The following is a 144,179-nucleotide window of genomic DNA, read 5'->3' as shown; positions in this document are numbered from 1 at the left end:
ATGAGTAGTATTGTATCCTTACTGTGGCAATTTTCTCAGTGTGGTTTATTTATTTACATCTTATTCAATATGTATATTCCCCTTATCAAGATTCAAAAGGTTCTTTGCCTTGGTAGTTGAGTTTACAATATATATACAGAGTCACTGACTCAGTAGGCTGGAACAGCGAATGGAGAGACGCTGCAGCCAGTACACAGAGCGTTAATCTCCTCAGAGAGAGAGAGAGAGCACAGCTGAAGACTGATTAAACAGGGGCTGAACTCATCGGTGAAAAAAGTGTTTTAAAAAGCAGGAAGTTGCTCACACAAGATGAGCTTGTTTTTCCCCAGGAGGCTGGAGAGACTTCTCCCGGCTAGGAAGCCCTAGCTGTTGCTCTGGTTCCCCAATCCTGCGAGGAGCTTTGTTGCTGGGACCAGCTGGGACCCCAACCCAGGATAAAGATAAAGACTGCTGCGAGCTGGACACAGCCTGCTCCCCGGAACCGGTGTTCCTGTTTGCTATTGGAGCTGCATTACAGATAAGACTTTATTATGATACTTATTTGTTATACTTTTAGAGCACATGTTTTGGGCATAACCAGATTAGCTGGCTGCCCTGTTAGTAAGGGCTCAAGAAGTGAGTTAGTTTTCGTAACGGGAATAGGCTTTATTTTCTAGAAAGTAGTTTCTTAAAGGGACAGTGCACCCGTACTTTATTTTGGTTGTGGCTAATAAACCACTACAGTTTTAAGTTTCCATCGTGTCTAGCGTCTTACTGACCCCGCCGCGAGGCCGTCCTGCCACAATATACATATATATATATTGTGGCATGACGGCCTCGCGGCGGGGTCAGTAAGACGCTAGACACAATGGGAAACTTAAAACTGTAGTGGTTTATTAGCCACAACCAAAATAACGTACGGGTACACTGTCCCTTTAAGAAACTACTTTCTAGAAAATAAAGCCTATTCCCGTTACGGAAACTAACTCACTTCTTGAGCCCTTACTAACAGGGCAGCCAGCTAATCTGGTTATGCCCAAAACATGTGCTCTACAAAGTATAACAAATAAGTATCATAATAAATATATAATCAAAAAATAAATAGATGATACCATTCTGTGGCTAACGAAATGCTTTTATTTGTGCGAGCTTTCGAGATACACTGATCTCTTATTCCGGCGATGTTACAATGAATGAAGCAAGGGTATACTTAAAAACAGAACGGTATCATCTATTTATTTTTTGATTATTGAAGCTCAGCTAACACGGTACTGATACCTCTACATGTATGTGTGTGTGTGTATATATATATATACAGTATATATATATATATATATATATATATATATATATATATATATATATATATATATATATATATAATTACATGATTATATTATTTGGTGTTATAGTTAATTTAATTAATCTAAGATAATGTTATTCTCTCCACATCTTATCCACTTTTAAATGTTATGCTTTTTAATTTAATTTTTATTGTCTTTATGAGTCTATTTAAGTTTATTGTTATTGTATTCATTATTGTGTCCTTTTGCTGGATTTCTCCCCCACAGTTATACTGCCTTCTTTCCGTGGTTACATTTTCCCCGGACTGTTTTGTTCACATGGGACATTTTTACCTGGGATACAGGTAGGCAGTGTTTCCGGCGGGGAGTGCCTATAACGTGACACTCTCTAGACTCAGGAAACCACTCTTTGATAAAGCGCCCATGGCGAGAAACGCGTTGCAGGTTTCTCTTTTAATCTTTAATCTGTGTGTCTCAAATCTTTTATTTTTTCTACTTTTGCCTCCAGTTCTTCTTTTCTGCAGTGCTCTTTTTTTTCTTTTGTTTTGAATGTGAGAGGAGAAGGAAAGAGAAGAGTCAAATATTACACCAAGGCCCCGTGCTTGGGAAATTATATGAATAGTATTTTTGACTGACAATATGACACAAAATGGAGCAGTTTAGTTTATGTGGGTCTTATGGCAGAAGATTACATGGGCAGTGTAGTCGCTGCATCACTTAGATTGTAAGCTCTCCAGGGCAGGGATTTCCATTCCTATTGTCTGATTTTTTTGCACTTATTGTATTATAATTCCCTGTACTGTATTGTTTCTGCTGTAAAGCACCGAGTACACTGTGGGCGTTATATAAAGACATACATTCATGGGCATCTACAGTATCCTTACACTATAGGTTTGTGTCTGGTTTAGTTGATATTATTAACGCACTAATATGATAGACCAGGAGTTCCTTAACTTTACTTCTCATGGAAATTTTCAATGTTAATTATTTGGAGGATGTACATGTATCCTTGAATGATACAGGGGTGAGCAAACTTTTTATGCCGAGCCCCCGTTTTCATCTAGGAAATTTCTCGGGCCCCCCCTGTCTGATGTAATCAAAATCACGATGTCAGTGCACGTGAGCTAGTTCAGCCAATAAGGGCGAACCAGCTTTGTGACGCCCCTGCCACGCGTCTACAATCTCCTGCAGCCAAGTTCACAAATCGCTTGGGCTGTGTAAGGATACAGGGGTCACGGCAGTCGCACCGTGACCTCCCCTCACCTCTTTTGACTCCCGCCGCTGTGGGGCTCCTTCCACGCTGCTCCCGCCCTTCGTGGTATTTCGAGAGTGCCCGCCGCTTAGGCTCCCGCCAAGCCCGCTGGTCGTTATTTTTCTCTAGGTTAAATTTTATTTTGTCCTACATTCCCGGCACCAAGAGCGTCAAGGCGGATGCCATCTCTGGACAGTATTCTTCTGAAGAGAGACTGGAGAAGACTACCGAGTCCATCCTTCCCAAGCAAAAGATCCTCGCAGTCGCTGCATTCAAGAATCTTGAAAAAATAATCACGTCTCAAAAACACCTGCCTAGAAATCTCTAGGTACAGAAGGATACCTTCTACGTAGAGCCCAAGTTTATTCCTGAGATTCTGGATTGGGGGCACGCTTCCCGTTCGGCAGGACATCCGGGATTCAAAAAAACATTGGACCTCATCCATCGCACCTTCTGGTGGCCCAATATGGCCAACACCATCCTTGAATTTACTCGGGCCTGTCCGGTATGTGCACACAATAAGATACCTTGTCAGAGACCCCATGGTCTTCTTATGCCTTTACCCATCCCGGAGCACCCCTGGTCCCACATATCCATGGACTTTATTGTCGAATTGCCTAGGTCGAATGGCATGAACACCATTCTAGTAGTGGTGGATTAATTTTCCAATATGGAACATTTTGTTCCTCTCAAAGGATTACCCTCCTCACCCGCCCTAGCCGATATTTTTTCCAAGGAAATTTTCCGGATCCATGGTATTCCCACATCCATCGTATCGGACCGAGGCTCTCAATTTGTTTCCAGATTCTGGAGGACCTTCACCAGATGACTGGGCATTTCTTCCTCTTTTTCTTCTGGATATCACCCTCAATCTAACGGGCAGACCGAGAGGGTTAATCAATCGTTCGAGAAGTATTTAAGGTGCTTCGTCTCTGACTCCCAGGATAACTGGTCGGAATTACTTCCCTGGGCCGAGTATGCCTTTAATTCCTCCAGGAATTAATCCACTCGTGAGACACCTTTCTTTATTAATTACGGATTTCACCCGGCTCGCCTGCCTATTTCCAATATCTCCTCTGGAGTACCAGCTGTGGATGAACACATCTCCCACCTACAGGACTCTTGGGCTAGAATTCAATCGGCACTTCAAAAGGCCTCCCTGACTTCGAAAATCCAGGCTGACCGTCGTCGACGACCTGCACCCAGTTACAAGCCAGGGGATGAGGTTTGGTTGTCTACCAAGAATAGCCACCTCAAAACTCCTTCCCCTAAATTGGCACCTAGGTTTCTGGGCCCATTTCCTATCATGGAGCAGGTAAACCCGGTGGCCTTCCATCTTCAATTACCTCAAAGCATTAGAATTCATAATGTTTTTCACACATCACTTCTCAAACCGTTCATCTCCAGTCCCCCTCTTTCCGGACCACACTCTTAAACCTGATCCAGTGATCATACAGGGCAACGAAGAGTACGAGGTTCAAGCTATACTAGATTCCAATCTCTCGAGAGGTAAGGTCCATTTCTTGGTCCATTGGAGGGGCTTTGGACCCGAAGAAAGGTCTTGGATACCTCTTAAATACATTCACGCACCAGGACTTCTTAAACGCTTCCGGAAAAAGTTTCCATCCAAACCATGGAAGGATCGTCCTGAGGCAGACCCTGAAGGGGAGAGTACTGTAAGGATTCTGGGGTCACGGCGGTCGCAGCATGACCTCCCCTCACCTCTTTTGACTCCCGCCGCTGTGGGGCTCCTTCCTTGCCACTCCCGCCCGGCCTCCGTGGTTGGGGGGCTTCCCAGTCCTCCGCAGCGGGCAGCCGCTACTCCGCGGGCAGCTGGTACTCAGGCGGCAGCCATTACCCCTGCGTGCGCGCCTCCCCTCGTTACGGAGCGCGTGCCGGCCTAAGATAATTTATTCACTGCTCTTGCAGTGAAGCCACGCCCCCTGCTCACGCGCTGGCTACCACTTAACCCCATAGCTTCCCACCTGGCTGCATATCATGGGATCCAATCCACGACAGCTCCTCATGCTCCTCCAGGCCTGCCTCTGCTTCCTATTGGTCAGCCGCAGTATATAGTACCGGTCTTACCTCTTTCACATCGCTCGACATAGTATCTCTTGTGGATGTCTATTCTGGCTCTCTCTTGTCTTCGCTTATTCAGGTTACGACTCGGCCTGGCGGACTACACTCTCTGGTTCCCGACTTCGGCTCCCTTTTGACTACGCAGCTTCTCACGCCCCTGGACCTCTGCTTGGACCCCGACCTTCCGGATCTCTCCTATCCCTGACCTTGGTTAACGGCAACTACTTTGTCTCTTCTACCGGTACCGGCGAGTATTGCTGCAGCTATTTCCACCTGGCCAGGCAACCCCAAAATACCACACTCCAGACACGCTCCTTCTGCTGCGGGTGCGTGCACGTATATGTCCCCACCTCAGTATAAGGGACGGGTCTGGTCTGGGGGCAGCACCGGCGTAACAGGCTGCAGGCCTAGGTGCAGGCAGTATACTAGTATTGGATCATTGTTTATTTTATTGTTCGCTGTCATCTGGTAATATGTTTTTTTTCTGGTGCACAAAGGCAATCTATTTGAGGGGGCATTCATCCACCTCTTTGCTACCTCCCTTCCTTCTCTCCCCCCACCTTTTTTCCCCTTCCCCTCCCTTTTTTCCTTCTATTTGCGTTCCCCAGGGTCATCCACTCCTACCTACCAGTATTATTTATTTACTTTTTTAAATATTGCCCAGGGATCAGGGATCCCATTAACCAAACTCAAGGAGGGTACTGATGAATCTCCCCTGCTGATCAATACTCCCAAGTGACCCCCCCTGACCCAAAGAAAAACCCTAAGCCCCCCAAAACTCATCCTCCTCCCAAGCCCCTCAATGCTGCCATCTCTGCCTGACCTTCATTCCTCTGTTTAGCTGGGGGGAGAGGGGGGGAGCGCTCCGTTGATCTCTTCCTGGTCCTGCTGGAGCTCCCTGGGCATAGGTGATCATGAGGCAGGGGCCTGCTCCGGCTCCTGCAGGTGCTGGAAGGCCCTGCTACCAGTGTGTGTGCAGCTCATTGGTCTGAAAGGGGAACTGTCATGGTGGACGGAACTTATCAACAATTTTATATTTTGAGGCACGAGATTGAGCACACAAGTTGAGCAAAATAAACTGACATTTATGTCCTTAATAGACACACACACGACAACCTTAGAATATACTTGACAAAAACACTTACTGGGGGAGAGAACGGGATAGAATGTCCAGAAGTAAAACAAAGCACCGGAATATTGTCTTTTAACATGCAGTCCTGTTGCAAGGGGCGCACTTTGCCAACCCAATAAGTCCATGAATATTGCAAAGTTCGTTCTGGTCCATTGGGGTTCGTTAGATAACCCCCAGCACTAACGAAATCATGAAGCAGAGCTGTGTCCTTGGTTCCGTTTTAATTAACTCGTTGCGTTCAGGAATCGTTGCTGCTGCTCTCATCCACTTGTAGAAGCAAAGTGGAAATTCGCTCACATTGTAGAACAAAAACAATAGACAACAGGGATAGCTCGGGGTGCATGTATATAGGGTCTGAGAACATATCTCCAACATACCCACCCAATCCCTCTCGTGGGAATTTTCCCATTCACCAATCCCCAACTTGCCCACAGTTTGCAGAGTGGGCACTATAGGAATTTCCAGTTAATGCAGCACCTGTGCAACATGGACACCTTGGCTGCTTAACATATGCGTACTCCCCTTTTTACCTGGCGTCTCCCAGGCTAGGAGTTGACCCAAAGGTGTGAACTGGCCCAGGATCTCTCATTCAGCAACCATCCTGGCTATTTCACACTTTGCAGCTCTGGGGGCTTTCAACTGCAAACCTTCCCTAGACCCATAGGCGCCGCCTCAACGGGGGGTCTATGAAGTTTGAGAAGGAAGTGCCCCCAGCTCATGTATGTAAAAGCATTTGGTCACTAGTTGCATATCAAAGGCAAACAGAAAAAATGTACCCTGCCTGTCCTTTTCAAACTGCAACCAAAAATACACTTTATTAAAAATATATGTTTTACATACTGCTGCGGCGCATCTGAGTCTAACACATCGCCGGTTTTTCCCTGGCTTTTTCCTGAAATGCGACGCACTTCACCTGGTTGCATGCCGCATTCATTTTTCGTTCTCAGCCACGGGTTGACGCGCTGTTGATGTGTTTATTGAGAATGGTTTGGATTTAATAGGTTGCAATTCTTCGCGTGTCCGCCAGATGGCAGATATTCATGAATTGTGATGCGCATGCGCTTCATTAATGTGTCGACTTGCAGGTGTTTCGTTTAAAAAAAGATACTGTACCACAGTGTGCCATTGTAACTTGGCCTTGAGACTGAAGGAAGAGTTTGCAAAAATGTATCAATTTAGGCTTTTCATATTAAAGAAAGACAAAGACCAGTTTCAGTTACACTATTCTCCAGAGACCCGCCGCCCGCCATGAGTGTTCAAGTGCAGCCCGCTTTCCAAAAACCCGACAGAAGTTACGCGTATTTGATACGGGCCGCGATTAATGCAACAGAAGATAAGATGGCAACAGTTGTTCAAATTTATCAGTATTTTATGGAAAACTATGACTTTTACAAATTTTCGCCAGCTCCTCATACGTGGAAGTGTGCAATAAAGAAAAGGTTATGTAGCGACCCCTGTTTTTATCGTATTGAGCCACAATTTGTTGGAGGGTATTGGTGTGTATCACCGGCTTTTTCCTGTATCTATGATCATCCAGACGGCAAAAGGCGAAGGGTCGTGTTAAAACCAACCAAGAAACAACATTTGCTGCTAAGCTATGCACCGGCACCGTCTTCCCATAACGGTCCCACCGTCGGTGAGCCTGAGCCGGATTTTGCGTGCAGTTTCGATCAAGCTTGCAAGTACCTAAGCAATTTCCAGCCTCATCAGCTGACTACAGGTGGACTAGTCCCGCTGCAAACTATCGACGTGGATGATCAGGAACACTAGACTGGCAGTGGACCGACGCCGGCGCCAGCTGAATGGGAAATTCTATGGTGAGTATTGTTAGTATTGTTGCCGTATTCTTTTCTGTGTTTTTTTTAATTTTGACAATACAGTAACAATATCAGCGCGATTTGAAAGTCAAGCGATTCTCCTGTAAGCAATATCATTGGCTGAGCGGCTTCTACAGTACTGTACTGCAGATACTGAACTATTGGTGGAACGCTAGGCGCATGCGCATTGGAACCTTCTTGAAACGCATATGCGTGTCACTACATCGACGGTAGGCGCATGCACATGTGAACCGGAGACGCCCCCCCCCGAGAAAATTATTGGTGGGACTAGCTGGGAACGTCTTTAGGGGACTGAACATTACAGTGAAACTTTTATTTTTGTTTTTCCTCAGAAAATAAAACGGCTAATGGAGGGATTTCGATGGATAATATCGCTGCACATTGCTGAATCGGATTTAAAAAGCCACGTACCGGAGTCTACAGTTTAGTGGCCGTAGTTATTGATTAGGATAGAATACTGTACCTGAAACAGTATGCTGATGTTTTCCGGCCGTACAGTATACAATACTTTTTTATATACAGTATACTGTGTAACAAACCCGGAAAAATAAAAACTATGCATTTATTCTACATGTATTACACTGACAGTATGCGTCTTCTACTTTTTTTGATACTCTTATACTGAGCATGCCTACAGTATACAGTGCAGTACAGTATGCCCCGACATTCTAGAAACACTGTATTTTGTTACAATGGAGCCAATGGAACAATGTCAAACAAATAAACATGTTCTTTTATTGGTGGAGTGCTGTACGTACAAAAACATTTATTTACAAATACTGTACAATGTAGAAACATTTTAAGTGCACATCAATTCAAAACATCAACAGGTGTATGGTTTACTGCTACAGTAGTGAAAACATTTATTTATGTATAGAAAGTAAAAACATTTACAGTCAGTCAGTATGGTTTACAGTCACATGCTTTAAAAACAAATTCTTTATTCATAAATTATACAAAACCCAACATCTCCTTTATTAAAGTCAAAACATACTGTATACAGTGGGATGGTCTGCAAAACAGTCTGCACCAGTACAGTCCTCGAGGGCAGCAGGCAGGCCCGGTTTTCAGGACAACCTTACCTTGAAAACCGTGCCTGTTTGCGGCCCTCAGGGACTGGAATTGTGCAGGTAGCTCCTGTGTGTTACAAGTTACAACATTTCTGTATAAATACAAGTTAAAAAACACACAACAACATCTCCTTTATTTAAGTACAGCAAGTCAAAACATGGACAATACTGCACCGACACACTTTATTCGAGCAAATACCCGGTATGTACCTGGCAGATACCTGGAATGCGCCGCTCCTCACCTCTGACAAGCCCCGTTGCATTTGCCTTCCCAGCCTGGGTTCATGCCTGGCTGATGGGCGGCTGATCTGTTAAATGATAATGATTAGGATTTAATAGGCTGCAATGCTTCGCGTGTCTACCAGATGGCATAAATTCATGAATTGTAATGCAGTATATATATATATACTGTGCAGTATTGCAGCCAACGGGAATAAAATGCTTCAATCCCTGCCGGAAAATAACTCAATGCACTCGGGCAGAAAACAGTCACAAACCTCAATATACCCGGGTATACCCGAATTCGTGGGACTAGCCGAGCTCGAATAAAGTGTGTCGCCAGTGTACAGTTCAGCACTACAGTATGGTCTTACAGTTCCCGTGATTAAACCAGAAAGTCCTCCACATTGTCCGTCCATGGCCGACTCCTTGCATGGCGCAAAATGCCATTAATGCAGTCTCGAACGCCTCTCATTACAGGATCTGTAGCTGCATAAAAGCGCCGCAATTCCTCCAGAATGTTCTTTCTTAAATTGGCAGGAAGCGCTTTTTTTACGCGATTTCCCTTGTAGTTCACTCTGAAGGCCCAGTTGCAGTACAACGAGGCATACTTGTGGGGTGCACCAGCACTCTTCACCCTATACTTCTCCCTGAGTGCCACTGGCATATCGTGCAGGGTGATGGGCACCGCATCGATGCGAGCGGGTGTAGGTCTTCTGGGAGCGGGTGTACTTGAGGCGACGGGTGATGGTAGGTTGTCTGGGAGGAAGCTTTCCTCCGGTCTTGGTCGCCGTGTTGTCTCCTGGCGTGGTCTTGACGGGGTTGTCATGTTATCCTCCTCAACGGCATACATGTACTGGTACCCTACATCTTCTGGTGGAGGGGGTGCGCTTGGTGATGGAAGGGGGTCGAAGGTCCCATTCATCACATCCATGTCACCCCCCTGCTCCAGCATTGGGGAAAAAGGGGCATTAACACCGAGCAAATAATGTATGCCCGCTATGTCAGCCTCTATCTTCTGCATCCGTCGCTCCATATCTAGCATTGTCTCCAGAAGCAAATCTATCTTTGCCAGCACAATAGAGTTCCCGGGGATATCCACACTTATCCCATTGAGCATCTGGTCTAACGAGCTGCTTCTTGTGCATGGCGTCTGGACATCTGGGTGGATGGGTGCAACGGAGGATGAGAAGGGTGGAGGAGGTGACCTGTGGATATCCGGTAGAGGAGAAGCGGCAGCGTCGTCGAAGAGGGATGGAGAAAGTGACCTTTGGATTTCTGGGCGAGAAGCAGAGTCGTCTAAGAGCAAAGGAGAAAGTGACCCATGGATTTCAGAGGCGGCAGCGACTTCGACGAGGGGTGGAGAAGACGGCCTAAAGATTTCCGGGACAGCGGCGGCAGAGTCGTCGAAGCGTATGGGAGGTAGTGGTCTGCGGGTTCGATGGGTTGGCTGCCAATCATTTTGCGTCGACAGTACATCGCCGTATATCTTCTTGACATAATAAGGCTTACGTCTATGAAAACCCTTAGCCTTTTGGGTCAGCGGAAGGTTTTCTTTATTGGCCTTAGCCTGTCGCTTTGGCCTTGGCGTGGAAACGGCAACCGCCTTTCGCTTTTTCTGCTTGACAGGCACGGCAGAGGCGAGTGGGTTCCTGCGTCCATAGAATCGGGGTTGCTCCATTGAAGCAGGTGGCACAATGCACTATCTGGACAAGGGCAAGTTCAGATAAACATAATAGAGTGGTGGGCTATGCAAAGTGTGTAACCCTTTAAGCATGGCAGCGAGGTACAGGTGTTGAAAGTGGGCGTGTGAGTCATTACCGTATAAATACACCATCCATTTTGTGGATTCACTGCACATTGAATACACAGACTAAACATCGAATATACATTCTTGTGTTTGAATTGTATTTCTTTCTACTCGCAGCAATGGTTGTTAAGAAGATTTCCAAGGATCTTGGCATGCGAATTAAGGAGATGTACATGAGCGGACACCGAATTGCTGATATCCAACGCTGGTTAGCTACTTCTGGAATCGTTGTGCCAACAACCACCGTGAGCTATCATGCACACGGAAAAAACAGAGAACGCAAAAGGGCACCAAGGGTAGCTAACGCTTAAGTATATATTTTGTATCTTTATATTGCAACAGTATACAGTATACAGTATATTTGGTATCTTTATATTGCAACAGTATACAGTATATATTTGGTATCTTTATATTGCAACAATACTGTATACAGTATATATATATATATATTTTGTATCTTTATATTGCAACAGTATACAGTATATATTTGGTATCTTTATATTGCAACAGTACTGTATACAGTATATATATATATATATATACTGTATACAGTACTGTTGCAATATAAAGATACCAAATATATACTGTATACTGTTGCAATATAAAGATACAAAATATATATACATATACTGTATACAGTATTGTTGCAATATAAAGATACCAAATATATACTGTATACTGTTGCAATATAAAGATACCAAATATATATATTGTATCTTTATATTGCAACAGTATATATTTAGCATCTTTATATTGCAACAGTACTGTATATAGTATATATATATTTTGTATCTTTATATTGCAACAGTATATAGTATGTATTTGGTATCTTTATATTGCAACAGTACTGTATACAGTACAGTATATATATATTTTGTATCTTTATATTGCAACAGTATACTGTATATTTGGTATCTTTATATTGCCACAGTATACAGTATATATTTGGTATCTTTATATTGCAACAGTACTGTATACAGTATATATATATATATATATATATATTTTGTATCTTTATATTGCAACAGTATATATTTGGTATCTTTATATTGCAACAGTACTGTATACAGTATATATATATATTTTGTATCTTTATATTGCAACAGTACTGTATACAGTATATATATTTTGTATCTTTATATTGCAACAGTATACAGTATATATTTGGTATCTTTATATTGCAACAGTACTGTATACAGTATATATATATATTTTATATCTTTATATTGCAACAGTATATATTTAAAATCTTTATATTGCAACAGTACTGTATACAGTATATATATATATATTTGGTATCTTTATATTGCAACAGTACTGTATACAGTATATATATATATTGTATCTTTATATTGCAACAGTACTGTATACAGTATATATATATTTTGTATCTTTATATTGCAACAGTATACAGTATATATTTGGTATCTTTATATTGCAACAGTACTGTATACAGTATATATATATATATATATTTTGTATCTTTATATTGCAACAGTATATATTTAGCATCTTTATATTGCAACAGTACTGTATACAGTATATATATATATATATATATATATATATATATATATATATATTGTATCTTTATATTGCAACAGTATATAGTATGTATTTGGTATCTTTATATTGCAACAGTACTGTATACAGTACAGTATATATATATTTTGTATCTTTATATTGCAACAGTATATTTGGTATCTTTATATTGCCACAGTATACAGTATATATTTGGTATCTTTAGATTGCAACAGTACTGTATACAGTATATATATATATATATATATTGTATCTTTATATTGCAACAGTATATATTTGGAATCTTTATATTGCAACAGTACTGTATACAGTATATATATATTTTGTATCTTTATATTGCAACAGTACTGTATACAGTATATATATTTTGTATCTTTATATTGCAACAGTATACAGTATATATTTGGTATCTTTATATTGCAACAGTACTGTATACAGTATATATATATTTTATATCTTTATATTGCAACAGTATAGATTTAAAATCTTTATATTGCAACAGTACTGTATACAGTATATATATTTTTTGTATCTTTATATTGCAACAGTATACAGTATGTATTTGGTATCTTTATATTGCAACAGTACTGTATACAGTACAGTATATATATATATATATATACGGATAGAGCGAGATTGTGCTTTTCCTGCAGAGTGTATTTGACCTTTAATGCACTGATCTCATCATTCTCCTCACTTATTTTGTCCACCAGGAGAGTTGTCTTCCTGCAATGTTAAGAAAATATATTGTTTATATACAAAATATATATACTGTTGCAATATAAATATAAAGATGCAAAATATATACTGTATACTGTTGCAATATAAAGATACCAAATATATAGTGTATACTGTTGCAATATAAAGATACAAAATATATACTGTATACTGTTGCAATATAAAGATACAAAATATATACTGTATACTGTGGCAATATAAAGATACCAAATATACTGTATACTGTATACTGTTGCAATATAAAGATACAATATATATATATATATATATATATATATATATATATATATATATTGTATCTTTATATTGCAACAGTATACAGTATACAGTATATTTGGTATCTTTATATTGCCACAGTATACAGTATATATTTTGTATCTTTATATTGCAACAGTATACAGTATATATTTTGTATCTTTATATTGCAACAGTATACACTATATATTTGGTATCTTTATATTGCAACAGTATACAGTATATATTTTGCATCTTTATATTTATATTGCAACAGTATATATATTTTGTATATAAACAATATATTTTCTTAACATTGCAGGAAGACAACTCTCCTGGTGGACAAAATAAGTGAGGAGAATGATGAGATCAGTGCATTAAAGGTCAAATACACTCTGCAGGAAAAGCACAATCTCGCTGTATCCGAGACCAGCATAAAGAAGATGAGACGCAGCATTGGATGGAAATATGGACGTGTGAGGTTGGTACTAGACAGTACAGGAGGTAAAAGTGTTGTTTCGGAAACTGTACTGTACAGCTAAAATTATTTATTCCTTGTCATTACAGAGCATATCCCATGATACGGGACGCTAACAAAATCAAAAGAGTGGTCCAGGCCCAGGCATGGATCGACAGTGGGGAAACTTTCCAGGATTGCATCTTCACTGATGAGTCTACTGTGTCGCTGGAGAGATATGCAACCTTTGCGTTCCACAAAAAAGGCCGCATATCTTTGAAGCCGCGGCCAAAACACCCCGTGAAGCTGCATGTGTGGGGTGCCATCTCTAGGCGTGGACCAGGATGCATTGTCATCTTTGAAGGTAAAATATACGAAATATAATGTAGCCTTATGCACTGTACTTTACTAGTCTAGCCTTACTGTATGCACTGTACTGTACTATTGTGCAGTTTTTTGAGCACTTTTCTTTTCTTGCTATAGGAATCATGAATAAAACTTTCTTCCAAGACAACATTGTGCCTGAGAGAGTGCAATACATCACACGCAAGTTCCCCAATGGTCACCGCTTCTACCAGGACAACGATCCGAAGCACACAGCGTCAACAGCGCATATCCTTGAGCGCGGTATCAACTGGGTGAAGACGCCAGCGGAGTAAGTGCAGTAGACCGTGTCCCATTTTTGTTCTCCACTGTTTTTACTGTGTACTGTATCTCTTAAAGTAATTGTCCTTTTTTTCAAATGACAGATCGCCAGACTTCAATCCGATCGAAATGGTCTGGCATCAACTGAAGGACCATATCAGGAAAGTGGCGAAACCCTCCAAAAAGGACAAGTTGTTGAAAGGCATAATGAGTTTTTGGAATGATGTACTCACCGTGGAACTCTGCAATAAATATATAGACCATATTGCCACTGTGTTGCCCATTGTGATCGCGCGTAATGGGCAAGCATCAGGAAAGTAGTGCTGTGCTGTAGTATTGTAAGTACAGTATGATACAGGTAAGTATGGGACAGATTTTTTCTTTCCCAATAGTCAGCGTATACAGTAGTTACAGTTTTTTCTTTACAGAGAGAGCAGCACCAGCCATCAGGTTACAGTACATAGTATTTAACAGTAGTCAGAGTATACAGTAGTTCCAGTATACAGTAGACTAGTTTGACAGTACTACGGTAACCGCCTACTAACTGCTCAAGCAGCACCAGCCATGTACAGTACAGTACATTACACAATGCCATAATACAGTGCGCACATAACTGCACTAATTTTTTGTTTTCTTGTCGTTTCAGGAAAAGGGTGACCTGGTGGGAGGTGGGTGGGGTGCTGTGTCCAGTCTACTCTGCTTGTACAGTCAAATGTATAGTATATAAACAGCAGTAGTGATGTACACAAAACCTCTCCTCTTTCAATGAACTACTGTACTGTTCACAGAGGGAGGAGCAAGATACAGACGGAAAAAATATTACTATATACTGTATATATATATATATATATATATACTGTATATATATATATATTATACATTACAGTATACTGTATATTATTAAATAATATTCTTATAAATGTGCATTATTCATGTTTCCCCATGTTTTAAAAATGTTTTCAAAATGATTATCCAATTTCATAAAGACAGTATTATGTATTATTCATGATTATTTTTATTTTTGTCTTTTTTGGTTCCTGATAAAATAAAATGAATATTTATTAACATTCCTGCCAATCATAATCATTGACAACAACTTTTGCTGTGCAAATCAGATTTACATTTCAAAACCGAGAAGGGATTTTCCAAAGCGTTATCGTAAACTAAGCCTCAAAGGGTTGGGGGGGGGGGGGGGGTGTGAGTCATGTGCATTAATCAGCTAGCTCCCATGTCTAAAAGGATTAGAGTACATGCAGGCAGTGTGAGGTTTTGACGCTCAGCTATGGACGGATTAAGAACACAATGACTAACTAACTTCAGAAAATTTATGACTCTGTTGAGAGAGGGGGTTGGGTGACTCATGCGCAGTAAGCAGCTAGCTCCCATCTCGAAGAGAATTACACGCAGGCGCAGTGAGGCTTAATAGCACGGCTATGGACGGATTAAGAACACAATGGCAAGATTCAAAAAATGAACGACTCTGTGGCAAGGGGGGGTTGAGTGACTCATGCGCAGTAAGAAGCTAGCTCCCATCTCAAAGAGAATTACACGCAGGCGCAGTGAGGCTTAATAGCACGGCTATGGACGGATTAAGAACACAATGGCAAGATTCAGAAAATGAACGACTGTGGCGAGGGGGGGTTGAGTGACTCATGCGCAGTAAGCAGCTAGCTCCCATCTCAAAGAGAATTACACGCATGCACAGTGAGGCTTAATAGCATGGATTAAGAACACAATGGCAAGATTCAGAAAATGAACGACTCCGTGGAAGTGCAAAGCTAAATACATACTTTAATTTCAAAAGGCAGTTCATCATAATAATACACCCCCAAATACAGTACTGTATGTAAAAAGCACACAAATCAACCATGTGCAGTCAAACACACAGTGTCGCAGTCAAAAGCTACAGCACAGATTGAATATCGTAATACAGTAAGATGGTTTTGGCAGGCTTGTGAAAAAAAATGGTTTGGTTTGTGGAGAAAAAAAAATTACAATAAAAACACACGTTCAAAGGAGAGATGTACTGCATTGCACAGAAGATGACACTGTTACAGTACTGTACACGCCTATGCGTTTCAACAATTTTCAAATTAGACGTACAGTACTGTACAGCAGCACAGCACTGCAAATGCATGTATACTTTAAATATGCAAATTTACAATTACTGCGCGCGCACACAGACTGTGTACTGACGTGAGCTGAACTGCAAATGTATTAGACTTCCAAGACAACAGCTCGCAAACGCCCCCCTGAGTTTTTACACGGCATTGCAGTATTGCAGACAGCGAGAATAAAATGCTAATATCACGAGCGCGAAAATAACGCAGTTCACTCCGGGCGAAAACGACAAAAAAACGCACATAACCGGGATAATATGAAAGCCGTGGATCTAGTTGCCTTAGACTCAGATCGGCCGCAACTGTATCCCACAGTTATAATTTTAATGTGTGTGTGCTTGGGGTGTTACTCTGGGGCTGCACACCAAATTTCAGGGTGCTAACCTTTCCGTTCCCGAGTTAGGGCTTCTCCTTGGACTGGCAATGCTGGGCTATGGGCTTCTCGCGTCAATTGATTTGAGGTTAACCGAGTTCCCACGCCAATTGCCCGCCGCCATTCAAGTTATGCTACTAACCGGGATGGGGATACATTGTAACTGAGAAGTGCAGCCCTACAATTGAGATTCAATTGACTCTGCGGTTACGATTTCTAGCCTCAGTAATGGATACCTACACCTCTCACTGGAACAAAGAAACAGCGCCACACTTATCCAATTAACTTGCGGTTTGGCGCCCGCAGCGGCATCTTGTCTCCAAAACCAGTAATGCCGGTATACCATGTAATACATTACTGCAGGTATATACAATCCTGCAAAATGGGGACAACAAGGGACAGAGGGATAAAATAGTACATGTATGGTGCATATAACCCCTTCATCCCCAATGCGAAATAGGGGTAACCAGCCGAGCATACTGCCTTTATTAATGCGCTGATCACCCCCATTTTCATTACAGGGACCACTGCATCCCCCGCCAGAACGCCCCTCCCCTCTCCCCCAGCAGCAGCAGACACAGCAAAGCGTGCAGCTGCAGCATCAATCACTCCACGGTGCCGGCCAGACCTGCAGCGCGTTTGTCACTGTGCTGGGGCATGCTCCTCCCCTGGCCTCTTTGGAGCCATTTCTCTTAAGGCTTCGTACCTCCGCCGCCCCCGCACGCTCCACGATATTGGCCGCCAGCTAGGGTGACCAGATTTTCAAAAGTAAAAACCGGGACACATCAAAAAAGTATTTATCACAAATTACATCACTTAAAAATAAATATTATGATATTTGTCTAATAGCGTCCCCATTTAAGCTGTATTATTAATCTCTCTCCCCGCCACATCAGGACCTCTCTCCCCTCTTCCACATTACACGCCTCTCTCCCTCTCACCCCTCCTCCCCATGACACACTCACCCCCCCTCCCCATGATACACTCACCCCCCTCCCCATGATACACTCACCCCCCCTCCCCATGACACACTCACCCTCCCCTCCCCATGACACACACCCCCCTCCCCATGACACACTCACCTACCCCTCCCCATGACACACTCACCCCCTCCCCATGACACACTCGCCCCGTCTCCATGACACACTCGCCCCCTCCCCATGACACACTCGCCCCTTCCCCATGACACACGTGCCCCCTCCCCATGACACTCACCCCCCTCTCCTTGACACCCTTACCCCCTCATCCACCCTCCCAATGACACTCCCTCACTCCCCTTCCCCCCTCCTCATGTCACACTCTCCCCCCTTCTCCATGACACACTCACCCCCCCCCATCCCGTGACTCACTCACCCCCCTCCCTGTAACACACTCACCCCCTCCCCATGACACACTCACCCCCCATCCATCCTACCCATGACACTCCCTCACTCCCCTTCCCCCATCCTCATGACACACTCACCCCCTCCCCATGACACACACCCCTCCCCATGACACCCCCTCACCCCCCCATTGCACCCCCTCCCCATGACACCCTCACCCCCCTCCCCATGACACACTCACCCCCTCCCCATGACACACTCAACCCCCTCGCCATGACACTCACCCCCCATCCCCCCTACCCATGACACTCCCTCACTCCCCTTCCCCCCTCCTCATGACACCCTCACCCCCCCACCCCATGACACACTCACCCCCCCTCCCCATGACACACTCACCCCCATGACACGCTCACCCCCCATGACACGCTCACCCCCCATGACACGCTCACTCCCCATGACACGCTCACTCCCCATGACACGCTCACTCCCCATGACACGCTCACCCCCCATGACACGCTCACCCCCATGACACGCTCACCCCCCCATGACACGCTCACCCCCCATGACACGCTCACCCCCATGACATGCTCACCCCCCATGACACGCTCACCCCCCATGACACGCTCGCCCCCCATGACACGCTCACCCCCATGACACGCTCACCCCCCCATGACACGCTCACCCCCCATGACACGCTCACCCCCATGACACGCTCACCCCCCATGACACGCTCACCCCCCATGACACGCTCGCCCCCCATGACACGCTCACCCCCATGACACACTCGCCCCCCCATGACACACTCGCCCCCCCATGACACACTCGCCCCATATGACACACTCGCCCCCCCATGACACACTGACCCCCCCTCCCCATGATACACTCACCCTCATCCCCCCCTATCCATGACACTCTCACCCCCTCCCCATGACACACACCCCTCCCCATGACACACCCTCACCCCCCACCCCATGACACACTCATCCCCCCTCCCCGTGACACACTCATCCCCCCTCCCCATGACACTCACGCCCCCTCCCCATGACACACTCACCCCCTCCCCATGACACACTCATCCCCCCTCCCCATGACACACTCATCCCCCCCTCCCCATGACACACTCATCCCCCCCTCCCCATGACACACCCATCCCCCCCTCCCCATGACACACTCACCCCCCCTCACCCCTCCTCCATGACACACTCTCACCCCCCTCCCCATGACACTCACCCCCTCACCCCTCCTCCCCATCACACACTCTCACCCGTTCCCCATGACACACTCACCCCCCTCCCCATGACACATTCATCCCCTCACCCCCCATCCACATGACACTCATCCCCTCACCCCCTCCCCATGACACACTCACCCAATGACACACCCTAACACCCTCATCCCCCCTCCCCTGCTCCCCATGACACATTCCCCCCATGGCACACCCACCCCATGACACCCCCTCACCACCCCACTACACCCTCTCACACTCACGCTCTCATCACGCTGCATGCTGTGCGCCACCTAACGGCCGACAAAGAAATTGCAGTTACCGACTGCTTTTTTTCTCTGTTCCAGGCAAATCGCCGCCAGCCGTGTGCGCCCCCCCCCCCCCCCGTAACAATCTTGCTCTCCCCAGTTTGCGCACTGCTGGAATAATGAATACACTAATAAATACAAGTTATATATGTATCAATGATTTCACTGTGAGAGCTGCTACAAATACATTTCAGGCTTTCGGAACCACCACCACAGTCATTAGGGGCCACTGGATATCCATGTACCACAATTTTAAATCCCTGGGTGAAGAGAATATTTTGTTAATTAAGTATTGGTGAAATAAATTCTTCAGTGTTTTGGATTTGTAATTTGCATTCAGTAATTTGATTTACAGATTGAAAACATTTATTCTGTCTTTTTTGTTTACTTCTGTTAGAGAACGGCCTGAATGAGGAACAGAACTTGATCTCTGATACATCCAGAAGCTGTCTGACTCCTCGCAGCCCAGAAGTGCCAAAAAACAATGATTCCTGCCACATTTTAGACACGTGCAAGGAACCAATGCCACATGATGGTGAATTTACAGACCTTGTACAGCGCACAGCGAAGACGGACTCTAAATATAAGTCCAGCAAAAGGTATGCGAGAGATTTAAGAAGAAGCCGCGGTGCTCAGCCTTTTCTCTGTTGTCAGTGTGGCAAAAGCTTCTCACTGGACAGGGACCTGCTCACACACCTTTGTGTCCCCGCTAGGGAGAAAACCTTTACATGTACAGATGGTGGGAGCAGTTTCTCACTGAAGGGGAAACTTCTTTCACACCAGATGATTCAGACAGCAGTGACTTCTTTCACTTGTACAGTGTGTGGGAAACAGTTAAGTAATAAGAGGACCCTCCTCAGACACCAGATGACTCATACAGGAGAGAAACCATTCACATGTGCAGAGTGTAGTAAAAGCTTTTCTCGGAAGTCAGATCTCCTCAACCATGAGCGGATTCATACAGGAGAAAAACCATTCACATGTACAGAGTGTGGGAAACAATTCAGTACTAAGGGCTACCTCCTCAGACACCAGATGACTCATACAGGAGAGAAACCATTCACATGTGCAGAGTGTAGTAAAAGCTTTTCTCGGAAGTCAGATCTCCTCAACCATGAGCGGATTCATACAGGAGAAAAACCATTCACATGTATAGAGTGTGGGAAACAATTCAGTACTAAGGGCTACCTCCTCAGACACCAGATGACTCATACAGGAGAGAAACCATTCACATGTGCAGAGTGTAGTAAAAGCTTTTCTCGGAAGTCAGATCTCCTCAACCATGAGCGGATTCATACAGGGAAGGAACTATTCACATGTACAGACTGTGGGAAACAATTCACAGTTAAGCAGGGTCTCCTCAGACACCAGATGATTCATACAAGAGAAAAACCATTCACATGTTCAGAGTGTGGGAAACAATTTAGTACTAAGAGCCACCTCCTCAGACACCAGATGACTCATACAGGAGAAAAACCATTCACATGTTCAGAGTGTGGGATACAATGTAATAGTACGAGCCACCTCCTCAGACACCAGATGACTAACACAGGAGAAAAACCATTCACATGTTCAGAGTGTGGGAAACAATTCAGTACTAGGAGCGACCTTCTCAGACACCAGATGATTCATACAGGAGAGAAACCATTCACATGTTCAGAATGTGGGATACAATTTAGTAGTAAGAGCCACCTCCTCAGACACCAGATGACTCATACAGGAGAGAAACCATTCATATGTTCAGAGTGTGGGATACAATTTAGAAGTAAGAGCCACCTCCTCAGACACCAGATGACTCATACAGGGGAGAAACCATTCACATGTACAGAGTGTAGTAAAAGCTTTTCTCAGAAGTTAGATCTCCTCAACCATGAGCGGATTCATACAGGGGTGAAACCATTCACATGTACAGAGTGTGGGAAACAATTCACAGTTAAGCAGGGTCTCCTCAGACACCAGATGATTCATACAGGAGAGAAACCATTCACATGTTCAGAATGTGGGATACAATTTAGTAGTAGGAGCCACCTCCTCAGACACCAGATGACTCTTACTGAAGAGAAACCATTCACATGTACAGAGTGTAGTAAAAGCTTTTCTTGGAAGAAAGAACTCCTCAACCATGAGCGGATTCATACAGAGAAAAATACATTCACATGTACAGTGTGTGGGAAACAATTCAGTACTCGGAAAAATCTCCTCAGACACCATATGACTCATACAGGGGAGAAACCATTCACATGTTCAGAGTGTAGTAAAAGCTTTTCTCGGAAGTCGGATCTCCTCAACCATGAGCGGATTCATACAGGGGAGAAACCATTCACATGTTTAGAGTGCGGGAAACAATTCACAGTTAAACAGCGTCTCCTCAAACACCAGATGATTCATACAAGAGAAAAACCATTCACATGTTCAGAGTGTGGGATTCAATTTAGTAGTAGGAGCCACCTCCTCAGACACCAGATGACTCATACTTAAGAGAAACCATGCACATGTGCAGAGTGTGGGAAACGATTCAGTATTAAGAATACCCTCCTCAGACACCAGATGACTCATACTGGAGAAAAACCATTCACGTGCAGAATGTAGTAAAAAAATTATCTGAAGAAGTACCTCCTCAACCATGTGCAGATTCATACAGGGGAGAAACCATTCAAATGTGCAGAGTGTGGGAAAGAATTCACAGTTGAGAGCAACCTCCTCTTATACCAGAGAATTCATACAGGAGAGAAATGATTCACGTGTGGAGTGTGGGAAAAGCTTTTCTCAAATGAGCCACCTCCTCACCCACCACAGGATTCATACACTGGAGAAACCATTTCCATGTACATAGTGTGGGGAAAGCTTTTCACAGAGGATCAGCCGCCTTACACACATGAGGATTCAGACATGAGATAAAATGTGATTGTTCAGAGTAGGGTTGGGCAATATAACAGTAGCATAGTAATACTGCAGTAATAAAAATGGACGGTGACGCAATACTTGCCATTACTTCTTACCATGGCATTCCTATCAGCAGCTGCAGAGTGGGGATGGGTCTGGCAGAGAGGCGTGGGGTGGGGACAGTGTCGGAGAGAGGACTGAGTTGTGGGTCTGGTAGAGACGGGAGTGGAAGCGAGTCTGGGAGCTCCTTGACTTTCACATGCTGCAGCTATAAGGAATCCTCCTGCTGGTAATCTCACCCCTCCATATAAACCACTTCCCCTCTGCCATGCCTCTTACCCCTTCCCTTCCACCATGACTCAACCCCTTTCTCTCCTCCCCCGTATTTCTCTTGGCTCCCACCCGTGCCTCTTGACCCCCTCATTCCCCAAGCCCAGTGTTCGACAAACCTATACATTTGCACGCCCCAGGCGAGTGGATTTAACATCGTGACGAGCTCCTATTGGCCCAAGCAGCACACGTGTGGTACTAGGTGGCGAGTAGATTTTTTTTTTTGTTCGGCGAGTAGATTTTTTTTGTGATTTGTCGACTACTGCCCATTCCCATTAACCCACGCCTCCCCATGCCCTATTAATGTGTACAGGAGACGGGGGGTCGAGGGAGTAATTGTACATTTTCTTACTATGCACCCCAAAACTGGAACAACCTACCGGAGATTCTCGCATCCACCACCAGTTTAAGTTCTTACAAAAATAAGGCTGTCTCACATTTTAATCTGGTCTGTAACTGTTACATACGCCTATAATATATATTATCTCTAACTGCATGCAATGTCTTGTATATAATGTATACCCTGTTCACTTATGTAACTGTATTTGTAACCATGTATTATTTGTCATCTTAACTCTATGCCCATGACATACGTGAAAACGAGAGGTAACTCTCCATATATTACTTCCTGGTAAAACATTTGCTAAATAAATAAAAATAAAATGGTGAAGAACGGGGTCCTTAGTGTAACATTTTCATTGAAATATGTTTTATTCTTAAAATTAAAATATACTAAAATGTATTTGCTTTTTTAAATTTTATTAAGAATGAAATGGATTTGTATAAGAAATATGTTTCACAATAAATGACCTGGAACATTTTGAGGGCTTTTGCTTTCTATTGGGTGTTAATATATTGCTGAATATTGTTATCACAATAAATTACTTAATACTCTTATGGTGGGAAGTATTTTTGTTATTGTCTAACCCTAGTTCAGGGTGTTGGAAACAATTCAGTACAAAGTGTGGCCTCCTGTCACACCCAAGTATTTACATGGGAGAAACCATTTGCTTGTTCAGTGTGGGAAACAATTCAGTGTTAAGGGTCACCTCTTCAGATACCAACAAATTCATGCAGGGAGAGGCCTTTCACATGGACAGAGTATAGGAAAACGTTTCTTGGATGAATGACCTCACACCACATGATTCACACAGGGGAAATAATTTGCTTGTTCAGAGTGTGGTAAACCATTTTATACAAAGTGGGACCTCTTGTTACACCCAGGGCCACCAACAGAAATCATGGGGCCGGGACAAATGAAAGGAGCAGGGCCCCCACCCCTCCCCCGATCCCATAGCGCACTCTCCCCCCTGAACCCATAAGGCACCTACCACGAAAAAAAATGTTTTAGCGCGCAACTTTTACTTAACTGTTTTCTTATTGTGATATAGAAAAAAACATTGCAATGCAACCTGTTTATTTTTATATTTTCAACAAAAGACATTTGACTGCCTGCCTGCCTGCCTGCCTGCCTGCCTGAGTGGGTGAATGAATGACAGTGGGTGGGTGGGTGGTGTGGATGAATGACAGTTTTGGATGAATGAATGACAGTGGGTGGGTGAATGAATGATGGTGGATGGGTGAATGACGGTCGTGGGTGGATGACAGTGACTGGGTGGGTGGGTGACAGTGACTGGGTGGATGGGAGACAGTGACTGGGTGGGAGACAGTGACTGGGTGGGAGACAGTGACTGGGTGACAGTGACTGGGTGGGAGAGGGTGACAGTGACTGGGTGGGAGAGGGTGACAGTGACTGGGTGGGAGAGGGTGACAGTGACAGTAAGACAGTGTCTGGGTGACAGTGACTGGGTGGGTGGGAGACAGTGACTGGGTGGGAGACAGTGACTGGGTGGGAGACAGTGACTGGGTGGGTGGGAGACAGTGACTGGGTGGGTGGATGACAGTGACTGGGTGGGTGAATGACAGTAGAATTACAGTTGGGTGAATGACGGTGGGTGGGTGAATGACAGTGGGTGGGTGAATGACAGTGGGTTGAATGACAGTGGGTGGGTGAATGACGGTCGGTGAGAGACAGTGACTGGGTGGGAGACAGTGCCTGAGTGGGTGGGTGACAGTGACTGGGTGGGGTGATTTACCTTGACCAGGTGGGTGCAGCTTGCCGCCGGACGCTTCCCCCTCCTGCCCTTGATATCCCTGTGGCAGGTGCACGGGAAGGGAAGGTGGGTTTGGAGGAGGGTGTGCGGCAGGTGGGCTTGGGGGAGGGTGTGCGGCAGGTGGGCACGGGAGGTGGACTCGGGGGGCACGGGAGGTGGGCACGGGGGTGGGCCACGGGAGGGGGGCGCGCGGGAAGCAGGCCGCAGGAGGAGCTGTTACTTCCCCCTCCGTCCCACGTTGGGAGCGGGGGGGCAGCAGGCCCTGCTTGCCCTGCGCATGCGCGCCGGGACCACGGAGAATCAACGCCGTTTTTTTAAACTTTTTTAAATTTATTTATTTTTATTTAATTAACTGGCCCGGGACGCCAGTATCCTTTGTCCCCCCCTGTTGACAGCCCTGGTTACACCAGCAGATTTACACAGGGATATGGAAAATAGTTGAAGCGCTCAAATGCAGGTATATCTCAAAATGATAATAAGCCAGACCACTGTACCAGGGTACTAACAATTGATATAGTACCTATTGTGTCATATAATGGGTTCTATCCTCCTGAAGACAGGTGGTGTGTGGTGCAACCCACTCACCATCAGTCTCATTGGCAGGTTCCCCTGAAAAATATACAAGTACTCAAATCCTGGTAGGGCAGGCAGGCTGTGCAGCTACTCAATGCAATACAGGGAAAAGGGAGACCAAAAAGCGCACCAGCACAAACGGAGCAGGAAGAACCCAGGACAAAAAAATGATTAAAAGGGCACTTTAATGTGACAAAAGACCCATCCAATGCATTTCGAACGTCGCAGCGTTCTTTTTCAAGGAAATGCATTGGATGGGTCTTTTGTCACATTAAAGTGCCCTTTTAATAATTTTTTTGTCCTGGGTTCTTCCTGCTCCGTTTGTGCTGGTGCGCTTTTTGGTCTCCCTTTTCCCTGATTTACACAGGGAGCAACTTTTTAATTGTACAGAATTTGGGAAACATTTCAGCACTGAGAGGAACCTCAGCACACACCAAACAATTCATAAAATGGGATTACATCATAATCAATTCCGTAATAGGAGGACACTCCTCAGACACCAGAGAATTTACACAGGGGAGAAACCTTTCCAATGTGCAGAGTGTATACAATGTTTCTCAGTAAGAAAACCTTGTCACCCAAGTGTTTACACAGGGTAAGTATCTATGTATCTATGTCTTTATTTACATAGTGCCATTAATGTACATAGACTTCACATCACTAATACATGTGACAATCATATAAATAACAAATAATATAAATAAAACATAATGGGAAGAAGTGCTTTAGACACAAGTAACATTTAGGAAAAGGAGTCCCTGCTCCAAAGAGCTTACAATCTAATTGGTTGGTAGGAAGAACGTACAGAGACAGTAGGAGGGCGTTCTGGTAAGTGTCTGCAAGGGGCCAAGGTTTATGTATGAGTTGTAAATTATCAGCCATGGAGCTACTCGTATGCTTCCTTAAGTAGGTGGGTCTTAAAGGTGGATAGAGATAATCGGATATTGTGGGGAAGGGCCTTCCAGAGGTGTGGGGCAGTCAGTGAGAAAGATTTAAGGCAGGAGAGGGCTTTAGATATGAAAGGGGTAGAGAGAAGACATCCTTGAGCAGAACGCAAGAGTTGGGATTGTATATAGCAAGAAATTAGGGCTGAGATGTAAGGAGGAGCAGAAGAGTGTAAAGCTTTAACAGTGAGGAGGAGAATTGTGTGTGATACGGGATTTGATAGGAAGCTAGGAGAGGGATTTCAGCAGGGGAGACGCTGAGACAGATTTAGAAAAAAGTGCAGTGATTCTGGCCGCAGCATTTAGGATAGATTATAGGGGAGACAGGTGAGAGGCAGGAAGGCCAGACAGCAGGAGGTTACAGTAATCGAGACGGGAGAGAATGAGGGTCTGTGTCAGAGTTTTTGCAGTCGAGCAACAGAGGAAAGGGCGTATCTTTGTGTAAGAGATGTGTGCAGAGGTGTATAGCATGGGTCTCCCTCTGGGCTCCCCTTGACCCCGTTGGTTCCCCTAAATTCCCTTTCCTGCCGCTGTGACCGACAATGGAGGATGGGGAGGGCTGTGGATGGGAGCTGAGGCACGGAGCAGGTTCCGGAGGTGCCAGGAAGGTTGCGATGGCGATGGCGGCTACCTTTGCAGGGCACTGCCATCTTGGATGCAATTGCACATCCTCGAGATGCTGTGCATTCGCAGGACAAGCGCGTGAATGGCGGCCAATAGGAAGAGGCTCCAAGCAGGGACTACATATCCCATGAGCCTCTGGGACAAAGTCACATAGCATGTATCAGCCAATAGGGCTCCTTAATCATCCTACTTTGCAGATACTTTTCGTGCGCTGCAGGCCACGCCAGTTGGAGCTGGGACAAGGAAGGGGGTAAGAGGTACAGTATGTGCAGGTGTCTGTGGCACCTGCAATAGGCCAGATATCCCCTTTAAGGCCCCAGCTAGGCCCCGACTCCCCAGTGTAGCTTGTGGTTGCTGCAGGGACACTGCCCTGTAGAACCAGAGCATAGGGACAAAGCCAGGACGTGGCTGAATCCTGGACCAGGTTTATCTGGGATTAGATCATCCATCTATGACCACAGAGACTCTAAGGTGGTACAATCCACGCAGGACCCACCTAACGTAGAGGCGGAGACGTCGTGGTTCATCACTTCGGATCCGTGGATCCCATATTCATCCTTGCGCGCCCAGGTGTGGACACACCCGACTGGTATCTCATCTCACCAAGTGCACCAACCATACATGGGCTAGTGGGACATTGGTGTCTATGGAGTCAATCACCCTCCCATAGTGTTGGGTGCTCAGGGGCATTTAGTACTTGGGGGTAAACCCCACGAGGGTGAGGACACGTTGCAAAAGAGAGCACGTGAAGGGGTAAGACCCTGCGAGGCTTGTATATTTTGGAGTGTTGTTATTATTAGGCAGGTCCCCAGCCACTACTATCCCTGTCCTAGAAACCTGTTACTTGTTTTTTTTATAAGTTAATTCTCAATTCTTAGCTCTGTGGCCTACAGAGTCTTTACTTTCCCACCACCGCATGTACCCCACACCGTGTCCAATGTACTGGACCAGTCCCTTGGTCACTCAATCAGCAGTGTCCCCAAAGAACCCTCCCCCAAGGCGGGATCAGCGCCTGTAGTTACAGGTGTTGGTGCACTTATTATAATACCTTCCGGCTGCTCCAGCAGCCGGTAACTGTACTTCACAAAGGATCCACCGATCCAGCGTAGTCTCTCACGAGTCTTTACTTGCATCAGCAGCATGAGCCCAAACCACCGATCGCCCAGCAGTGCAGGAAGATACTGTGTCCCTGTCTGCAAATCTCAGTAAAGGGGTATGCTACTATCTGTGGCTGTTCACTGCAGTACCACAAGCTGGTGGTGCCTCAGGGCCTGCACTGGGGCCTAAGGGGAATCTCTGGCCTATGCAGTGGGTCACTGACCCCCTGCAACACACACCTCCTCTCCCCTGGCTCTCTAGCGTGGTCTCTCCCCCACGCTTCCCTTTCCTGCCTGCCAGTAAATCCTCCTCTCCTATTCGCTCCCTGGCATCACGTGTCCCTGCTGAGGCTCATGGGAATTGGAGTCCCAGCTCAGAACCTCTCTTCTATTGGCCAGCCTTCGCACTGCGCATGCGCGAACTTCCTCAGTGCCTCCCATCGCGCATTGGTACTGCGCATGTGCCAGACACAACATGGCGGCGTCCTGTGCTATCGGGCCGCTGCAGAGCCTCCAGAGCCTCCAGAATGCTCCCTGCTCAGCCCCCACCTTCCTAAAGTGGCGACGGGTCTGACTCTCGTCCCCGACAGCGCCCGCGATCACCCCCGCAGTGGAGGTACAGAGGGGGAGGGGGCCAGGGGAACAGTACTACACTATCCCCCTGGTAGAATCCAACGGCCCGCTTGGGAACGTAAACCAATGTCACACATATTTACACAATAAAAATGCATATATAGAAATACAACTTATCACTGTGCACTCTACATGAGATTATACATTTCATTGAACATTCCAATCACAGATCTCACTCTACTGCGAGCCCACTGCTGAGCTTCATAATGGGGTGCCCCGAATTGATCATAAATCATTCTCATGAGAGGTTGACCAACACTTTGGCATCTACGCAACTGCTCTTTCAGTTACTCCCTCTGGAGTAACAAATCTCACTTTGCAACTCAGTCTCTTCCCTTGAGGGGCTCAATGTTTCAACACAGTCTCTTTGAGGCACAAAGCATGGGCTCTGTGGATCTAAAGGCTGACTCACTGGAGTCCCCTTATCTGACTTTTGACCATGAGGCCCTCTACCCGGTCGGAAGGCCCCTTTGAGAGGTTCCCTCCATAGAATCCTCAGAGTTGTTATTATTTACAGTCTCTGGACCAACCTCTGTAATATTCGGCTCTCCATCTAGAGAAGCAGCTGTTAACTCTAAATCTTCATCCCCTACTTGAGGTATAGGGAGTAGATTTCTATGCCATACCTTTACCAGGTCCTTCTGAGTCTTTGATACAGTACACTGGGAGGCCAGGCATCTGCAACGCCACCTCATATACACCATCCCTCCAACGGTCGGCCAATTTATGCTTTCCGGGGACGCCCAGATTGCGAAGAAGGACAGCATCCCCTGGACAAATTTTCTTATGCTGCACTTTATGATCATAGCGTCTCTTGTTACTTGCATTGAATTGAGCCAAAGCTTTCTCTGCCAACTTATATGCCTGCTGCAAACTGTCTTGTAGCCTTTGCACATACTTGAAATGCGTCCTGTTGGATACCCCATCTGTAGATATCCACAGACATACATCCACTGGTAGCTGAGCTTCTCGTCCAAACATCAGAATATACGGCGTATATCCAGTTAGCTATGTGAGCTATGGTCACAGCCCGTTGTTCCTTAGTAGGAAAGGCTTAGGCATATCTGGTGTAGTGATCTGTGATCACCAGTACATTTCCGATACCTCGAGTGTCAGGTTTGATGCAAAGAATGTCCATACACACCAGGTCCATAGGTCCTGAGCTTTTCAAATGGGCCATGGGCGCAGCCCGGGTGGGTAGCGTTTTCCATTGTATGCAACGGGTACACCACCTACAGTGTAGCTCCACAGACTCCCTCATCTTGGGCCAAAAGAATCGATCACGAAGTAGTCCGTATGTTTTGTCAATACCGAGATGACCGTGATCATCATGTAATGCTCGGAGAACCTTTGGTTGCAGGATCTTGGGTAGAAATAACTGTCATCTATCTGGATGGTTGTGATACGGCACTACCCTATACAATAGACAGTTATCCAACTGAAACTTGTTAATTTCTTTCATTAACAGGGCTACCATCTCTTTAGGGGCCCGTTTAAGCAATGGAGGATTATCTTGTTGAAGAGCTTGACGGACTATTCCTGCAACTGGGTTGCGAATTTGATATTGTACCAAATCCTTCCAGACAATAATTTTATCGGGAGTGATATTCATTCCGTCCGGATGATGGTACGGCCCTGGGATAGCCTTTGGTTGACACCCTAAGGAATCCACTATCCTCAATTCAGAGAAGGCAACTCGGTCTTGCAAAACCGCTGCTATGGAGCACAAGACCCATACTCCTGGTCCCGGAATCTCTTCCCAAACACCCTAATCAGGAGTAGGATTTAGTCCGGGTCGTTGAGATAGGGCGTCAGCGCAATGTTCATAGGCCCAGGTTTGTACTTAAGGGTGAATTGATCATTTGAGAGCGCTGCTAGCCAGCGGTGGCCCGTAGCATCAAACTTGGCAGACGTGTTGATGTATGTCAAAGGGTTGTTATCAGTCCTAACTTCAAATGTGACTCCATACAAAAAGTCATGCATCTTGTACACAATAGCCCATTTGAGAGCTAGAAACTCCAGCTTGTGTACAGGATAGCAAATATCCTGTAATTGCTCACAGGAAAAAACTGGTGCTACAAATTGTCCACAAACATAGACCATCCAGAATCCAGAGCAATAATTGCAACAGTATGCGTAATGAATTAAACACTCCTAAGTCCAGTGTCCCAATAAAATGAAATAAGCGTGAAGTTGAAAATCCCCACTGCGAACGTGCCACGTGACAAAAAACGGGAGGGGTATAAGATGGTAAGGAGGAATGAAAGCAGTAGTACCGCGGTGTTCCCAAATCGGGAGCAACCGCTAAGCAACCGCTACCCTCCGCCACAACCCTCCTAACCCAGTGTCACCCACGATCAAGCAGACCTCACTGCGGAGGCAGGGGAAGGGTGAGCAAGGAATGCAAACACTCACGGTCTTGACGCGCTGGGTCTCCGGTCAATGATGAAGTCAGGGGTCACTGAACTGAAGGAGGAAGTCAGCGTGCTCCAGCCGAAGTAGTTCAAAGCAAAAAATAGTATGGTGAGGCGGTCACTGCTGCCGCAAGGGTAATGAAGGGTTTCCACACGCCATAAAAATAAAGTTTGGTTTATTAGTGCATGTATACACAAAAAATCTGCCACAGAGCGAACTCTGATGCGTTTCGTCACACCAGTGACTTTGTCAAAGAGTATCTGGCACCTAGTCTGATGATGTTTAAATAGCGCGCCACTGACATATGATTGGTTGCCAGATAAACTAGAATCAGGTGGATAGTAATATATCCAAGTTAAATGAGACAAATACTTAACCTCAGGAGTCCTGATACCAATCATTGCTCACCACATAAACATCACCATAGACACATAGTTGTTAATGCAAGACACTAAAATGACACAAAATTTAATTTAAAAACAAAGTTAGCTACTCAAGTCTAATCTTATCTATACTAAACATAGACAGCAAGTGCCAGTCAATCAGCAGCAGAACAACAACACATTATATAATATATTAATAGACTTCTAAATCCTAAAAATACATACATGGTAATAATCTGTAAGTTTACAAATCCTTATATTGCATTCTAAAGAAACGTTGTGAATCCTTGAGAGAGTCAATGAATAAAGTATAAAATTGATATATATAAAAAATATATATAAACAAATATATATAAAAAATCCCTTAAATCTATAACAATCGAAAATAAATCATACTAAAGATAAATAATTACATAATAATGATTAAAAGTAAATTTATACATATAATAATTGATTAACATGAGACTAAACATAACCTAATTATTAAACCAAAAAATGTTTAAGATCCCATTCGATATTCATACCAATAGGGTGTAACGTATTTAAAGCATGGATCCAGAACATTTCTCTTGTGTTTAATTTATTTAATCTATCTCCCCCTCTAGGATGAATATGTACATGTTCCAGAACAGAAAAAGAGAACCTAGAAATGTCGCCTGAACTACAACCAGAGAAATGCCTGGATACAGGATGTAATAAATCTTTTTTCAAAATATGTCTGATATGTTGCTGTATCCTAATTCTCACAGATCTGATAGTGCGTCCAACATAAGATTTCCCACAACCACATCTTAGAAGATATACTACATAACCTGTATAACAATTCATAAAGCCATTCATATGAAGATTACCTTCACAGGTCATAATCTTTTTCAAAGGTCTAGCATATTTACAGCTAGAACAACGTCCACAGGGAAAAAATCCTTTTGGGGTATTACTTAATTGATTTTTATCTAGATTGGCTGAAAATAAACTTGGAGATAAATAATTTCCCAATGTTTTAGATCTTTTGTAAATAAATCTAGGACCCCCTTGAATCATAGGGGCGATGTCATGATCCAAACTGAGTACTTTCCAATGTTTATGGATTATATCTTTAATGGCTTTTGATTGCCTATTGTAGACTGAAATAAAAGATGGACATAATAAATTGTCTTCATAAATATACGGTTTCTTCTTATTATTACTTTTTGACTTAATAATCTCTTCCCTATCTAGAGACTCTGCATATTTAAATGCTTTATTTATATCCTCTTCTTTATAACCTCTATCTTTGAAGTTTTTCATAATTTCACATGAACGTTTCAAAAATATCTCGTTGTTAGAGCAAATCCTTTTAAGCCGAATAAACTGGGCCTTTGGTATACTCCTGATAAGGGCTGGAGGGTGACTACTGGTGGCACAAAGGAGGGAGTTTTTATATTGCGGTTTACGGTATATATCTGACTGTATTTTTTTATTAATATCTATAGAAAGTGTCATATCTAAATAATCTATGTGATGAATATATTGTGTATAAGTAAAGTGTAAGTTATAATCATTACTATTAAGTGTATCAATAAAAGTGCTCAGTGAATTTGAATTCCCATCCCACACCAAAATCAGATCGTCAATAAAGCGCCGATAAAATATAATGTGACTTCGAAATAAATTAGATTCGTGATAAATGTGCCGTGCTTCCCAATAACCCATAAAAAGATTTGCGTAAGATGGTGCAAAAGAAGAACCCATTGCAGTGCCTAATTTCTGAAGAAAATAACGTGAATCAAACATAAAATAATTGTGAGTGAGTAAAAATGTGACTGATTCAACTAAAAAAGTGCTTAAAGTGACTGATAAATTAGAAAGACTTAAAAAATATTCAAGTGCCTGAATACCCTGTTCATGTGTAATAATGGAATACAGGGAGGTCACGTCTAAAGTGACCCACCTGTATCCCACCTTCCAATCTAAATCTTTTATTGATCTAATAAGGTCCAAAGAATCCTTTATGAAGGAAGGTAACCGATAAACCAAGGGCTGGAGAAACTCATCCACATACCGTGATAACCCATCTCCCAAAGATCCAATACTCGCCACAATGGGTCTACCAGGAGGGTCAACCAGCGACTTATGGATCTTTGGGAGATGATGGAATATGGGTACCACGGGATGAGGACAGGCCAGAAACCCCAATTCCTTAAGGTTGATAACTTCCAATATCCTACCCATTTCCAAAAGATCATTATATTGTTTCAAAAACTCCTCAGTAGGATTAGTTTTTAAGGGCTGATAAAGTGTTAAATCTCCAAGCTGTCTATATGCCTCTTGTTTGTATTGCTCTGATGACAAGACCACCAATGCCCCTCCTTTATCTGCCTTTTTGAAAACAAATCTCTTATCTTTTTTTAGAACTTCCAATTGCTGAATCTGAGATTGTTATCTCTAACATTAGAAAACGAGAACCCTTTATTAAGTAAGCGGATGTCACGTTCTACCAGTTTCTCAAAGGCCGTGATGTATGGGCCTCATTGAGAACTAGGACAAAAAATAGACTTTTTCTTAAAACTAGACTCATGGTCCCCAAAAAATGATTGTGTATGCACATTAAGTTGTTCACCTTGTTGGATCAATAAATCCTCCATATCAGATATCAAACAATTATCTCTAAAATCCAACATCACCTTATCTTCAGGGGACATAGAAACACTATCCTCAATATTAGAATCAGCCTTGCACATTGGTTGTGTTGCACGAGATACAAAAAACTTTTTAAGAGATAACTTCCGAGTAAATCTCTGCAAATCTATCACAGTCTCAAAGAATTGAAAATTACCAGTGGGTGCAAAACCTAACCCCCGATTAAGTAAAGATAATTGATCAAGAGTTAATTCTATCCCTGATAGATTAATCACGTTGTCAAGTGTATTATTCAAGTATATTTCTTCCTTTTGGTTCTGCCCATTGTTTCTCCGTTTTCTCTTTGAACGTCTTGTACCCTTAAGTTTTTTGACCCACTATTAGACGTGGATTTTGCATCAGGTTTAAGAGGTCTAGAGAACATCAATGCCGTTGAAGTAGTAGGCTTAGGGTCAGATCTATGGGTATCTGTATACCCTCTATGGGTATCAGTATATTCTCTCCCATAATCATCAGATCTATCAAAGGACACTGAATGCGGTCTAGATTCCCCTTCAGACTGATCAGAATCAAAACTTGATGTATCTACCCTTCTACTTTTAAGTATAGATTTATTTGGGGTACGATTATCTGATCCTTTCTCATGGTATTTCCTAGATGATCTTGGTCTAGACCCCTCTCTCCGTGGAGGTTTTTTGCCAACAATGAACTTGACCTCTAACATAATCTAATTTATCTCGTTCATATTTTACCTGCTTTTTTATCACTAATGCTATTCTCAATAGTTTCTAAATTCTCCAATAAGGTAACATCATTTCTAATAAATTGCTCCCTTTGTTCAAATGGTTTCAATTTACTTTGAAAAGACGTAATCTCAACATTCAACAATTCCTTTTCATGTATTTTTTGTTGTACAATTAACTCCATCAACTTAATTGAACACTGGTCTAAAACCTTAATCCAATCATGCTCAAATTGTCTGTTAACAAAACCAAACGTTGGTACTTTCTTGACCCAAAGACCTCTGGGGATCCTGTTAGTATTGATGTAGTTTTCTAATGTCGTGATATCCCACCAGAGTCTTATGTCCTGTACAAGTAGTTTTTCCAATTTCACGAAGTGATTAGTTAAATCAGATGGTTCGTCACATATCAACTCTTTCTCCTCTCCAAACACATGAGAAGCCTTTTTGGCCCGTTTACTGTTGTTAACAGCTCCATAAGTATATATTCGTTGAGCCCCCTTATGTATGGAGTACAGGATAGTTCTGTTCGCTGGGCGTTAAACTCCGACTGACATAGGTGACGGGTCTAAATCCGGTATCATACTTCTGATGAAGCACAGCTCCTAAACCGTTTAAACTGGCATCCACATGCAGAATATACGGCCAATCAGAATCTGCATACGCCAACACAGGAGCCTGTGTTAAATTCGTGTTCAACCCCAGAAACGCCTGTTCGCATGCAGAAGTCCACTTGTCCCCGAAAGGTGCTTGAGCGGAAGTAGTTTTACGGCCCGTATCCTCGGGTAGATTTTGAGAAGGTTGTTAAGAATCTTCGCTTTGCATGCGTAGCCTTCCACAAACCTTCGGTAGTACCCGCGAAACCCCAGGAAGGAACGTAGTTCCATGACGTTATTGGGTCGCGGCCAGTTCACCACTGCTTCTATCTTCCCGGGGTCAGTAGATATTCCTTCTGCAGAGACCATGTGACCCACGTAGGTCACCTAGGTACGGCAAAACCGACACTTATACATTGACAGCTTGAGTCCTTCGTCGCTGAGTCGGTCCAGCACCTTCATCAGCCTTTCTTCATGCTCCTCCAGCGGCTTCCTGAACACTATAATATCATCCAGATACACTAAGCATTCCCTGGGGTTCATATCCCCAATCGTCTTTTCCATTAGACGCTGAAAAGTGGCTGGAGCACCACATATCCCTTGAGGCATACGCGTGAATTGATAAAACCCTAACGGGCAAACAAGGCTGTCTTCTCTTGATCTTCGGAGTTCATTGGCACTTGGTAGTACCCTGACCTTAGACCCTACTCACTAAACCACTTGTTCCCCCGACAGGGCATTTAAGAGGTCTTCAATCCGCGGAAGGGTATACTGGTCTGGTACCGTACGATTATTCAAGGTTCTGTAGTCCACACATAGCCGTACTGACCCGTTCTCTTTCGCACCACCACGATAGGCCATGCGTATGGGCTACGAGATCCCATAACAATGCCGGTCGCCTCCATTTCTTGTAGTAGCTTCCTCACATCTTCCACATACCTTGGAGCAATGCGACGGGATCTTTCTCGAAAGGGAGTCGTATCACTAAGCCGTATCCTCTCTTTCCACTTTTTTGTCATGGTGGAATCCCCGAAGTCAAACGTCAATTGAGGGACTAGGGATATAGCAGCGGCCTGCGACTGTACTTCCGTCTTCTCCACAGTAGTGACTGGATATATTGTTCCCAGCTGCTGCCCATAGTCGATAGGCATGGGATAGGGGGATATGTTCTGTACGTATACCTGTACTCTATTTGGTAGTTTAGCCACCCATTCCCTCACCTGGGCTAACAGTTTGTATCCCCGCTGTTGGTCGTCTTCCGCAGTACTTTCCAGCGAGAACAGCCGATCTGCTTTGCTTCTTTCCGGATAGCAACAGGTAGCAGTCATCATCTTCCCTCCCCCTGGTGGAATCTCAGTCAATCCGTAATCAATATTGTAAAGGACTCCATGCTCTTCTTGGGCAGCTATCCTACAATATTCTTCCCGCAACACAGGATATGCTGCTAGTGCCACTAACAGTAGTTCACCCGCCTCCTGTAAGTACATACGGATCACTTCATGTACTATGTCGGTATTGATTCCCAGGATTATAGGAGCACTGGGGTGTTCTTGTGGTTCAGGACACACCAACGCTTTCACTTCCATGGGATGATGCTTGCCGGTATTCAGCTGTGGAATATCCAGATGAACCCGTACCACTCCATCAATAGGGTAGTCTTCATGACTCAACCCTCGCAACCTCATAGCGTCGGCGGACAGCAGGGGCAACCGGTGAAGGTGTTGATCATAGATTGATCGATATACAATGGTTACCTGCGACCCAGTGTCCAGCAATGCTGACACGTAGATGGCTTCAATGACGACCTTCACAATGGCAGCGGGTCTGATGTGGTCACCCATCTGGGGCGGTGCCGGCGCTCCAGTGGACACTGGGGCCGCGGCCTCTTCTGACACAGGAGCGGTTTCAGCTGTCAAGGTGGTGCACAGCATGGATTTCGCAGTCCCTGTGGTCACCTTCTTTTTGACTGGACAGAATGGGGCGATTTGGCCCATCTTGCCGCAGCGGAAACCCTGGACATTATTCCTAGCAGACTGGTTCCTACGAGCAGGAGACGTTGTCATGATCGGGGTATGAGGGGTTAATGGGATCTGTGTATATGTTGATCTGCATCCCCCTGCTTCAGCAGAATTGCCCCAGGTCTGAGATGTATTCCCCCAGCAGTCTGTGTTATATTCCCGTATGTGTAGAAATCATGTCGGGAGGGAAAGGGTTAACCACATTGTGTATATGTTGATCTCATCCCCCTGCTTCAGTAGAATTAATTGCTATGTTATGTATTAACATGGAGAGAGGGTTAACTGTGTATTTGTCATAATGTAAACCCCATAGAACCATATCTCTGTATGTGTTTGTGCTACAAGGCGGAAATTTTGATATGCTTTCCTATGCAACGAACACAGATATTGTTAATCTGATTTAAAATATGGGAGAAATAGTTATGTTATCGCTGTTTTTACTATAACTTTGGATATAAGTTTGGAAGCTCGCCAAATGGCCCCTTTGATATGTAATTGTACAATCAAAGGAGGCCACTTGAAAGGCTCATTGCATATGCAGCCAGGTCTCACAACTACGTGATAACCATTTCACCTGTCAAAAGTGACACCCTACATGAAAGACCCCTGCCCAATAAGCATTTTTGCTAGACAGGATGGCAACGAAGGCATCATGTCATAGTTTTTTATAAATGGGCTGGCCAAGTAGCTAGAGGAGAGGGTTGTATTAATGAGGGGCTGGGTAAACCCAGCTTTTTGCGTTACCTGGCAACCTGTGATTGGGTCAAGATTTTTGTTCACCAATAACTGAACTGCCATGGTAGGAATGGGAGGCCTGCATCTATATATTTGCTTGCACCCCTTATTCCTGTGTTGGTTGCTTGTTGCTTGGTTCTTGTCGTGCTTGTTGTGACCTATAACAACTAAGGAGCTGCTATTCGGCTGAATATCTCCTTGTCCAACCTTGTCCAATATTTAAGTGTAAATATTTCTGTAATGTTATTTGCTTGATGTATTGTCTGTTCTGCTCATAGGAAATAAACTCCTTCAGTTTACTATATCCTAGTCTTGTTCAATCTGGCCCGGTTATTGTATATAAGTGCTGTTCTCTCGTGACACACTCTCCTCTTCATCTTTGCCATAGATCTGGACTAACAAGTCTACCATCTGATGAGCAGAGAGATCAGGGTCTTGGTCGCGGTGTGCACTGACCATGGTGGCTGCAGGGGGTCAGAGGCTTTCTAGGATTCTCTGACGTCTTACCGTTTCAGAGCAGGGCCATTCATCGATCACCTTGAGGGTGTGTTCCTTACAAGACTCGATGCTTTCTTCGCCTGCGGGGACAGGAACCATTCCTGAAAACGCCTTCAACTTCCTGTAATTTTGAGCTTGGGCGGACGTAGTTATCGCTTCCACAAGTTGCGGGAATGTCACTCTTAGCATGGAGCCGCCATTGTCTGAGGAACTTGCGATCCCCGCTCCCTGACTGTTAGGGGTTGGGGTGAAGCTGTTCATTAACCGGTTAGGGACCGGTGATGTTGGAGGGCTACTGACCCAGCTGGTGGCCCCTTGGCTAGCATCAGAAGAGAAAGTCACTCGGGGTAGGGATATGTCTGATCTGATGGGTGTACTGGCGCCCATATCTTTGCCTTCTCAACCCGCAGGTCTGGTAAGGGAAGTTACGTGACTGGAAACGGTTCCGGGGTAAATTAGAGGGCACCCGTGCGGTAAAGTCTCTGGTAGATACAGTACTTGTGGGCCTCTATCAGGGGGTATAGCTTGTTCGGTGGCCAGCAATAGGGTGTTCTCTTGCCGGTCAATGTTGTAGTGCTTGCTGATGAGGTGGGCGCCCGCCAGACCAGGTAATGTCCTTACTGCGCTGCAGACAGTAAACATGGATACATCGGCAGGTACCCTGTCTACGGCGACTAAGTGTCGCAAGAGCTCTCCTAGCTTTTCGGCCCAGTCAGCCACTTGTTGGGGCGTGAGCGCAGACATGCTGACTGATAGGATACTACGTGTACTACTGAGTAGGGCACCCCAGGACTGGATCTCAGCAGCGCCTCCAAATGTAACGGGTATTCCCTGTGAATACAGACGCTACTACCTGCTGTGTATACCTGTGTGGCTCTCAGGAGCCTAAGCCTCCGCTCAGGGAGCCTGGGGTACATACATATAACACAATCTCGTGGTGCAATGCCACCACCTGCGATGGCTCCCACCAGAGGGGGAGTGGTTCCTCGCAGGACAAATATATCACTCCACACACCGCATGTAAAATAACTAATGACTTTACTGTAGCAAACGGCTCCCTGGGGTCATGTGGGGCATTCCTTAGGCTTATGGGATATGTAGTCCCTGCTGTGAGCCCTCTGCTGATTGGCCCTCGTTCGCACACGTCTCCTGCGCATGCGCGAACTTCCCGGCTGGCCACCGCACCGAGATCTTCACTGCGCATGCGCGAACACATAGGAGATGGAGGCGCCCTGCCGCCCTGCTTCGGGAGCGCCAGAAGCCTAATCAACGCGATTGCGGCCCTGGCAACCGGCCGCGCGCGTCCCCGGCAACCCCCCGAACAGGATCCTCACCGCCCCCACTCTTGCGATCGGGCGATGGGACCGCCATTGGGCTCGGCGGCACCCGCGATCGCCAGCAAGGTGAGGGGGGTTGACAGGCAGGGGAGACCTGGCAACACATAAATAAGAGCCAAGACTTCGCCCAACATTCACTAAGTTTTTTTAAAGAACCTCTACACTTAGATTATCTTTGTGTTTTTGTTTCCCCTTCATGCTCCTCCTGGATTCTGAGAATCTCACCAGCACCAGGTGCAGCTCCCACCAGGGGGCGCTCACCGCACCTTGCTTGGGAGCCCACCAGGGGTCACTGTGGCATATGAGCTCAGGAGGAGCTGGATAGAGGCGCTCTGGCCCCCCTCTTCCCTCTCTATGGTCCCTCTGCTGCAGCCGGATGTGCTGGTGTGTGAGGTTTGATTCCGGCAGGAAACACTGATCCTGAGCACAGACTGTCCCACATCCTGAGGGGGGAATCCAGGTCACTCCCACAGGGAAGGACTGAGAGATCACAGGGGCTCCCCCCACCCTCCATAGGAAGTACACACACAGTGAGGAGGGGATAAAGTGCACATCTCAGGCACTGAGGGGGGGACACACTGAGGAATAGGCTCTGCAGCCTCTAAGTCCCTTTTCCTGTGCCCCCCTCACATTGCCCACCCCCTGCTGCACAGAGATCTTCAGCCTGTGTTATTGGGTAAGTGCTTTCCTCCTCCTCCCTTCCCCTCCCTTGTGTGACCTGTGCACATTATCCCAGTGCTGCTCTGAGCTTTCTTACACACAGGAGCCTGAGAGGCTTAGCCTCTGATAGTGAGGGGGAGCCTCTGGCACTGGGGGGGTTACTCCTCCTGTATCACAGGGACTGGGAGATAATGTGGGTTATTTTACATTGGGAATTAACATTAGGAATCAGTGAGGATAAGATTGGGAAAGTTATTAAATAGAGTTAGAAAGTAATTAGATTGAGGGAGTATTGGTGGGAGTTTAACTCCTTCATTACCACAGGGGCAGCATCCTGTGTGTGTTATGTGCTATAGCTTCTCTGTGTGAGGCTGACACGTTTGCCCGGGGACAGTCCTGGTCTGGCAGTATGTTCTGATGTCCCAAATATCTGCTGCATTCTCTCATGTCCTAGTTTTAAATAATGTGTCTGGGACAGAAGAGGGGGGGGGGGGGAGGTCTGTGCAGAGCTGGAGATGTAGAAGTGAGACACAGAGCCCTCTTCCCTCCCCCAATCTGCAGTGCAGAACTACAGCTGTGTCTGGGTCTCTGTGTATGCGCCGCCATATAGAAACCCAAGCATGTGGTAGCCTCGCGTCTGTAGCATACAAGGGGTTAACCCCTCATTTTCTAAATGTTGCAAATATACAAAGATCACAGAAAGCAGTGTACACACCTGCACTTATTAATACACACACACACAATAAGCAGTGTACATACACAGCTATATACCGTACATGCATGTAAACTGGCCCATGTACGTACATACATAAACAAACATCTATAAATAGGCAAACATACACCCACTAATATGTACAGTACATGTGATTTTCTATAAAGGTGTGCACGTAAAAGAAAGTGTGTGTATATGTGACAGTGAAGGGGTTACCCAGGCTTATAATATAGGTCAACCCCACTTGGTTAACCCTGATCCGTGTGTTAGGGTCTTAGAGTGTCAGCTCTGGGACCCAGATGTAGAGAATGTATTACTGCAACTGTATACTAATTTTGGCGACATTAAAGAATTATGTGACTTTTTCCTTTCCTGGGATGCTGTGATCGGGAGATTTCTAGGCTGTAAGTTTCAGGGTGGGTTTGGCAGAGAAAGTCTTTGCAGAATGTGTCTATGTAGTGGGGTTCCAGGTTATGGGATACCCCAAGAGTTGTATCCGGAGATTGAGTGATATCCACAGATACAGCTAAGCGCATTACTCCGCCAACCTCGTACCCTGAAACACTCTTACGACACAGCCAGAGTTCCTGCTGCAGCATCTTCCAGACAAGGTGAAGGGGTTAAAATATCTGCAGATATCCTCCGAGTCCTTAGTATAGCAGGGGCTCCCCAGTATAGCAGAGGAACACACATCCATGCCCAGGTATCCTGAGCCTAGAGTAGGGGTTCAGGAAGGTGCTCACGCTAAGGTTATGAAGCTGAGCAGATTTGCAGTGTGTTTTTTTTTTTATTTCACACTTTTTTTTTTTTTTATTGGAAATATATAATCATGGATACAGAGTTGTCATGAGCACATGACTGAGAAGGGTACATGGAAATTTCCAATAAACATTTTAACATTCTGATGCAGCTACCAGTATTAGAACACTTACCTGAGAAATTCCTGGGATATTCTGGGGCAGTCTCACAGTAAATGCCTCAACATTTCTGTAAAATTCTTAATGGCCCATCGGATTAACACAGCAGCTGGTCCCTGCAGTCCCATTCAGTTTGCAGGGACTCCCTGCTGTGTTAATCCTATGGGCTATTAAGAATCTCATAGAAATGTTGAGGCATTTACTGTGAGACTGCCCCAGAATCTACCCAGGCAGAGTTCTAATACTCGTTGCTACATCTGTATAGGATAAAAGGGGGGACGGACAGACGGGAGGGGGAGTTGGATGGGGGGGGGGGGAGGGAGAGGGAGGCCCTTACAACTTGGACCTAGGTCAGCCCTGGGTGTCGGGACTTCAGGCAGTGATCATACTCATTCAAAAGTCTACAAGACTCTCTGCCAGTGTCCAGGCAGCAACCTTTATACACTTTTGGTTCCTTTGTCTAAAACTGTTACTAGGCAGATTACACTAACCACTCCTTAATTCTTAAACCAATCTTACAGCTCATTAAAACTGGGCTCAAACAGCTATGAATAGGTTCCAGGTATCAACTCTCAACTCTCACTAGGAATGTGGGCGTAACTTTAGGCACAGTCGTAAATCAACTTAGAAGCGAAATCTCTCATTTACACCAGACACATTCTTACTCACAAAATGGAAACTGAACATCACTTTCAATCCTTCTCCAGAGACCCCCCCCCCCCCCCCAGTCCATTTCAGAAATCTATCAACAGTATCTTAATTTCAGCAATATTATATCGTCACACGGGTCCCAAGTTTTTTGGAATTGCGGCAGTTTTTTATGGAGCATCGCTGTGAGTCTTTCCATAGTCATAACTGTGTTGATCCTTTTGACAACTGTGCCTCTAGTTGGGGCTTTTATTTGCTTCCAGGCCGCTGCGGCCGAGCATCTGGCGGCTGTGAGAATCGAAGAGATCAGTCTGCCCGTTGGTGTGGGGATGTTTACGATAGATTTGCCGAGCACGAAGGTCAGGGGGTCCAAGGGTCTCTTTAGTCCCGTGGTCTCATGTATTAACTTTTGAATCATTGACCAATATATCTGAATCTCTGGACATGACCATCAAATGTGGGCCATATCTCCCTTTTGACCACATCCCCTCCAGCACAGGTCAGGTGTACCAGGGAACATCTGGCTCAGCCTAGTCGGGAACTGATAGAGAAAGAACCCAAATGTAGCACTCAAGCTCACCCTCTGGTGATTAATGTAATATTTAAAACGTAATCTTTATTATTGAGCAACCAAATTAAAATAAAGGGTATTATAATGACAAACTGAAGGTATGTGCTGGATCCAAATACTGATAGCCGTGTTGGCTCAGGATCCTGAAATATTAGTGCGTAAATAGAAGATACTAATACCACACTAGATAACAGTCCTTGTAAAGGATCTGTAAGGGAGTGAACACGTACAGGAAATTCTCATACACAAGATAACATAGGCTGTAAATCACTGGGACAAGTACCCTAATAAACCAAAGTATAGAAAAATAGGATGGCTGGATTTACAGTAGCCGGTGTGTAATTGTGGTGTCACGTATGTAATATATTTGATATACCACAATTCAGCCAGCAAATGTCAAAAATGATCAGAGCTCAACTGAGTCCTCTCTGTGTAACTGTAGGCAATGGTGAATCTACACCATTACTATGGCTGACTTGACCTCAGGTTACCTATAGGGGATCTGCAGCAGTGATCGAGGTAGGTGTATATATCTATCACATATCATCAAATCCGGTACGCTTAAATGGGACTGCTAAGGTGAGTACTTGGGGTCAATGGTACTGTATAAGGTTTCTATACAGTACCATTGACCCTAAATACTCACCTTAGCAGTCCCATTTAAGCGTACCGGATTTGATCGCTGCTGCAGATCCCCTATAGGGATTTATTTGGAGAGGTGACATAGAATGCATGGGGGAATATACTTTTAAACGTGTTTGGTGAATTGTGGGAATCAAAGTGCGTTTCTTGTTAAAAAAAAAAATGAAAAGAAAAGAAAAAGAATATCTCCTTTTTGATTTTTTTTTTGTTTCAATTTTTTTATTGTTTTTAGAGAGATAAACAACATATCATGAACTTTGTTGGACATGCGTTGGAGAAACATTAATACTTACAGCAGTTACATTAGACATCATCAATCATTTATCTTTTCAAATGCTTCTACAGCTGGAGTTTTGCAGGGGAGCAGCCGCTCCCTTGTGTTTCTCTCTTAATGATAGAAAAGGAAAGAGAAGGGCAGAAAAGAAGAGAGGGGGAAGGGTAAGAAAGCGGGGAGGGGGGGAGTATTCCACCTGTGTAGTTTGTCAATCTATGCCCTACTAAGTCTGTTATATGCCAGGCCATATTTCCCATATTTTATGAAATTTGTCCATTTTTTGAGCCAATTTTGCCAAAAGAAGTTCCATGGTTTTTATTTCTCGGAGCCTGCGTAGCACTGTCTGTTTAGATGGAGCATTTATTTTTTTCCAGGCAGCAGCTATAGAGCAACGTGCTGCCGTTAGAACATATATTATCATTCTGCTTACTGGAGTGTCCAGGTCATCAATTGGTTTAGCCAGCATCATGGTCAGTGGGTCCACCTCGATTCCTACCCCCAGGTATTCATGGATCAATGTTTGAATCATGATCCAGAACACCTGAATCTTCGGGCAATTCCACCAGATGTGGACCATATCTCCTCTTTGCCCGCAACCCCTCCAACACAAATCTGGGGTCCCGGGTAAGATCTGGCTCAGCCTGTTCGGGGTAAGGTACCAGTGAAACAATATTTTATAGATGTTCTCTTTGATCGTGGTGCAAATTGATGTTTTTGAAGCTGCCTCCCAGATATCCTCCCAGTCTTCCCTATCAATTTCTATATTTAAATCCTCTGCCCATTTGAGCATATAGTTGTGATGGGTACAACCTGCTGACTTCGCCAGGCCCAGATATATCTCTGAAATCAGTCCTTTACAGTAATACCCTCTCCTACACATTCTTTCAAAAAATTTTAGCGTCTGGAATGCCATTTCTTTAGAGATTGTTTGTAAGTAGTGTCTGATCTGGAGGAAGCCAAATACTGGCAGGTTTACTGTTTGGTATTTCTTCTCTAGGTCTTGAATCGATAGGATCTTATCCTTTCCAATAAAATCATCTGCCCTCGTCATCTCTAACTTTTTAAATTTATTAAGTCTCTGCGGGAGCCAGCCTGGGGGCAACTCTGGGTTGTTAAATATGGGCGTTAATCGCGTGGGCCTAGCCGTCAAGCCATATTTCTCTTTGTTTTTAGTCCATACTCTCCATGTACATTTCATTGCTCCCAGTTTTAATACTTCCGAGAATGTCTCTCTGTCCCTCTCAGTCCAAAGTATGGCCGGGAGAGAGAGAGGTCTCGTGTAGGTAGACTCTATCCCAATCCAACAGCTTGTAGTTGGGTCAGTGTTCCACATTATGACTTGTTTGAGTTGGGCCGCTAAATAGTATTTAATGATATCCGGGACTGCCAATCCTCCGCATTCCTTTGGTGCTAGCAGAATAGATCTAGCTATCCTTGGTCTTTTATTTTGCCAGATAAACTGGAAAATTTTATTTTGCATATTTTTCAGTTCGGACATTGGGATATCTATTTGAAGAGTCTGGAAGTAATATAGAAGTCTTGGTAGGATATTCATTTTGACCGTGGCTATTCTTCCCAACCAAGATATCTGATACTCATTCCAGCTCTGGAGGTCTTTTTTTAACCTCTCCAATAGGGGCGGGTAATTATGTCGGAACAATGATTTGTACTCCCTTGTTATCTGGATTCCCAAGTATTTGATTTTTGTGGAACTCCATTTGTAATTAAAGTTTGCTTGTAACAATTTAACCTCGGGATTAGGTAAAGATATATTCAATGCTTCTGACTTATCCATGTTGGTTTTGTATCCCGAAATTTGACTAAATTTGTCTAATTGTGAGTGTAAGTTCGGGAGTGAAGTCAAGGGGTTAGCTAAAGTTAGAATAATGTCGTCAGCAAAGAGGGATATTTTGTATTTTGTCTCTCCAATTTCAATACCATTTATGTTTTTGTCCTCTCTAATTGTCGATGCCAAGGGTTCAATGGAGAGCGCAAATAGAAGCGGAGACAAGGGGCATCCCTGTCGAGTACCATTCTTTGTTTATAGGGTTCGAGTCTCCCCCTGGGAGCTTCACTACGGCCGTGGGAGTTTTATATAGGGCTCTAATCCCCTCCAGATATTGGCCCTTAAATCCGAATTTAACTAGTGTTTGGTCTAAAAAATCCCACCTGATCCTGTCAAATGCTTTTTCCGCATCTAGACTCAACAGGATGGCCTTCGTGGATGAGAGATGTACGTGGTCGATTATGTTTATAATTTTCCTGGTGTTATCCGAGGCTTGCCTACCGGAAATAAACCCAACTTGATCTATGTGTATTAGACTTGGGAGTATGGGGGTTATCCTGTTGGCTAGAATTTTACTGAATAGTTTTAAGTCCGAATTAAGGAGGGCTATGGGGCGATAATTACCACACTGGAGTGGGTCTCTCCCTTCCTTTGGGATGATTGCAAGGTTGGCTTTTGACATGGACGGTGGGATGGCTGTTCCCTCCAGAAACTCATTAAACATATCTAGTAGATATGGGGCTAGGATCAGTTTAAATTTTTTATAGTACTGGTTGGAGAACCCATCCGGACCTGGCGTTTTGCTCGGTTTTAGTTGGGAGATGGCTTCTAATAATTCGTCTTGTGAGATTTCTTTATTTAGTTCTAGGAGATTACTTTCCGTGAGTTCCGGAAGTTTGCACGAGTCTAAGTATCTAGCTATAGCTTCCTCATTTGAGAATCTGTTTTTAGGGAAATTTAAGTTGTATAATTTGGAGTAGAAGTCTGAGAATTCTGTTGCTATTTGTTTCTCACAGTATACTTTGGTGCCCGCTTTCGTTTGTATAGCTGTTATTTGGGACTTGGTTCTCAGACCTCTCAATTTAGACGCTAATAACCGGTCGGCTTTATTCCCTTTGTCATAAAATTTTTGCTTGGTCCACCGCAACGCCCTCTCCACTTCGTTTATTTGGATCTGTTTAAATTCAGATCTGGACTTATCTAATAATTTGAATAATTTTTTTGAGGGATTGGTTTTATGTTTTTGTTCCAACAGTTGGACTTTCTCCGCTAATTCGTTATAGAGTTTTTGTTTTACTTTTTTTTTGTGTGAGGCTATGGAAATGATAGTCCCTCTGATAGTAGCCTTATGGGCTTCCCATAGCATCGCTGGTGACTCGACGGAGCCCTTATTCAGCGCAAAGTATTCTGAGTTCTTGTTTAATTTCTGTCTCTACATCTAATTGGTTTAACAGAGAATCATTCAGTTTCCAGTTGTATTGGCTACTTTTGTAGAAGGGGAGGGAGAGTGTCAGCGAGACCGGAGCATGGTCCTACCGTGATATTGATCCTATGTCTGACTGGGAGGTTGCCTGGAAGATATCCTTAGTACCCAGAAAATAATCAATCCTCGAATAAGTCTGGTGTGGGGGGGAAAAATAAGAATAGTCCCTCTGACCCTGATGCTGTGCCCACCAAATGTCTGTCAGCGAGAATTCTTTTAGTATACGTTGGAATTCCCTAGCGTTTTTTCCTGTGGAACGGGGATGCGGGGTTCCCGAGGGGCTCGTCCTATCCTGGTCCTGGTCTGCTAACATATTAATATCCCCTGCTATTATTAATGTGGTTCGTGGTTGTGGGGCTAGGCTGTCACATATGTCCCTCAAGAACTTGGCCTGTCCCTCATTTGGAGCGTATAGGTTGACAAGGGTGACATCTATATCCGACAGGGTGCCTTGTAAAACAAGGAATCTCCCTTCTGGGTCGGCGGTTTCCTTTTTGATTAAAAATTTGACATTATTTTTAAGTAAGATTGCTACCTGCCTTTTTTTTGTGGAACAAGACGCATAATATGCCTGGGAGTAAATTCTTTGGAAGGTGTTAGGGGGAGACACCGTATTAAAATGTGTTTCCTGTAGGAACAGGACGTCCCCCTTCGTTTTTATAAGTTCCTGAAGAGCAAGCTTCCCTTTAGTTACTGAATTTAATCCTCTCACATTCATAGACACTAGTTTGAGTGTAGCTTTAAGGGCCATTCTTAGTTTTCTGGTTTCCCAAGTACTCTGCTCCTCCCCCTACTTTCCCAGGGTGGTGGATGTAACCATAGCCATACCTTATCATAGAGCTTGTATGGGGCCTTTGTGAAGCCCTGGCTGTTGGAGTTTCTTCTCGTCTGCTTCTGTGTTTGTCCCTGCTGGGTGTGTATGGACAAAAGGACATGTTTATTTTCATTTTTATTTCGAGCATTTTCATGGGCTTTGGCTGGTATATGTGGACTTTAGTTCTGTGCGAACTTTTTGTGTTCTTCTTGTGGGTGGGAATAGCTGGGGAGACACGGGAGAATTGGGTGGGGGGTAGAGGGAAGAGGTGGAAAGAGAAAGATAGAAATAGAAAAGAGAGTGGGCTATTTGAGAGCCCAGTTTTAGAGACCCTCATCTCGCTAAGGATGGGGGATGGTAGGCATATTGCCTCTGGAAGACTTCCCTGACCGCATCCTGAAAGCCATCAGGGAGGTCGGAGAGCCCTCCTATAGAAAACAACAATGAATCCAATCATATTAAAACACATTTAACTGATTCAACCTTAAAACGTTAGGGTTACTCATTTTGAGTTTCCTGGTTAACTTCTCTATATTACCTTGTTGATGTGGTTTGGAGACCTCGTATTTGGCAGTAAAGGCCAAGAGGTTGTCTGAGCATAGGGGGGTGTGGGTGGGACCTGGGACACGAGTCTCTTAATTCTGTTGTCCTGGGACTCTCCAGGGGGGGGTAGGGGAAGGGGGGGGGAAGGGGAGGGGAGAGCCAGGGGGGGGGGGAGGGTGGGAGGGATAAGGGAACAATGGGCACAGGGAGGCGCGGGGGGAGGAGGGAGAGGGTCCATCTGGATATTGTCGCCTTGCTTTGTATGTGATAACAGAAAAAAGGTAGCGCTATATCCCAGAAATAGGCTAGCAGCCTGTGATATAACCCTGACCCCTGGTCAGGTGATAGTAGTGGAACAAAATTATATCTGTGGTGCTCTGCACTATTATATGAAAAATGTAATAAATAAATAATATAAATAATATTATACAACCAGTATTAGGGTGATGGTGCTCCAACAGGATGGAAGGGTACATGAAAAATAAAAATTCAAAAACATAGTGTAGCCAGGTCCCCCTCGTGCACTCGCCCCCTCCTTTGTTCCCCCCCCTCGCGCACTCGCCTCCTCCTTCACCGTTGCGAGCGCGCGGTGTTGCTGTGCGGCCGGTTGTTAGGGAAGCGGGTCGGGCGGTTGCCGGGGACGCGAGCGGCGAGCAGGCCGGTTGCCGGGGACGCGATCGGGCCGTCGCTAAGGCCGCGATCGCGTTGCCACTGGCCCGGCGGCTAGCGGAGCAGGGCGCCGCCATGACAGTTAGCTCGCGCATGCGCAGGATGCCAGCTAGCGCGGGAGGCCCCAGATAGCTCGCGCATGCGCGAGGATAGACGGCCAGCCCCCAGGGTGCATAGGGGCAGAGACACCTGACGCCAGGGAGCCAATAGGGCTGAGGGATTTGCCCGGGAAAGGAGAGATACTTTTCGCGGGGTTTTGCAGTGACACAGGCAGTCAGGATCCGGACCAGCTAGGGGTAAGAGGTGGATGCAGGGGTCAGTGACCCTCTGCATTAGGCCAGCAGCCCCCAGGCTCCAGTTAGGTCCTGAGCCACTTAATAGCTTGTGGAGTATAGGGACAGGCCCTAGATAGGGACACTGACCCATTTATTGGTAGCTTAGTCAGGGACACAGTGCTAAAGCCGTGCGGCCCTGCGAGGTGGGTTCTGGGCTCAGAACACTATCAAAGACCCTGGGACTAAGGTGATATTATCCGCGCTGGAATTCACCCAACGCGGTGTGGAGGACAACGTCGGATCGGGCGGCACTCCGGTGATATCGCGGTACCCGTGGCTGGAGCCCGGGCAGGTAACCTGCAACTCACGTGCACCAACCAGGCCTATCATCAGACATAGTGGCTGCGCAGTCACACATACATATGCAGACATTGGTATATGATTTTGGGAGTGCAAGACATTTGGGTGGGGGTTACTGGACACAGGGTGGGGTCACTCTGCGGGAGGTTAGCGTCCGCCGTGACGCCTAGAGGTGGTAGCGTCCGCCGTGACGCCTAGAGGTGGTAGCGTCCGTCGTGACGCCTAGAGGTGGTAGCGTCCGCCGTGACGCCTAGAGTGGTTAGCGTCCGCCGTGGCGCATGTGTTGAGATGTAATGTGATAAGTTGCTGCATGTAGTAAAGTCAATAGTTATATAGAGCTGTCTGTGTGGTCATTGTGTATTGTCCTGCGAGGAACTACTCCCCCTCTGGTGGGAGCCATCGCAGGTGGAGGCGCTGCATCAGTAGTATTGTAATACATTGCCCCCGGTTCCCTTAGCGGATGCTCAGCCTTCTGTGAGCCAACAGGTATTGCACCACGCACCCCCTTGGTAACATTGCATGTTCCCTCCACGCACGCGGTATATGCGATTGGGTGGGGTGATATGACCGTTACAATAGCATAATACTGTAACATGCAACATACAACTTATAACTAACACTGAACCAACGCTGAGGAAAACAGGTGACAATTAAAACATTTAATTATGACATATATAAAAAACACAATCAGCATATTAAAAGACATATAAAAAAAAGTTTCACACTAAAACACTCCAACTCTGGTGGGGGTACCTGCTTACCAAAAGCAAGAAGTATCAAGCAGTGGATAATTGAAGAGTATCCCCTCTTATAGATTACAGCTGCCGTGGATAACGTCTGGGCTGGGACACATAACTTGCTTTGTATGTGGTACAGTTCCATAGTTGAACAGTTATTACACTTCTATCTCTCGCTATTGCAGGAGCCTTTTGACTGCACTAGGGAGATATTAAGTGCGGCACTAGATGGCGCTGCTGTGCCAATTGCAGCTTTTCCCCTCTTATATGTGGCGTCCGCTGCCTTGAATAGATTTATCGCAACCTAAAGGTCATACAGTGCGTAATGAGGTATAACATTTGGTTGTATGCTTGTTAAATCCCTAGTTACGGCAAAGATTCCCAAACAACTTTTGCATAGCGTGTATCTTAGACCAGATGCAACACCCTGTACATTCTGTGTCCACTAGTGTTTCTTCTTTTGGGCATCCCCGTTATTTTTTCTGGGACCGCAGCCGCATCTGGCTCGTTGGGCGCTGAAGGAGCGGCTCTCCCCCCCCCTCCCCAACAACCCTCCCCCCCCCACCCCAACAACAGCACCCTCCCCCCCCAGCGCCCCGTCGGCGAGATGCCAACTCTCCGTTGGTGGTTACTGGACTCAGTCCCAGTGTTCCGTGCCTCCAGCTCGGGGTGACTCATCGGTCTGGGGAGATCGCTGTCTCCTCCTTGTGAGGCAAGATGGCGGACGCCCAGGTTCCGTCTGTCGATGTTCGCTTCGGGCAGCAGGTAAGAGGAGCAGCTAGACGAGACGCCATCTTTATCCAGTCGTGAGGGCGGGGGGGAGGGGAGCGGGGGGGGGCCCGGTCCCGCCGGGCCAGGCCGCCACCTCGTGTCACGTCTCTCAGTCCCCCCCCCCCGTCTGGTCCCGTTGGGTGGCTAGCCTCTGCGAGGCCCGTGGCATTTTTTCTGGCGGCCTTTGGTGCCGGTCTTCCACCGTGTCCTATGGGGCAGATCCTCCGTTCGTTTGTGGGATACCCAGGCCTCTCAGGAATCGTGGCACCTCTTCCGGGTAGGACAGGGTGTGGAACTTTCCCCCCGTATTAACCACTATTTTGAAAGGGAATCCCCAGCGGTATTTTATTTCGTTATCTCGTAACTTCTGTATGAGGGGTTTGAGTTCTTTTCTCCTCTCCACAGTCATCCTCGAGAGGTCACTATAAATTTCAATATGTGTATTGTGAAATTGGAGATGTCCCTTCTCTCTACTAGCTGTTAGTATTCTTTCTTTCGTGGCATAGTAGTGGAATCTGATTAGTATGTCTCTGGCCCTCTTGGGGTCCGTTGATCTGGGTCCTGGGGCTCTATGGGTTCGATCCATCTCAATTCTATCAGGGGGCAAATCAGGTACTATATATGTGAATAGGTCTACCAGGTATGCTCGCAGCTGCTCGGGTTCGACCGATTCTGGGACGTACCTTATCCTGAGGTTTTGTCGCCGATCGCGATTCTCCTGGTCCTCGGCACTTTCCCTTAGCCCCCTGATTTCCCAGTGCAGGCGGTTGATTTCGTCCTCCGCAGAGGATTGGGCCTGCTCTAGGGCTTCCACTTTGTGGTTCAGTGTGTCTGTTTTGGCCGCTAGTACGTTCATATCAGCCCTTAGTGTTGACCGCTTTGGCCAGATCTTCCTGGAACTCTTTCCTCATTCTGGTGAAGAGGTTTTCCAGATAATTTTTGTTTATTTCGATGTTGGTCATTTCTTGTTCCTGCGCTCCGCTCGGGCCTTCCCGCGTGCTGCGCAGGCCGCCATCTTGGGAGGTCTCGCAGCTACCCGCTGTCCGCTGACTCGCAGGAAAATAGTTTGTGACAGACTGCTGGGCTACATTCTTGCAATGCAAGTTTTCTTTTTTTTTTTACCGAATTTAGGCCTTTTACGTTAAGCTTTATAGAAGACATTTTGTGGGATGTTTGTTTGTGAAACTAAAGGCCTCACAGCCCCTTGGTTTCCCATGAAAGGGGACTAGAACTGGATTGTGTAGGAGCCGCGGCGGGATCTCAGGGCCCACGGCTAGCCTTCGTAAGGTTGGGGCCCTCCGGTGGGAGCGGGGGAGGGAGAAACAGTAGAAGGAGGAGGGAGTTGTGGGCCTAACAGTGGCCCTGAGAGAGGATCCTTAATCACCAAGGTGAAGAAGGAAAGGGGGTTGGAAACCCCTGGAGAGCTTCCTGAGCCGTAGAGCATGGCTGAAAACTGGAGACGAGGACCGAGTGACCTCCGAAAATTCAACGGAGAAAATCATTAGGAGAGTATTTACAGGTGGGGTAGGGATACAAATACAAATATACAGATAACAGAGATATTTGTTTTTAGTGGTGAGTGCAGTTACCTTTATCCTGGGAGGGGGGAGGGGAGGAGGGGGGGTACATAGTTTGAAGCATATGGAGCATTTGCAGTAGAGGCCTCAGCCTTTTGCTTCTGTAAAAATCAGTTAACAAAACAGCATTTGCAATGTATAACAATCCTCTGTACATCAGCTATTAGGGAAGGTTCTCATAAATAGTGTGTAAATTAGATACCGGGAGGGGGTTTTCAGAACCTGCTGCTTAAAGTCTTGATGTAGCAGGGGGAGAAAGGGAGGGGGTACACGAAGAGAACATCATATAACCTGCATTTGGGAGCAATTTATATGCATATTGGCACGGTGGTCAGGGGGGAGACGGGGAAAAAAGGGAGGGGAAAGGGGGAGGGCCCAGGTATGGGAATCTGTGCTTCAGGACTTGCTCGCCCGGCGGGTTGGAGGCTTTGTAGCCTGCCTAGAGGGAAGGCTGCCTTCTTCTTTTCCCTCAGACACCCTCATCGGATCGGAGATTAGAGGGGGGGAGGTTATGGCCTCCTCTGATTTGCTAGGCGTTGGGATGCTCGTGGGATCTCTGAGGCTTCAGGTCTTTCTGGGTCTCTGGAGGACATCTCTCGGTCCCGCGGAGGAGTGGTTAATCCCAGCGACTTCAAGAACTCTGGGGATTCTTCTGGCCTAGAAATGGAGTGGTATCGGCCATCTTTAAGGACAGCAAGCTTAAAGCGGAAGCCCCATCTGTACTTGATGCCTCTCTCCCTAAGGATCGCCATGAGGGGCCTCATCTCCCTGCATCTGTCGATGGTGACTTTGGAGAGGTCGCCAAAGATTTGGAGAGGTCGCCAAAGATTTGGATTGGGTTATCCATCTGGAGGTCATTTAACCCTCTACTAGCAGACATAATTCTTTCTTTGGCAGAGTAGGTGTGCAGTTTAACTATTACGTCTCTGCGGCGATTTGGGTCTGCCGACCTGGGGGCCAGTGCGCGGTGTGCCCTGTCCATCTGAAGGTCGTGGTCTGACAGCTCAGGTACCATTGTCAGGAAGGTTCTGTGGAGGTAATCCTGGAGGGCGTCAGGAGAAACAGACTCAGGAATATTTCTTATGCGCAGGTTCTGTCTGCGCTCTCTGTTCTTCTGATCCTTGAGCTCGTTCACGGCGTGGCCTAGTCTGACCACCTCATCTTCTGCGCTGGACTGGGTCAGGAGTACTTCCTCCATTTTGGTCTCTAGTTCATCTGTGCGGGTAGTAAGGCCATTTATGTCAGCTCTCAGTCCTTCCAGGGCGGCAGTTATATCCTGCTGGAATCCCTTCTGCATTTTTTGGAAGAGGGATTTGAAACATTCTTTCCCCAGGCCCTGCGCAGGTAGTTCTAAGTCGGGGAAGCTCTGATCAGCCCGCGTGGGCTCTTCGGCGCCATCTTGATTTTCCGGCTCCAGCTCCCGCGGGCGCCTCGCGTGGGTAAAGTAGCGGGAGACCCCTTGATTTTGCGCAATTTTGGGCTTACTTGCCATATTCGGCGATTTGCTGCCGATTCGGGGGGGTTCGGGCACGGATGGTGCTCTTACTGGTGCTTTTCTTAGGCCTGGGTCCCGCTGCGCCCGGCGGCGCGGGCGGCCACACGAGCGTTCCCCACCAGCAGGGGAATCCTCCCGAGCCGGTCCCAGTCCCCCCTCACTGCACAGCTCACTACACGCTGTGACGTGCGACGCTGTGAGTGCCTGTCTGTGTTTGTGTATGTGTGTGCCTGAGTGCGTGAGTGCCTGCCTGTGTGTGTGTGTGTGTGTGTGTATGAGTGCCTGTCTGTGTGTGTGTGTGTGTGCCTGCCTGCCTGTGTGTGTGTGTGTGTGCATGAGTGTGTGTATGTGTGCCTGAGTCAGCGTGTGAGTAGGGCAGCCTGCAGCATCTCCCGAGCCCGAGCCCGTGGAGGGGGGGGGGGGGTAGCGGGTCCCTCCGCTTAAACCACGTCCCCCTACGCTTAAACCACGCCCCTCCCTCCCACTCCAGCCCCCGCTCCCGCATATCGCGGTCTGTGTCTGTCAGCGCCCCGCCTGTCTGCAGTGCGGGCGCGCTGACTGAGGGAGCGGGGCCTTAGCCTTAGAAGGGTAGACGGGAGCTCCTCTCCTAAGCTGGCATGCCTGTCTACGTCACCGGAAGTCTCCCAAATTTGCAGTGTTTTAAAAGGTTAAAGTATTTTTTGAATGTGTGCCAAGAATGGGGCTAGTGAATGTAGGGAATATTTACACTCACTCCATTCCTGACACCAGAATAAGAACTCAACTTTTAGCATGTAGAAGCCAGGACACCTCATCTTTTATTAAACGGGAATAATTTAATGCGTATAGATATTGCTGACCTGTATATGAGCTGAGAGCTTTCTAAGTCATGGATTCCGGAAGGCACAGATGGTTACCAGGCTTGGCGTCGCTGTGTCTGTCCAAGGGCCATACTTGAAAAGGCTCAGATGCCTAGGTGTTTAGACATTGTCTAAAGTGCCTGGCAACATTACACACACACCCACACACCAAAAAGACAGCGCGGCTCCCATAGCATATTACTGTAAATAAATGTAATAAAGCCCAATGCTCAGATTACGGGCACTCACAATGTAAAAACAATAACGAGCATGGATCTCAATATGATAGGGACTTCACCCGTTCCTCCGTTGTATACACCAAGTCCACGTGTATAGATACCGCCAGATCTCTGCCACAGAGCCAGGAGCGTGCGTCCACACTGCTTCACTTCCTGGTTGAAGTCTCGCGATATCAGTCTCGGACGTTTGCAGCGTTCAGTAAGCTATACCCAGATGGTAAAATCGTCACATAAAAGAGTCTGTAAATAATCGATATCTTCAACACTGATGTAATAGTGTTCGGAGTAGAGTGTACAGGTCCACACTAGATGAGAGTCCTTAGCTTTGCCCTACACGTTTCGTCGCAACATGCGACTTCCTCAGGGGATAAATGTGCAGTAATCAGTGTGTTCCTTAAATACCCAATGCCCAATCAATTAGTTAGTTAATTAAATAATTAGATATCTAAAAGGCTACACACCGGTACTGCAGATATTGTACATCTGCTTAGAGAAAAGGAAATAGGGGAAACGGGATGGGGCACTCAACAAACATCTGTTAAAAACAAACATGAAAACATAAACCATAAACAATATTGATGGTACACGTGGCAGTCAGTGCTCTTCCTGAAATAGAATATCATTAATTAGCACATGCAATATAAATTGCTTTTGACATACCTTATAGATAAAACCCTGTACTATACAGATAGATAAATGATCATATTTATGATGGAAAAATAATGATAACATTCTTTATGTTTTGTAGTTTTGAATTTGCTGGATGAAGAGGTACAGGTAACATATTGTATATTTGAAATGATTAGTACCAATAACCAAATTGTTCCAAAAATAGATAAAAACTCCGGTTCATCCAGCCCAATAAATTAATTCTAACATAATTCAAAACATACTATATTGCACAAACCTTATTCAATAATGTCAGTTCATGTGTAATACACTTTCAGAACAGTTACTAGAATTCTTAAAACGTACCAGTTTAAAAATAAAAAATATATATGTTTAAAGTATGTATGTATGTATGTAGCCCTCTTTCCTGCTGCTCTACAGCGACTACTAGTGCTGTATGTACCTGCTGGCTCAGCGAGATCTGGGCCTCCGCTAACTGGGAGCCTGGGGTAATATTTCTGTCTTGGCAGCGCCTCCACTTACCCAGGATCCCCAATAAGTGAGATTCCCCTAAGTAAGAATAATGGTAACACACTTCAACTTGGTAACCGTTTACTAATACATAATTGCAGAACCTTATCTTATAACTATAATATATGACACACATATAATACGGCATATAATATACTGACATGCAATATAACACCTGTGGCTCGGCCACTCTCCTCAAGAGAAATGTCACTTTCCCATCACCGCGTGCACCCCACACCGTGTCCACTGATACATATGTATGTGTATGTATATATATATATATATATATATATATATATGTATATATATATATGTATATATGTATATGTATATATGTATATATATATATATATATATATATATATATATATATATATATATATATATATATATATATATATATATATATATATATATATATACTGTATGTGTAGGCTCAGTCCTTTGGCCACTCCACCCAGTGTCCTGTTGGTACCGGTGTTGGTGCACTTATTAAATACCTTTCGGTTACTGCGGTAACCGGCAACAAACTTCGAAAAGGATCCGCCGATCTAGCGCAGTCTCTCACGAGTAGATGGTGTCCAGCAGCTTGAGCACAAACAACTGTCACCAACGCAGCTTCCGCGACACCGTGTCCCTATCAGTTTCTACAGTAAGCGAATAGATGTCGCTATCTATATAGGGCGTCCCTGCAGCACCACAAGCTTATGGTGACTCAGGGTATACACTGGGGCCTGAAGGGAAATCTGGCCTACGCAGGTGGGTCACGGACCCCCTGCACACACACTACCTCTCCCCTTGCTCCTCCGGTGCCCTCTGGCTAGCGTGGTCTCTCCCCCACGCTTCCCTTTCCTGCCTGTCAGCAATCCTGCACTCCTATTGGTTCCCTGGGGTCAGGTGACTATGCTCATGGGACTTGTAGTTATCTGCAGAGCCTCCTGGTGATTGGCCAGCCATTTTGCGCGCTATTCACTGTGCATGCGCGAATTTCCATAGGGCCTCCTGTCGTGCATTGGTACTGCGCATGTGCGAAATACAACAGGGCGGCGCCCTGTACTATCGGGCCGCTGCGGAGCGCTCCCTGCTCAGCCCCCACCTTGTACATGTGCCGCCGGTCTGCCGCGCGACCCTGACAGTGCCCGTGATCACCCCCTCCAGCGGAGGTAAAAGGAAGGGCCAGTGAACACCACTACATTTATATAGAAAAACAAAACACAAAAAAGCGCAAGCTCCATAGCGCATAACTGTGTACAAATAAGGGTGATTTTATTAAGGAGAGTGTCCCTAGGAGATACACTTACAAAGGGTTAAAATAACATATACATTGGAGAGAATCTGTATGGGGCGTCATCTACAGGAGTGGGGGGGGGGGGGTTTATCCGTGATACTGAGCACCTGGTTTAGCTGCTTCTGACTACTGCCACGAGTCCTGCAGCGTTTCAGCATCTCCAATGCTCAAAAGAGCTTCCTTTTATGGTGCAATATTGGAAACACAGGCAGAGCAGCTGGAAAAAGTGCTGAAAAACACAGGACCTCCCACACGTCCGTCTGAGATGACATCACCCTGTCTCTACGTGTTTCGTCACGTTGCGCGAGCCCCTGCTAAAGTCGTTCTCATTGCGGCTGCAGGGGCTCACTGCAGGGGCTCACTTAAGCAATTCTCGTATGAGGTTACTTTCAAAGTCCTGGCCTTGATCAGAATGCAATCGATTTGGCAGTCCATAATGAATGAAGTATTTCTCCCACAACACTTTAGCCACAGTCACCGCCCGTTGGTCTTTGGTAGGAAAAGCTTGAGCATACCTAGTGTAGTGATCTGTGATTACCAGTACATTTCCGATGCCCCGGGTATCCGGTTCGATGCACAGGAAATCCAACACACCAGGTCCATGGGTCCTGAACTTCTCAGATGGGCCATGGGTGGGGAGTGTATCTCCACAGATTCTCTCATTTTGGGCCAATAGAATCGATCACGGAGTAGACCGAACGTTTGTTCAATGCCAAGATGACCATGGTCATCATGTCATCCCCGGAGTACCATGTTTTGCAGAATCTTGGGCAGAAATAACTGTCGCCTGTCGGGATGATTCTGATACGGTATGATCCTGTACAATAGACAATTGTCCAGTTCAAATTTTCCCATCTCCTTCATTAGTAGGGCCACCAGTTCTTTGGGAGCTCGTTTAAGTATGGAGGGGTTATCTTGTTGTAATGCTTGACGAACTAGTCCAACCACTGGGTCCTGAATCTGATATTGCACCAGTTCCTTCCACGTAATAATCTTATCCTCGGTGATATTCATCCCTTCTGGATGTCGGTACGCCCTAGGAACCGCTCTTGACTGACACCCTAATGAATCTGCTATCCTTAACTCAGAGAAAGCTACTCGATCGTCGACCACTGCTGCTAAGGAGCACAATGCCCATACGCCAGGCCCCAAAATTTCCTCCCATACTTCCTCGTCGATAGTAGGGTTGAGCCCAGGTCTTCGGGACAGAGCGTCCGCCCCTATGTTGGTAGGCCCCGGTTTGTATTTCAGGTTGAATCGATAGTTTGACAGCGCCGCTAGCCAACGGTGGCCTGTTGCATCCAGCTTAGCAGAATTATTGATGTATGTCATGGGGTTGTTATCAGTCCTGACCTCAAATTGAATGCCATACAAATAGTCGTGTAACTTGTCCACTATAGCCCACTTGAGGGCTAGAAACTCCAGCTAGTGGACTGGGTAGTTGTGTTCGCTTGGTGTCAAACTTGGACTGGCATATGCCACCGGTCGGAGCCCAGTGTTATATTTCTGGTATAACACTGCTCCCAAGCCGTTGAAACTAGCATCCGCATGCAGGACATAATCTAGGTCAGGATCTGCATGTGCCAACACCGGGGCCTGGGTTAGATTTGTCTTCAACCCTAGAAACGCCTGCTCACATGCAGGAGTCCACTTGTCCCCAAAGGGTGCTTGGGCCGAGGTGGCTTTCCTTCCTGTGTCTTCGGGGTAGTTTTTTAAGAGGTTGTTGAGAACTTTGGCTTTACTCGAGTAGCCTTCCACGAATCTTCGGTAGTACCCGCAGAACCCCAGAAATGACCGTAATTCCTGGACGTTATTGGGTCTTGGCCAATTCACCACAGCTTCTATCTTCCCAGGATCAATAGATATTCCTTCAGCCGACACAATATGTCCCACATAAGTCACTGCTGTGCGGCAGAACAGACACTTGTCTATGGACAGCTTATGCCCTTCGTTGCTGAGTCGATCCAGCACTTTCAACAGCCGTTCCTCATGCTCCTCCAGTGTCTTCCCGAACACTATGATGTCGTCAAGGTACACCAGGCATTCCCGAGGATTCATATCCCCAATGGTCTTCTCCATCAGACGCTGGAAGGTGGCTGGAACACCGCATATCCCTTGCGGCATACGTGTGAACTGATAGAATCCCAAAGGGCAGATGAAAGCTGTCTTTTCTTGGTCTTCAGAGTCCATGGGCACCTGATCGTACCCGGACCTCAAATCCAGCACGCTGAACCACTTATTCCTGGATAGGGCATTCAGGAGGTCTTCAATTCGCGGAAGGGTGTACTGGTCGGGTAAAGTACGGTTGTTCAAGGTTCTATAGTCCACACATAGGCGTTCCGTCCCATTCTTCTTGCGCACTACAACGATAGGCGCTGCATAAGGACTGCGTGATCCTCGGACAATGCCGGCCTCCTCCATTTCGGTTAGCAGCTTCCTCACATCTTCCACATCCCTTGGTGTGATGCTCCGAGACCATTCGCGGAACGGCGTCGTATCGTTAAGATGGATGGTATGCTGGGCACTGCGGCTTCACCCCACATCCATATCGCCGGTGAAAAACACTTCACGTCGGTTTTCCAGCTTGGTCTGTAGTCTCTTCTTCCAATCCTCCGTCAAGGGGGAATCCCCGAACTCAAACGCCAACTTCGAGGTTGCAGCGTATACGGTAGCGGCCGGCAGCCTAGCTTCGGTCTTCCCTTCAGGAGTCACGGGATATATATTCGGCCCAGCTGCTGCCCGTGGTCAATGGGCATGGGGTAGGGGGAAAGGTTCTTCACGTAGACCCTCGTTCGGCGCGGAATTCTAACCAGCCACTCCTTCACGGAGGCCAACACCTTGTAGCCGAACATCTGGTCGTTGATTGCATTACTTTCCAAGGAGAATAGCCACGCTCCATATTATACAACACTCCATGCTCTTCTTCGGCCGCAATCCTACCGCAGGCCTCTTGTAACGCTGGGCATGCAGCTAGAGCCAGCAGCGGTAGTTCACCCGCTTCCTGCAAGTACATACGGATCACGGCTTGTACTATGTCCGTATTAGTCCCCATGTTTATAGGGGCGCTGGGATGGTCTTGGGTTCCGTGCACACTAACGCTTCCACTTCCCTAGGGTGATGTTTGCCGGTATTCAACTGTGGAATGTCCAGGTGCACTCTCACCACTCCATCGATAGGGTAGTCTTCATGGCTTAGCCCTCTCAATCGCATGGCGTCTGCGGGCAATAGGGGCAACCGGTGAAGTGCTGGTCGTAGAAGGGTCGATATACAATGGTTACTTGGGACCCCGTATCCAATAAAGCTGATGCATAGATACCCTCAATAACGACCTTGACGATAGCCGGCGGCCCGATGCGGCTACTCATCAGGGGTGGGGTCGGCCCTCCGTTGGCTTCCAGGGCAGTGCCCTCGTTGGATGCCAGACCAGGGTCCGCGGTCCGGAGAGTACACAGCATAGATTTCGCAGGTCGGGAGGCCATTCGCCGTTTTGCCGGACATTGGGACGAGATATGGCCCATCTTGCCACAGCTGTAGCACTGGATATTGCTCCTCATGGAACTATTCCTGAAGGCCGGAGACGATCTTCCCGAGGTGGAGCCTCCCCGGTCACCCTCGTGCTCCTCAGGCTCCGCTTTTTCCTGACTCGCGTCCACAGCAGGCGCGGCTCTAGCCTCTCCTTTCTTGGCTTCCTTGGGGGGTGCTTCCGTCTTCTTGGCCGTGTTCAACTCCCACCCAACAGCACGGTCTCATGAGCCTGCACCCGGTCCTTAAGTTCGTCAAAAGACAAGGTCTGACCCGGGACGAGGCATCCACTGACTCTCACGGATACTGGATGTAACGGTAGAAGTCCCCTCAGGAGTTGTGTGGTTCGCAGTCCATCGGCATCAGCCTTCTGCACTACCTTCTTCCTTACCAGCGTCCAAAGATCCAGATGCAGGCGCCTAAGGAAGTCAGACACCATTTCTCCTTCTTTCTGGGCCGGCGCATGAAATTTGGCCATCAGGGCGAACGTGTCTACCGGTGTCCCGTAGGCTTTGGTGAGCACATGAAGTATGCCGTACGTGTCTGCGTCTGGGTGGTCATCTCTGTACCAATGTACCATATGGGAAGCGGGTGGGCGTAGGCCTTCAATAATGCGCTGTCTCCTCACGGCGTCAGTGCAGGACCATTCAGGGAGTACCTTTTCAGCATGATCCAGCCATTCCTCAAATCCTACTTCTCCTAATGGCGTCGGTTTGTCTCCGGAGAACGCCTTCAGCTTCCGGTACTGATGTGACTAGGTAGATTGATGTATGGCCTCCGCGAGCACGGGTATGGTCATATCATTAGACGTGATATTTCCTGCAGAAGGGACATTGGTATCAAGTGTAGACATACTGCTCCTGCTCAGAGAAGGTCGAATGGTGGAGGGGTGAAGGATATGCCTAGCCCCATGGTGGCTGGCCACATGGGGTCCAGGTGGCTCGCAGGAGTACGGGAGGGAGTAAACGTTGCTGCATTTGACGGGCCAGGGTACTCCCTCTGAGGCGTGGACATGGCCAGTGGCTCGGGTGCGCCCACCTGTACCAGCGAGCAATGGATGCCCGGGGCTTCAGGCAGGATTAGTATAGAGGGTACTGCTTCTGGACATATGTCCCGCTCTATGGCAAATAGTACTTTACGCCAGGTTTGCTCCACATCATACTTATGGTCTACAACTCGGGCCGTGGCCAGGAACAAAGTTTCCTTACTTGATCCCCCACGGTGCCCGAGGAGGTGGCGGCAGGGACATTTCCGATGGCAGTGGCACAGGTCAGTGGGATCTGGTGTTGTTGGGCCCACTTGCTCACCTCGGTCTGTGAGGGCACAAACATGGTTAAACTGGATAGCACAATTTAATTTCTGAATAGGGCACCCCAGGTCTGAAATCTTAGCAGCGACTCCAAATGTAGCCCTCTTTCCTGCTGCTCTAGAGCGACTACTAGTGCTGTATGTACCTGCTGGCTCAGCGAGATCTGGTCCTCTGCTAACTGGGAGCCTGGGGTAATATTTCTGTCTTGGCAGCGCCTCCACTTACCCAGGATCCCAAATAAGTGAGATTCCCATAGGTAAGAATAATGGTAACACACTTCAACTTGGTAACCGTTTACTAATACGTAATTGCAGAACCTTATCTTATAACTATAATATATGACACACATATAATACGGCATATAATATACTGACATGCAATATAACACCTGTGGCCCTCCGCTCTCCTCAAGAGTAATGTCACTTTCCCGTCACCGCGTGCACCCCACACCGTGTCCACTGATATATATATATATCTCCATTCCCCAACCCTAAGTAACTGTTACCTTCTTGCCTGTTAATTGTACTATATTGCTGTGTTCACCTTTTTTTTAAGGAATAAATATATTTTATTATATCTAAGCTTCGTTCAGTTCAACCCAGATATTTGGTGTTCGTTATATCTTGTCATAAGCTACCGTGACAGTACCGGTGTTGGTGCACTTATTAAATACCTTCCGGTTACTGCGGTAACCGGCAACAAACTTCGAAAAGGATCCGCCGATCCAGCGCAGTCTCTCACGAGTAGATGGTGTCCAGCAGCTTGAGCCCAAACAACTGTCACCACCGCAGCTTCCGCGACACCGTGTCCCTATCAGTTTCTACAGTAAGCGAATAGATGTCGCTATCTATATAGGGTGTCCCTGCAGCACCACAAGCTTATGGTGACTCAGGGTATACACTGGGGCCTGAAGGGAAATCTGGCCTACGCAGGTGGGTCACGGACCCCTTGCACACACAATACCTCTCCCCTTGCTCCTCCAGTGCCCTCTGGCTAGCGTGGTCTCTCCCCCACGCTTCCCTTTACTGCCTGTCAGCAATCCTGCACTCCTATTGGTTCCCTGGGGTCAGGTGACTATGCTCATGGGACTTGTAGTTAACTGCAGAGCCTCCTGGTGATTGGCCAGCCGTTTGCGCGCTATTCACTGTGCATGCGCGAACTTCCATAGGGCCTCCTTTCGTGCATTGGTACTGCGCATGTGCGAAATACAACAGGGCGGCGCCCTGTAGTATCGGGCCGCCGCGGAGCGCTCCCTGCTCAGCCCCCACCTTGTACATGTGCCGCCGGTCTGCCGCGCGACCCTGACAGTGCCCGTGATCACCCCCTCCAGCGGAGGTAAAAGGAAGGGCCAGTGAACACCACTACATTTATATAGAAAAACAAAACACAAAAAAGCGCAAGCTCCATAGCGCATAACTGTGTACAAATAAGGGTGATTTTATTAAGGAGAATGTCCCTAGGAGATACACTTACAAAGGGTTAAAATAACATATACATTGGAGAGAATCTGTATGGGGCGTCATCTACAGGAGTGGGGGGGGGAGGGGGTTTATCCGTGATACTGAGCACCTGGTTTAGCTGCTTCTGACTACTGCCACGAGTCCTGCAGTGTTACAGCATCTCCAATGCTCAAAAGAGCTTCCTTTTATGGTGCAATATTGGAAACACAGGCAGAGCAGCTGGAAAAAGTGCTGAAGAACACAGGACCTTCCACACGTCCGTCTGAGATGACATCACCCTGTCTCTACGCGTTTCGTCACGTTGCGCGAGCCCCTGCTAAAGTCGTTCTCATTGCGGCTGCAGGGGCTCACTGCCGAGCAGCAGCGCGCCTCAGCACGGGTCAGCGCCTAAACGCTGACCATGCCCCAGACCTTAGGGGTGAAAATCTATTATTTTCAATGGGACATACATATACTGATTTGGTTAGATTGCTATTATCTTTACATGCCCCATGACTGCCTTCCTTAACAGTATATTCTTGGACTACAGATGATAACAATCGTTATTCTTTACTAAATTTATTAGTTGGTTTAGAATCTACTTTCGTAGAATCTGCTCGTTTGGTAGATTTAAAATCATTCCCTTTAGTATGTTTATTAGAATTTCTGCCTCGTGAGAAATATCTCCATGGCTTCCTCTTCCAGTCAGTGACTCTGCCATTAGCGTAATCTTCCTCATCTCTAAGTATTTTGGCGTTCTTCCTATTAATAATTTCCTTCTCAAAGGACTCCACACGCTTGTTGACCACATCATCCAGCGCCACAAACTCAGGAATATTTACAAATGGTTTTAAAATATTTTGAATGCTATTAATTTCTTTTATTATTTTTAACTTCTCTTCTCTATAATTGATAAGTAACTTTATGAGAGTTAATGAACAAGTCTACAGGGCACAGTTCCAATCAATGGAAAATTCAATACTGGTATCAAAGGTAGGTTTCTTAGTGATCCTAAGACCTCTAGGAATTTGCTTCTTCTCTAGATATTGACTGAGAGAGAATGAATCCCACCAGTTCGTCATTTCCTCTTTAGAAAAATTATCTAATCTACAGTGGCGACACACTTTATTCTCGCTCGGCTAGTCCCGCGAATTCGGGTATACTCCGGTGTATTGAGGTTTGTGATCGTTTTCTGCCGGAGTGTATAGCGTTATTTTCCCGGCAGGGATTGAAGCATTTTATTCCGGCTCGTCCCCTATAATGAATTGTAATGCAGTATATATACTGTATATATATATATATATATATATATATATATACAGTGTATATATATATATATATATACATATACATACAAAAGAAACACACAGCGCAAATCTAAACAGTTTGTTCCTGTGGAAGATATTATTCACACCACTTTAAAGAGCCAATGTTATAAATGAGGTACATACCCTGGTTTACACCTATCCCTACACACTGCAGCCAATTTAGGTCTGCGGCTCCACAATCGCCGCCTTGAAGATCTGTAGAAGAGTGACCTAAGCGCAAATATGACAGGGAAGAGAAAAAACACAAAAAGAGATCATAGGGCAGTATATCTATTAATACATAGACTTTAAGATGGTAAGGTATGCGCTTACACAAATAGGATAAGTATGAGCCTGTAATCCTCTCAGGGACTCGCGAACGTAGCTTTAAACGTCTTCTTCTTTAACTGCTGGATCTCCAGATTTCTTCTCCACGGGAAATCAGCTGCAGCTGCTGCAGGTGCTTCTTGTCTCTGGCACTCACGTATCTCTATGGATGGATCTCACAAGAGGGGGGGGGGGGAGGATGGGGAGGAAATAATGGAAGGGAACAAAATATGTGTAAAACCTTTTAATCTAAAAAAGACTCAATAAAATATAGGTGATCAACTCACATTTTGTGAGTAAATAACAAGCAGTAAAGAGTGTTTAGCGAGTCTCTCACACTCGTGTTGAAGCGCCGGTTACCAGTCCTCTCCGCAATCTCCGCTACTTCCGTATCACGTGATCGGCCGTGGCGTGTGACGCGGTGTGTGACGCGGCCCGGCTCTCGCGAGCTTCACTGTCTGCCAATGCAGGGGATCACTGCCGGAGCTCCTCGTGAATGTCTCTCCACACAGGCTCCTTGGCGTGTCTCTCTCTCTGCTGCAAGTCAACGCTGGCCCTACGCGTTTCTCCACTCGGGCTTCGTCAGGGGCTGCTAATAATTACCTAATCCCTACCAGGGTATTTATATGTACCTCCCCAAAACGATTGGCTCAATCTTAATAAACTAATTTCACTATGTGGAATATGATTGGTTATTTCTTGTCAGTGTCATATATATAATTAGAATCGCTGCATATAGCAGTCTTCATGTGTGTTGTTAGGCTTGTTTTATAGTTGGCATACGTGAACACTAGTCCCGTCTCGATTACTGCAACCTCCTGCTGTCCGGCCTTCCTGCCTCTCACCTGTCGCCCCTACAATCTATCCTAAACGCTGCTGCCAGAATCACTCTACTCTTTCCTAAATCTGTCTCCGCGTCTCTCCTCCTGAAATCCCTCTCCTGGCTTTCCGATCAAATCCCGCATCTCACACTCAATTCTCCTCCTCACTTTTAAAGCTTTACACTCTTCTGCCCCTCATTACATCTCAGCCTCAATTTCTCGCTATGCACCATCCCGACTCTCTTGCGTACTTCACAATTATGTCTTCTTTCTACCCCCTTTGTATCTAAAGCCCTCTCCCGCCTTAAACCTTTCTCACTGACTGCACCGCACCTGGAATACCCTTCCCCTCAATACCTGACTAGCACCCTCTCTATCCACCTTTTAAGACCCACCTTAAGACATATTTGCTTAAACAAGCATATGAATAGCACTGTGGATAATCCTCGACACATGATACATAGTGCGTCTGCAGAGGGCCAAGCTTTTACTAGAATTCCCTCCTCCTGTCTCTGTACGTTTTCCCTACATACCAATTAGATTGTAAGCTCCTCGGAGCAGGGACTCCTCTTCCTTAATGTTACTTTTATGTCTGAAGCACTTATTCCCATGACCTGTTATTTATATATTTGTTATTTATATGATTAAAACATATATTACTACTGTGAAGCGCTATGTACATTTATGGCGCTATATAAATAAAGACATACAATACAATATCCTGTAATTCTATCGCCATCTTTTCCATGGACACCTTCTGTAACCCAAGTGTCTCTTTTATGGTTTACATTTTTTATTGTGTTTTCAAACAATTGTAAATACATACAGTTATTTCATGAGGGAACCGTGGAACCCAAACTGATTTTAGATTTATACATCAGATTTTAATATAAAAAAAGAAAAGAGAAGAGGATGGAAGAAAGAAACAACAAATGAAGAGAAAATAAAATGATGGGGGGTAGGGTACCCATCATCTTGTCCTGTTTGGCTTGGCTCCCTGGGCAGCGAGTCTCTGTCACTCTCATTTCTGCTGTCTATCTCCCTTCCAGGCCCAACCTTGGTCTCGAGCTACTCGAACTCCTACTTATCTGGCCTATATTGTCTTCTATTGGGCTTCTAGCGAAGGGTCCCATATTTTGTAGAATTTTTCGGTGGAGTGTTTAAGGAAGGCCGTGAGCCTCTCCATCAACATCACTTCGTTTATTCTATTTGTTACCATTGACCTGAATGGGGACAATGGGTTTTTCCAAGTGGCTGCTATCGCGCATCTGGTTTCTATCAGAATAGGAGATATCGGGTGCTTAATAGGGTGGCTTATTTCCTCTACTTGTTTGGCAAGCAGCTATTCTAGGGGGCACATGGGGATTTCTAAGTCAGTGGTCTCATTTATATTCTAATGGATCATCTTCCGGTATTTTTGTATTGCGGTGCAGAACCACAATATGTGGGCTTTGTCGCCTACCTGGCCGCATGCCCTCCAGCATTGGTCAGAGGATTCTAGGAAGATCTGTTTTAGCCTCTTTGGTGCGAGATACCATTGGTATAATATTTTATATATGTTTTCTTTTGTGGCCGTACAGATGGAGGTTTTTGCCACATTATCCCAGATATCTTCCCAGTCATCTCTGTCAATTTCCATCCCCAGGTCTCTGGCCCATTTGGTCATATAACTATGGTCTGTAGTGGACCACGCCGATTCTAGCCCTGCGTAAATCATCCTTATTAGTCCTTTTTGGTATTTTTCCTTTTTGCATAAGTGCTCGAAGTTGGTCAGCTCCGGAAATTTTGAGTTCCTAGAGATGGACATGAGGAAATGCCTAATTTGTTGGAATTGGAATAGAGGTCTGGGGTGTTATATTTGGTTCTAAGCTCTTGGAGACTTAGGGGTTTCCCCTTGTGAAGTAAGGCTCCAATCCTTTTAATGTTTTTATTCTTAAACTGCCCAAAATAGCTTGAGCTCATCCCTGGTGAGAAATTTGAGTTATCAAAGAGGGTGTAATCTGGGAGGTAGTTAACGTGAGTTTAAATTTTGTTTTAGCCCAGATGGTCATTGTGAATTTTATTGGTTCTGGTTCTTTATGTCCCTGGTCAATTTTCCCTATTGTCCAGAGCGATATTAGTAACGGGCAATCCTCTGAGTAGCTCGATTCGATTGCTACCCAGCAGAACAGCGTTCCAGCCAACTATTTGGCATAGTTTTGCTGCATGGAAATACCTTAGTATATCTGGACCAGCATGCCGCCCCTCGATCTGAAAGCCATCAGCACGGACCTAGCCACCCTTGGTCTTTTCCCTTGCCAGATGAATTTAAAGATTTGGTTCTGTAGGGCTCTTAGTTCACCTCTTGGTACATAAATTGGAAGGGTCTGGAAATAATATAGCAGTGTGGCGAGGATATTCATTTTTATAGAGATTATCCTACCGATCCATGATATCTGATGCTTGTTCCACTTCAATAGGTCCTTTTTAATGTTGCCAAATGTGGTAGTGGGGGAAATAATGGGGTAGTTGTTTTGATACAGCAATTTGTAGTTTTTAGAGATGTTGACCCCTAGATATTTAATATGAGTTGGTTGCCATTTAAACTTGATTTTGTTTGTAGATTTTGGATCTTGGGGTGTGGGAGGGACAGGTTCAAGGCTTCTGATTTGTTCTTTGTTGATTTTGTATCCTGATAGCCCATCAAATTTCTCTAGTGACTTCAGCAGATTTGGTAGAGAGATCAGTGGGTTGGCTACGGTTAGAATTACATCATCTGCGAACAGCGATATATTGTAATTATTGTCGCCTATGTTTATTCCTTGAATAACTGGGTGCTTTCTGATCTTTGAGGCCATAGGCTCAATTGATAGAGCAAAGAGGAGGGGAGATAGGAGGCAACCCTGCCTTGTGCCATTCTTAATATTTATTGTCTCTAGTTTATGTATGGAGAGTATATTAGGTTCAAATATAATCCATTTATTAGCATAGTAATAATATACTGGAGAGAGAAAACCGACTGAAAAGGCTCAAAGGTAGCACCTAATAACGTCTGCCAATGCTTTCTGTAGCAGTGACAAATAGGGAGCATGTGGGGGAGAGATATAAAGCTGTGTGTGACGATGTCCATACAGAGACCTGATCAGCCTGGAGTAGCGCTCAACTCACGATACAGCCATCCTCTTTGCATCCATGATTCTCACTCCCTCTCTCCTGATGTCAGTGTGCGCGCACACAGATGACATCACTCCCCGGCGCTGGCCCGATCCGCAACAGTAGAAGAAGATAGAAGATCGATGCCGCTGCCTTTCCAAATAGCACAGGGACTCACCAGGTATAGAACAACCACCTCCCACGCGTTTCGGGCATGCACTGCCCTTTCTCAAGGAGTATAAGGTAAGTCATGGGAGGGGACTATTTAAACCCCCACAGACTAATGAAAACAGATGAAACACATCGGTTTAAGGGGTATCGTACCTGGTTGTGCGTGTCTGCAAGGTTTCATCCGGTGTTGTAGCTGGGGTTGTTGGTTGGGCCGGGCGTCTTTGCTATGCTGCCTCCACTCCTGGCTAGCCTCACACCGACCAGCCACCTGTCTCTCACCCCTCCCTCGGGTCCCTCGCCCTGACTTCGGATGGTCGCGGCCCCACTCCCGCAGATCTGGGTGAGGGGGTTGGGGCGCAGGGCATGGAGGAGAGGGGAGGGGGGAGAAGCGTCCGGCTCTACAGCAGAGCTCAGAGACCCAGTGCCATCATGGAGGGGGGGAAGCATCCGGCTCTTCGGCAGAGCACCAGCGTGGAGGTGGGGGGAGCATCTGGATCTCTTGCAGAGCTAAGGAGCCCTTGCACTGCTCTCCTAGTCCCCCCCTCCCCCACGATCTTCCATGTTCTCCTCGCCGCCTCCTCTCCTGGCTCGCTGGCACTCCTCTGACCGGCCACCCAGGTCTCTTCCACCTCTCCCGCCCACGACACCCGCGGTCCAGGCCCAGGACGGTTGCGGCCTCCATCCGCAGTTTTGGGCATGGACGAAGGGGTTGGGGTGCGGGGTACAGGGGGGATTGGGGAACGTGGTATGGAGCTGGGGCATTAAGTGGGTTTTGGTATGGAGCACTGAGGGGGGTGGGAGGGGAGAGGAAGCATGTCCGGTATGGATGTCCCCCTGGAACCCGTGTGGTGTGCCCGATCTCCTGCAGCGCTTGGGACTCCAGCCACACTTGGAGCTCTGGAGCCCACGTGTTTCTCGCCAATCTGGATCTCCTTTGTTGCGCTCGTGGGTACGGGTGTACTCTGCGTTGATCTTCTAATCCCCAGGACCGGGTGGGTCCCATGATGTCCCGCCAGCCCAAGTGTAGAGGTAGGCAAACGCTTCTTATATTTCTATTTGGACCTTTTGCTTGTTGTTTGTGGGGGGGGGGGTTATTGGATCTTTCTTCTTTCATTGTGGTTGTGGTTCTTTTTTTTTTGTTGAGGCTGGGGTTTTTGGTAAGTTGCTGATCAGGGGAAAGGGGTGTAAAGGGGGTGGGGTCGGCTCATATTTCTTGCTTGTGGGTCTAAGGTGATTCTGTGAGGCTAACCATTCTGAGGCGCGTGGGGGACTTCTTGCCGCTCTGGTCTCTGATGTTTGGGCCTTGGACTAGTGCTGTCCGGGGGTGGCATAATCCCGGGGTATGTAGGAATTTTGGACTTTCTTCTGGATATCTCAGGATGAATTGTTTTCCGTTTTTATGACCATTAGTTTGAATGGGAAGCCCCATCTGTATTTGATTCCCCCCTCTCTCAAGAGGGAAGTCACTGGTTTTAGGTCTCTCCGTCTGGTCACTGTTTCTTTAGCAAGATCGTTGAATATTTGGAAGTTGTTCTCGAAGTGGATGTCCCCTCTTTCCCTGCAGCATCTGATGATTCTTTCTTGAGTGGTGTAGTGGTGCATCTTAATGATCACGTCTATGCATCTGTTGGGCTCTTCTGATCTAGGGCCTAAGGCCCTGTGGGCCCTGTCCATCTCAATATCTTTTTCTTCCAGCGATGGATCAATGTTTTTAAATAATCTGTTAAAATGGGGGCGTAGGCCATCCATAGGAATAGTTTCTGCATTTAAGCCCTTTTGAGGCGGGACTCTATCCTTACCTCCATTGGTTGATATGGCGGTCCTTCCCCTGATTGTAGACTTTAAATTGCGGCATCTACACTTACGTTTTGTGACTCCTCTCCCTGAAGGAGCGTGCCTAGCACATGAAACGTACGTCGGGGTATGGTGACGTCGGACGTGTGACGTACACCAGGAGGGACGATTTGGTAAGGGGGAAATACAAACGAGGTAACACAGCGCTGGATACAACCGATTTCCACGTTTTTTTCTCTCTGCAAATAATACCATTCAGGGTGGGCGCAGTATATGCAATTACATTGGCGTTTATTCCTGATCAACACACATTTACACAGCGGGACCATCCTATGATATGTGACATCCCTTATAACTCAAAATTGGGTATCTACCTTGGTAGTGTCAGTACTGCAGGCATTCCGATACACCTTTTCTGTGCCACGGTACTTCTCACTAGAGATATCCATACGAGTGTCACTCTGTGTTGTTTGGGCAGATAGGAGATATATATTCCTGATATTTGCCTTATCCAGTGGCTTATGGTTACTATATCATGTGTACCTCATACTGAAGTGGACATCAGTCCCATTCTTAAGCTACGGTAAAATACATACCTGCTTACCTCCCGTTTCCACCGTCTCTCCCACCTGAGGATTTTAAATCCTGTGTGTATATGTTTATATGTCGGTCTGTCAAGAATAGTTTTAATAAAACGTTGTTATTTTTGGTTTTATATATTCTGCATTTGAGTGTGCTATCACGGGGTTTCCTTTGGTCCTATATTACTCAGGTAAATCTGTCAATATTAGTTGCAAAGTTCTAAGTCTGATTGAAGCCTTTATTAACCTGTACATTACCAGGAAAAGCACTCTGTATTAGAGTTGTCACAAACATCCTGCAAGCAAACAAGTTCCCCTGTGTGGAAGATGCTATGGAGTGAGCCCTTAACCATTTAAATGTGGGAGGGGGTGAGCTTAAATTAAGTAGGAGGTTGCCACCCTCCAATCAGCCAGGACTAGCTGAAACACAATTGTAAAATATACTGGACACCTAACAAGCTTCTATTAAACCCCCAAAATAACCACAACATATATATATAAGCATATGAGTGTCACAGAGGAGTGCTACTGAGCTCAGTTTTAGCACATCCAGTGAAACTCATACACGGTACAGTGCCTAAATATATATGTATAAATAACTATTAAGTAAATGGTCTTTTGGCGGTTTAATAGAAGCTTGGTAGGTGTCCAGTATATTTTATTCCCTATGCACCAAGTTTTTTATGACTTGTACTATTAGGTGAGCGACTAGTCACTATGTTTATGTGGTGTAGTGGTGCATCTTGACGATCACGTATCTCTTGGGGTCTTCTGATCTAGGGCCTAAGGCCCTGTGGGCCGTGTCCATCTCAATATCTTTTTCTTCCAGCGATGGATCAATGTTTTTAAATAATCTGTTAAAATGGGGGCGTCCATAGGAATAGTTTCCGGGATATTCCGGATTCTAACGTTCTGTCTCCTCTCCCTATTTTCTTGGGCTTCTTTGAGGAGTTTGAACTATGAAATCAGTTTCAGGATTTCGTCATCTGTTTGTGCTTGCAGCTGGAGGGAGTCCTCAATTTTGGACTGTAGGTCTGTGGTCCGCTGGCTCAATACTGCAATTTCTTCTTTAAATTATTTGACTGCTGAGCGGAGTTCTGATTGGAATGATTGTGTTATCGTTTTTAAAGAGCTCCTCGATGAACCCTCTTCAAGTGGCCCTCCCCAGCCTGATCTTCCTGCTCACATGCTTTATCTGCTCCAAGATCTACTCCCTCATGGTCGGCTGCCTCCAAAGAAGCACGTAGGTTCCTTTGCTGTGGGTTTTTTATACTTTACTCACATCTTGGTTTGGTTCTGGGGTTTTGTGATGCTTCTTGTACATTTTTTGTTGTGGAAAACTTGTATTATTTATTATTATTATTATTATTATTATTATTCATGTGAGGGTCCCAGGAGCTCCCTCGATTCCTGGCTTCCATCCCTGGTGACGTCCAAGTGCTGAGTCCCCTCAAGTGTCTCTTAGTTTTGTAATCTCTATCTTTGACCTCCAATGGCTTCAGAGCTTGTTCCATTTTATTTTTGAAAAATTCAGCTTGATCCTGCAATTTCTCCACTTAGAGCAAGCACAGGAAAGAGGTGGAAGCTCTGAGTTTGCATCAATGTCTCCATCATATTTTTCAGCTCTGCCGATTTTCGTGGCATCAGCTTCAATTTTCCACGCCTCTTCCTCCTGGGCGTACTGACTTTTGGGGATGGAGCAGCCTCTCTGTTTAAATAAAACAAGCATTTGCCTAAATATGCATTGCTTGTCACTGATTATCTATACCCATAAAGGGGCATAGATAAGAACATTGGCAGTTAATGGGCATCCTACAAAAAATACATAATTAAATAACATACAACTAATGTGTTTGTTACCTTTGCTGTATTCACCCTCCAAATCCTGCTCCATCAGCAACTCTTGACCCACGATGCAATGCTCCTCAAACAGCCGATGTGAGAAGTCTCAGATCATATTTTGATTGAAGAGACGTCTCCGGTAAGAGGAACAAACAGAAAAGGTCCGTTATAGCAGAAAAGCTCTAAGAAAGAGGAAGTACTAATTGTATATGTGTGTGTATATATGTGTGTGTATAAGGTAGCGCCACTAGGGGACTGGTGTATGTGTGTATATATAATATATGTGCAATAGCGTCAAAAAGTGATAAATAATAATTCTAACATTTGCATAGAAGCCTATGTGATACAGATACATCTGTTAGTGTAGTGCACAATTGCTGAAACAAACTGACAGATTACACTCTAAGGTACATAAGAGTGCAAATGCATATATTAGATAGGATATCAAATAAAAACATGTGCAAAAGTCCAACCCTAAACTGAGTCCTGATAGGTTCAACAGAACAAATAAAGGTCATGGGGTCCACGGCTGCTCTCAAATGGAATAACCAGTTCCAATGATGATTCTATGGGAACGAAAAGAGAACAGAGAGCGCACGCCTCATAGCGTAGAATTGTACATTTAATAAAAATAGGGATAGGGGAAGGGATTAAAAACACTCACAAAGGTAGTATATAACAAGCGATGTGTGATAATATCATCACCACGAGGTAAGCACCGTCCCGGATCACGTGGACAGTCCAAAGGAAAGTTCTTGCCGAATCACCAGAAAAAGTTCATCCTCTATTTCGTCCCACAGATTGTGTTCCGCGTGTCTGCTTATAGTGTAGCTTACGAGTAAGGCAGCCTCAATACAGCTCCCTGCACGCTCCGGCCGTAAAGCGTGCACTTGTGTGATGACGTAGTGTCGTAATTAGCATACCCTGACGCGTTTCGTCACACTATGCGACTGATTCTCAATGAGGGGAGATAGGAGACCTCCTCCATCCTAGTTTAAAATCTCCTCCAACCTTTTTAGCATTCTCCCCCCTAGCGCAGAAGATACGTACAGGCATACCCCGTTTTACATACACTCGCTTTACGTACACTCACTAGTACGTACATTTTTTTTTTTGTTGCACCTTACCCCCTGTGTACGTACGCGTGCTTCGCGAGTACGGACACCAGGGGGCAGCGTGCGCACCTCAACACTCCTGCAACCTCCTTCATGCTCGATCTCCCTGTTCCCTCTGCCCTCTGATCTGTCTCCGTTCCCCCTCCCATCTGTCTCTGTTCCCCCTCCCATCTGTCTCCGTTCCTCCTGCACCCAAGCTCCATAAATCAGCAGCTTAACCAGCAATTCTGCCCGCACTTACTGCAGCCCGTGATTCTGCTTCCTCCCCCCTCCTCCTCCCTCCTCAGAGCTCGCTCCGGTCTGCTGCAAAACTTTGCATGTGATGTGAACCAGGAGCAACAGTGAGGGGGAGGAGAAGATTGTCTGCTGCGCCTGGAATCTTTGCTTGTGTCTGAGTGTGTGTGTGTGTGTGTGTGTGTGTGTGTGTGTGTGACTGAGTGACTGAGTGACTGAGTGACTGAGTGACAGTGTGTGTGTGTGACTGAGTGACAGTGTGTGTGTGTGACTGAGTGACAGTGTGTGTGTGTGACTGAGTGACAGTGTGTGTGTGTGTGTGTGTGTGTGTGTGTGTGTGTGTGTGTGTGTGTGTGTGTGTGACTGAGTGACAGTGTGTGTGTGTGTGACTGAGTGACAGTGTGTGTGTGTGTGTGTGTGTGTGTGTGTGTGTGTGTGTGTGTGTGTGTGTGTGTGTGTGTGTGTGTGTGTGTGTGTGTGTGTGTGTGACTGAGTGACAGTGTGTGTGTGTGACTGAGTGAGTGACAGTGTGTGTGTGTGACTGAGTGAGTGACAGTGTGTGTGTGTGACTGAGTGAGTGACAGTGTGTGTGTGTGACTGAGTGAGTGACAGTGTGTGTGTGTGTGACTGAGTGAGTGACAGTGTGTGTGTGTGACTGAGTGAGTGGCAGTGTGTGTGTGTGACTGAGTGAGTGGCAGTGTGTGTGACTGAGTGACAGTGTGTGACTGAGTGACAGTGTGTGACTGAGTGACAGTGTGTGACTGAGTGACAGTGTGTGACTGAGTGACAGTGTGTGACTGAGTGACAGTGTGTGACTGAGTGACTGAGTGACTGTGTGTGACTGTGTGTGACTGAGTGACTGTGTGTGACTGAGTGACAGTGTGTGACAGTGTGTGACTGAGTGACAGTGTGTGACAGTGTGTGACAGTGTGTGACAGTGTGTGACAGTGTGTGACAGTGTGTGACAGTGTGTGACAGTGTGTGACAGTGTGTGACAGTGTGTGACAGTGTGTGACAGTGTGTGACAGTGTGTGAGAGAGAGACTGAGTGAGAGAGAGACTGAGTGAGAGAGAGACTGAGTGAGAGAGAGACTGAGTGAGAGAGAGACTGAGTGAGAGAGAGACTGAGTGAGAGAGAGACTGAGTGAGAGAGAGACTGAGTGAGAGAGAGACTGAGTGAGAGAGAGACTGAGTGAGAGAGAGACTGAGTGAGAGAGAGACTGAGTGAGAGAGAGACTGAGTGAGAGAGAGACTGACTGAGAGAGACTGACTGAGAGAAGGAGAGAGAGACTGCGAGAAGGAGCGCGTGACTGCGAGAAGGAGAGCGCTGCTATACAGTACTGATCCGCGTGCGCGCCTCTCACCTATTTGCTTGGTCCCATTCATTTTATTTGAATAAAGCCTACTGTATTTATTTTGGTTACAAATGCTTTATTTACATCAGTTATGCACGTATATGATGATTGCAGTACAGTACATGCATCGTAAAGTGGAAAAAAAGTAGTGCTTCACTTTATGTACATTTTCACTTTACATACTTGCTCCAGTCCCATTGCGTATGTTAAAGCGGGGTATGCCTGTACTAACTCATTTTTAATGCCATCTTACGCAAGTTTATATAATTATTTCACATAACTCTGCTTAGAAAAACAAAAACAAATAATAAAAATGTATGTGTGTATATATATATGTGTATATATATATGTGTATGTGTATATATATATATGTGTATATATATATATATGTGTGTGTGTGTGTGTGTGTGTGTGTGTGTGTGTGTGTGTGTGTGTGTATATATATATATGTGTGTGTGTGTGTGTGTGTGTGTGTGTGTGTATGTATGTATATATATATATATATATATATATATATATAAACAATATTAAAGACAGCGCCTTTCGCAGACTACACCCAAATTGCTGCAGCCCTGATCTAATATGGCAAGATAATGCACCCAGCACAGATGCCTAGTACCAATAAGACATATGAATAAACTTGTGGTAAGAAACAAGCAATTGTATTATAACTAAAATATTAAATGCCAAAAAAGGAAAAAATAAAAAAATGTGTGTACAAAGAAATAGTAAAAAATCAATTAATAAAAATGAAAAAATATAAAATAATCACAAAAATAACCTATGGACCAAAAAGAAAAATATATATGTATATATGTAATTGAAAAAGTGAATTACATGAAAATATAAAAATGTAAAAAATGAACACCATAAAATGTGAAAAATTCAATCAATACTTGGGTCCATATGTGTCCACACTCTGACGTCCTCACTCTGGCGTCATGGACTGCTCGACCACCGTAGTTTCTATGCCACGTGACCCTACGCGTTTCTTCCGTCTCAGCGGATTTCATCACCAGGTTTCCCTGGTCCCTGATTAGAGCAGAGAGCAATGGCGTGAGAGAGCAATGGCGGCTGCACTGAACAGAGAAGTTCCGGTTTAAAGGGAAAAAAACTATTTTCGTGATTGCAACAGCAGTATCATCCATTTGCAGGCATTCCAACCACAATCGTACGGAGGAGAGCTGTGGAGTCTTCGATCTGGTGCATGGGCTGGTCCCATAACATGCCTTTATTTTACTGACAAAGTGTGAGTGTACATTTGTCTGTCCATGATTTATTAAATCTTTTATATCTGATTTTATACATATAACGAAAAATACTGCCGCTCTCCACCAATTAGGGATAGTGTAGAGAATAGGGTGCATACAGGTAATGAAAATACATATATACACCATTTAATAATACATATATATAAAACATTTTATTCAACATCTATGCAAAGACACTTAACAACTAATGGTTAAAAATGATCGGTATATCTTCTGTTCATGTTGTAATATACAAGATACTATATACATGTCTGAACAGATGATATACCAATCATCTAATACCACGTAAGATATATCTACTGTGTAATTGATATCTGTGAGGCCTGGACTACTAGTATTGTACAGCAGGTCAAGTGTATTCCCTTGATGTGTATGAATGAGTGGTAGCAGACATTTTATACCCTCTCCACTGCACTCACATGAGTAATAGGCAGTCATACACAGCCCACGAAGGGAATAGATATAGCAGTGTACCTATCAGACCCATCCATTGGTGCTAGATAAATACCTGTGTGATAATATTATATACTAGCTGAGAGACCCGGCGTTGCCCGGGATGTAAATGCGTAATAGGTAGTATTATTTATAAATGGTGGAACAATAGATGACTGTTTGTTGTAAAGGTTGGATAATAATGTTGAAAAGAAAGATGGAAGAAAATGTAATACGATGTTGTATAAAAATGGTTTATTGTAAACACACCACAGTACAATGTATATTTTGGTGCCATAAGTGATGTAAAAATGTGAGGCGTGTGTCCTGCTAGGGTGTGAGGCGGCGGGTGGCGCGTGGGTTGTGAGTGCTTTCTGTGAGTGGGGGTCCTGCTAGGGTGTGAGGCGGCGGGTGGCGCGTGGGTTGTGAGTGCTGTCTGTGAGTGGGGGTCCTGCTAGGGTGTGAGGCGGCGGGTGGCGCGTGGGTTGTGAGTGCTGTCTGTGAGTGGGGGTCCTGCTAGGGTGTGAGGCGGTGGGTCAGTGATGTCGGTGCGTAGGGGCGGGAGGCAGCAGGTGTGTGTGGCGGCAGGTATGTGTCGAGTGTGGCGGGTGTCTGTTGAGTGCATGCAGCGGCTGTGAGGCGGTGGGAAGGGGGGAGGCGGTGGGAAGGGGGGGAGGCGGTGGGAAGGGGGGAGGCGGTGGGAAGGGGGGGAGGCGGTGGGAAGGGGGGGAGGCGGGGGGAGGCGGTGGGAAGGGGGGGAGGCGGTGGGAAGGGGGTGGGAAGGGGGGGAGGCGGTTTGAAGGGGTGGGGGAGGCGAAGGGGGGGTGAAGGGGGGGTAGAGGGGAGGTGAAGGGGGGGGTGGAAGGGAGGTGAAGGGGGGGTGGAAGGGAGGTGAAGGGGGGGTGGAAGGGAGGTGAAGAGGGGGGTGGGTGGAGTGGAGGTGAAGGGGGGGGTGGAGGTGAAGGGGGGGGAGGTGAATGGGGAGGTGAAGAGGGGGGGGGGTGGAGGGGAGGTGAAGGGGGGTGGAAGGGAGGAGAAGTGGAGTGAGGGGAGGTGAAAGGGGGTGAGGGGAGGTGAACGGGGGTGAGGGGGAGGTGAACGGGGGTGAGGGGGAGGTGAACGGGGGTGAGGGGGAGGTGAACGGGGGTGAGGGGTAGGTGAACGGGGGTGAGGGGTGGGTGAGGGGAGGTGAAGGCCGCTCACTCACCTGTCCGGCAGGTCCCACGTGGATCTGAGGCAGGAGGCAGCGTGTTGTGGCCGCTCCCCCGCTGTGTCCCGGGCGCTCGCTCGCTCCCCTGCTGACTGTAGCGGCGCCGGGGGGGGGTATCGGGGAGACACTGACACTGGAGGGGAGGTGAAGGGGGGTATGGAGGGGAGGTGAAGGGGGGTATGGAGGGGAGGTGAAGGGGGGTATGGAGGGGAGGTGAAGGGGGGTATGGAGGGGAGGTGAAGGGGGGGTGGAGGGGGGTGGAAGGGAGGTGAAGGCCGCTCACTCACCCATCCGGCAGGTCCCACGTGGATCTGAGGCGGGAGGCAGCGTGTTGTGGCCGCTCCCCCGCTGTGTCCCGGGCGCCGCCATCTTGGGTACTCGGCGCCGCGAGGCAGCCTGCCTGGCCACTGGCTGTTCCCGCCGGGGAAGGGGTGACTTGTAGCGCCGAGGAGGGGGGGCATGTATATGTGTGGGGGGGGAGAGGTGGGATATAGAAGGGGGGTCTCGCACGGCCGCTGACACTGGGTGGGGGGGGGCGCTGAAGGGGTAATAATAGTGTGTGTGTGTCCCGCTGACTGCAGCGGCACCGGGAGAGGGGGGGGCGGGGTGAAAGCACGGGAGACACGGGGAGAGGAGGAGGTGCGCGCGGGTGCTGCTAACACTGTGAGCCCCGCTAATGTAGGTAACACCCCCCTACACACGTGTGTGTGTGTGTGTGTGTGTGTGTGTGTGTGTGTGTGTGTGTGTGTGTGTGTGTGTGTGTTTGGACCTTTGGCCCGTCACTCCGCCTCAGGCCAATGAGAGGTGTGCGGGGGCGGGCGGGCCAAGGGACCAATGAGATTGCCGCTAGGGACGCAGACATACAGTGCTTTCACAAATATATAGTAGATATACATAGGAAGCACCTTACACGCTACCCTCTGTCCCCACTTACCCCCTGATCATTTTTAACCATTAGTTGTTAAGTGTCTTTGCATAGATGTTGAATAAAATGTTTTATATATATGTATTATTAAATGGTGTATGGGCTCCACCCAAGGATTAAATTATTCCTAACCATTTATATGAGATAAGCGAGTGCAAATTGGTCCCTGCTGGATTACTCTCTTTGTAACCCATTTCCTTCCATATATATCTGATTTCATTCAAGGATCAGGCGCTTTTTCTCTTTTTTTTTCTAATATATATACAGGCATACCCCGCATTAACGTACGCAATGGGACCGGAGCATGTATGTAAAGCGAAAATGTACTTAAAGTGAAGCACTACCTTTTTCCACATATCTATGCATGTACTGTACTGCAATCATCATATATGTGCATAACTGATGTATATAACGCATTTGTAACAGGCTCTATAGTCTCCCCGCTTGTGCACAGCTTCGGTACAGGTAGGGAGCCGGTATTGCTGTTCAGGACGTGCTGACAGACGCATGCACAAGTTGCCGTTTGCCTATTGGGCGATATGTACTTACTCGCGAGTGTACTTAAAGTGAGTGTCCTTAAACCGGGGTGTGCCTGTATATATATATATATATATATATATTACAGTGTTCGACAAACCTATACATTTGCACTCCCCGGGCGAGTGGATTTAACATCGTGGCGAGCTCCTATTAGCCCAGGCATCACACGTTTGGTACTAGGTGGCGAGTAGATTTTTTTGTTGGGCGAGTAGATTTTTTGGTGATTTGTCGACCACTGTATATATATATTGCAGCATGGGATTCTGGGAAATGACATGCAAATGAGCACACACTTTTGTCAAGTCCATTATTACATGGAAAACCTTTAAGCCAATGCTTGCTGCTTTAAACACAGCTTTTAAACATAGCCTGGGATGAGATGCAAAGCCCACTCACAGACAGACTGTCTTATTGTGTTTACAATACTTGTATTATACGTGTAGATACGTTCCACAGATATAACAAGACCTGACGAAGCTTACTGCGAAACGCATTGTTCCCTGCCGGAGCTCATTGAGAGAGGGACCCAGACAACCGCCGGACATCCGGTTCAGATCCTCCCTTCCGGTTCCACTGTCGGACGCGTCAGTGAGAGCACAAACGGAGGAAGAGACCTTGCTGGATAGCCACGCGGCTGATGCTGGGCAACGATAGCTGTCATTTGTGTGAGTGTGTTCATTGTTTTTATACGTTTATGCTAATCTCCGACTCTCTTTATACTTTTCTAGATGGTTGTGTTGTGACACAATCCTGAGCCATTAAAGTTTTGCAGTGTTTGAAATTAAGTTCCTGTTTGCGGATATACCATATGTGTTTTTTGGTGCCCGTCTTCTCCGACTCCTTTGGGGTTAATGATTTAGGTTTGAAAAAGCTGATACTAAATGCTGTATATTTGTCCAAAAAACTGATTATTCCAATTCTGTTTTATATACAGGCACATTCTAAAATCCAACACCGATTAAGTAACCTCCGGCCAGCACCTCCAGAGCAGCGCTGCCCACTGCCAGCACCTCCAGAGCAGCGCTGCCCACTGCCTGCACCTCCAGAGCAGCACTGCCAGCACCTCCAGAGGACCACTGCCAGCACCTCCAGAGGACCACTGCCAGCACCTCCAGAGCAGCGCTGCCCACTGCCAGCACCTCCAGAGGACCACTGCCCACTGCCAGCACCTCCAGAGGACCACTGCCCACTGCCAGCACCTCCAGAGGACCACTGCCCACTGCCAGCACCTCCAGAGCAGCACTGCCAGCACCTCCAGAGCAGCGCTGCCCACTGCCAGCATGGATCCACGCTTGTTTAGTGAGTTGAGAAGATATTTTGGTGTCTTTGGAATCTGCAATGTGGGAATATCTGATTATTTGGAAGTTATGCGAGTCAAACACCCAAACTAATCTTGTTTTCCTATATAACCACCAGCAGGTAAGAAGATAATATATCTTTACCTGTTATTTTCTGCCAGAAGGGCTAGTAATACATTTCTTTACAAGAGGTATTATATTATACCAATATCAGGAGGAGGTGAAATCACAAGTAGCGCCCCCACTCCCATCCTTACATGATGGGTTTTCCTTTTCTTGTTGCTAGGTTTCCCAGTGGATGCACCGGAGAGGTTAGAGATTAAGTCAGAGAAAGCAGAGACAGACACAGAGGAACATGTGACCCCAATAAAGGAAGAAATAGATGCATTTCCTGTTTGTGGTAAGTACCCTTACATCCTCACTTGTCTTTATTCAGTATGTTTAAAAATGGACTGAAATGTCTGCAATATTTTGGAAAATAATATTAAAGCGTGCATACAATTATAAGATACCTGTCCTAATGAAAAAAATCATTTTTCTAAGGTTATATTGGGAATATTATTGTTATTGAGGTTTGAACATTGGTAGCTCCAAAATGTTTTCAGCACTCGGGGGTAAAAACTTATTTGCACTGAAAGGGTTAATAACAAAGTAAAATCAATCACTTCACCCCTCCCCCATTGAATCAGTATAGAGTATTTCTGTATACTGATATCACAAGAAGCGCCCCCACTCCCAGCTTTACATGATGGATTTCCCTTTTCTTGTTGCCAGGTTTCCCTGTGGGTGTACCGGAGAGTTTAGAGATTAAGTCGGAGAAAGAAGAACCGAACCCAGAGGAACATCTGACCCCATTAAAGAGTGAAACTGTTCCATTTCCTGTCTCTGGTGAGTACCTTTTCCCCTTTGTCTGCACAAAGGGGTGTTATCTTGTTACAAGGCGCATGGTCACATTTAGTGAATATTCATGGTCCATTGCCTCTCATAGGAAGTCCCCAGGCCTGCTGGGTGTTCTGGGACAAGCCACATGCAGCAGAGTTAGAAGTGCAATATGGCTCTCAGACACGTATAAAGGTTGGAAATGCAGAGTTATGGGTATCTGACCATCAATAGATACGATAAAACGCATTTGGGAACACAAATTCAAGGGACCCTTCCCTAACTAACCTGGTTCCCCAGCTTAAACAATACCCTCTCATTTAGGGTCATTAGATACGCAATAATAGCCAAAGTCTTTAGACATAGCTTAACTGATAGATGGGGACAGCGTCCCAAGAGCCCAGGCAATTCTTAAGAACAGTGAAGGTCATGATGGGGGCGTCTTCACCGACTGGATAGACACATTACACATTAAACACATTTTTTCCTTCATTTTTGCATTTTTAAGTGTATTTTTCACCCTGACCTCTGGAGGTGCTATTGCGTCAATACTTGTCACACTTTTCCCTGTGTATGCTGTATGCAATTTTCTCAGTGTGGTTTATTTATTTACATCTTATTCATTATGTATATTCCCCTTATCAAGATACAAATTGTTCTTTACCTTGGTAGTTGAGTTGACATTTATTATATGTATATTATCACGTGATTATATTATTTGGTGTTACAGTTAATTTAATCTAAGATAATTTTATTCCCTCCACATCTTATCCACTTTCAAATTTGATTCTTTTTCATTTCATTTGTATTGTCCTTATGAGTCTATTTAAGTTTATTGTTATTGTTGTATTCTTTATTGTGTCCTTTTGCTGGATTTCTCCCCCACAATTATACTGCCTTTTTCCATGGTTACATTTTCCCCGGACTGTTTTCTTCCCATGGGACGTTTTTACCTGGGATACAGGTAGGCAGTGTTTCCGGAGGGGAGTGCCTATAATGTGACACTCTCTAGACTCAGGAAACCACTCTGTGATAAAGCGCCCATGCGAGAAACGCGTTGGAGGTTTCTCTTGTAACTTGGGCTGTGTCGCAATAACTCTTTTATTTTTTCTACTTTTGCCTCCAGTTCTTCATTTCTGCAGTGCTCCTTTTTTCTTTATTTTGAATGTGAGAGGAGAAGGAAAGAGAGGAGTCAAATATTACACCAAGGCCGCGTGCTTGGGAAATTATATGAATAGTATTTGTGACTGACAAAATATGACACAAAATGGAGCAATCTAGTTTATGTGGGTCTTATGGCAGAAGATTACATGGACAGTGTAGTCGCTGCATCCCTTAGATTGTAAGCTCTCCAGGGCAGGGATTTCCGTTCCTATTGTCTGATTGTGTTTGTTGCACTTATTGTATTATAATTCCCTGTACTGTATTGTTTCTGCTGTAAAGCACTGAGTACACTGTGGGCCTTATATAAATAAAGACATACATACATGGGCATCTACAGTATCTTTACACTATAGGTTGCTGTCTGGTTTAGTTGATATTATTAACGCACTAATGTGATAGACCAGGAGTTCCTTAACTTTACTTCTCATGGACATTTTCAGTGTTAATTATTTGGAGGATGTACATGTATCCTTAAATAATAAATACAGTAATAAATACAAGTTCTATATGTATCAATGATTTCACTGAGAGCTGCTACAAATACATTTCAGGCCTTCGGGACCACCACCAAAGTCATTAGGGGCCATTGGATGTCCATGGGTCACAATTTTAAATCCCTGGGGGAAGAATATATTTTGTTAATTAAGTATTGGTGAAATAAATTTTTCAGTGTTTTGTATTTGTAATTTGCTTTCAGTAATTTGATTTACAGATTGAAAACATTTGTTCTGTCTTTTTTGTTTACTTCTGTTAGAGAACGGCCTGAATGAGGAACAGAACTTGAGCTCTGATACATCCAGAAGCTGTCTGACTCCTCGCAGCCCAGAAGTGCCAAAAAACAAGGATTCCTTCCACATTTTGGGCACATACAAGGAACCAGTGCCACATGATGGTGACTTTACAGACCTTGTACAGCACACAGCGGAGACAGACTCTAAATATGGGTCCAGCAAAAGGTATGCGAGAGATTTAAGAAGAAGCCGTGGTGCTCAGCCTTTTCTCTGTTGTCAGTGTGGCAAAAGCTTCTCACTGGACAGGGACCTGCTCACACACCTTTGTGTCCCCACTAGGGAGCAAACCTTTACATGTATAGATGGTGGGAGCGGTTTCTCACTGAAAAGGAAACTTCTTCCACACCAGATGATTCAGACATCAGTGACTCCTTTTATTTGTACAGTGTGTGGGAAACAGTTAAGTACCAAGAGGACCCTCCGCAATCATGAGCGGCTTCATACAGGGGAGAAACCATTCCCATGTACAGAGTGTGGGAAACAATTCAGAAAAAAGCACCACCTCCTCAGTCACCAGATGACTCATACTGGAGAGAAACCATTCACATGTACAGAGTGTAGTAAAAGCTTTTCTTGGAAGACAGAGCTCCTCATCCATGAGCGGATTCATACAGGGGAGAAACCATTCACATGTACAGAGTGTGGGAAACAATTCACAGTAAAGAGCCGTCTCTTCAGACACCAGATGACTCATACAGGGGAGAAACCATTCACATGTACAGAGTGTGGGAAACAATTCGCAGTTAAGGGCAGTCTCCTCATACACTGGATGATTCATACAGGAGAAAGGCCATTAACATGTACAGAGTGTGGGAAACAATTCAGTACTAAGAGCCACCTCCTCAGACACCAGATTACTCATACTGGGGAGAAACCATTCACATGTACAGAGTGTAGTAAAAGCTTTTCTACAAAGGCGCACCTCCTCCAACATGAGCAGATTCATACAGGGGAGAAACCATTCACATGTACAGAGTGTAGTAAAAGCTTTTCTTGGAAGACACAGCTCCTCAGACACGAGCGGATTCATACAGGGGAGAAACCATTCACATGTACAGAGTGTGGGATACCATTTAGTAAAAAGAGCCACCTCCTCAGACACCAGATGACTCATACAGGGGAGAAATCATTCACATGTTCAGAGTGTGGGAAACAATTCAGTACTAAGAGCCACCTCCTCATACACCAGGTGATTCATACAGGGGTGAAACCATTCACATGTACAGAGTGTAGTAAAAGCTTTTCTCGGAAGGCAGACCTCCTCAAACATGAGCGGATTCATACAGGGGAGAAACCATTTACATGTACTGAGTGTGGGAAACAATTCCGTACTAAGAGCCACCTCCTCAGACACCAGATTACTCATACAGGGGAGAAACCATTCACATGTACAGAGTGTAGTAAAAGCTTTTCTACAAAGGCGGAGTTCCGCAACCATGAGCGGATTCATACAGGGGAGAAACCATTCACATGTACAGAGTGTGGGAAACAATTCCGTGCTAAGAACAGTCTCCTCACCCACCACAGGATTCACACACGGGAGAAACCATTTCCATGCACATAGTGTGGGGAAAGCTTTTCACAGAGGATCAGCCTCATTACACACATGAGGACATGAGGCTTCATACATGAGATAAAATATGTGATTGTTCAAAGTAGGGTTGGGCAATATACCAGTAGCATAGTAATACTACAGTAATAAAAATGGAGGGTAACGCAATACTTGCCTTACTTCTTACCATGGCATTCCTATCAGCAGCTGCAGAGTGGGGGTGGGTCTGGCAGAGAGGCGGGGGGTGGGGACTGTGTCAGAGAGAGGACAGAGTGCGGGTCTGGTAGAGACAGTGGAGTGGGAGAGAGTCTGGGAGCTCCTCGACTTTCACATGCTGCAGCTATAAGGAATCCTCCTGCTGGTAATCTCACCCCTCCATATTAACCACTTCCCCTCTGCCATGCCTCTTACCCCTTCCCTTCCACCATGACTCAACCCCTTTCTCTCCTCCCCCGTATTTCTCTCGGCTCTCACCCACCCGTGCCTTTTGACCCCCTCCTTCCCCATGCCCATTAACCCACTCTTCCCCATGCCCTATTAATGTGTACAGGAGAAGTGGGGTCGAGGTAGTAATTATACATTTTCTTACCATGCACCCCAAAACTGGAACAACCTACCGGAGACTCTCTCACCCACCACCAGTTTAAATTCTTTCAAAACTAAGGCTGCGAATCCGCTGCGGACGGCGGCGCGCACGGCCGCGGGCCACAAGACCCTTACCCTAATGATCCTTGCCCCCGCTGCCTCCTTCCGGCAGGGCTGACTACGTACTGTGACGCGTCAGCCGGCCAATGCTGTAAGATCCTAGTGATTTTCAGCGCTGACGCGTCACGTGGTACGGGAGTCAGCCAATGGGGAGGAGGGGAGGGAAGGAGCTAGATGGGAGGCACCTTGGGCGGGGAGCAGGGAAGGAGCTGCGTGTTATCAAAGTGTGTGTGTATGTATGTGTTGTGTGGGGGTAGTGGTGGGGGGGTGGACGGCACCACGATCAGACCCCGCCCCCCCCTCCCACTCCCGCCCCGCGTCGGCTCCCTACAGACCGCATATCGCGGTCTGTGCCTGTCAGCGCGCCGCCTGTCTGCAGTGCGGGCGCGCTGACTGAGGGAGCGGGGCCTTTAGCCTAAGGCTCTCACATTTTAATCTGGTCTGTAACTGTTACATACGCTTGTAATATATATTATCTTTAACTGTGCATGCAATGTCTTGTATATAATGTATACCCTGTTCACTTATGTAACTGTATTTGTAACCATGTATTATTTGTCATCTTAACTCTGTGCCCAGGAAATACATGTATTATGTATTATTTCCTGGTAAAACATTTTATAAATAAATAAAAATAAATGGTGAAGAAAGGGGGCTTTAGTGTGGGTGTAGTTAGTGTAACATTTTAATTGCAACCTTTGTTATTCTTAAAATTAAAATATACAGTATTTGCTTTTTTACATTGTATTAAGAATGAAATGGATTTGTATAAGAAATATGTTTCACAATAAATGACCTTGAACATTTTGAGGACTTTTGCTTTTTTGCTTTCTATTGGGTGTTAATATATTGCTGAATATTGTTATCACAATAAATTACTTAATACTCTTATGGTGGGAAGTATTTTTGTTATTGTCTAACCCTAGTTCAGGGTGTTGGAAACAATTCAGTACAAACTGTGACCTCCTGTCACACCCAAGTATTTACAGTGGAGAAACCATTTGCTTGTTCAGCCAGCACCCACAAGGATGGCCACTACTTAGACCTGGTTTTCACTAAAAACTTCTCTCTCTCCGACTTCTCCATTTCCCCTTTTCCTCTCTCTGACCATCACCTCATCTCATTTTCTCTCTCTCGCTTCTCTCCATCTCCATCTCCATCTCGCCCTCGTTTTTGCAGAAACCTGCACTCTATTAACCTACCAGCTCTTGATTCCACTTTACGCTCCTCCCTCTCTTCTCTCAGTTCCGCTTCAGACCCTGACAACCTGGTCAGGAACTACAACTCTGCCTTATCTTCCTCTCTTGATCTTCATGCCCCACTTTCTCTCTGCCGTCCTCGCCCTTCTAACCCCAGACCCTGGCTAAACTCCCACACACGCATGCTGCGTTCCTCCACTCGTTCCTCTGAACGCCTCTGGAGGAAATCTCATACGCTCGCAGACTTCATTCACTACAAATTTATGCTATCCTGTTTCAACTCTGCCCTCTTTCAGGCTAAACAAACCTACTTTTCATCACTAATCAACACACACAAGTCTAACCCACGCCGTCTCTTTTCTGTCTTTGACTCTCTACTCAGACCACCCTCAGCTGCCTCCTCTTCTTCCTCCATCTCACCTCAGGACTTTGCTGACTTTTTTAAGAATAAGGTGGAGTCCATACGGCAGAACATCCCATCTGTTGCCTCCTCCCATCCCACAATGCTTCCCAACTCTCCTCCTGTCTTTCTTGACTCTTTTTCTGCTATCTCGGAGGAGGATGTATCACTGCTGATCTCCTCTTCTCCCTCTACCACTTGCCCTCTTGATCCCATTCCCTCCCATCTCCTAAAACCTCTTGCTCCTTCTATAATCCCTATGCTCACACAGATCTTTAACTCTTCCCTCTACTCTGGTACCTTTCCTTCATCCTTCAAGCATGCAACCGTTATACCATTACTCAAAAACAGCAAGCTTGACCCTACCTGTCCTTCTAACTATCGACCTGTCTCCCTCCTGCCTTTTGCCTCCAAACTCCTTGAACGTCTTGTATTCTCTCGATTGCTACACTTTCTCAACACCTATTCTGTACTAGACCCTCTACAATCTGGCTTCCGCACTGCTCACTCTACTGAAACAGCCCTCACTAAAATAACTGACGACCTCCACGCTGCCAAAGACAGAGGTCATTACACTCTGCTCATATTACTCGACCTCTCTGCAGCATTCGACACCGTGGACCACCCTCTTCTCCTTCACATTCTCCATACTCTTGGTATTCGGAACAAAGCTTTATCCTGGATCTCCTCTTACCTCTCCCATCGTACCTTCAGTGTCTCTTTTGCTAACACCTCCTCCTCCTCTATTGATCTCTCTGTGGGGGTACCCCAGGGCTCTGTCCTGGGACCCCTTCTCTTTTCTCTCTACACACTCTCTCTAGGTGACCTAATCACATCTTTTGGGTTTAAATATCACCTCTATGCTGACGACACACAAATTTACCTTTCAACCCCTGACCTTACACCTGCTATACAGACCAAAGTTTCTGAATGCCTCTCTGGAATATCATCCTGGATGGCCATCCGCCGACTGAAACTTAACATGGCAAAAACAGAGCTCCTTATACTACCTCCCAAACCTGGCCCTACTACATCCTTCCACATTGCTATTGGAAATACGATCATTCACCCAGTAGCCCAAGCACGCTGCCTAGGGGTCACACTTGATTCCTCTCTCTCATTCTCCTCTCATATTCAAAACGTTTCTAAAACTTGTCGCTTTTTCCTCCGCAATATCACAAAGATACGCCCTTTCCTCTGTTACTCAACTGCTAAAACTCTGACTCAGGCCCTCATTCTCTCACGTCTCGATTACTGCAACATCCTGCTGTCCGGCCTTCCTACCTCTCACCTGTCTCCCCTACAATCTATCCTAAACACTGCTGCCAGAATCACTCTACTCTTTCCTAAATCTGTCTCAGCGTCTCCCCTGCTGAAATCCCTCTCCTGGCTTCCGATTAAATCGCGTATCTCACACTCAATTCTACTGCTCACTTTTAAAGCTTTACATTCTTCTGCCCCTCATTACATCTCAGCCCTAATTTCTCGCTATGCACCATCACGACTCTTGCGTTCTTCTCAAGGATGTCTTCTTTCTACCCCCTTTGTATCTAAAGCTCTCTCCCGCCTTAAACCTTTCTCACTTTCTGCCCCACACCTCTGGAATGCTCTTCCCCTCAATACCCGACTAGCCCCCTCGCTATCCACCTTTAAGACCCACCTTAAGACACATCTGCTTAAAGAAGCATATGAGTAGCACTGGATAATCATGGACACATGACACAAAGCTTGGCCTCCTGCAGACGCACTTACTAGTATTCCCTCCTACTGTCTCTGTACGTTCTTCCTACCTACCAATTAGATTGTAAGCTCCTCGGAGCAGGGACTCCTTCCTTAATGTTACTTTTACAGTATGTCTGAAGCACTTATTCCCATGATGTGTTATTTATATTTGTTATTTATATGACATGTATTACTACTGTGAAGCGCTATGTACATTTTATGGCGCTATACAAATAAAGACATACATACATACATACATACATACAGTGTGGGAAACAATTCAGTGTTAAGGGTCACCTCTTCAGAAACCAACAAATTCATGCAGGGAGAGGCCTTTCACATGGACAGAGTATAGGAAAAACGTTTCTTGGATGAATGACCTCACACCACATGATTCACACAGGGGAAATAATTTGCTTGTTCAGAGTGGGGTAAACCATTTTATACACAGTGGACACTCCTTGTTACGCCAGCAGATTTACACAAGGGAGCAACTTTTTATTTGTACAGAATTTGGGAAACATTTCAGCCCTGAGAGGCACCTCAACACACACCAGACAATTCATAAAATGGGATTACATCATAATCAATTCCGTAATAGGAGGACAGTCCTCAGACACCAGAGCATTTACACGGGAGAAACCTTTCTCATGTGCAGAGTGTATACAATGTTTCTCGGTAAAAAAACCTTGTCACCCAAGTGCTTACACAGGGTAAGTATCTATGTCTTTATTTACATAGTGCCATTAGTGTACATAGCGCTTCACAGCACTAATACACGTGACAATCGTTTAAATAACAAATAATACAAATAAAACATAATGAGAAGAAGTGCTTTAGACACAAGTAACATTTAGGAAAAAGAGTCCCTGCTCCAAAGAGCTTACAATCTAATTGGTTGGTAGGAAGAACGTACAGAGACCGTAGGAGGGCGTTCTGGTAAGTGTGTCTGCAGGGGGCCAAGGTTTATGTATGAGTTGTAAATTATCAGCCATGGAGCTACTCATATGCTTCCTTAAGCGGGTGGGTATTAAAGGTGGATAGAGAGGGTGCTAGTCGGATACTGCGGGGAAGGGCCTTCCAGAGGTGTGGGGCAGTCGATGAGAAAGATTTAAGGCAGGAGAGGGCTTTAGATACGAAAGGGGTAGAGAGAAGACATCCTTGGGCAGAACGCAAGAGTTGGGATGGTGTATAATAAGAAATTAGGGCTGAGATGTAAGGAGAAGCAGAAGAGTGTAAAGCTTTAACAGTGAAGAGGAGAATTGTGTGTGATACAGGATTTGATATGAAGCTAGGAGAAGGATTTCAGCAGGGGAGATGCTGAGACAGATTTAGGAGTGAGTAGTGTGATTCTGGCAGTAGCATTTAGGATACATTATAGGGGAGACAGGTGAGAGGCAGGAAGGCAAGACAGCAGGAGGTTACAGTAATTGAGACGGGAGAGAATGAGGGTCTGTGTCAGAGTTTTAGCAGTCGAGCAACAGAAGAAAGGGTGTATCTTTGTGTAAGAGATGTGTGCAGATTTGTATAGCAGGGTCTCCCACTGGGCTCCCCTTGACCCCGTTGGTTCCTCCCAGGTTCCCCTTCATTCCCTTACCTGTCACTACGGCTGTGACCGACAACGGAGAATGGGGAGGGCTGTGGGTGGGAACGGAGGCACGGAGCAGGTTCAGGAGGTGCCGGGAAGGTTACGATGGCGGCTACCTTTGCAGGGCACCGCCATCTTAGAGGCAATTGCACATGTTCGAGATGCTGCGCATTCGAAGGACAAGTGTGCAAATGGCGGCTAATAGGAAGAGGCTTCAAGCAGGGACTACATATACCATGAGCCTTTGGGACAGTCACATAGCGCGTATAAGCCAATAGGGCTCCTGAATCCTCCTGCTCTGCAGATAGATACTTTTCGTTTGCCCCAAAATGGAGGACATCAGGTGTATTTTTCTTCCTGACCTCAGGAGGCGCTATTGCAGCTTTTGCCAGTGTATTTCCTAGAACCCCAGCTTGTGATAGTCCTACCGGTGGGCATATTTTGCTTGTAGAGGTCGTAGCTCTCACAGGCATCCCTGTAGACTTTTTCTTTCCTTTGGTATGTTTTACAACATCAGCAGTACTGTGCACGCATTCTTTCTCCTCAGTGATACTGGATGTGCAGTTGCTAAGTAAAACTTCTGTACCTTCCTTGGGTCTCAGCGCATTGCTGGCTGCTGCAGTTCCTTGGCTCGTCTCAAAAAATAGTGCTCTGGCTGCTGCCCTTTTCCAAGGGCCACGTAGGGGCAATCCTCATCGTCTGAATAAGGCCTGAAGGGACACTGCTCCGTGTGGCTGGGCTCTTTACACCAGGAACATATTTTCTTCACCATTCTTGCAGAGTGTGTATTTGACTTCAGCTGGGCGGCCATTTTAAATTCCCAGGGTTTTTTCCCCCCCTTTAGGTGTACTCTTCACTTCAACCGATTTGGCACCATTTCTTTCACATAATGCTTGATTGTGTTGCTGCCCATTTCCTTGCTTCAGAAAAGGCATTTGCTTTACACCATTTTCTTGCTATGTGCAATCCCTCCGCTTCAGCAAAATAATTTTGTTTTCTGCTTGAGTTCAGTAATTTTCAGTCTCATCTTTGGGTATTATGGCATTCACTCTTCACACTTTGTGTATCTTGGGATTACAACATGCACCCAGACAGACTTTACTTGCAGAAAAAAGAACATTTAAAACAACTTACCGTAATTTTCTTTTCCTGGAACCGTGGCAGTGGGCACATAGTTACCCTCACTATTGGTTCCTTGCACCAGTGTTTCTCCCAGTGTTTCTCACTCTTTGACAAAGTCCCTTGTGGGATGAAACGCGTCAGAGGTTTCTAGCTTCGTGATGTTTGTCCCTTTTTTCAATAAATAGTCATTTTTGTTAGAGCTGCGTTTGGTCTTACCTACTTACCTCAGTGCACCGCTCCTTCCTTTTGTCGTTTCTCCCATTTGGGCACCCCAACCTGCGTTGCTCGCATCTGTTGTGATTCTTTCCCACTGTACTGGGGGTAGTGTTCGTCCTTTCCCCAGATTTTGGATATCTTCCCACCACTTTAATTCTTTTTTTTGTCTGTGGGTGTAACAAGATTCTTTGTCTTGTATCCTTGTGGTTCCCGTTCCATTGTTGTAAAAAAAAAATTGTAACGGCCCATTTTATGATGCTTAGTGTTGAAGCGAATTTCCCTAGAAGCGTCATGCATTCTTCTGCTGAAGTTCTGGTTGCTTTCCTGAGCTTCCTCGCTTGCAATGCTATGTCTTGCCTTCGTGTGTCTGGCAACGTCACCTCTCCTTTTGCCGTGTTGAATGCCACTCCCAAAAACTTTAGCAGTTGAGTGGGTGTTATGTGACTCTTGTCTCTGTTTATTAACCAATCGTGTTGTTCCAAGAAGGTTATGACCATCTTCTGGTCTTGTTCTAATTTCTTCTGACTTTTTTATTTTACCAAGATGTCGTCCAGGTATGGGTATATTTCTACCCCTCTTTTTCACATTTCTGCCACTGGTGGGGCTTGAACTTTTGTAAATGTCCTTGGAGAGGTCGCCAGACCGAATGGCAGGGCTGTGTACTGATAATGATGTTTGTTCACTGTGAGCCTTAGGAAACTTTGGTGTCTCCTTGATATGGGCACGTGTAGATAAGTGTCCCTTAAATCTATCGATACCATCCAGTCTCCTGGTTCAAAGACACCATCTTGAATTTTCTTATTTTCAAGAATGTATTTACCTTTCTCATGTCTAGGATTGCTCTGTATCTCCTCAAGACTTTTGTACTAGGAATATTCTGGAATAAATTCCACCTCCTCTGTCTTCCTGAGGTACCTTCGTTATTACTTCTGCTTATAGTAACTTTTTTTAAACTGAATTCATTTGCCTTCTTTTTGCCTTGGTCTGTACCCTTGTTGTTAGGCACATATTTCTTCTTGGCATTTCTTTGAACTCTATGCTGTATCCCTGACGAATGGTTTCCAATACCCATTTGTCCTGTTATGTTTGGGCCCATGTTGCAGAAAACTGCGTCAGTCTTCCTCCCACTGGCAACTGCTGGGCCCTTTGACCTTCATGCGAATTTGTTCTTGACAAATGATCCTCTTCTTTCTGGCGCCTCGAAAAAGCCGGTTCTGACCGCCTCTCCATGTTTTTTGCCTTGAAGACGATCTGCCAGGTTTATATGCTTTTGCCTCTTTGTACTGATTTCTATCAGATTGCTGGAAACTGAATCTTCTGTTCCTGTTTTCCTGTGGCAAAAAGCTGCTCTTACCTCCTGATGCTTTCGTTATTATAGCATCCAACTTGTTGCCAAAAAGGAATTCTCCTTCAAAAGGTAATCCGCATAGGCTATTCTTTGATGCTGCGTCTGCCATCCATTGTCTTAGCCATAACGCCCTTCTTGCTGACACTGCTAAGGCCATAGATCTAGATGCTAATCTGACCGCATCCAAAGAAGCCTCCGCTATGTAGTCTGTCGCCCACTTTACTTCAGACAGTGCCTTTTGGATAGAACTTCTTTTTACATCTTTGCTAGTGCCTCCTCTATGTTGGCAATCCAGACACGCATTGCCCTTGCCGCAACTGTAGTTGCTATGGCTGGCTTACAGGCTGTCCCCGCTGTGACGTACGCCTTTTTTAATACGTAATCCATTTTCCTATCCATAGTGTCTTTTTTTTTTTTTCAACTTCAAATTTTTCTTTATTGGGGTCACATCATCATACATTGTATCACATCCCATTGTGTTACTTCCCCCCAATAATATTTTTTTAATCATTTATCGGGCTACAATAACTGCCACAGTACAGGACAAGGACAACACTTACAGGACAGACAAGACAAACCAGACGACGGACAGGGGGGGAGGGGGAGGGTCGACCCAGGGTGTTCCTGCTGACGTGATGTCTTTTACGGGCTTCCTGTCTGTCGTGCCTTTTTTTTTTTTTTTTTCCACTTCAATTTTCTTTATTGGGGATACACAGTCTGACAATATATCACAGCCCATTGCATTCCCATCCCCCAACATCTTATTTTCTTATTCTCTTTAATAACATCTGTCACGTATTAAGGCTACTTTGTTTTAAGACAGAGACAGTACATAAAAGACAAACAGGACAAACCGGACATCGGACAAGAGGGGGGGAGGGGGGGAGTCTGCTCCAGAAGTTTCTGCCGTCGGTGGGTCCGTTTATGAGTTTCACCGCCTTCTCCGTAGAGGTGGTTCTGTTTACAAACCTGTTTCTAGTGCTAGTTAATCACCTTGCCGTTGTACAGTAGGGTCGTCGGGTTGTTCCTTGATACTTAGGGGGCTGTCTTCTATCTGTACGTCTCTATGTGTCTATCAGGGGAGAAACCATTCACATGTACAGTGTGTAGTAAAAGCTTTTCTGTGAAGAAACAACTCCTCATCCGTGAGCGGATTCATACAGGGGAGAAACCATTCCCATGTACAGAGTGTGGGAAACAATTCAGACATAAGGTAAGCCTCTGCAAACACCAGATGACTCTTACAGTTGAAAAACCATTCACATGTACAGAGTGTGGGAAACAACTTAGTATTAAGAGCCGTCTCCTCATACACCAGATGACTCATACAGGAGAAAAACCATTCACATGTACAGAGTGTGGGAAACAACTTAGTATTAAGAGCCGTCTCCTCATACACCAGATGACTCATACAGGAGAAAAACCATTCACATGTATAGAGTGTAGTAAAAGCTTTTCTTGGAAGACACAGCTCCTCATCCATGAGCGAATTCATACAGGGGAGAAACCATTCATATGTACAGAGTGTGGGAAACAATTCACAGTTAAGAGCAGTCTCCTCATACACCAGATGATTCATACAGGAGAAAAGCCATTAACATGTATAGAGTGTGGGAAACAATTCAGTACTAAGAGCCACCTCCTCAGACACCAGATTACTCATACTGGGGAGAAACTATTCACATGTACAGAGTGTAGTAAAAGCTTTTCTACAAAGGCGGAGCTCCTCAACCATGAGCAGATTCATACAGGGGAGAAACCATTCACATGTACAGAGTTTAGTAAAAGCTTTTCTTGGAAGACAGATCTCCTCATACATGAGCGGATTCATACAGGGTTGAAACCATTCCTATGTTCAGGGTGTGGGAAACAATTTAGTAAAAAGAGCCACCTCCCCAGACACCAGATGACTCATACAGGGGAGAAACCATTCACATGTACAGAATGTGGGAAACAATTCACAGTTAAGAGCAGTCTCCTCATACACCAGGTGACTCATACTGGAGAGAAATTATTTACATGTACAGAGTGTAGTAAAAGCTTTTCTACAAAGGCAGACCTCCGCAACCATGAGCGGATTCATACAGGGGAGAAACCATTCACATGTACAGAGTGTGGGAAACAATTCCGTACGAAGAGCAGTCTCCTCATACACCAGAGAACTCATACAGGGGAGACACCATTAACATGTGCAGAGTGTGGGAAAAGCTTTTCTCAAATGAGCCACCTCCTCACCCACCACAGGATTCATACACGGGAGAAACCATTTCCATGTACATAGTGTGGGGAAAGCTTTTCACAGAGGATCAGCCTAATTACACACATGAGGATTCATACATGAGATACAATATGTGATTGTTCAAAGTAGGGTTGGGCAATATACCAGTAGCATAGTAATACTGCAGTAATAAAAATGGAGGGTAAAGCAATACTTGCCTTACTTCTTACCATGGCATTCCTATCAGCAGCTGCAGAGTGGGGGTGCGTCTGGCAGAGAGGCGTGGGTGTGGGGACTGTGTCAGAGAGAGGACTGAGTGTGGGTCTGTTAGAGACAGTGGAGTGGGATCGAGTCTGGGAGCTCCTTTACTTTCACATGCTGCAGCTATAAGGAATCCTCCTGCTGGTAATCTCACCCCTCCATATTTACCACTCCCCCTCTGCCATGCCTCTTACCCCTTCCCTTCCACCATGACTCAACCCATTTCTCTCCTCCCCCCGTATTTCTCTGGCTCTCATCCGTGCCCATTAACCCACGCCTCCCCATGCCCTATTAATGTGTACAGGAGAAGGGGAGTCGAGGGGGTAATTATACATTCTCTTACCATGTACCCCAAAACTGGAACGACCTAACGGAGACTCTCTCATCCACCACCAGTTTAAGTTCTTTCAAAACTAAGGCTCTCACATTTTAATCCGGTCTGTAACTGTTACATACGCGTATAATATATATTATCTTTAACTGTGCATGCAATGTCTTGTATATAACGTATACCTTGTTCACTTATGTAACTGTATTTGTAACCATGTATTATTTGTCATCTTAACTCTGTGCCCAGGAAATACATGAAAACGAGAGGTAACTCTCACTGTATTATTTCCTGGTAAAACATTTTATAAATAAATAAAAATAAAATGGTGAAGAAAGGTGTCTTTAGTGTGGGTGTAGTTAGTGTAACATTTTCATTGAAACCTTTGTTATTCTTAAAATTGAAATATATTTGCTTTTTTACATTGTATTAAGAATTAAATGGATTTGTATCTATACAGTATGCACTGGGCGGTGGCTTGGGTAGCGACGGGGGGCAAGGGCAGCAGCCGCTGCAGTACTGGTAGTGGGTAAGGAGGGGTCACGCCGCAAGGGACGTGGCTCCCGATTCCTTACAATTGGTAGTGCAGCTCTCTGAAAATAAAAAATTAGTGCAGTAAAGTGCATGCTGTATACTGTAAAACAATCTGTGCCATTCTTACCTGTATCATACTGTACTTGGTGTGCCTGTACTTACCATACTACAGTACAGTACTGTACTACCTTCCTGATGCATGCCCATTACGCTCTATCACAATGGGCAACACAATTGCAATATGGTCGATATATTTATTACATCGTTCCACGGTGAGTACATTGTTCCAAAAACTCAGTATGCCTTGCGCCAACTCATCCTTTTTTGAGGGTTTGACCACTTTTCGGATATTATCCTTCAGCTGATGCCGGACCATTTCGATAGAATTGAAGTCTGGCAATCTGTCATTGGAGGGGGAAAAAAAGGAGAATTAGTTAGAGAGATACACAGTAAACAGTGGGAAAAAACGAGACACGGTTACCGTACTTACTCCGCTGGCGTCTTCACCCAGTTGATATCGCAGGCAAGAATATGCGCAGTTGATGCACCTTTTTACTTACAGTACACCATAAATGTTTTTTTTACTTACTCCACCAATAAAAAAGTGCTGCTTGTTTTAAATTGTATTCATAAATATATGTTTTTACTTGCTGTACACCATAAATGTTTTTTTTACTTACTCCACCAATAAAAAAAAAGTTGATTGTTTTAAAATGTTTAATTGTGTCTCCTTTTATACTGTAACTAAATACTGGCATACCCCGCTTTAACATACGCAATGGGACCGGAGCATGTATGTAAAGTGAAAATGTACTTAAAGTGAAGCACTACCCTTTTTCCACTTTACAATGCATGTACTGTACTGCAAACATCATATATGTGCATAACTGATGTAAATAATGCATTTGTAACCAAAATAAATACAGTTGGCTTTATTAAAAGAAAATCTTTTTTTTCTTACTAGTGCTGGCAGATGCAAAATGGATGAACAGAAAATTAGGTAAAAAATGTGTAGGAAGGATGAAAGAGAGGGCATATCTTCTACTGTACAGTATTTTTACTGTAGCACAAAACACAAAGCGATAAACAGCACTCAAAATTGGAATAACAAATGACTAAATGCCAGGTGCAGCAGGAACAAGAAAAACCCTAATTCCCCCTATAGCAGTAACCAAATATCAACCAATGTTCCAGCATTCACTGACTACCGAAAAATTGTCAACCAGGAAATTAGCCAAAAATGAGAATAATTTAATGCATACACAAGATAACAATAGCTTGGAGAGATGTCACACAAACGGATAATAGAACTCTAGGATATACGTGGTATGGGGAAAGAACACAGGGTAAGGGAGCAAGAGAGACAATAGACAGGGTGTGGGGGAAAAACAATGGGGGGAGGGTAAATTAGGGGGGCAACGTTTCAGGCTGGATACCCCTTCTTCAGGCCCATTCCCTCTGGTCCAGAAGGACCATAAGGTACTTCCCTTATCCCTCTTTCCCCAACCAATAATCAGCCAAATCCCACAATCAAAGATAATGTGATGCACAGCAAAACAGAGCAACAGCTCAAAGAAACTGGAGTCCAGAACCAGCAAGAGTTCCAATCCAGTGAACAGCAAACAGAAAATCAAACCATATGATCCTTGGCAGCAACACATTCTCTCTAATTCCTGCTGTGTGGGACTGTTATGTAGATTAAGCAAGGGCTAAACGCATTATTGCGGGCGATGTCGATGGACTTCTTAAAGTAGAAATAATAATAGGAGTAGGGCTTGGGGCTGATGTCGATGCTCGAGGTGGACTTTCAGTGGATGTTGATGGTCTGGGAGATTGACTGGCTGCTGCTGACCTTTTAGGAAAGTAGGTGTCTAAGGAGGGTTGAAGTGTAGCTCTTTTCTTTTCTCTGTAGATTTTTGTAACAGGCATAGCCCCCCGAAATGATTGCATTGACTTTGGAACTTCTTTCAAAGTCCCTGTCATGCTTTTCAAAAAGAGCCATGACGCTATCAAGATGACGGAAAGCTTCAAAGAGAATTTTTGAAGATAGGCCTTCAGGCTGTTCGATGGTCTCAACCTCATCCTGCACATCATCTTCTTCTCTCTCCTCTTCAAGTTCCAGAAGATCTTCATTGCTGAGGGGCTCAGAATGGGACGCCAGAAGATCAGCAACATCTTCTGCCTCCACTTCCAGCTCTAACTGCCTTGCCATCTCTACAATATTTTCTGTAACAGTATCATCAGAAACTTCAAAGCCTTCAACATCGTCAACTAAGTGTGGGCATAAGTTTTTCCAGGTCCCTTTCATTGTTGTTTCCTTTATGTCTTTCCAAGCATCTCTTACAGTTTTGAAGCAATCCAAGATATTGTAGCTTTTCCTGAATTTCTTTAGGACTTCTTGCCCTGTTCCCTTTTCACTGTCTATTGCTGCAATACACTTACTGAATGTTCTTTTTAAGTAGTTCAACTTGAAGGTGGCTGTGACACATTGGTCCATGGGCTGCTGTATTGAGGTGGTAGGAATTCCACTCGAATGTTAGGGTTCAGCTCATTTAATGATCGAGGGTGGCCAGGAGCATTGTCTACAAGGAGCAAAATTCTGAAAGGGATATTGTTGTCCCTCGGGTACAAAGCAGGTGGCAAACCAGTCTTTGAAAAGGGCTGCAGTCACCCATGCTTTTCTAGTAGACCTCCAATGCACTGGAAGTCTACTTTTAACATAGTTCTTTAAAGCGCTAGGGTTTTGCCAACGATAAATTAGCATAGGCTTTAACTTTAACCCTTTCCGGTCGAATGTCGGACTATATCTGACACTACTATTTTGTACATGCGGTCCAATGTCGGATCGCGTGGAGGGAGGAGGGAGGGGGGGCGCCAGTAGCACATCCCCCGAACACTTCTCCCAGCAGCCGCACTGATGGGGCCCGCCTCCCTTCCACCCACTCCTGCGCCGGACCGACCACCCCCCCAGTCCTGCGCCGATCCGACCACCCCCCGAGTCCTGCGCAGATCCGACCCCCCCCAAGTCCTGCGCCGATCCGATCCCCCCCCCCAAGTCCTGCACCGATCTTGGCAGGCAGCCCCAGCAGCTGACACGGAGGTAGGGGGGTGAGGGGGCTGTGAGTGTGTGTGCGGTGTGCGTGCGCGGTGTGTCTGTGTGCGTGCGCGCAGTGTCTGTGCGCGTGCGCAGTGTGTGCGCGCAGTGTGTGTGGCACGCGCGCAATGTGTGTGTGTGTGTGTGTGTAAAAAAAAAAAGCTGTATGGTTTTTTTACGAAAATTAAATTAATTGGACCACAAAGGGTTAAGGTACCAGAAGCATTGCCACCTAACAGAAGGGTTATTCTATCTTTAGCTGGCTTGTAGCCAGGCATTGTTTTCTCCTCTCTTGCAATGAAGGTGGGCATGGTGCAATTAAAAATAAATGTACGTTCTTGCGAGTGTACGTAAAACGGGTGTATGTAAAACGGGGTATGTCTGTACAGTGTTTCTAGAACATACTGTACAGTTCCATGAGGCATACTGTACTGTACTGTATACTGTAGGCATGCGCATTACATCAAAACAGTATTAAAACGCATTATTAGTATTAGTATTATTATTAAAACACACATACAGTACTGTAATACATGTACAGAATAAATGCATACTTTTTAATTTTGGGGTTTATTATACAGTACAGTATGTAAAAACGTAGTGTATACTTTATGAAAAAAACAGCATACTGTTTCAGGTTTTCTATAAAACTCAGTTATTCTATCCTAATCAATAGAAATGGCACTGATTCAGATTCAGCAATGTGCAGGCATCGTTACAAAAGCGATATTATCCATCGAAATCCCTCCATTTGCCGGTCTGATATATACATACAGGGTAAGAAATGATGTTGTTTTAAAAGCTTGATTTGATGTGTTTTAAATTAATTTGACTATGCAGCTATGCTTAAATGTGTGTTTAAAGTATTTTAAAATTAGATAGATGTAATCGTTGCTATTATATGTTGTATTTCAGGTCAGGGTTAGCCTTGGTTTTCAATTTTGTATGCTTGTTGGTACTTATATTTTTTCTCAGGCTACATTGTTCAGTTCCAGGCTTGAATTAGTTAATTGTTTAATTGTTAGTGATGGAATGTAAATTGCTTAGGGATGTCATTAATGAATGCTAATTGATTTATGTTTACTGGATTGGTTAAAATAGTATACTTGTTTGGAGTTATCTGTATTTTGCTTGCAATGTTATTGTTAACATTCATTTGCAGAATGTATATGGTGCTTAGATTGTAAGCATCTCAGATACTGTTCGAGGGTTTGGTTCATCCTCTCAGTTTGACCGTTGGTTTGTGGATGATATCCCGAGGAGAACAGGAGGGAGATACCCAATCTTTGAGAGAAAGCTCGCCAAAATTTCGAAATGAACTGGGACCCCCGGTCTGAGACGATGGAAATAGGAACGCCATGTAGCCTAAAGATTTCTTTGGAGAATACATCCACCAAGGTAGCCGAGTTGGGAAGACCCTTGAGGGGAATAAAGTGAGCCTGTTTTGAAAATCTATCAACTATGACCAAAATAGTGTTCATCCCTTTGGACACTGGCAGTTCAACGATAAAGTCCATCGAAATGTGTTTCCAGGGTTGTTCAGGGATGGGAAGGGGTAGCAGAAGACCAGAAGGCTTATGATGGAGGGTTTTACTCTGGGCACAAACAGGACAGGCGGAAGTAAAATTGAGAATATCTTGATTCATCTTGGGCCACCAAAAAGTCCGTTTGAAGAGATCAGCTGTCCTCTTGAAGCCTGGATGACTAACTGCTCTGGAGGAATGACCCCAAAGTAAGACTTTATGGCGGAAACGTGGAGCCGCATAGAGACGTCCTTCTGGTACCCTGAACCTGCTGGGGATATGTGCTTGTGCCTTGTGGATCTCGTCCAATACATCGAAGTTGTTAGCCGAGACTATGCACGTGGCCGGGAGAATGGGTTCTGAGCTCTCTTTAGCCTCGGACTCGGAGGCAAACTGACGAGAAAGGGCGTCCGCTTTAACATTTATGGTACCAGGGATATAAGAGATGGTGTAGTTGAAGCGGGAAAAGAAGAGTGACTAGCGAGCCTGGCGGGAGCCCAAGCGGCGAGCACCCTCAATATATAACAAATTTTTGTGGTCGGTGAGAATGGCGATTGGTTCTTTGGAGCCCTCTAACTGATGTCTCCATTCTTGGAGAGCCAACTTAATGGCCCAAAATTCACGATTACCGACATCATAATTATTTTCTGCTGCTGAAAATTTTCGTGAAAAAAAACCACAAGGATGGAGTTTCTCTTGGGGAGAAGTCCTCTGGGACAGATCTGCGCCAGCTCCTACGTCTGAGGCGTCAACCTCCAAAGTAAAGGGGAGGGAGGTATCCGGATGACGCAGGATGGGGGCAGAGACGAACGCCTTCTTGAGAGTCTCAAAGGCTGTGATGGCTTCTGGTGACCAGGATGAGACATCGACGGCTTTCTTGGTCAAGGAGGTGATGGGAAGGGCAATGGAAGAATTTTTTTTGAAAAACTTCTCTGGGTCCATGGAGAAACCTTGGCTGGAGATGATATAGCCTAGGAAGGCTGTGGAAGCCTGGTGAAACAAACACTTTTCTATCTTGGCGTAAAGACGGTTAGAACGTAGCCTGGAGAGCACAAGTTTGGTAAGCTGAATGTGTTCCTCAATATTTTTAGAAAAAATAAGGATGTCGTCCAGATAGACAATGGCAAAGGTACCCAAAACGTCACAGAAGATGTCGTTCATAAATTCCTGAAAGATGGCCGGGGCATTACACAGCCCAAAGGGCATAACAAGGTATTCATAGTGTCCAGTACGTGTGTTAAATGCTGTTTTCCACTCGTCTCCCTCCCTTATGCGAATGAGATTATAGGCACCCCTTAAGTCAAGTTTTGAAAAAATAGAGGCCCCTTGGAGACGATCAAACAGTTCAGAAATGAGCGGAAGCGGATACCTGTTTTTCACAGTGATCTAATTGAGTCCGCGGAAGTCTATGCAAGGCCTTAGAGATCCATCCTTTTTCTTCACAAAAAAAAACCGTGCATAAGTAGTCATGGCCTCGGTCTCCGGGATGGAGAGTGGGTAGGACTTTGACTTCGGCAGGACAGTCCCGGGGATGAGGTCGACCGGGCAATCGTACGGGTGATGAGGAGGAAGGACATCTGCTTGTACCTTGTTGAACACGTCCAGGTACTCATGGTACTAAGAGAACAGTCTTTATAAGGGTTTTGAGTTGCTTTTCTATTAGCACCTTTTACACTGGGTGGTGGATTTATCACATAATTAACTAATAGATCACAGTTCACATTGCAATTGAAGTTGTAGATATTATTTCTGTCATTTGCTTTTAAACACATTGTTATACATATTTCACTTTTTTAGGACATTGTTATAAGTAAGCGCCGTTACAATCACATTTTTTCACTCATGGTACACGGCAGGCAAGGGCGAACGGTCGGTAAGTACGGAGTCCAAACCAGCAAGCACAACCACAGGAGGATCCGCTGGCGTAGTATCTGCGGAAGAGGGCCACTGGATGGGCACGGTACCAGACCAATCAATGCGTGGATTGTGGAGTTGAAGCCAAGGCAATCCTAATATAATTTGTACTGAAGGAGACTGAAAAACGTCAAAGACAATTACCTCCTTGTGACCATCAGCCAGGGTCAAGGTAAGAGGAATAGACTCCCAGATGATGAAAGTCGGCTGGAGTGGTCGTCCGTCGATGGCCTCAAGGCCAACTGGGCTCTTCCTTCTGACCATGGGCATTTGATTCTCCTCTGCAAACTGCTGGTCCAGGAAATTACCGCCCGATCTGGAATCTATGAACGTTTCGACCTTTACGACAAGGTTGGGACCCTCCAGTGTGGCTGGTAGCATCAGCTTCTTTGGGAGAGTTTTGGAAGGAGAGGGGTTAGGAGAGACAGTACCCAGTAGAAGCCCCTCTACCTTTACTGGGTGTGCCCGTTTCCCGGCTTCAAGGGACAATTTTGGAGACGATGTTCCGAGGAAGCACAGTAGAAACACAGCCGGTTCTGGCGCCGCCGTGCTCTCTCGGCTGCCTGGAGTTGTTGACTGCCAACCTGCATAGGTTCCGAGGACTCCAGAGCCAGGAGAGGAGTAGCGACTGACCTGTGAGACATAACAGAGGAAGAAGAACGGGAACAGTGCCTATCGTGCCGTCGCTCTTGCATGCGCTGATCCATGTGTACGCTCAGGGTGATAAGTTCCTCCAGGGACATAGGCCGGGCGTGAGTGGCCAGATCGTCTTTCAACGTACCTGAGAGTCCGTGCCAGTATGCCGCTGCGAGCGCCTCATCATTCCATTGGACTTCGGCGGCCAGCGTACGGAACGCAATGGCGTATTTGGCAGCTGAATTTCGACCCTGGGAAACATGGAAGAGGGAGAAGGCAGCTGTCTCGTGCCGTGCAGGGGTATCAAACACAAGTTGGAATTCACGTCTGAATAAAATATAATCTTGCGTTATTTCGTTACCACATTCCCATAGAGGAGGCCCAGGCCAGGGCATCTCCAGTGAGTAGGGCGTAAATATACGCAATCTTAGCACGGCCAGTAGGAAACAGGGAGGGAGACATCTCAAACTGTACCTCACATTGGTTTAAGAAACCGCGGCAGTTGAGGGGGTTCCCATCATAGCGATTTGGTGAGGGCATCCATGGCCCAGGGTTGGTGTAGGGAGTAGCCACAGGTGGCGTAGAAGGCGAAGGGCTTTCTCGAGGGACCACATTAGTTAATTGCTGGGAGATAGTGGATAGCGGAGTGTTAACAAGTTGTAGAGTTTCCATATAGGTCAGGGAGAGAAGAGGAGACAGAAGGGGTAGTCAAGGGAATGGCCTGAACAGCTTGGGAGGCGGAGACAGGGAAATCCTGATAAGGAGAGTCTGTGTGCGCGGCCCCTGTAAACTGGGGATGCGCGCGCACAGACTAACACAGGCGTGGCCCGCACGGAGCAGGGAAATGCAGCAGGAGGGGGATGGAGCCAAGCAGAGGTAAACGAGGGCAAGGCCTGTGCCCGTGCGATGGCCAGCAAGGGCAGAGAGCATGCACGCGCGTCCCCCATGGGCTGAGGGGGTGCGCGCACCGGACGCGTCACCAGGAGCACGGAACGCTGTGCTGCGGGCACCACAGGCGGAGGAGGCAACGGGACCGAAGGCACCACAGGGGAAGGTAAAGGAGCTACCGCGGGGGAGAGGAAGCGGGGAGGATTACGGCAGGGACTGTGGGAACGCGTGGATACGCGAGACCTGCGTGGAACGCGCTGCGGCAAGGAGAGAGAGGTAGACGGTGAGAGTGAGAAGGGGCAGAAAGGCTAACGGGAGATGGGAGAGGAAGGAATCTCCCGAGTCGCCACAGATAGGAATGCCATGGTAAGAAGTAATGGCAAGTATTGCGTGTGACGATGGAGAGGATTAAAGGGGTTAAACCCCAATTGGCCACCTTTTAACCTCACCAGGGAGACAAGGGGTTAATTGGACTGAGGTCCAGAAATGTGATTTAACCCTGTTATAACCTGTAAATGTGTATTTCCCTGTTTCCCCTGTGTCATTGTAACCTCAGTGTCTGCATCATACACACACTAGAATCCATCCGGGAGCACAAGGGTTAATAGTCCTTTAATACTGTGACCCCAGGTATGGGCAAAGACTCAGAGAAATTCCTTTGCATACCAGGATAGCAGAGGGGCCCCAGAGGCGCCCCAATGTCTAGGATTTAAGTATTGTTCAAAGGGTCTTGTCACCCTCCCTGATGATTTAAGGGCGGAGGAGGCTCATACCATAGCGGTTTTTAAGTGTCCCACTTATCACTGTCCAACACAGGTTGTCTTGTCCGAAATCAGGAGGGGTAGCTGGGCTGGCATTCCATTTGCCTATGTGGGGCCTCAGAAAGGAGACTCCAGAGTTCTACTGCGCATGGGCCAGCTAGCAGGGGGGCCGATACTAAAATGTGTTCCCCCATCAAAGATTGGCTGGAGATAATGGGAAACCAATCACAGGTACTTAATGTTACAGATAGAGGGACAAAAGGTTTATAACCGGCTGTTCCCCAGATATCCTTTGTTAGTCTTCATGTCTTCATGCAAAGTTCTTCATTCGTCTTCGTTTGCTGAGATGGTTTCCTTGGATGATAATCTGAATGATTACCATCTTGATTGCTGAGAAGCAATGCCCTGCAATGTCTTGGGCTGATTGCTGTATGAAACTCAGTCCAGCTGGGACTGTGTTCTTTATTTTCATCTTTTAAGTAAGTGTCTATGTTTTGCTGTTATTTGTAAAAAAAAATTGTGTGTTCACCTTTATCAAGGAATAAATTATATTTTATCATATCTAAGTCTCGTCCCAGTTCAAACCCAGGTATATATATATTTATATATAGTTTTGGTGTAAATTACAGCCTGTCACAAGCTACCATGACAAGCTTGTAATTAACTGGTGGCAGCGTCGGGACCGAACTGGACCTGGATTACAGTATTCTGCGGGGTACTGTGATCCAGTGCGAACTTGATGGTAATTGCAAGTTCCTGGGACTAAAGATATTGAACACACAGTGTACAACATATAACACAAGATATGGCACCGCCTCACTGTTCCCCTACTTGTGAGAAGCATTGCCTCCAGAACCAAAGTGCCGGACATCCGTCTGACTGGAGCCAGGCACCGAGACCGGAGGAGTGCATCAAGTCGGCGCGGGGACCAGCAGCCAGCAAGACTGAGAGAGAGACAGCAATCGGTGAGCATGAAACTTGGCAGGCTGAGCAAAGATCCACAGCTGCAGCCGCTGTAACCATCAAACCGCCCGGAGAGCAGGGAAGGGACCCAGCTCTGGGACGGCAGAGACTTGTGGAGGGAGCGGGTGGTCTCGGAGACCATGGAAGTCTTGCACCAGGAGAGGTATTGGCCGTTGCGGCGGCCAGTCCATTTTACCCAGAATTGCTGGCCCTGATGTTTGCGCAGGGAGAGATGTCCCCGGCAGAGCGGCTTGAGCAGCTGAAGCTGGCAATGATCCGACCCGCTTATCCCCTCCCAGAGCCCGGCGCTCCAGCAACTCCGCTCTGGACTCCGTTGCCCCTTGCTGGGGTTAGTCCACTGGCGGCGGATGAGCTCTGGAATGAGCCCGGCGCTCCAGCAACTCCGCTCTGGACTCCGTTGCCCCTTGCTGGGGTTAGTCCACCGGTGGCAGAGAAGCACCGGCAGCTGCTGCGGCACTGCAAACAAATGGGCCACAATAATGCCCAGTGCCCTGACCGTGCGCGGTCGGGCGAAGAAGCCCCTCAGGGCCAACGCTCACGCGCTGCGGAAAAGATGACCCAGTTAGCGGCATCCTCTGATGGCTTCCGCCCAGCCGGGGCGACAACCCTCCTCGGGACGTCTCCTGGGGAACCTGGACGGGCTGCATCAGCAACAGCGGCAGAGAGCAGCGGCCAATCCACCTGATCCCGGCGGAGAACCAGCGGCGGCGGCAAAGAAGAAGCCGCCACTCCGGCATCCTGCCGGCGGCAATTTCAGTTGGGGGGAGGGACAGGGTTTGCGGGAGGGGGTTATTTTACCAAGTTTGCATGGAGCCGAGTTCCTCCACAAAGACCTGGGACCCTTGTCCTACACCGTTGTACCTGTACCCAACCCGGGCGCTGTTGCGGCAGCAGCCCGGTGCTGCCCAGCCCAGATGGGGCCGGCGGCGGCCGCTCCAGTCCCCCTGCAATTGGGGCCAACGAAGGCGGCGGTCTCTGCGGGGACCAGCAAGGTAAGCCAGACCAAGTCGCAGACTGACTCTGACTTATGTTTCCCTATGACTGTACCCTGTTGTTTCACTATAGGGGTGACCGGGGGGTGGCAGGAGATAGGGGTACCAGGGGAGGGGAAGGAAGGGCAGCTAGACTCCCCCATTACCTGGGCGAAGCAGCAAAGGGACTCTCAGTTAAGAGCCCCACTGTTGCAGCCTTGCTATGGGCTGGAGGTACCAGGGGTTGTGGCAAAGTTAGACCACCCCCAGATTACCTGCCAGCCAGGAGCTAAGGTGGGTGCATCTGCACCAGCAACCCTGAGCTCATCCCCGGTAATGGGAGACAGTGCCAGGGAGATGGCCTCACTCAGGTGTCCCTAGGGCCCAGGCTAGGATTAGCTAGGGAGAAGCGGAGTGAGGGGAGGCTGCAGGTAGGTAGCCAGCCTCAGATCTCAGTGAGAGAAGGGCTAGTGGTAGCCAGGGAGGGAAAGCAGCAGGTATTCCAGCTAGTTTCCCGTTACCCTGGCAGAGCCTCAGGGGGTGTCTCAGATCGGCAGCCCCCTGTTGCAGCCTGGCAATGGGCTGAGGGTATCCGGGGCTGTGGCAGGCTTGTGCCACCCCAGGGATACCTGCCAGCCAAGCGCTAAGGCGGTTGCATCTGGAGGTGCCCCTGAGCTCATCCCTGGTAAGGGGGAGACAAGGTCAGGGAGGTAGGTGCACTCAGGTAGTTCCAGGGTCTGGGTTAGGATTGCCCAGGGAGGAGAGGAGTGCAGGTGGGCTGCAGGGAGGTAAGCAGCAGGAGTCATCAGCAGGGGCTGAGGTGCTGGGCCTAGGGGAGGCTAGGCGGAGACACTGGGGAGCAGGGAAAGATAGGAGGTCAGTGGGGTGTCAGGCAGCTGGCAGAAGCGAGGGATGGGCTAGGTAGGCAGAAAGTCCCTTGCTCTGACGGGCCAGGAGTGACCCCCCTGACAGATTCCCCAGGGTTCCCAAAGGAGGGGCTGTGGGTAGATAGGCAGCCAGGGAGGAGAGTCAGGAGTATAGTGGAGCAGCTACGGGTGGGCACAGAGCCAGGGCAGGTAGGGTCCCTACAGAATAGTGACATAACCCTTTCCCAGACTTGGTTGACAGGGAAGCGACGGTCTGTGCTTGATAGCTGGTCTCCTGTTGGTGCAGAGACATGCCAGTCTCTGGGTAGTGTGCAGCATGGTCTGCACAGGGGCCCTTTCACCATGGGCTTGGCTCATAAGCCACTGGGTGGGGGGCAGAGGGAGGCAAAGGAGAATGCCCGTCGGCCACGGTGGAGCCCGGCTTTGCAGGATCTGGACTTTACCATCCACTGTGACAAGGACAATGTACTGGACAATGCCGGAGGACAATTTTGCCAGGCCAAACCCTCAGGACGTGTTGAGTGCGTCAAGGGCGCCAGTGGTACCCCAGTGCCTGGGGGAGGCGACTGGGGCACCAGGGCCCAATTGAGCAGGGGAGGTGTGACGATGGAGAGGATTTGGCCCGGGATTAAAGGGGTTAAACCCCAATTGCCACCTTTTAACCTCACCAGGGAGACAAGGGGTTAACTGGACTGAGGTCCAGAAATGTGATTTAACCCTGTTATAACCTGTAAATGTGTATTTCCCTGTTTCCCCTGTGTCATTGTAACCTCAGTGTCTGCGTCACACACACTAAAATCCACCAGGGAGCACAAGGGTTAATAGTACTTTAATACTGTGTCCCAAGGTATGGACAAAGAGAAATTCCTTTGCATACCAGGATAACAGATGGCCCCCAGAGGCGCCCCAATGTCTAGGATTTAAGTATTCTTCAAAGGGTCTTGTCACCCTCCCTGATGATTTAAGGGCGGAGGAGGCTCATACCAGAGCGGTTTTTAAGTGTCCCACTTATCACTGTCCAACACAGGTAGTCTTGTCCGAGATCAGGAGGGGTAGCTGGGCTGGCATTCTATTTGCACATGTGGGGCCTCAGAAAGGAGACCCCAGAGTTCTACTGCGCATGGGCCAGCTAGCAGGGGGGCATGTACTGAAATGTGTTCCCCCAGCAAAGATTGGCTGGAGATAATTTGAAAGCCAATCACAGGTACTTAATGTTACAGATAGAGGGACAAAAGGTTTATAACCAGCTGTTCCCTATATATCCTTGGTTAGTCCTCATGTAATGTCTTGATGCCTGCATGCAAAGGCTTCATGTTTCCATGTCCTGCATGTGCTTCATAACTTTGCCTGTCTTGCTGTGATGTCAGCTGAACTATGGAAGAAATGGCCCAGATTGTAATCCTGATGGCTTTCTTGTCATAATCTTTAAGTAAGTGTCTATATTTTGCTGTTATTTGTATAATCTGTTGTGTTCACCTTTATCAAGGAATAAATTATATTTTATCATATCTAAGTCTCGTCCCAGTTCAAACCCAGGTATATATATATTTATATATAGTTTTGGTGTAAATTACAGCCTGTCACAAGCTACCGTGACATTGCGTCACCGTCCATTTTAATTACTGCAGCATTACTATGCTACTGGTATATTGCCCAACCCTACTTTGAACAATCACATTTTATCTCATGTATGAATTCTTATATGTGTTTGGCCTTGCCCCCGCTGCCTACTACAGCGCCCGCTGTGGCGGACGCTGCACGGACGAGAGCCCTCCCCTCAATGGCGCCGGGCCCGCTGCGAGGGGGGGCCGCAGCGCTGGGGCGAGAGTTGCTCCTGCCCTCAATAGAATTGAGAGCAGGACTCGCGACGAGCGATAAGGCACGCCCCCCAGCGGTTCAGCCAATGAAGGCGAACCTGCCGGGTGACGTCATGGCTGCGCCCCCATCACTCCCCCGCCACGCCCCCCCCCCCGGTCTCTCTTCCTGCAGTGAGCTGCAGACCGGGGAATCGGCTGAACGTGCCGCCAATCTCGCGGGCGCGCGTTGCAGCGGAGTTACCGGGGCCTTAGCCTAAGGAGGCTGATCCTCTGTGAAAAGCTTTCCCCACATGTACATGGAAATGGTTTCTCCCGAGTCTGAATATTGTGGTGTGGGAGGAGTTTGCTCTTAACTGAGAATTGTTTCCCACACTGTACATGTGAAGGGTTTCTCGCCTGTATGAATCTGTTAATGTTTGAGGAGCTCCGTCTTCAGAAAAAAGCTTTTACTACCCTCTGTACATGTGAATGGTTTCTCTCCTGTATGAGTCATATGGTGTGTGAGAAGGATGCTCTTAATATGGAATTGTTCCCCACACTCTGTACATGTGAAGGGTTTCTCCCCTGTATGAATCCACTACTGGTTGAGGAGTTCCGTCTTCCGAGAAAAGCTTTTACTACACTCTGCACATGTGAATGGTTTCTATCCAGTATGAGTCATCTGGTGTCTGAGGAGGTTGCTCTTAGTACTAAATTGTTTCCCACACTCTGAACATGTGAATGTTTTTTCTCCTGTATGAGTCATCTGGTGTCTGAGGAGGTTGCTCTTAGTACTAAATTGTTTCCCACACTCTGAACATGTGAATGTTTTTTCTCCTGTATGAGTCATCTGGTGTCTGAGGAGGTGGCTCTTAGTACTAAATTGTATCCCACACTCTGAACATGTGAATGTTTTTTCTCCTGTATGAGTCATCTGGTGTCTGAGGAGATGGCTCTTAGTACTAAATTGTTTCCCACACTCTGAACATGTGAATGGTTTTTCTCCTGTATGAGTCATCTGGTGTCTGAGGAGGTGGCTCTTAGTACTAAATTGTATCCCACACTCTGAACATGTCAATGTTTTTGCTCCTGTATGAGTCATCTGGTGTCTGAGGAGATCGCTCTTAGTACTAAATTGTTTCCCACACTCTGAACATGTGAATGTTTTTTCTCCTGTATGAGTCATCTGGTGTCTGAGGAGGTGGCTCTTAGTACAAAATTGTTTCCCACACTCTGAACATGTGAATGTTTTTTCTCCTGTATGAGTCATCTGGTGTCTGAAGAAGTTTTTCTTAATACTGAATTGTTTCCCACACACTGTACATGTGAATGGTTTCTCCCCTGTATGAATCCGCTCATGGTTGAGGAGCTCCATCTTCCTAGAAAAGCTTTTACTACACACTGTACATGTGAATGGTTTTTCTCCTGTATGAGTCATCTGGTGTTTGTGGAGGTGGCTCTTAGTGCTGAATTGTTTCCCACACTCTGAACATGTGAATGGTTTTTCTCCTGTATGAGTCATCTGGTGTCTGAGGAGGTGGCCCTTAGTATTAAATTGTTTCCCACATTCTGAACATGTGAATGGTTTTTCTCCTGTATGAGTCATCTGGTGTCTGCGGAGGTCGCTCTTAGTACTTAATTGTTTCCCACACACGGCACATGTGAATGGTTTTTCTCCTGTATGAGTCCTCTGGTGTCTGAAGACGTTTTTCTTAATACTGAATTGTTTCCCACACACTGTACATGTGAATGGTTTCTCCCCTGTATGAATCCGCTCATGGTTGAGGAGCTCCGTCTTCCAAGAAAAGCTTTTACTACACACTGTACATGTGAATGGTTTTTCTCCTGTATGAGTCATCTGGTGGCTGTGGAGGTATGTCTTAGTGCTGAATTGTTTCCCACACTCTGAACATGTGAATGGTTTCTCTCCAGTATGAGTCATTTGGTGTCTGAGGAGGTGGCCCTTAGTATTAAATTGTTTCCCACATTCTGAACATGGGAATGGTTTTTCTCCTGTATGAGTCATCTGGTGTCTGCGGAGGTATGTCTTAGTACTGAATTGTTTCCCACACTCTGAACATGTGAATGGTTTTTCTCCTGTATGAATCCGCTCATGGTTGAGGAGATTCGCCTTCAGAGAAAAGCTTTTATTACACTCTGCACATGTGAATGGTTTCTCTCCTGTATGAGTCATCTGGTGTCTGAGGAGATTATTCGGAGAACTGAATGGTTTCCCACACTCTGAACATGAAAATGTTTTCTCTCCTGTATGAATCCGCTCATGGTTGAGGAGCTCAGTCTTATGAGAAAAGCTTTTACTACACTCTGCACATGTGAATGGTTTCTCTCCTATATGAGTCATCTGGTGCCTGAGGAGATTTTTCGGAGAACTGAATGGTTTCCCACACTCTGAACATGTGAATGGTTTCTCCCCTGTATGAATCCTCTGATGATTGAGGAGGGTCCTCTTGGTACTTAACTGTTTCCCACACACTATACAAGTAAAAGGAGTCACTGCTGTCTGAATCATCTGCTGTGAATGAAGTTTCCCCTTCAGTGAGAAACCGCTCCCACCATCTGTACATGTAAAGGTTTGCTCTCTAGCGGGGACACAAAGGTGTGTGAGCAGGTCCCTGTAGAGTGAGAAGCTTTTGCCACACTGACAACAGAGAAAATTCTGAGCATCGTGGCTTCTTCTTAAATCTCTCGCATACCTTTTGCTGGACCCATATTTAGAGTCCGTCTCCGCTGTGTGCTGTACAATGTCTGTAAGTTCACCATCATGTGGCACTGGTTCCTTGTATGTGTCCAAAACGTGGCAGGAATCATTGTTAAGTGGCACTTCTGGGCTGCGAGGAGTCAGGCAGCTTCTGGATGTATCAGAGCTCAAGTTCTGTTCCTCATTCAGGCCGTTCTCTAACAGAAGTAAACAAAAAAGACAGAACAAATGTTTTCAATCTGTAAATCAAATGACTGAACACAAATTACAAATCCAAAACACTGAATAATCTATTTCACCAATACTTAATTAACAAAATATTCTCTTCACCCAGGGTTTTAAAATTGTGGCCCATGGACATACAGTGGCCCCTAATGACTTTGGTGGTTGTCCCGAAGGCCTGAAATGTATTTATAGCAGCTCTCCGTGAAATCATTGATACATATATAACTTGTATTTATTACTGTATTCATTATTCCAGCGGTGCACAAACTGGAGTGAGCAAGATTGTTTAGGGGGGGTGCAGGCGGCTGGCGGCGATTTTGCCTGGAGCAGAGAGAAAAGCTGTCGGTAGCTGCAATTTCTCTTTCGGCCTTTAGGTGGCGCTGATCGGCACAGCCCCTGCAGGACCCCTTTGTTGCATGCAGCGTGATGTGAGCATGAGTGTGAGGGGGTGTCATGGGGAGGGAGGGTGAGTGTCATGGGGAGGGGTTAAAAGAGACATCCAATGAGAAACATTGGAGGGAGAGAGGGAGAGAGAAAGAGAGGGGAAGAGAGGGGGAGGGAGAGAGAGGGGGGGAGAGAGAGAGGGGGAGAGAGAGAGGGTGAGAGAGAGAGAGGGGGAGAGAGAGAGAGGGGGAGAGAGACTGGCTGGAGGGAGGGTGAGACACACTGAGGGGGAGGGAGAGTGAGACACACTGGGGGGGGAGAGTGAGAGTGAGACACACTGGGGGGGGGGGTGAGAGTGAGACACTGGGGGGAGAGTGAGAGTGAGAGACTGGGGGGAGGGAGAGAGAGAGACACTGGGGGGAGGGAGAGAGTGAGAGACTGGGGGGAGGGAGAGAGAGACAGACTGGGGAGAGCGAGAGAGAGACAATAGGAAAAACCTGGCGCTTACCTTAAGCTTAATATATAGGGTGTGCTTACAATGTGGCAGTAAGTTAGACCACGGCTTTTTAGCAGATGATTTGAGCCAGCATTAAGTTCCCCTCTGCTTCAACCCCAGGGAAGGGTTAATCCGGAACCCTTATAAAGATACAGAAACATACAAGCAATGGGGGAGCGTGGGATTAGAAAAACATATAAGAATAAAAAACAATAAAATTACTGTGGTTACAATAATATTGCTGGGGGTTGGTGAGATTATTAAATACACTTACACGGCCATGTGCAAGCGGACACGGTAATATGGTCTCTTTAAGCAATTCCAGTCACTTCCAACAACAGGTTATGGTGGTTCAGAGGGTTTTGAAATAAATATATAAATATATCTGTACTCACACGGCCGAGTGTGAGTCCTTGCAGGAAATTGGTAACTTTGGGGTTAAATTAACCCATCCGCATCTCCCCCCAGTGTAGACTCTTCTTTATTTGCAACCAGCATGGGGTTCTAACCCCGGTCTTGGGCATCAGATGGGGACTCTCCCCAGTGGTGGTATTAGGGGGGGGGGTAGTTGGAAAAAGTGAGGCACGTTGTCAGTGGGGTTTAAAACACATTTATTAGTTTAAAAGCAATTGATAAAACAGGACTCACATACATACATAGAGGTTGGACCCCTGGCCTCCTCGTGCAGTCCAGGATACAGTTTAAGCAGCCGTTTTTGCCGATCACGCGTCATATGAGCCTGAGGAAGCCGATGACTCGGCGAAACGCGTAGCTCTAAGTTCCAGCTGAATTTGGCCCAACGTGGCTCCCGTAGCCGGATCAACCAAGCACCCATTGCAGACAAGGAGGAAAGGTTTTTTTCTCCTGCATCACAGACGCGTGATCGGCAAAAACGGCTGCTTAAACTGTATCCTGGACTGCACGAGGAGGCCAGGGGTCCAACCTCTATGTATGTATGTGAGTCCTGTTTTATCAATTGCTTTTAAACTAATAAATGTGTTTTAAACCCCACTGACAACGTGCCTCACTTTCTCCAACTACCCCCCCCCCCCTAATACCACCACTGGGGAGAGTCCCCATCTGATGCCCAAGACCGGGGTTAGAACCCCATGCTGGTTGCAAATAAAGAAGAGTCTACACTGGGGGGAGATGCGGATGGGTTAATTTAACCCCAAAGTTACCAATTTCCTGCAAGGACTCACACTCGGCCGTGTGAATACAGATATATTTATATATTTATTTCAAAACCCTCTGAACCACCATAACCTGTTGTTGGAAGTGACTGGAATTGCTTAAAGAGACCATATTACCGTGTCCGCTTGCACATGGCCGTGTAAGTGTATTTAATAATCTCACCAACCCCCAGCAATATTATTGTAACCACAGTAATTTTATTGTTTTTTATTCTTATATGTTTTTCTAATCCCACGCTCCCCCATTGCTTGTATGTTTCGGGAGCGAGAGAGAGACTGGAGGGAGGGAGAGAGAGACTGGGGGGAGGGAGAGAGAAACACGGGGGGAGGGTGAGAGAAACACGGGGGGAGGGAGAGAGAGACACGGGGGGAGGGAGAGAGAGACACGGGGGGAGGGAGAGAGACACGGGGGGAGGGAGAGAGACACGGGGGGAGGGAGAGAGACACGGGGGGAGGGAGAGAGACACGGGGGGAGGGAGAGAGACACGGGGGGAGGGAGAGAGACACAGGGGGAGGGAGAGAGACACGGGGAGGGAGAGAGACACGGGGGAGGGAGAGAGACACGGGGGAGGGAGAGAGACACAGGGGGAGGGAGAGAGACACGGGGGAGGGAGAGAGACACGGGGGAGGGAGAGACACGGGGGGAGGGAGAGAGACACGGGGGGAGGGAGAGAGACACGGGGGAGGGAAAGAGACACGGGGGGAGGGAGAGAGACACGGGGGGAGGGAGAGAGACACGGGGGAGGGAGAGAGACACGGGGGGAGGGAGAGAGACACGGGGGGAGAGAGACACGGGGGGAGGGAGACACGGGGGGGGAGACACGGGGGGAGGGAGACACGGGGGAGGGAGACACGGGGGGAGGGAGAGAGACACGGGGGGAGGGAGAGAGACACGGGGGGAGGGAGAGACACGGGGGGAGGGAGAGAGACACGGGGAGAGGGAGAGAGACACGGGGGGAGGGAGAGAGACACGGGGGGAGGGAGAGAGACACGGGGGAGGGAAACACGGGGGGGAGGGAGAGAGACACGGGAGAGGGAGAGAGACACGGGGGGAGGGAGAGAGACACGGGGGGAGGGAGAGAGACACGGGGGGAGGGAGAGAGACATGGGGGGAGGGAGAGAGACACGGGGGAGGGAGAGAAACACGGGGGGGAGGGAGAGAGACACGGGGGGAGGGAGAGAGACACGGCGGGGAGGGAGACACGGGGGGAGGGAGAGAGACACGGGGGGAGGGAGAGAGACACGGGGGGAGGGAGAGAGACACGGGGGGAGGGAGAGAGACACGGGAGAGGGAGAGAGACACGGGGGGAGGGAGAGAGACACGGGGGGAGGGAGAGAGACACGGGGGGAGGGAGAGAGACACGGGGGGAGGGAGAGAGACACGGGGGGGGAGGGAGAGAGACACGGGGGGGGGAGGGAGAGAGACACGGGGGAGGGAGAGAGACACAGGGGGGAGGGAGAGAGACACGGGGGGAGGGAGAGAGACACGGGGGGGGAGGGAGAGAGACACGGGGGGGGGAGGGAGAGAGACACGGGGGAGGGAGAGAGACACAGGGGGGAGGGAGAGAGACACGGGGGGAGGGAGAGAGACACGGGGGGAGGGAGAGAGACACGGGGGGAGGGAGGGAGACACGGGGGGAGGGAGAGAGACACGGGGGGAGGGAGAGAGACCCGGGGGGAGGGAGAGAGACACGAGGGGAGGGATAGACACGGGGGGAGGGAGAGAGACACAGGGGAGGGAGAGACACTGGGGGAGGGAGACACTGGGAGTAGGGAGAGTGAGAGACACTGGGAGTAGGGAGAGTAAGAGACACTGGGGGAGTGATAGAGGCACTAGGGGGAGGGAGAAAGAGAGAGTGGGGGGAGGGTGGGATTGACACTGAGGGGAGGGATAGAGAGACACTGGAGGGGGAGTGAGAAATACTGGGAGAGGGGGAGACTGGGGGAGAGGTCCTGATGTGGCGGGGAGATAGAGAGATTAATAATACAGCATAAATGGGGACGCTATTAGACAAATATCATAATATAAAGAGAGACACGGGGGGAGGGAGAGAGACACTGGGAGTAGGGAGAGAGACACTGGGAGTAGGGAGAGAGTGAGAGACACTGTGGGAGGGAGACACTGGGGGAGTGATAGAGGCACTAGGAGGAGGGAGAAAGAGAGAGACACACTGGGGGGAGGGAAAGAGAGAGTGGGGGGGAGGGATTGACACTGAGGGGAGGGATAGAGAGACACTGGAGGGGGAGTGAGAAATACTGGGAGAGGGGGAGACTGGGGGAGAGGCGTGTGAGACTGTGGAAGAGGGGAGAGAGGTCCTGATGCGGCGGGGAGAGATAGATTAATAATACAGCATAAATAGGGACACTATTAGATGAATATCATAATATTTATTTTTAAGTGATGTAATTTGTGATAAATACTTTTTTGATGTGTCCCGGTTTTTGCTTTTGAAAATCTGGTCACCCTAGCTGGCGGCCAATATCGTGGAGCGCGCAGGGGCTGCGGAGGTACGAAGGCTGAAGAGAAATGGCTCCAAAGAGGCTAGGGGAGGAGCACGCCCCAGCGCAGTGACATCAAACCCGCTGCAGGTCTGGCCAGCACCGTGGAGTGATTGATGCTGCAGCTGCATTCTTTGCTGTGTCTGCTGCTGCTGGGAGAGAGGGGAGTTCTGGCAGAGTTCCCCTTTCAGACCAAAGAGCTGCACACCCATTGGAGAGAGAAGGGAGGTAGCAAGGAGGTGGATGAATGCCCCCTCAAATGGATTGCCTTTGTGCACCAGAAAAAAACATATTACCAGATGCCAGCCAACAATAAAATAAACAGTGATCCAATACTAGTATACTGCCTGCGCGCACGCCTGCAGCCCAAGCGATTTGTGACACTGGGGGGGGGAGAGAGACACTGGGGGGAGGGAGAGAGACACTGGGTGGAGGGAGAGAGACACTGGGGGGAGGGAGAGAGACACTGGAGGCAAAGCGACTTGTGAACTTGGCTGCAGGAGACTGTAGACGCGTGACGGGGGCGTGGCGGAAGCGTCACAAAGCAGGTTCGCCCTTATTGGCTGAACCAGCTCACGTGCGCTGACGTCATGTGATTTTGATTACATCAGGCAGGGGGGGGGGGCGAGAAATTTCATGGATGAAAAGGGGGGCCTCAGCATAAAAAGTTTGCTCACCCCTACATTATGCACAAACTGGGGAGAGCAAGATTGTTTATGATGGTGAAATGTATTTATTATTTAAGGATACATGTACATCCTCCAAATAATTAACATTAAAATGTCCATGAGAAGTAAAGTTAAGGAACTCCTGGTCTATCATATTAGTGCGTTAATAATATCAACTAAACCAGACAGCAACCTATAGTGTAAAGATACTGTAGATGCCCATGTATGTATGTCTTTATTTATATAAGGCCCACAGTGTACTCAGCGCTTTACAGCAGAAACAATACAGTACAGGGAATTATAATAAAATAAGTGCAACAAACAAAATCAGACAATAGGAACGGAAATCCCTGCCCTGGAGAGCTTACAATCTAAGTGATGCAGCGACTACACTGCCCATGTAATCTTCTGCCATAAGACCCACATAAACCAAACTGCTCCATTTTGTGTCATATTTTGTCAGTCACAAGTACTATTCATATAATTTCCCAAGCACGCGGCCTTGGTGTAATATTTGACTCCTCTCTTTCCTTCTCCTCTCACATTCAAAACAAAGAAAAAAGGAGCACTGCAGAAAAGAAGAACTGGAGGCAAAAGCAGAAAAAATAAAAGATTTATTGAGACACAGCCTAAGCTAAAAGAAACAAAAAGGCTGTGTGTGCTGTGCACGCGCATAGTAAGTGAAACTTCTTTGTGTGTTGTCAGCAACATATAAAATAACAATAATATTATTACTGCTTAGAGCATGAGTAAATTTGATTGGCAGGGTCATGTTTATTGGCAGCAGTACCAGCATCATGGATGTTGAGCGGGTGGGGGTGCTACAGAGGTGGGGGTTGGAGGGGGGGGAATAGGCACATCATTCTGGGGCAGTGTTCGGCGCATCACTGGAGTGTGTGTGTGTGTCAGAGTGTGTGTGCATGCATCAGAGTGTGCGTGTGTGTGTCAGTCTGCATGCGTGTGTTAGTGTGCTTGTGCCAGTGTGCATGTGTGTGTCAGTGTGTCAGTGTGCGTGCGTGTCAGTGTGTGCGCGTCAGTCAGTGTGTGTGTGCGTGCGTCAGAGTGCGTGCGTGTGTTAGTGTGCGTGTGTCAGAGTGTGCGTGCGTGTGTCAGAGTGTGCGTGCTTGTGTCAGAGTGTGCGTGCGTGTGTCAGAGTGTGCGTGCGTGTGTCAGAGTGTGCGTGCGTGTGTCAGAGTGTGCGTGCGTGTGTCAGAGTGTGCGTGCGTGTGTCAGTGTGCGCGTGCGTGTGTCAGAGTGCGCGTGCGTGTGTCAGTGTGCGTGCGTGTGTCAGTGTGCGTGCGTGTGTCAGTCAGTGTGCGTGCGTGTGTCAGTCAGTGTGCGTGCGTGTGTCAGTCAGTGTGCGTGTGTCAGTGTGCGTGCGTCAGTGTGTGCGTCAGTCAGTGTGTGTCTGTGTGTGCGTCAGTCAGTGTGTGTGTGTGTGTGTGTGTGTGTGTGTCTGTCTGTCTGTCAGTGTATGTGTGATGTGTATATCTCTCTGTCTGTGTCCTGCCCCCTCTCTCCTGACTCCCCCCAGCACCCTTGCCCCCCCCAGCACTCTTGTCCTCCCCCCAGCACCCTTGTCCTCCCCCCAGCACCCTTGTCCTCCCCCCAACACCCTTGTCCACTTGTCCTGCCCCCCTGCTCCCAGCACCCTTGTCCTGCCCCCCTGCTCCCAGCACCCTTGTCCTGCCCCCCAGCACCCTTGTCCTGCCTGCCCCCCAGCACCCTTGTCCTGCCCCCCAGCACCCTTGTCCTGCCCCCCAGCACCCTTGTCCTGCGCCCCAGCACCCTTGTCCTGCGCCCCAGCACCCTTGTCCTGCGCCCCAGCACCCTTGTCCTGCCCCCCGCACCCTTGACCTGCCCCCCTGCACTCTTGTCCTGCCCCCCTGCAGTCCGTCCCTCAGGGGCCTCAGGGTACACTCGGTCTCTCTATGTTTCTTGGCCTGTCACCGCCACCAACACCCCCCACCCCCCGTGCTGTGCTGTCATCGTTCAACCGGGTGGATCGGGGAGGGATGGGGACAGCTGAATCTCCACTTCAGCCTCCGACGCTGCTACGAGGGGCGGGCGACTCTGCGCATGCGCTGCCTCGCATCAACGGCCGATTGTGTGCATGCTCGCACAGATAGCTTCCTGGCCTGAGGGACCCGGCGGTCAAATCTGCGCACCTCCCATGTCTGTGCGGACATGTGGGGGGAATCGCCGCCGCATATGTTAGTGTGGGGGGAGCGGCAGCCATTAGGAGCGGCCGAGAGCAGGCATGTGGGGGAAGCGAAGGGGGGTTGGGGGGAGCCGTGATGTCACTTCCTTTCACATTTCGCCCCCAACTCTCCAGTTTTGCCCCATCAGAAGTAGGTGCCACTAAAGAAGTTTCACTTCAAAACCTCCAGGGAGACTTCCGGTGACGTCAAGAGGAATGGCAGCTTGAAGGAGAAGCTCCCGAACCCCTCTAAATGAATATTCTAACAAAGCATATTAAATAATAAAACAAACCAGCAAAAACAAAGAATCCCTAAGTAAACCCCCAAAGACTTGGCTCCGGTGACTTGCTGGGCTCCGGAGTGGCTGGTTCCGGCGAGCGGTGTCTGAGACCCCCAGCGAGCCCCTGCCCACGGTGCGGGACTTGCACCTCTGCAGCCCGCAAAATTCAAACCCGACGGAGAGACCGGAGAGGAGAAGCGGCGGGACTCTAAGCGCCCCGAGGAGCCAAGAATAGCGGGGAGTCGGTGGCGATCGGGGGCGGAACCCCCAACCCCCTGTTGGGTAAGAGAAGCGCCCGCTGTGGCCGCCTGAGGCCGTGAGGAAAGGCGCGAGCGGAGACCCCCCGCTACGGGCCCAACTCCCTCCTCCAAGATGGCGGTACACATAAACAAAAGGTACAAACCTGATCTAAGGCCCTGCTGGGAGAGAAGAACGCCGGGAGGGTACCCATTAGTGAAGGGAGCCATGGGCCCCAGTAGCGTGGTGAGGGAGGAGGAGGCGGCCATCTTGGGAGGGCACCACGTGGAAGCACAATCACCACACAAGGGTGCTTAAGAGAGGACGCCCTGTATGTCAGAAACACAGTCCTAAGGCCAGAACCTCTGGGTCCAATAACCCCACATCTACCCAGGCAAGCTGTACTGGACTAAATAAAAAATCCTATCCTGCTGCACTAAAAAGACCCCACAGTTCCTGCAACATCTCTACATCTCACCCCCCCCCCCCAAAAAAAAAAAAAGGAATAAAAACAGATAAAGGGGGGACTCCAGGTGACATAGTTACATAGTTACATAGTGGATGAGGTTGAAAAAAGACGTAGGTCCATCAAGTTCAACATATGCTAAATTTAGACAACAGATACTTGATCCTATATCTATACTTACTTATTGATACAGAGGAAGAAAAACAAAAAACCCCATTAAGGGAAAAAATCAATTCCTTCCTGACTCCAAGAATTGGCAATCGGATTAATCCCTGGATCAACATCCTTCCCATGTATACTTATTTGGTATATCCCTGTATACCTTTCCCCTCTAAAAAGATGTCCAACCTTTTTTTGAACAAATCTATTGTATCTGTCATCACAGTCTCCATTGATAATGAATTCCACATTTTAACTGCCCTTACTGTAAAGAACCCTTTCCTATGTTGCTGGTGAAATTTGCTTTCCTCCAACCTTAAGGGATGGCCCGAGTCCTTTGTACTACCCGTGGGATGAATAGTTCTTTTGAAAGCTCCTTGTATTGTCCCTGAATATATTTGTATATAGTTATCATATCCCCTCTTAGACGCTTCTTTTCTAATGTAAATAAATCTAATTTAGCTAGCCTCTCCTCGTAAGTTAGAATGTCCATCCCCTTTATTAATTTTGTGGCTCTTCTCTGCACTCTCTATAGTTCCATAATGTTTTTTCTTAGGATTGGTGCCCAAAATTGTACTCCATATTCAAGGTGTGGTCTTACTAATGCTATGTAAAGGGGCATAATTATATTTACTTCCCTTCAATCCATTGCCCGTTTGATGCAAGATAAATTCTTGTTTGCCTTTGCAGCTACTGCATGACATTGGGCACTATTGCTAAGCCTGCTGTCTACAAACACTCCTAAATCCTTCTCCATCAAGGATTCCCCCAATATATCTCCATTTAATTTGTAAGTCGCCTTTTTATTCTTGTATCCTAAATGCATAACCTTACATTTATCTGTATTAAACCTCATCTGCCATTTACCTGCCCACGTTTCCAGTCTCTCCAAGTAATTCTGAAGAGAATTAACATCCTGCTCTGATTCTATTACCTTACACAATTTAGTATCATCAGCAAAGATGGAGACTTTGCTCTCGATCCCAACCTCAAGATCATTAATAAACAAGTTAAAAAGCAGGGGTCCCAGTACCGATCCCTGAGGTACTCCACTCACGACTTTAGCCCAACCTGAAAAAGTTCCATTTATGACAACCCTCTGTTGTCTGTCCTTTAACCAGTTTTCAATCCAGGTGCATATATTATTACTGAGTCCAACTTTTTTTATTTTGTACACCAACCTCTTGTGTGAAACCGTATCAAAAGCCTTTGCAAAATCTAAGTAGACCACATCAACTGCATTACCCTGGTCTAAATTCCTACTTACCTCCTCAAAGAAACAAATAAGGTTAGTTTGGCAAGATCTATCCTTCATAAATCCATGCTGACTATTACTAATAATTTTGTTTTCCATTAGGTATTCCTGAATATTATCCCGTATTAAACCTTCAAGTAGTTTCCCTACTATTGAAGTCAGGCTTACAGGTCTGTAATTTCCCGATTGTGATCTAGCTCCCTTTTTAAATATAGGCACCACATCTGCTTTACGCCAATCTTGTGGTACTGAACCTGTGGAAATTGAGTCCTTGAATATTAAATATACAGGCATACCCCGCATTAACGTACGCAATGGGACCGGAGCATGTATGGAAAGCGAAAATGCACTTAAAGTGAAGCACTACCTTTTTTCCACTTATCGAGGCATGTACTGTACTGCAATCGTCATATACGTGCTTAACTGATGTAAATAACGCATTTGTAACAGGCTCTATAGTCTCCCCGCTTGTTAACAGCTTCGGTACAGGTAGGGAGCCGGTATTGCTGTTCAGGACGTGCTGACAGGCGCATGCGCTAGCTACCGTTTGCCTATTGGGCGATATGTACTTACTCGCAAGTGTACTTAAAGTGAGTGTCCTTAAACCGGGGTATGCCTGTAATGGTTTTGCTATTACTGAGCTTAACTCCTTGAGAACTCTTGGATGTATGCCATCGGGGCCAGGTGCCTTATTTACTTACATTTTTTCAAGTCGCTTATGAACTTCTTCCTCAGTTAACCAATTGTTCATTAATATGGAGGTTGTGGCTTCCTCCTGCAGCACTACTAATTAATTCTTAATTCTTCCCTGGTAAACACAGAGGCAAAGAATTTGTTTAATACCTCAGCTTTTTCCTTATCTCCAATAATCTGCCTGCCCATCTCACACTGAAAGGGTCCTATATTTTCTTTTCTCATTTATTTGTTATTAAGGTACTTCAAGAACTTTTTAGGGGTTACCTTACTTTCTATTGCAATCCTTTTTTCATTATCCATTTTTGCTAATTTGATTGCCCTTTTGCAATTTTTGTTACAGTCCTTATAATTCTGATACGATGTCTCTGTCCCTTCTGACAAAGAATCTAAACGCCTTCCTCTTCTTGTCCATTTCCTCCCCTACCTGTTTATTGGTTTTGACTTATTTCTTTTATACTTATTACCCAAGGGTATACACTGATAAGTGTGCTTTTCTAACAATGTTTTAAAGACTGCCCATTTATCTTCTACATCTTCTACATTTTTCCCTGCAAAAACATCATCCCATTGTATTACTACTAGATTAGACCTCAGTTTATTAAAATCTGCTTTTCTAAAGTTTAAAGTCTTTGTTGAACCCCAAAAAACCGTTCCCTTTTGTTGTAACACTAATCTCATTGCCCCAGTCTATGTCTGGATAATTAAAATCCCTCATTATGCAAACATGACCCAGTTTTGATGCCTTCTCCATTTGCATAAGTATTTTAGCTTCCTCAATCTCACAGATATTTGGTGGTTTATAGCATATTCCCACAAACATTTTCTTTATACTTTTACCTCCACTGCTAATTTCTATCCACAAAGTCTCTACATTTTCATAATTCCCTTCATAAACATCATCCCTTATTATAGGTTTTAGATCCGGTTTAACATATAAACATACTCCACCTCCCCTTCTATTTGTTCGATCCTTCCGAAAAAGAGAATAACCCTCTAAATTAACTGTCCAGTCATGAGTTTCATCCCACCATGTTTCAGTAATGCCTATGATATCATACTGCTCCCTTGCAGCTATTAATTCAAGCTCCCCCATTTTATCTTTCAGGCTTCTTGCATTAGCAAGCATGCATTTCAGCCTGTACTATTATCTTATCTGCTCCTTCCTTTCTGTGCCCACTTGGTTTAGTCTTTAGAAGTTTTTACTATGGGTGTCTCACTGCTTGTCAAACTTGCACTTGCCCCCATTCTACCTCCATACCACCTTGAATCCTCATTTATTCCATTTAGTTAATTATCTGTTTCATTCCCCTCCCCCCTCCATCCTAGTTTAAAATCTCCTCCAACCTTTTTAGCATTCTCCCCCCCTAGCACAGAAGACGTCATGGTGCACAGACGTCTGAGGGGATCATTTCAGAGCCTTCCTGGAATAGCCTGCTATAACACCAACTAAGCAAGAGCAAAGTGCCACCGGGGTCTCGGTGAGGACAAGGGCTGAGCAGTAAGTTGAGGAAACCCTCCCAACAAAGCGTTTCTGCTTCTTCATGCCACAACAAAAACCCACGGAGTGTGGCGGGACTATCCAAGATGGCGGCCAGGCGTGCTCGTCTGGAGGATTGACTAACCTCTCTGCCCAGAGAAAAACTCCCCAGGAATAACGAAAGAATATCTGGAGGGGCTCTTTTCACAGATGAGACAGGGGTTCCAGGAGGACCTATCCAGAGCCATAACCACCCTCAGAAAAGATATGGACACTCTGGCTGAAAGGACAGACTCAATTTTTTTAAAAAAGTAGAGGAAATTGAACATAACTACTCCTCTGCGGAAGATGAAATTAACCGTCTGAACTGTGAAATCCAAGCGCTAAAAGAAAGTGCAGAAGAGCAAGAAAAGAGGGATCGTCGTCAGAATCTCAGAGTGCGGTATATTCCTGACACAAACCTGCTGCGACCTTACCTGCTTGATCTTTTCATCCACTTGATCCCTGAGTTCAAACAGGAAGAAATAGAAATGGACCGAGCACACAGGTCCCTGGGCCCCAAATCATCAGACCCCAAGAGAGTCAGAGATGTGATCATAAGATTCCATTCATACTCAATTAAAGAAAGAATTTCGACAGCCAGCAGGGAAAGAGGAGATATCCAATTCCGCAACTCTCACCTTGAAATATACAGTGACCTGTCGAAAGCAACAATAGAGAGGCGCAGAGAGCTGAAACACATAACGCAGAAACTGCGTGAATGTAAAATAAGGTACAGATGGGGATTTCCCTTTATGCTGGTGGCACAGGTAGGGGGGAAGTTCCAATCGGTGTCCTACCCTGAGGATGGTCCTCGCTTCCTGAGAGGACTGGGACTGCATCACGCCGGCAAAGACGTTGCAGCTGAAGAGACCGAGGAAGAGCAGAACACAACCAACTAACTGCAAAAACACAGAGAGCCCCCCAAAGATTGACCTTGCTGAGAATGCCAACGCATGAAGAATGAGGCCCTGATACCCCCCAGGTTCCCCCTGGATTCTTATAGTCGGAACACCGTTTGAGGAGGTATCAAACTGAAACGTTACCCCCGAATCTCGGGGGACATCCGTCCCTCAAGCTCACATTGATGCGACTTTTCTGACCTGGCGAGAACTGCAGCTCCCTCTGATCATAGTTATATGCTAAAATGCGCAGAGGATTTAAACTTAGCGTTAGATAGAGAAGATTGGGAGGATATCTGGGAAGCAGCCTCCAAAACATCAATTTGTACAACTATAAAAGAGAACATATATAAAATCTTATACCACTGATACCTAACCCCGAATAGGTTGAGCCAGATTTTCCCTGGATCCTCAGATTTGTGCTGGAGAGGATGCGGGCAAAGAGGAGATATGGCTCACATCTGGTGGAATTGTCCCAAAATTCGGGGGTTCTGGATCATGATACAAACAATGATACGAGAACTCCTGGGGGTGGAGATAGAAGTGGACCTGGTATCTATGATTTTAGCCAAACCAATAGAGGACCTAGAGACGCAGGAGAGTAAAATTATTAATCATATCCTTACAGCAGCACGGTGCTCGGTTGCTGCGGCATGGAAAAAGATCAATGCCCCCTCCAAACAGAGTACTGAGAAGACTCAGAAGTTAGGGTGATGGAACTCCTCTCTGCACAACTTAGTCAAAAAGTGGATAAATTCCATAAGACCTGGGAAATTTGGCCATATGCCTAACAACTATAGGAGCTGAGACATAGAAGAACAGGACTGACAACCCCCTACACCCCTCCCTCCCCTTGTCCATCCTCTCCTCCATCTCCCCTTCACCCCTCTTTTCCCACTCTACTCTTCACTTTTCTTTACCCTATCACAGAGAGATACACAAGAAAGCGGCTGCTTCCACAAGAAGCCATGAAAAAGTGTATTCGAACACAGCGAAAGAAGGAAGATACTAGCGAAATAAACAACAACAACTTATTGTGTATGTTTCAAAAATATGTTTAATATATTGGATTTGTAAGATTGTATACACATACCACTTTTTTGGAAATGCTAAATGTACAATGTATATCTCTCTAAAATGCAATAAAAAAAATTGAAACAAAAAGAAAAACCTCCAACGCGTTTCTCGCCATGGGCGCTTTATCAAATCACTGGTCTAATTGTCCGCCCAACTAATCCTCGACCACAACCGCAGGTTAAGTAATAAATCACAAAATTACAATGAATAAAAACTGGAATTGTGTGTGTTTTCTTACTGTGTACAATATCAATCGATTTGATAGGATTGGCATAGCACCAAATACACATTTACCACATTTTAAAAAAAAACGTGTATTAAATTTGATTCATGAACACTGTCTGACCTGGAGGTAAATAAACTAGGCGAAAGATAGTTTGCCAAGGATTTAGCCTTTCTAAATGCAAATTTTGGTCCTTGTTCAATTGGCTTTAAGGTCTTCCTCCAAGGCGAGCACTTCCCAATGTTTCTGGATGATTGAGCGGATTTGATCTATGCCGTGTAATAAACAGCGGACTGGACCCTTCGGGAGTGCCCTGGTCTCTCCTTTATTTAAACCCCCTGTCTAGAACCAGTCGAACCATAAGACAGTAACACAGCATGAGTACAGAGTTTGGCATTCATGTAAGCCTCCTCTATTATTTATTTATAAAACATTTTACCAGGAAGTAATGCATTGAGAGTTACCTCTCGTTTTCAGCTATGACCTGGGCATAGAGTTAAGACACTAATATGAGTAAACCGCTGAAGGTTAATGGCCGAGTGCCTCCAACATGTATCTATTGAATCTGCAGTACCCTACTGGGACGAAATAAAACAGGCAGAAGTCTGAGTTACGCACTATACTGCAAACTCTTATTCTTGTGTTTTTTCTAAATAAACCCTAGAAGACTGTGTCGGTAAGAGCCCAGACAGACGTCAGCGCTACGCAAGGGTGGCGTTTGTCACTTATGGTGGAGAATGTGGGTCGACACTAAAAAGTCTGTGGGTTTGCAAATAAATGCAGGGGTTTAAAATGGCCGCCCAGCCGAAGTCAAGAACAGACTCTATAAGAAAAGTCTCTGTCATACTGTGTCATACTGTGTATGACTACCAGTTCTGCATACAGCATACACAGGGAAAAGTGTGACAAGTATTGACGCAATAGCACCTCCAGAGGTCAGGGTGAAAAATACACTTGAAAATACAAAAATGAAGGAAAAAATGTGTTTAATGTATAATGTGTCTATCCAGTCGGTGAAGACGCCCCCATCCTGACGTTAACTGTCCGGAAGAATTACATAGAAACAGAATGGGTGTGATGCTCTAAATTGAGACCAGTCCTTGTTGGACATCCAGTATTATTTAGGTCCACAATGGGTTAACCTTAACAACTATATATATATTTTCTATATTATCATTAATTATGCTCATAATTAACCATACATATTGGAAACAGATTTGAATTTCCCACTCGGTGTTCATAACTATGAACATGCTATATGAGATAAAACTAAACATGTAACACATATCCATCTAGAAATTAGATAAAATTTCTGTTATATTGTAATATTCCTCTGTTATGAATAGTACTGATGTCAATGCTTTATACTGTATGAATTTATATGTAAGGATGTCATGATTACTATGAATATATATATTTTTTATATGATTTCCATATCATATACTGTTCTCTCCTCTGATAAACAAGGTGTTTTAATCTTTCCCTATGTATACCAACTGTATGGGTACATTCTATGAAATAATATCAAATATGTATATTTCAAAAAATGTCTTGATATGCCATATGATATATTAGTTTGTCTTCAAAGGCTTTGTTATATTGAATTAGATAAACTCAATTATGCTCAACTAAATTCATATACTGCAACATACATTATTATTCCTGTATGACCTATCTATCATTTTAATATATATAGATTTTCTAATGTACCTTCTTTCTATTCTCTCCCCTATACAGTTGCATAGGGTTGCTGCGTACATAGCAACTAGTTATTTGTAGTTATTTGTATCTTTAATGTATTTTTTTATTTATTTGTCCGTTTCACATTGTCTGCTCAATAAAGTTATTTTTGTGTAAAAAACACTACTTGAGACTCGATCGGTCTACTGAATATGACGTCACACTGGCGCGCCCACTTAACATGGCGCGCGGCTGTGACATCACTCGGTGGACCGAAGTCGAAAGTACAGCCATGTCTATCTGTACTTTGCCCACACTGCCCATTCTATGGATGCGCGCGCACCATTCTCGCGCGATTTCGCACATACAGGCGACTAGATTAGCCGCCTTTACTCTGCGAGACGCGGGAGGGTGACGCGGCATTCCATTGGTTTGGAAGCGGTCTGGGTAAGTATAAATTAGCAGTTTTACAGCACTTTGGTCACCTTGATAAAGTACACTTAGTACGAAACGCGTAGGTGCGTTTACCTGTCCGTTCCTTGTGTGTTTATCAGCATGCAATAAACCTAACACCATTTTTTCATCCTTGGAGTGGCCTGGCTGTTTCTTTTTCCTGATTGATTCTCTCAGGATCCCCTGGCAGTGCGCCATCAACGCTCTCTACTTGTCCGGAAGAATTGCCTGGACTCTTGGGACGCTGTCCCCCATCTATCAGTTAAGCTATGTCTAAAGACTGTGGCTATTATTGTGTATCTAATGACCCTAAATGAGAGGGTATTGTTTAAGCTGAGGAACCAGGTTAGTTAGGGAAGGGTCCCTTGAATTTGTTTTCCCAAATGCGTTTTATCGTATCTATTGATGGTCAGATACACATAACTCTGCATGTCCAACCTTTATACGTGTCTGAGAGCCATATTGCACTTCTAACTCTGCAGCATGTGGCTTGTCCCAGAACACCCAGCAGGCCTGGGGACTTCCTATGAGAGGCAATTAACCATGAATATTCGCTAAATGTGACAATGTGTCTTGTAACAAGATAACATCCCTTTGTGCAGACAAAGGGGAAAAGGTACTCACCAGAGATAGGAAATGGAACAGTTTCACTCTTTATTGGGGTCACATGTTCCTCTGTGTTCGGTTCTTCTTTCTCAGACTTAATCTCTAACCTCTCCAGCACAACCACTGGGAAACCTGGCAATAAGAAAAGGGAAATCCATCATGTAAAGCTGGGAGTGGGGGCGCTTCTTGTGATATCAGTATACAGAAATACTCTATACTGATTCCTATGTGGGAGGGGTGAAGTGATTGATTTTACTTTGTTATTAACCCTTTGAATGCAAATAAGTTTTTACCCCCGAATGCTAAAAACATTTTGGAGCTACCAATGTTCAAACCTCAATAACAATAATATTCCCAATATAACCTTAGACAAATGATTTTTTTCATTGGGACAGGTATCTTATTATTCTATGCACGCTTTAATATTATTTCCCAAAATATTGCAGACATTTGAGTCAATTTTTAAACATACTGAATAAAGACAAGTGAGGATGTAAGGGTACTTACCACAAACCGGAAATGCATCTATTTCTTCCTTTATTGGGGTCACATGTTCCTCAGTGTCTGTCTCTTCTTTCTCTGACTTAATCTCTAACCTCTCGGGTACAACCACTGGGAAACCTGTCAATAAGAAAAGGAAAACCCATCATGTAAAGCTGGGAGTGGGGCTCTTCTTGTGATTTCACCTCCTCTGATATTGGTATACTATAATACCTCTTATAAAGAAATGTATTACTAGCCCTTCTGGCAGAAAATAACAGGTGAAGATATATTGTCTTCTTACCTGCTGGTGGTTCAATAAGAAAACAAGATTAGTTTGGGTGTTTGACTCGCATAACTGCAAAATAAATAATCAGATATTCCCTCCTTGCAGATTTCAAAGACACCAAAATATCTTCTCAACTCACTAAACAAGTGTGGATCCATGCTGGCAGTGGTCCTCTGGAGGTGCTGGCAGTGGGCAGTGCTGCTCTGGAGGTGCTGGTAGTGCTGCTCTGGAGGTGCTGGCAGTGGGCAGCGCTGCTCTGGAGGTGCTGGCAGTGGGCAGTGCTGCTCTGGAGGTGCTGGCAGTTGGCAGTGCTGCTCTGGAGGTGCTGGCAGTGGGCAGTACTGCTCTGGAGGTGCTGGCAGTGCTGCTCTGGAGGTGCTGGCAGTGGGCAGTACTGCTCTGGAGGTGCTGGCAGTGGGCAGCGCTGCTCTGGAGGTGCTGGCAGTGGGCAGTGCTGCTCTGGAGGTGCTGGCAGGGGGCAGTGCTGCTCTGGAGGTGCTGGTAGTTGGCAGTGCTGCTCTGGAGGTGCTGGCAGTGGGCAGTGCTGCTCTGGAGGTGCTGGCAGTGGGCAGTGCTGCTCTGGAGGTGCTGGCAGGTGGCAGTGCTGCTCTTGAGGTGCTGGTAGTGGGCAGTGCTGCTCTGGAGGTGCTGGCAGTGGGCAGTGCTTCTCTGGAGGTGCTGGCAGTGGGCAGTGCTGCTCTGGAGGTGCTGGCAGTGGGCAGCGCTGCTCTGGGAGGTGTTGGCAGCGGTGCTCTGGGAGGTGCTGGCAGTGGGCAGCGGTGCTCTGGAGGTGCTGGCAGTGAGCAGTTGTCCTCTGGAGGTGCTGGCAGTGGGCAGCGCTGCTCTGGAGGTGCTGGCAGTGGGCAGTGCTGCTCTGGAGGTGCTGGCAGTGAGCAGCGCTGCTCTGGAGGTGCTGGCAGTGGGCAGTGCTGCTCTGGAGGTGCTGGCAGTGGGCAGCGCTGCTCTGGAGGTGCTGGCAGTGGGCAGCGCTGCTCTGGAGGTGCTGGCAGTGGGCAGCGCTGCTCTGGAGGTGCTGGCAGTGGGCAGTGCTGCTCTGGAGGTGCTGGCAGTGGGCAGCGCTGCTCTGGAGGTGCTGACCGGAGGTTACTTAATCGATATCTGTTGGATTTTAGAATGTGCCTGTATATAAAACAGAATTGGAATGATCATTTTTTTGGACAAATATACAGCATTTAGTATCAGCTTTTTCAAACCTAAATTATTAACACCAAAGGAGTCGGAGAAGACAGGGGCACCAAAAAACCCATATGGTCCATTCGCAAACTGGAACTTCATTTCAAACACTGCAAACCTTTAATGGCTCAGGATTGTGTCCCAACATAACCATCTAGAAAAGTATCAAGAGAGTCGGAGATTAGCAGCCAAAAGACCAGTAAAGTCCTCATAGTGTAACATAGTAACATACTGTACAGTTCCATAGTATGAATAACAAGCAGATACCGTACATGAGTGAGACTTTGATAAATGCTCCCGATACTCTCTCAGGTCCAGCAGTTCTGCTCCATACTGAGACAGTCTCACTTTCCTATTTCATACGGTGAGAAGTGGGTAATGCAGAGGAACCAGTGCAGTAACTTCCCCTCACCTTATGCCACCATAATAAAGAGGGGGGTTTGATCCCTCACACCCTCATTAATTTGTTCCTCGATCACCTCCAGTTTCTCACATTCAGCTCATTTGTACCTGGCAGGACATGCTTATATAAAGGAATGCCTGGGAAACACTGACATTTTACTCACTGATTATTTATTTTCTCCTGGTCTCTCAATGTCAGCACATGACATGAGGGAATAGGCTCTGCCCATCTGAAGGTAGGACACAGACTTCTGACCTGCTCACACCCTTATAAGCCCGTCATATTATGACGGGATCACTGCTTCCCGACCCAGATAATTTCCAGAGGAATAGTTATCGTGTATTTATTGTCCCCCACCCCCTATTATCCACGCTTTGGCAACAATGAAATGTTCTTTCGTCATGCCAATAAAGCTGATTTTATTTTATTTGATTAGTTATATTCTGATACTGAATCAAAAGCACTATTCTCTGTGTTATATCTGTGGAACGTATTGTGACAGAGTCACTAGCTCAGTAGGCTGGAATAGTGAATGGAGAGACGCTGCAGCCAGTTCACAGAGTGTTAATCTCCTCAGACAGAAAGAAGCACACCTGCAGCCTAATTAAACAGGGGCTGAACTATCAGTGAAACAAGTGCTTTAAAAAGCAGGAAGTTGCTCACACAAGGTGAGCTTGTTTTTCCACAGGAAGGTGGAGAGAACTCTCCCTACTTGGAAGCCGTAGCAGCTGCTGCTGCTCTGGTCCCCAGTCCTGCGAGGAGCTTTGCTGCTGGGACCAGCTGGGACCCCAATCCAGGATAAAGATAAAGATTGCTGCGAGGCTGGACACAGCCTGCTCCCAGGAACCGTGTTCCTGTTTGCTGTTTGGAGCTGCAACAGATAAGACTTTATTATTACACTTATTGGTTATACTTTGTGTTGCATATGTTTTGGGCATGACCAGATTAGCTGGCTGTCTTGTTAGTAAGGGCTCAAGAAGTGAGTTAGTTTTCAAGGATTCCGGTGGGAAGAGACAGCAGAGTGACGCTGTCTCTACCCACCGGAATCCTTGAATGCCGATGACGTCACTTCCGGTTGCTGACACGCACTCGTGACACGCAGAGCAGAGAAGGAGGGAGACCAGAGAGAGAGGCCCCATCCGGTGGCAGCATCGAGCGATATGTGCAGAGATCATTGAGATCTAAAATGCTGTTTTTATTCTTGCAACATGTGAGTAGATTGGATTATAACTACTTCATTTATTAAATTGTTTTACGGTCTACGCTATGTCCAGTGTTTTCCTGCCCTAAAGGTCAGCTGGGAACCACAGTATTCTGGCAACACCATACTCCACAGATTGACACCAGCTCTTAAAGATACCTTTATGTGCCTTCATCCTACCTCACGTTTGTGAGTATTCTGTGTACACATTCTGTGCTAGCAACTTTACTCCATCACTGTTTGCACAATATTGCACCAAAAGCATTTTTCTTTTTATGTGTTCCCACATGGTATGCGCTTCCTGATGATCCACTTGCCACTCAAATATTGTAAAGCCAGAACAACTTACGTGTGTTGTGCAAAGTCTGCCTCGTCGGGTCTGAAAAACCCCCATAAAAAACGGGGTTTTAAAATGGCCGCCGTCAAGTGTCAGTTTTGCAATGTACATAACCATACAAAACAGTGTCCCTTCAGGCCATACAATGATGATGACGACTCGTATGTGGCCCCTGGAGGAGAGCCGTACCCACAGATGAATTTAGTATGCTGGGCCTGTCATAAAGTAGGACACATGGAAGATGTGTGCCCCAAAATTTTCAAAGACAAACAGCTGCAAAAGCAAGCAACGCCCTATGAGTGCAAGCAAGATGTGGAAGCTGATACCAGTGAGCGTGTGCCCAGTACCACTGATATCTCTGGAGCTAATAAAGCAAAAAGAAAGAAGAAAATGAAAACTGTTCCTCAAGTCACAGGGGAAGTGACCAAGCCACTTGAACCTGCGCTGTCAGGACATGCATCAGAAAGGCGCCGAGATGTGCTGCAGACCGGAGTGACCGGCAGAATTGTCACAGGAACGGTGGCAAAGGAAAAGGAGGAGCAAAGGGAAGCTGAATCCTTGATCCAGGGAAAAGAGGCCTTAATTTCTGCACTCCAAACTGCCCAGCGTGATTATGATGTTTTGCAGGAACAATTGAATAGGGAGCGAGAAGCTAATGCCGAGGTACAGAGGTGTATACTCCCAGCTATACAAGAGTATGCGGCATTAAAGAAAACAGAGCATCTCTTGCGGAGTGAGTTGGAGGAGCTGACGACAAGTTTGAATAAGGCCAACACCGCAATTGCTAACATGGAATCAGAGAGAACAAGTCCTGACTGGAGACTATGCTATCAGATGTCACAGAGAGATGTGCAAAACTTCATCAAAGACTTAGAAGTTTCTCACCAAGAAGCTAGCACGCTCAAAACAGAGCTGGAGCTCTCACGCCAGGAGGGCCACAGTCTAAACACAGAGCTGGGTATGTTGAAGGAAACCCATGAGAATGCCCTGAGGGATTTAGAGACTGTAAAGAAGGAGAATGTAAGTCTGACGCAGAAAAATTCAGACTTGACTGATCAAATCAGTAGAGGTGATAAGAAGCTCCACCAAGCAGGAAAAGTGGAGAAGCAATTGATCCAGGAAAAGCTAGAGGTGCAGGAAGCACTGCAGAATGCAGAGAGGATGCAACGTGTCTCCCTGCAGCAGCACACACAGGCAACGCACTTATGGCAGAGCCAGCTGCAAGAGCTACATGCAAGTCTGCAAGCAGCCAAGGAGAAGCAGCGAGTGCTACAGGAACGGCTGAGTACCCAGTATGTCCCCACAGAACAGCATGAGGAACTAAGGGCCACGCTGTACGCCACAAGAGCATCGCTAGGGGCAGAGCTGGGTACTTTGAAGAAAGCCAAGGAAACGGTCCTAAGGGATATAGAGACTGTGAAAATGGAGAATATAAACCTGAAGGAAGAGGTTTTAAACCTGACTGGTCAGGTCAGTGATGGGACTGAGAAGCTTCACCAAGCGCAGAAAGTGAAGACACAATTGGCGCAAGAAAAAAATGAAGTACAGGCTGCTCTGCAGAATGCAGAGAAAATGCTGGAAAAAGAATGCCTCGCCCTGGAGCAGCTGAAGATCACGTTGAGCGCCACAAGAGCATCGCTGGAGGCGGAGCTTAGAAGCCAGGTGACTCTGTGTGAGAGGGAACATGAGAAGGTCCAAAGACTGGAGCAAGAGCTGGAGAAGCAGAGAGGCAACTCCATCTCCATGAGTCAGCATGCCAAGGAGAAAGAAGCCTGGAAGACAGAAGCAACAGCGATACTGGCGACAAGAACTGCAGAGCTCAAAAAGATGGAGGAGGCATTGATGCAAACCCAGAGTAAGCACCGGGAAGAGGTGAAGGCCCTGAGAGGGGACTGGCAGCATCAGATTGAAGAGCTGCAAACGCAGATGGCTGAGCACGAGATGCAGCGTGCCAAGACGGAGGAGGTGTCCGTCCGTCAGGTGGCCTGTCTGATGTTGCACCATGAAACTGAGATGGCTGATATCCACAAGCGGCTGGACTACACGACCAATGAGGGGGCCCGGCTACAGCTGGAGCTAGACAAGGTCCGGGAGGAGCACCAGCAGCTGCAGGTCCAGAATAAAGAAAGAGAGACAGATTTAAGCCTTGCTCTGAGTCTGCTAGGAGATGTAGAATCACGACTCAATTCTAACGAAGATGAACTAGCAGCCGCACTGAGTGAAAGAAGAAAGGCAGAAGGACTGCTTCAAGACCTGAGGAAGGACCTGGAGTCTGAGTGTGCTGGCCGCAGGATGGCGGAGAAACAAAAGTGTGACCTAGGCAAGGAGCTCGAGTCTCTAAAGTCTGAGCGGGACGCTACGTTGGACTCTACTGCTGCCCAGCAGGAGGTTTCTCAGATGAAGCTGGAGGAAAAGATTACAAGCCCAAGACAGACGTTTGGGTCACTGAAGCAGTCCAAGGAAAAGGTGGCGGTAGAGATAAAGTCAAAGGATGATGAAGGGGAGGCTGCACTGGAACATGTTTTACCAGAGCCCGCTGTCTATGCAGACTATCTCTTAAGTTATCTTCAAAACCCTGCTGTTCTCACAGAAGAACAAAAAGCGGATATGACACAAATTGAAGACATGCTGACTAAAGAATTTATAGGTCAGCAGCTGATTCTTATAGTCGGCTGTCTAGATACCAGTGAAGAAGGAGGCAGGAAACGCCTTCTTGCTGTCCTACAAGAGATGCTTGTGATACCTAATACACCAACTTCCCTTATAACGTGTCTAGTGGAATTATTGCTCCGTATTGTTAAAGATGATGACCGGAGAATTCAGATTGTGGCAGAAATAGTCTCTGAGCTGCGAGAGCCAATTGTTAGCGTGGATATACCAGCGGATGCCGCGAAATCAAGGAAATTACAGTTAAAGATTGCAGATTTAAGAGTGCAGCTTAACGAAGCCAAACAAGCCTTGGAGGACTCCATAGTTTTACAAGATTTCAGTCTTGTATCTGAATTAAAGGAGATAGTGAGGTACCAGTCCTCAGGCCCAGATGGCCTGGTAATTACCCCAAAAAGAAAATGCCTAAATTGGAAGGCAAGAAAAAAAAAAGGGGGGAGGGAAGGGCCGAAGTCAGACATTGGCGACAAAGATGCTGGTGCACGGGAATGGTGCACGGGCCGCTCCACAGGACAATGTTTCGCTGGGGAGAGGGATATGTGACAGAGTCACTAACTCAGTAGGCTGGAATAGTGAATGGAGAGACGCTGCAGCCAGTTCACAGAGTGTTAATCTCCTCAGACAGAAAGAAGCACACCTGCAGCCTAATTAAACAGGGGCTGAACTATCAGTGAAACAAGTGCTTTAAAAAGCAGGAAGTTGCTCACACAAGGTGAGCTTGTTTTTCCACAGGAAGGTGGAGAGAACTCTCCCGGCTTGGAAGCCGTAGCAGCTGCTGCTGCTCTGGTCCCCAGTCCTGCGAGGAGCTTTGCTGCTGGGACCCCAAACCAGGATAAAGATAAAGATTGCTGCGAGGCTGGTCACAGCCTGCTCCCCGGAACCGTGTTCCTGTTTGCTGTTTGGAGCTGCAACAGATAAGACTTTATTATTACACTTATTGGTTATACTTTGTGTTGCATATGTTTTGGGCATGACCAGATTAGCTGGCTGTCTTGTTAGTAAGGGCTCAAGAAGTGAGTTAGTTTCCCTAAAGGGAACAGGCTTTAATTTTCAAGAAAGTAGTTTCTTAAAGGGACAGTGCACCCGTACTTTATTTTGGTTGTGGCTAATAAACCACTATAGTTGAACGTTTCCCACCGTGTCTAGCGTCTTACTGACCCCGCCGCGAGGCCGTCCTGCCACAGTATCTACACGTATAATAAAAGTATTGTAAACACAATAAGACAGTCTGTCTGTGAGTGGGTTTATTGGCTTTGCATCTACCCCCAGGCTATGTTTAAAAGCTGTGTATAAAGCAGCAAGCATTGGCTTAAGGGTTTTATATGTAATAATGGACTTGACAAAAGGTGGCACTGTGTGATCATTTGCATGTCATTTCCCAGAATCCCTTTCTGCAATATATATATATATATATATATATATATATATATTTATTATTTGTTTTGTTTTTCTAAGCAGAGTTATGTGAAATAATTATATAAACTTGCGTAAGATGGCATTAAAAATGAGTTAGTATGTATCTTCTGTGCTAGGGGGGAGAATGCTAAAAAGGTTGGAGGAGATTTTAAACTAGGATGGAGGAGGTCTCCTATCTCCCCTCACTGAGTATCAGTCGCATAGTGTGACGAAACGCGTCAGGGTATGCTAATTACGACACTACGTCATCACGCAAGTGCACGCTTTACGGCCGGAGCGTGCAGGGAGCTGTATTGAGGCTGCCTTACTCGTAAGCTACACTGTAAGCAGACACGCGGAACACAATCTGTGGGACGAAATAGAGGATGAACTTTTTCTGGTGATTCGGCAAGAACTTTCCTTTGGACTGTCCACGTGATCCGGGACGGTGCTTACCTCGTGGTGATGATATCACAAATCGCTTGTTACATACAGGCATACCCCAGTTTAAGGACACTCACTTTAAGGACACTCGCGAGTAAGTACATATCGCCCAATAGGCAAACGGCAGCTCACGAATTCGCCTGTCAGCATGTCCTGAACAGTAATACTGGCTCCCTACCTGTACTGAAGCTGTGTGCAAGCGCGGAGACTATAGAGCCTGTTACAAATGCGTTATTTACATCAGTTATGCACGTATATGACGATTGCAGTACAGTACATGCAGCGATAAGTGGAAAAAAGGTAGTGCTTCACTTTAAGTACATTTTCGCTTTACATACCTGCGCTGGACCCATTGCGTACGTTAATGCGGGGTATGCCTGTAATACATTTCTTTACACAAGGTATTATATTATACCAATATCAGAGGAGGTGAAATCACAAGAAGCGCCCCCCACTCCCAGCTTTATATGATGGGTTTCCCTTTTCTTATTGCCAGGTTTCCCAGTGGTTGTGTTGGAGAGGTTAGAGATTAAGTCAGAGAAAGAATAGACCGACACAGGGGAACATGTGACCCCAATAAAGGAATAAATAGATGCATTTCTTATTTGTGGTAAGTACCCTTACATCCTCACTTGTCTGTATTCAGTATGTTTAAAAAATGGACTGAAATGTGTACAATATTTTGGGAAATAATATTAAAGCGTGCATACAATTATAAGATACCTGTCCTAATGAAAAAAAAATATTTGTTTAAGGTTATATTGGGAATATTATTGTTATTGAGGTTTGAACATTGGTAGCTTCAAAATGTTTTCAGCATTCGGGGGGTAAAAACTTCTACAGCTCCGGTCCCATTGCGTACGTTAAAGCGGGGTGTGCCTGTACTACCTTTGTGAGTGTTTTTAATCCCTTCCCCTATCCCTATTTTTATTAAATGTACAATTCTACGCTATGAGGCGTGCGCTCTCTGTTCTCTTTTCGTTCCCATAGAATCATCATTGGAACTGGTTATTCCATTTGAGAGCAGCCATGGACCCCTGGACCTTTATTTGTTCTGTTGAACCTATCAGGACTCAGTTTAGGGTTGGACTTTTGCACATGTTTTTATTTGATATCCTATCTAATATATGCATTTGCACTCTTTTATGTACCTTAAAGTGTAATCTGTCAGTTTGTTTCAGCAATTGTGCACTACACTAACAGATGTATCTGTATCACATAGGCTTCTATGCAAATTTTAGAATTATTATTTATCACTTTTTGACGCTATTGCACATATATTATATATACACAAATACACCAGTCCACTAGTGGCGCTACCTTATACACACACATATATACACACACATATACAATTAGTACTTCCTCTTTCTTACAGCTTTTCTGCTATAACAGACCTTTTCTGTTTGTTCCTCTTACCGGAGACATCTCTTCAATCAAAATATGATCTGAGACTTCTTCACATCGGCTGTTTGAGGCGCATTGCATCGTGGGTCAAGAGTTGCTGATCGAGCAGGATTTGGAGGGTGAATACAGCAAAGGTAACAAACACATTAGTTGTATATTATTTAATTATGTATTTTTTTAGGGTGCCCATTAACTGCCAATGTTCTTATCTATGCCCCTTTATGGGTATAGATAATCAGTGAAAAGCAATGCATATTTAGGCAAATGCTTGTTTTATTTAAACAGAGAGGCTGCTCCATTCCCAAATGTCAGTACGCCCCTGGGCGTGGAAAATTGAAGCTGATGCCACGAAAATCGTCAGAGCAGAAAAATATGATGTAGACATTGATGCAAACTCAGAGCTTCAACCTCTTTCCTGTGCTTGCTCTAAGTGGAGAAATTGCAGGATCAAGCTGAATTTTCAAAAATAAAATGGAACAAGCTCTGAAGCCATTGGAGGTCAAAGATAGAGATTACAAAACTAAGACACTTGAGGGGACTCAGCACTTGGACGTCACCAGAGATGGAAGCAAGGAATCGAGGGAGCTCCTGGGACCCTCACATGAATAATAATAATAATAAATAATACAAATTTTCCACAACAAAAAAGGTACAAGAAGCATCACAAAACCCCAGAACCAAACCAAGATGTCAGTAAAGTATAAAAAACCCACGGCAAAGGAACCTACGTGCTTCTTTGGAGGCTCTCAGCGTGCAGCCGACCATGAGGGAGTAGATCTTGGAGCAGATAAAGCATGTGAGCAGGAAGATCAGGCTGGGGAGGGCTACTTGAAGAGGGTTCATCGAGGAGCTCTTTAAAAACGACAACACAATCATTTCAATCAGAACTCTGCTCAGCAGTCAAATAATTTAAAGAAGAAATTGCATTATTGAGCCAGCGGACCACAGACCTACAGTCCAAAATGGAGGACTCCCTCCAGCTGCAAGCACAAACAGATGACGAAATCCTGAAACTGATTTCATAGTTCAAACTCCTCAAAGAAGCCCAGGAAAAGAGGGAGAGGAGACAGAACGTTAGAATCTGGAATATCCCGGAAACTATTCCTATGGATGGCCTACGCCCCCATTTTAACAGATTATTTAAAAACATTGATCCATCGCTGGAAGAAAGATATTGAGATGGAAGGGGCCCACAGGGCCTTAGGCCCTAGATCAGAAGAGCCCAAGAGATGCATGGACATGATCGTCAAGATGCATCATTACACCACTCAAGAAAGAATCATCAGATGCTGAAGTGAAAAGAGGGGACATCCACTTCGAGAACAACCTCCAAATATTCAATGATCTTGCTAAAGAAACAGTGACCAGACGGAGAGACCTAAAACCAGTGACTTCCCTCTTGAGAGAGAGGGGAATCAAATACAGATGGGGCTTCCCATTCAAACTAATGGTCATAAAAACGGAAAACAATTCATCCTGAGTTATCCAGAAGAAAGTCCAAAATTCCTACATACCTCCAAGGCCCAAACATCAGAGACCAGAGCGGCAAGAAGTCCCCCACGCACCTCAGAATGGTTAGCCTCATAGAATCACCTTAGACCCACTAGCAAGAAATAGGAGCCGACCCCACCCCCTTTATACCCCCTTCCCCTGCTCAGCGACTTACCAAAGACCCCAGCCTCAACAAAAGA

At 46.3% G+C, this 144,179-nt stretch overlaps 3 protein-coding genes across 9 annotated transcripts in view; 2 read left to right on the top strand and 1 right to left on the bottom strand.

The window, feature by feature from the left end:
* Nucleotides 1-23,704, top strand: part of LOC142488043 (uncharacterized) — a 444,382-nt gene extending 420,678 nt beyond the window's left edge. For all 7 annotated transcript variants that reach the window (XM_075588398.1, XM_075588393.1, XM_075588397.1 and 4 more), the window contains one exon: nucleotides 20,048-23,704. In XM_075588398.1, coding sequence (XP_075444513.1) covers nucleotides 20,048-22,128 — 2,081 coding nt within the window. In that variant the 3' untranslated portion in view covers nucleotides 22,129-23,704. The remainder of the gene's footprint in view (nucleotides 1-20,047) is intronic.
* Nucleotides 23,705-40,604: 16,900 nt separating this feature from the next.
* On the top strand, nucleotides 40,605-98,322 carry LOC142488314 (uncharacterized). The gene is made up of 9 exons (XM_075588681.1): nucleotides 40,605-40,867; nucleotides 82,414-82,622; nucleotides 82,892-83,256; nucleotides 83,542-83,655; nucleotides 84,030-84,143; nucleotides 86,053-87,652; nucleotides 92,119-92,345; nucleotides 95,891-96,010; nucleotides 97,045-98,322. Exons 3-9 carry the CDS (start codon nucleotides 83,238-83,240, stop codon nucleotides 98,220-98,222), a joined length of 3,372 nt encoding a protein of 1,123 aa, XP_075444796.1. The 5' UTR covers nucleotides 40,605-40,867; nucleotides 82,414-82,622; nucleotides 82,892-83,237; the 3' UTR covers nucleotides 98,223-98,322.
* A 14,593-nt stretch (nucleotides 98,323-112,915) lies between these two features.
* Nucleotides 112,916-134,577, bottom strand: LOC142488039 (uncharacterized). The gene is made up of 4 exons (XM_075588387.1): nucleotides 133,580-134,577; nucleotides 133,179-133,292; nucleotides 132,690-132,803; nucleotides 112,916-115,652 (listed from the first exon to the last, which is right to left on the bottom strand). Exons 1-4 carry the CDS (start codon nucleotides 133,596-133,598, stop codon nucleotides 113,401-113,403), a joined length of 2,499 nt encoding a protein of 832 aa, XP_075444502.1. The 5' UTR covers nucleotides 133,599-134,577; the 3' UTR covers nucleotides 112,916-113,400.
* Between the last annotated feature and the right edge of the window lie 9,602 nt (nucleotides 134,578-144,179).

The sequence above is a fragment of the Ascaphus truei genome, chromosome 2 (genome assembly GCF_040206685.1).
Source record: "Ascaphus truei isolate aAscTru1 chromosome 2, aAscTru1.hap1, whole genome shotgun sequence".
NCBI lineage: Eukaryota > Metazoa > Chordata > Amphibia > Anura > Ascaphidae > Ascaphus > Ascaphus truei.
This window is presented reverse-complemented; position numbering and strand designations above follow the sequence as displayed.

Bases quoted from the DNA above. Each gene is read 5' to 3' on its own strand.
- LOC142488314 (XM_075588681.1), top strand. The intron at 83,656-84,029 runs GTAAGTACCCTT...TCTTGTTGCCAG, and splicing joins AGATGCATTTCCTGTTTGTG to GTTTCCCTGTGGGTGTACCG. The intron at 96,011-97,044 runs GTAATCCGCATA...TCACATGTACAG, and splicing joins AAGGAATTCTCCTTCAAAAG to TGTGTAGTAAAAGCTTTTCT.
- LOC142488039 (XM_075588387.1), bottom strand. The intron at 132,804-133,178 runs GTAAGTACCCTT...TCTTATTGCCAG, and splicing joins AGATGCATTTCCGGTTTGTG to GTTTCCCAGTGGTTGTGCTG. The intron at 115,653-132,689 runs GTGAGTACCTTT...TACTTCTGTTAG, and splicing joins TGTTCCATTTCCTATCTCTG to AGAACGGCCTGAATGAGGAA.